This window comes from Botryllus schlosseri, chromosome 10 (assembly GCF_051294905.1).
Source record: "Botryllus schlosseri isolate E-star chromosome 10, Bs_hap1, whole genome shotgun sequence".
NCBI classification, from domain to species: domain Eukaryota; kingdom Metazoa; phylum Chordata; class Ascidiacea; order Stolidobranchia; family Styelidae; genus Botryllus; species Botryllus schlosseri.
The window spans coordinates 12542161-12659073 of record NC_137245.1 but is presented as its reverse complement, the minus strand read 5'-3'; the positions used below and the strand labels follow the sequence as shown (position 1 = coordinate 12659073).

The window sequence follows — 116913 nt, the reverse complement described above, 5'->3', positions numbered from 1 at the left end:
TCGCCACCCCCGATTTATAACAACTTAACCATCTAATACCGTCTTTTTGTTTTCGTTATGAATAGCCACAGCAGTGGTAATATATATTCGTAACAATAAATTAATATATTATGCATGGTGGAGGATAATATGAATTCCCGTACGGCAGCTTTAAACCATAACAGAGGTGGTATGTGCATTGGGCTCAAACCCTATAGGCAGGCCGTGTTATTTTTGGATATGCCAAAATAGCTTATTTTTGGCATTTTTCAGATGTTATTTTTCGCAGTTTTGCATCGCCATGATATCAAATTTATAGACTTGAATAATTAATCATGTAGAACCCTTCAGTTTGGCTTTTCTTATAAATCGGAAGTCACAAGTCACATGCAGTATCCACACTGTGCCATCAACCAGCAATAGATTTGAATGCGAATTGAAAACTATGTTGGAGACCAAATTTACCCAATACAAAACCGAGTGCTTCTGCAATATATATTCTTAATAGTCGACTCACTGTGCGTGCAAAGGTCACAATACTTAAGATAACAATTTAAAAGAGTTTCGGACACGTTTGGATAGCAGTCTTCAGTACCTAACCAATTGTTCGAAATCATGAGTGACATTGATAAATCAATTATCAATATTTATGATATGGAAAAGTATCTGAATGTACATTTGTATGTATGGTACGTATAGATATGGAGATCTTTTTAACCGTGTCTGTCCATTGATGAATTTATGTCCCATTGGAAAACGTGACACAATCTATGAGTTGTTGAACAATGAACATGCAGGCAATTTTTAATTGCAAGTTAAAAGGGAATGGAATTTGGTATAATGCATATTGAGCTAAACAGCCTGGGTCGCGCGTGGCGGCTACATAATGTAAAAAAATGCATGAGAATTGACAACAGGAAAATACCTAGTAATCGCGCTCATTTTTTAAATTAGGGCCCGCTATCACAGATTCCGAAATATGCTGATTACTACTTTAGCGTGCAGAGATCATCTACTTCCCAATCGCTGGATTAATCAATCCACTGATTGGTCGCAAATACAGATTTAATCACTGGACTTTTTCTACTTTTCATTCACCTTTAATGGACCCCTTGGCTAGTAGTCTGCGAACCCCCGAAGGATTCACGGACCGTAATTTAGGAATTCTGAGTTACACACTTTTATGTCGCATCATACAAATTCCTGTCAATTCTTGTTGACATTTTTATCAAAATCTTTCATTAAAATCTATATTTTTAATAAAAAGCCTTATTTTCGACATTTTAAATTTTATTTTTGGCAGTTATGGGATTCGGTTCCCGAAATGGCCCACTTATAGATATGATCCCGTACCCAACAGTTGTCATAAGAACCTTGATTCGATCCCGAAAATAGTACCTACAATTATTAGATCTTTAATTAGTTGTTGTTGTTGTTAGTATTGTTCATATGGTGTTTGGCTACTATGGCCTTTTACACCAGGTCTCAAGAGTCTGATAGATCCATTAGCGTCACAACTGTCTGCCGGTGAGGATAACGAATTCAGCCACTGGTAGTAAAATCCGTGGATCTGATAACAGTTTTGTGAGCTGAAACGGTATGCCTAGATTCGCCGCTGTCGTCTTCAAGTGATCGCGGTGGTTCGAGTAGCGTTCGCAAAGAATTAAAAAGCGGTCGACCGTCTCGTCGATATCGCACGTATCGCATAAACCCGTGCTGTGACATCCGATTCTGCGAAGGTGCTAGTGGAGTCTGCAGTGGCCCGTCTGCAATCTTATCAGAATTGATGAGATATTTCGTGAGGATATGCTGCAGCTTGGCAAGATTGCTTGCGAAGCAAATATTTCGCGATATTGCGAATAATCATCTGATTCCGTGAATTCATCATTCCATCTTTCCTCAGTGTTTGGCGATTTGCGATCGTAGTTCCTTGATTGACAGCGAGATTTGTTCGACCTCACGAGCTGTGGTTCGGCACGCAGCGCTTCTGGCTAGCTGATCAGCCTGCTCGTTTTGACCCACTCATCTGTGCCCAGGAATCCATATTATATGCGTAATTATGTTGCTCCGGACAGATTTCTGCAAGACAGAATAATTTGGGTAATTAAAAAATTCTCATACTGACGATTGGCTATGGCCCAAATGGCACTCAGACTGTCTGAAAAAATAGCTAATTCACACTGTGGGCGAAGATTGTTTTCAGCCCATAAAAGACCCTTTAATATCCCGACAAGCTCCGCAGTAAATACGGACACTTGTTGTGGGAGAGCGACATTAAAAGAATACTTAACACTTTCGACAAAGAATCCTGCGCCACATTTGTGGTCGTTTTTAGAGCCGTCACTGTAGATCCTTGTGTGGTTCCTATATTTTTCATTAATGTACTGGTTACAAGTTAGTTCAATGGCAGTTGGGTGGTGTAAATTGACAATTTGTGAATACAAACTGTCGTCCACACATACATAAATATCTTCCCACGGGGGATTAGGCGGGGATTGTATGCGATGAACATGTTGCTCATCCAGCCACCGAAGTCTACTCAACATGTTGAATGTGATGAATCGCTGAGAGTCCGGAAAAATTTCATGCCATGATTGTATTATCAAGTTACGGCAGTGGTGATTGTCTCTTGCTCTAATGTTACACCGATATTTTAGGCAGGAATACAAGTGTCGAATTTTTACGGGTGGTTCCCTGCAGGAGTGCTGTAGCGCATAGATAGGGGTACTACGCATAGCACCGCTGCAAATCCTGAGCGCGGCATTCTGGATCGTTTGTATAGACTCCATTACGTAATTTGGCGAGAACAAATAAGCTTCCTGTCCGTATTCAATAACTGATCTAATCAGGGACCTGTAAAGAGCTAACAGACACTGTTTTGAAGCACCCCAGGACGTACCTGCTAAAGAACGAAGAAGATTTAGACGCTTAGTGCATTTTTCAACCACCATTCGGGAATGACTTCGGTAATTAAGTTTGGAGTCAAAGATTACCCCCAAGTATTTATATTCCGCTTTAACTTGTACTGGAGAGTCGCATAGCCGTAAATTTATTTCAGGGGTTTTTCTCCGCCGGGTGAAAAGGACTGCCGCTGATTTCTTAATGTTAACTTTGAAACCCCACCGTATGCACCATTCCGAAACGCCGTCAAGTGAATTTTGAATTTTACTAGTGAGATCCGAGATTTGTAAATCCGACTCCCACAGACAGACGTCGTCGGCAAACAAGTTGACCCTCGATGCAATGACGTCAGGAAGATCGTTTATCATGATTGTGAACAGCAACGGACTAATTACGCTTCCTTGAGCCGTGCCATTTTCTAATTCAAACGTAGCAGACAACGAGGTGCCAACGCGAACTTGGAAAGTGCGTCTGCTAAGGAACGAGTGTATCCAATTAATTATGTTACCAGATAGCCCAAGCCTTTGCAATTTGAAAATCACTCCTTCCCTCCAAACCATATCGTACGCCTTCTCAAAGTCGACAAATACAGCTAATACTGATCTCTTGTTCCAAATTGACTTGTATACCTCATCGTGAAGAGACATAATGCAGTCAGTGGTGGATCTTCCTGGTCGGAAACCACTTTGGTTGATGTTGAAAAATTGTTTATCTGTGAGCCACCAATTTAACGTATTTGTTACAAGTCTTTCCATAATTTTGCAAAGGTTGCTGGTAAGGGAGATTGGTCGGTAGGACGACGCAGCGTTGGTTGGTTTACCCTGTTTTGGCAGAGGAATGATTATGGAATGCCTCCAAGAGTATGGGCACCGTTGAGATGCCCAACATTTGTTTATTGATTCTAGCAGTTTAACTAAGCAATCTGTGTCCAAATTCAATATCATCTTCAAGCATAGTGTGTCTTGGCCCGGAGATGTGTTTTTTCTAGGCTGCAAGATTTTTTGGAACTCTTCCCAAGTGAAGGGAGAATTAATATCCTCACCGTCTATTATGTTTTCGTGCAATGCACACTGAACTTCCCTTTCAACCGCGCACCTTCTGAGAATGTGTGAAGGATCAAGGTTACGGTTGCTACTGGCTGATGCAAAGTAGCGAGCGAGCTCATTTGATTTGTCGATGTCTACAGTCAGTATTCCATTGGTGGAGTTAAGTGATTGAATTTGACTCCATTTTTTCGAGCCAGACATTGATCGAATGGTCCTCCAGACTTCTGATAGTTTCGAGTTGTTCGTGAGTCCGTCGCAAAACCTCCGCCAGAAGTCTCGTTTGGCTTAGAGTATCGTCTTCCTTGCTAAGGCCCGTTGCCTTCGGAAATCCATTATTTCTGTCTCGCGGAAAGTTCTTTTCATTTTCAAGTACGCCACCCTTTTGAGACGCGTAGCTTTTGAGCATTCGTTATTCCACCAAGGAACGCATGTCCTTTTTGATGACGGTTTAGTCAGCGGGATAGTCTCAGTGGCCGCTTTAATGATCGCGTTAGTTACTGCGTCAATAGACAATGCATCAGGCCCGTCAGAAGCGGATGAAAAATATTTGTGTGCATTGTCTTTAAATTTGACCCAATTTGCATTTCGGAATGACCAAGACAAGACGTGGGTCTCTTGACACTCCACGTGGAAGTTGGATTCACTAGTTATTTTATTATATAATGATCGCTTCCTAGTAGTTTATCCGTCACAGAGGTTGATACCACGACTGACCTATCGATCTCGCTTCCCATGACATGCCGCCCTATTTCTTGTCGCATTCTTTTTCTATACTATCTTCTTTACTTTCATTCAGTGTGCATGCCTCCTCTTTACATCGCCTAAGCCAAGGTGGGTGTCAGATTCCATAGACTACTCCTTGTCGCTTCGACATCTTCCTGTCTTTTCATTGTATCGCATTTTTGTGGTGTATTGAACTGATAAAATTGCTAATAAACCAATGATGATGATGATGATGATATCTTGTGACTGACGTCTTTTGAGCATATGGTAAGATCTAACAGAGACGTCGAGCCAGGGTTCGGTCTCGATAGGTTCAATCGCGTAGGCACCGTCGTATTGTTGACAACAAGTTCCATATCATCTATGATATGATATAGATGTCGTCCGTACCGGTTTGAAGAAGAGGCGCTCCATAGCGTGAGGTGCGCGTTGAAATCGCCGACGATGATACTTTTCGTGCTACGTCCCGAGAAACAGGGTTGAATGACTGGTCGTGATACAACTCGATTCGGAGGAATGTAGACGATCATAATGGAAATATCGCCTATACTTGGATAGCTAACGCTTCTACTGGATCAATGTCTCCGATGTTTATCTCGCTGAAATTTATCCCACATTTTATAAAGAAACAAATTCCTCCGCCGTGGATATTTCGGTCTTTCCTCAATAAATTGTAATTAGTAATCTTCGGCGTGTATTTGGATACAAGATGAGTCTCTTGTAACGCAATGATATCTGGTTTCGGGTTCGTAGTTTCGATGAATTGCTTAAACTCGTTGATTTTACGGTATATTCCCCTACAATTCCATTGTATTAAAGAGAAGAGGGCTTCCGGTGACTGGTACTCGCAGTATTTTCTGTCATGTTGCTCATACTGAGGTCCATGCATTCACTATTTGTTTCCTCTGCAGCTGCCGAGTGCATGATCGTTGTTTGCGATGACGTGGACTCGTTAGGAACAAATCTCTTTACTTCTTGAGGCTGTCGCATTGCAATTTGCGGGCTAGCACGTGACGATATGACAGTATTATTGGTTTGTCTTTCATCGACATTGTCGACTGGCGTGGGCATCGGTATACCGAAATTTTCTCCGGCGGACTGAGCGATAATTGCGTCAATTTGAGGAGTTTTTCCATCCGCTATAGAAAGTAGCGTGTTCTTCATAACCTCGGCTATAAAGTTGAAAAATGTTGCCAAGGGAATCGTGATGTTTCCGTCGCTAGTGACCGTGAGAGGTGAAGGTGCGGAGCTTTTATTCATGACAGTATGGGGCGATTTCGGAACGTTCGATATGTTCGAGGTTGAAGCACTCGCGCGATAATAGTCATTATTAGGTTCATACACTGATCCCTGCAAAGTAGGAAATTCGGAATGCGATCGGATATCAGGAGCCTCTGTTTCTCGCAGATGCAGCTGTCTCGCCTGCCAATAATTGATTTTTTGATCAGTCATTATTGCGTTTATCTTCGCCTCCTGTTTGTACCGTTTACATCCGCCGTAACTCGCCGAATGAGCCGCTCCGCAATTAACGCAATGAGATTCATTTGCACATTTCTTATCTACATGCCTCATCCCACATCTGGTACATCGCTGCGCACTACGACAGTGTTTGGACTTATGACCATAACGATTGCAATTGAAGCAACGGGTGGGGGTGGGTTATACGGACGTGTCCTAAATCTAAGAAATCCGATATTGACTATAGGCGGTAGTATGGTTGAACCAAAGCCAAGCAACACAGATCTACTAGGCTTTGATTCTCCATCGGATCTATACGAAAACCGGCGCACGTACACTACGCGTTGATCACTCAAGATCTGTTTCAAATCGTCGTCAGACATATTTAAGGGTACGTTAGCAATAACTCCACGAACCTCTGGCGCTCTCACTTTATGGAGTTCGGCGCGAACTTCCACTTTTTTGTCGTTATCTCCAAGATTATTGCAAGCCAGGAGATTAGATAGCTGTTTGGCATTGCTGCACTTAACCCACAAATCACCCGATGGCAAAACTTTGATTTCGCTATAAGAGCCCCCAAGTACACGATGAAGCCCGTTGTTAATGGTAATCAGGTTATACTGACGTAATGGTTTCGTTATTCCTTTGACCACTGCAGCCAAATTTACATCCGCGACTGCCGTATCACTAGCCATCCCTTTTGACGCAGGACCTTCTAAAACATCGCTAGCGGACCGCTTTTGTCCGCCGCTTGCACTAGGCATCCGATGCCAAATATATCTGTTGACGAACTATTTCTATATTCACTACTGTTATATCAACAAATATAACGACTACACCTGGTTTAGAGACGTAAATCCCTGGTCGATGTCGCAGCAGTCGTACGTTCTGTTGATTAGGATTGGACGTCCTTCCTCGACGACGTTCACCACTCGAAAGTGATCTTTAATTAGTCTGACTCCTCGGCCTCCAGAGAAACCCAAATTGCGATATACTGATAACTCAGGTCAACACATATTTTCAGGCAGACAAAGTAAGGGTAGTTATGGGGGTTCTGAAGGGCACTGATTCCGAATATGACCTTAGTTTTATCAAATTGCCTCTATTTTTTGACATAATCCATGTGACTATTTCGACTAAAATCTTGTATTTTCGCTGAATGGGCTGGATCACAAATAGGCTCAGTCGTACTATAAAGTTCAGAAATCCATTCTACTTGCTATTTTGGCACGCTGAAGACAGTTTTAAATCAAAATAAATCAACAGAATTACATTTTGGGGTATTAGATTTATCATAATTGAAGACTTTCACGGATATCATGTTCATAACTAAACTTCAATCATATATATAAGTATTAACTTAAATAACCAAATAACATTGGATTAATTGAATCAGTTTTATGTCAACCCCTTATTTTAAATTCAAAATGATCAGTTGGAATATAATAATAATAATTTATCTTAAAGCAAAATTGGTTCTTGCACCATTTTCGGTTGTAAGCAATTTAGTGCAGTTTTACTAAAGGTTCCAGCAATAGTCTGCCATAATGTGTTCGTCGCATCTGCACTGATATCTTTCTTTTTGATGTATTGGTGGAACCTTTTACCTTTCTATTCCCTCTAAACAACAAAATTATCTGAAAATATATCAAGATGACTGAACAGGAAGTGAGATTTAATGCTCATGTTTGCTCCAAGGTTTCTATACGCAAACACCAATTCTCGGACCAACTGTTTGTAGTTGGGTGCTTTATAACTTCCAAAAAGTTTTATTTACTACATGCTAGACGGAAATACATGCAGTGAGCACCTTTCTTAATGTGAAATTTTAATCCTTAGTTGGTATTCTAATCTGAGATCCATCAAAGATTCCAGATTTAAGCTTCTCGTTTGATATGGATATTAGGTATACCCACTTCGTTGGCTTTACGGAAAATTATCCATTTACAAGTGAAAAGAGATGAGACGCATATGAGCATTTTAGTTAAGCTTTCCAGGGACAAACTTGATAGCTTTATACTCCTCTTTCATCTTGGTAGAATGACCAATTGGTACGGGAGAAAATATATTTCCACTGCGCAAAAGTACAATTTTTAGGCTTGACAAACTGATTTTTTAACTAACAAAGTTCTCGCATCAGGTCAAGTTAATATTGATGGAAGAACTGAGAACGACATGAGTGTTCATCATTGTCAATTATGAATTATGCGCAGTATAAAAGTAGAAAAATCTAAGATTTACTTCCTACCAAGTGAAATATTCAAGGGTAAATAGAGTGATTTTAAGCTTTTAAGGGGTATAAATATCTGCTTTTCTAGAGCCAATCTGGCAAAACTAATGTGATATTCGTAATCAGGAGCCTTGAAAACCCCAGAAACGGCACCTAGATGATCTGCCAAAAAAATTTCAATTTGTTGACCATGTAGTGTAATGAACCATATTTCATTGTCTACGGTAACGGTTCAACACTTCAATTGCTTGTATTTGTCACAATACATAGGCCTACAGAGCACTATATTGTCAGATTAGACTAAAACAAACCAATCATAGCATCATGCTAACCGGCTAACGTATATCGCCTCTGTTTGCAGTTTATATATTTAACCGGCCAAACATCGTAATTTTGTCAAAACCATTGTTTGCGAATAAAGGTGTTGATAGAATAGAACTCTATAGTCCGTGATATACCGTAATTATTATTGTGTATATACCATTGTTGGGATCAAGTCACTACCTTCGAGTCACGAGTCATCTCGAGTCATTGTGCATTTTGACTCGAGTCAAGTCAAGTCAATCGATTTTCAAAGGTGACTCGAGTCAAGTCAAGTCACTCGTTTTTTGGAGGTGACTCGAGTCAAGTCGAGTCAAGTCAAGTCAAGTAACGAGTCAAGTCACGATTCAAGTCAAATAGAATTTTCAAAGTATGAGTGATGATGAAAAATCATTACATTTTGCTAACTGGATTAAGGACAGATGAATTGGCCATTTATCTTTAATCAAATAACGAATATAAAGTTAAATATACATGCAAAACGATGTTGCAGCACTCACGCAAAAGTAGATCTGCTAATAAAATACGCGAGTAATTGTATAGTTACATGCTACAGTCTGATTTTATCGGCCAATATAGAGGATCGAATACGAATCCTCGAGAAGTTGAAGAAATTGATATGGCACAATACACTGCCCAACTGCAGATGCGTGAGAATATAAACGCGTAAACTATATTCGTTCGATTTATATCAAACAAGATGGTTGGTAAAGGTGAGCACATCCGCAATGTAAGCACTGAGCCGTCTAAGAAACAAAGATACACGTTGCCATTAGATTGATCTATTGCTACTACGATAACGTAAGCTCTGATTGTTTCGTTAGCGGTCAAATTATTTGTGATGTGACACAGGAGAGTGGAGAATCAGTGAAACGTACAATCAGCGAATGACTGGTTGCTTTCACAAGTGGCACCGGCGTATCGCAAACAATCCGAACATACATAAGATATGGTTATTTAATTGACATAGTTTACTTAATGACTTGAAATTGACTCGTGAATTTTGCTCCGAGTCACGAGTCAATCCACATTTCTGAAGCGCCGAGTCAAGTCAAGTCAAGTCATTTTTGCAAAGTGACTCGAGTCAAGTCAAGTCACACGAAAAAGGTGACTCGAGTCTGACTCGAGTCAAGTCATGACTCTGAGTCATCCCAACACTGGTATATACAAATGTATATGCTTCATAGTTGAGTATTCAAGTGAAAAACAAGGGCATGCAATTTGAGGCAACATTTCGGAATCATTTGACTGGTCCGGCCCGCGAGTGCGCTGAAGGTTTGAATCCGGCCCGCGACGCAAGTTGCGTTTGACACCCCTGATCTATAGTTGAACTAGCGTGTACTCAAAGGTGGTGTGGACACTCGGAAAACCACGTGACTCAATATTTACAGTAGTAACTTCGTTATCAAAGTCGAGTATGTCAGGGTCTGCGTGCGCTGATGTGGCATTGAACCTAAAACATTTTCGCGAAAGGCGATATTGGTATATGTGAATTTCGAAAGTGTTCCATACCGAGATGGATGACGGAATTTGGCATGGTAGGCCTATATCTTGGTTGTGTTACCTAACTTCGCGGTACGTTTCAGGATTGCTACTTAATGATCAGCGTGGTAATTCCGTTATTGAAGTCGGCAATATATCGGTGCACGCTAATCTATCAGGTACTCGACTTCGACAGCGAAATTACTACGCTAGTCATTGAGCTACAGCTTTGAAACCTAGTACAGTGTTGGATGACAACATAAAAATATACCATACTAAATCCTGTCACCAATCTCGATATGGTACATAGTCAAAATCAACAAAGACCAATAGCGACTTTGCCTTTAATTGCTGGTGCAGACGGATCGACAATAACAAAGTCGTCAAAGGCATCTGGGTGTGAAGGTCACCTGATTTTTCGAGTGTCCACACCACCTGTGAGTACACGCTGGTTAAACGACCCTGTATATCTGAACAGAACTGTTTAAATGGGCTGCAGCGACCGTTTATTGGTAACATTGACTCCAGTTTTCACTAGAGTTTACTTCGCTAGATGTTAGTCAACAATTTGATCAGCGAATTCATGGGTCGCTGCCTCTAACGCGAGTTGATCAGCGATTGAATACCCATGTAGACCCAGACCAGAGCGTCCCGGAACTGGAATCCATGTAAATGAACTACGGCTACCGGCAGAACTGACGCCATACCGCCACTTTGTTGGCTATTCATGTGACCAGTAGTGGATTCAATTAAGTCAAGCATTAACATTTTAAGAATATAAAACATAGAGTTAAATACGCGACACTCGTGTGAAGCTGAGACTGAGAGAGCGCGAATTTCGGAAGACCTGCTAGCGAAGCTAGCAAACAACAAGGCTATGTTACCAGGCTCCACAGCACACGATCTGGGACGAATTGTAATCAGACCAGTGGCTTTGAGCCGTGGGTCCGCAGATCAGGCGGTCTGCGAAACCTCTGTAAATTGGCAACATGATTGAATACATGATTCGTCATTTTCTATGCTATGATGGATCATATGAAGATAGCTTTGCAACAGACATGCTAAAACCTCAGGGCTCATATCAGTAGAATGGTTGTTGCAGGTAATTATTGTATTCTGCAGACTCACTTTCATTGCATGCTAGCCAATAACTGACGAGATTGCATAATGGTTGAACTTGCAGCTTCTTGATCGGTATAGGTAGCAGAGTTGGTCAGTAACGAAGTACTTCTACTTTTTGAAGTACTTGAAGTAGATTTTGCTGACTCACACTACTTATTAAGTAGTTTTGATTTTAAGCTACTTCTACTTCTACTTGACAGTTTTCAGTTTTGTAGGCAAAAATAAGCGTAGAATACCTACTTACTTACTTGTGAACCACCACTCCTACTTCTACTTGAGTAGAAATTCCGCCGTTACTTCTACTTCTACTTGAGTAGCGACGGTGACTACTCTGACCACCTCTGAATTAGGTAGTGAGTCCAATCTTCGCCTAGGTTACAGCAAAGACGTGGATGTAAAACTGGTATCCGCAGCTTCCCCGCTAGGCGCTCAGCACTACGGGATATCGAGGAGATGAAATATGGTAGTTCTGACTCGATAACCTAAAACACGGTTCCTTTGCATCTCCATCGTCGAATCACGTTCATAATGCAGACGAAAATAAAACTGATCTTCTTCTCCGTTTAACGAACGGATATAAACCTATTGATAAAAACTTATTTCTGTTCATTATAGATGTTCACTTAGGTTTGTGGAAAAAAATTGAAATTCTCCCCTCATATACCTACCTATACTATCACCGTGACACTTGAATTAGAATGTTAAATTACTTTGTTGTGAAGCAGGGAGGTCATTCTCCCGGGTTACAAAAACATTGGTGTCATAGGAAAGACAACAATCCATATATCCAGCATGTAACATATAAACTAAAAATATTTGCTTGTAAAGTTTACCAACTATAGGGTTGCATTTAAAACAAACGGTGTTGTAAAACACTTTGTTTTAAATATGTTAACTGTGTTTTAAATAAAGGCCAATTTAAAAAAAAATTTAAGTTGTAAAATTATGCCATAATTGTGTAAATACTTTCCGAAAACATGATGTATGAGCCTACGGACAGGTACCACCCAATATAGCCGACATATATCGGTATGGGATGGTTGGAACCCTAAAAATAGTCGGTTCAACAGCAATAGTACAGATATTTCGTGAAATGAGCAATATTTGCTTTATATTTTCAATTTTCAATGTCAAACCACTATGACGTCACAATTGAATTTTCGTGACGTCATGGCCTAAAAAACAAACAAAAAAACAATAAAACACATGTTTTAAACAAGGGCCTCGTTTTAAACATGTTTGTTTTTAATTGATTTTTGTTTTAAATGCAACCCTAGTACCGACAGACCTCATGCTGCGGCAACGCTGCAATGTTGAAGCTATAAATTGATCTCAAAAGTCACGAAATTGCTGTTCAGCGACAGATGTTGGCGCGCTACTAAAGTGATTATCAAATGTAAAGATGATTGCCTAAACAATTGTTCTGACCATGCACAGGAAATGCTCACAAATCTCACAAATGCTTTTATATCCAGGATCTGCCACATTGGCTGTTGGTGAACACGTTGAACAAACATTTATTGGAAGCTCAGTGAATGTGGTTGCTGGGGATCAGCTTACCACTCATGTTACTTATGCCAATATTGAACCAGGTGAGCGTGAATTTACGAATTTCGTTTTCATTGTGCATACAATGTTCTTGCCTGATTAATTTTTAATACAATGAGGGCCGAGGGGTCAATTACATTATAAATTACTAACATGACTGGTTGCGGTAGGTCAAATTTTCAAATCAGAGAAGAACTTGATGAATATGTTGAAATACGCAATCCACCCGCAATCCACCTTGATTTCCATACGATACAATTATTAACGAGTAATATAAACGAATAAACTATATCAATGCTATATATATCATACAAGAGGGTCGTTAAGGTGAGCAGTGGGCAGTCTATCGAACAGAAATGTACTGCTATTGATAGATTGCTACTAGCCTGCGACAATGCATGCTCTAATCCAGCGGTCACCAACTCAACATAGCTAAAGGATCATATTTCCAATTGAATATGGGTCATAAGAAATGTTCCCTCTAAGCAGCGCACGTGCGCAAATGCGCAGTGCTGAAACGGTCTCTGCGCACAGAAAGTCTAAGCTGCGCACAAAAAATCCGAAGTGATGTTTTTTTAGTCGCTGCGCACTGTTGTCCAATGGACCACGCAGGCGCGCAGACTCGTGAAAAATTAGAGGGAACATTGGCAGGGGCAAATAATGTTATCACTGAAGTCTGAAACCGAGGTACAAGTGCGGCCCGCAAAGGTAAATATTGCGCTCCGTAAAGAAATGAGAATTTGCAATCAAGTGCGCCTCACGAAAGAGATATTTTTAGTATGTTCTCGTAAACGTGAGCGATATTGATGTCATTTCGATAGCGCATTATTTTCTAGGAATGGCGAAATAACATGGTTTAACAAAGTTATAAATAACAATGGGCTAGCTCGAAGTTAATCTGCGAGAAACTAATGAATAGTCTTCTCCGCGTGGCATGAACATTGCGTAAGATTTAGTCAGGACAGTAACTGCCGCACCCAAACCCCCCAATCGGAGGGGTCGAGCTCGAAGGGGACCCAAAATTATTTCGTGAATTAACATAAATCATGGTGTATTTTTTTGAATTTGAAAATAAAAAAAATTCGCGCAATACGCGATTTAATATTGTCAGATATCTTGATTATTGGGTACCCTTTCCCAACAAAAAATACGCATGATTACAGAAATGGGCACTTCGACGTCGGCTATTACCGCACTGTGACGCGCCAAGACATGACGTTATAGGCTATGTAACATGCGACTCCGAGAAGTGCGCCAGAACGATCAGCAGCGAGAAAACCGTGGCCGAAAAAAACTGCCCTTGTGCTGACCGAAAATTTCGTTATATATATAGGCTACATATATGTTTAGTTGTCCAGAAGCGCCTAAATGGCTAGCGCTAAAAGTCCCTGTCCTGGCGATCAGAGTCCCACAACAAGAGAAATGCCATATCGAGGGAACATTGTTTGCCAGTAAAGAAATACTAATTTGAAATCGTGTACGTCTTTTAGTTCAGTACGTTTGGGCGATTTCAATATCTTTTGACATAGCAGATGGAGGTCACGAAATCGCATCATGTAACGAAGTCATTATACCAACGGGTATTCCAAGGATGCTTAATTATTATTTAGAGGGCGTACCTTTCAACACACCTCACTTGATCAGCTCTACCGGTAAATCTGATTATGTGAGCATAGTGAGGATAAAAATTGATAGCAATATATATGCAATTCCGATCATATTGAGCGATTCAATCATGAATAATCTAAATTTTACGCGCTTCGCGCGTTGAGGCGACACAACCACTAATCGGGCACCCAATGTAGACGATAAGTACCGGCAAAAAGCGCAGAGCCCGAGGTGGGTCTGGGGGGCAAATCCCCTCAGAAGTTCGGGTTATCACCATATGGGGTAGCCTGGTTGCGTACTGTTGTCCAAGGGCCTGCGCAGTGCGTGCCCCGTTTGCGCAGACTCGTGAAAAATTAGAGGGAACATTGGTCATAAGCCGCAATATTGCAGTATCGAAATAAAAATAAGTTGAACGCTTCAACGAAGGTTCCACGTAGCATGTTCCGGCTCCGTCATTCATTACACCGTACTATCCCATAGACCTATACTTTCTCTTAAACTCGGATAAACAGCGGATATTCTGACGAGCACGCAATTTTCGCTTTGTATCATGAGCCAGTCCTAACGTTAGGAATGCTTAGCAGAGCCTATATAGAGCCCTCCTTACACAATTTTATGACTGACACTGTGTTTCGTTCTAAAGGCAATACTTCCGAAGGAGATGAGACAATTGGTATGGTTATTGCACTCTCACAGTACTCCTTTTGCTGGCAATATCCTGTACTTGTGGGTACACTCCATTTTCTTGGATACCTTATTATTAGGGCGATTTTGTTACCTAAAAAACTGAAGATTTTGACCTATAAAATCAAAATTTTGACCAAATTTGACCTAACGTATGGAAATTAGGTGTTTTCCCACATAATGCCAGAATTGTACCACATATCTGCATTTCTGGTTGGAACTGTCTGTACTTACAAAGTATTTTAGCCTGAAAAAAAACTTTTTTGCAAACTGACTTACACGAAAAAACTTTATTTTAACGAAATCCGGCCCTATGAAGACTTCCAGTAGTTACATTACGCATTATGATAGAAATATTTAAAAAAATTTGTAGAACAACATTCTCGGGTAGAAAGTGTCTGTCCTTAATAATTAGCTTGCCAAAAATGGAGAAAGAACGTTCAACAGCAGCAGTTGTTGGCTGACAACACTGAAGTTGTGCGTGAACTGCTGCATGGTAACAAACCGTGTTGCTTCATCCAAACAATGGTGTCTAGATCACAATTTTTAATAATGCGCTTCTTGATATATGAACCATGCAATGCCGACGCAGTCTTGCTTCAGTTGGGATATTGCGGTTAAGCATAACACCATGTCAACCTATTTGTTTCATTTGAATGTTTATGATTCACAATGAGCAGACAATGGGCTGTCTACAACGGTAGGCGTATAAAGTAGGCTACAAGCTGTAAAATGTCGCATGATAAATTCACTAACAGTGCAAAATCTGCGATACAAACGGAATGCAGGTTGCAAAAAAAATTTTAACTTTGTAAACAATTTTGACGTTTGTTAACCTAACGCTACAATTTGACGTAATTTTGACTTTTATGACATGTGAAAAAAATGCCCTACTTGTTATATTGATTGAGTGCAACTCAATTAAAAACTATACGATATTTCAGAGCATTAGGTAGCATAGATTCACTAATACTGAGCACCCAATTAGAGAAAGAAATACGGCATTGTTGCTGGTGGTTCAGTAATCGTTTGCGACGTACGGCCTCGGCAAGCCGGGGCATTTGTTTCAATGTTAGCCTGTTCGCCATCAAGATGACGCTGCTGCTACTGAGAGGCCGTATTATATAATGAAACTGAACTGGACGAGCTTATGAGATGAGATTGTTGTGATCTTGCTTGTCCATAGTTGCGGAACTTTCTGGGCTCTAAATCCCGCCGTGGTCCCCAGAATATGACTTTCCCGGCCGCATGTTGATAACCTCTGCTCTAGTCACTCTGTTTGCGTTCAATTTATTTGTGACATACCAACGAAGGCTCTGTAAAACCAGGCTGCAGAATCGTTGAATTACTGGTTGCTCACCTAAATCCTATCAGCGTGTCGAGAACATATACATACCTACCTATAACCGCGACTTGGTTGACGATTACTTGATGACTTGAAATTGACTAGGAAATTTTGCTTCGAGTCACAATACTCAATCCATATTTCTGAAACGCAGACTCAAGTCATTGATGCAGAGTGGTTCGAATCCAGGTAATTAAGTCATCTGAAAAAGTTGACTCGAGTCGTCCCAACACTGTCAGAAGGTCGCAGTGTGAGATTTCACTATCTAAGCAAGTCGTTAAGGCAACCATTGGCATTCCGTGATCCCTTTGATGTATACTTAGTTACATCTGGGGTAGGATAACTTTTTCCATGTTATTAGCGCCGCTTGAAGGTATCGAGTAACGTACTGGCACGCTATGCCGCTGTCATATCAATGAGTTGTTTGAGGATTTGACATTTCTATTACCATGACTGACATATATATTGTTATTATATTGGAGTTGCTATTTATCTGTTCAAATATTCAAAGGTAATCTAGCGATGTATTAATTTGACTTGGGCAATGACATGATCAATACAGTATGGCCCAGTGGTTCCCAACGTGGGCGATTTGGCGGTCTAGGGGGGTGAAAATAACGAAGGGGGCGATAGGGGGGCGAAAACGGACGAAGGGGGCGATAGGGGGCGAAAACAACGAAGGGGGCGATGGCGCTATAAAACGGCTATATGAAGTCAGGAACGTAACTGCCGCACCTCAAACCTCCAATTGAGGGGGGGGGGCGAACTCGAAGGGGCCCAAAATTATTGCGTGAATTAACATAAATTATAGAGTAATGTTTTAGAAATTCATCCAACTTTTTCAAAAATTTTTCGCGCCGCGCGTGATTTCAATTTGTCATATGTCTTGATTTGGGGTACTCTTCTCCCCAAAAAAGTACGCATGATTTTTGAAATATAGACTTCGGCGTCGGCCATTACTGCACCATTACGCACCAAGACATATGAAGCATAGGCGCCGAACGTTAATTTTCCTTAGGCATGCGAGTTCGATGACGTCACAAAGGAATGATTTCATGATCCGACGGAATTGATAATTAGGGATAATATAGCATCAATTCATGAGGGTTAAGTGCCTGCATAAATGCCGATTATGCAATATCTTCGTGTTAACAAACTTGCGCGTATGATAAGCTTGTCAACGAGTCCGGAAGTGCTGTCAATTGGCGAGTCCCTGATCGCTAGCGAACAATTAAATACGCCGCTTATCAACGCGTATTACGTAACCTCGGCGACGATTTGCGCAAGGCAAAATGTCAGAGTTGTTATGGAATCTGTTCTATAATGGCACCGATTTCAGGTTGTTCAAACCTTTCTCGTCTTTTACAACTCAAGCCTTGACAGTTGACACACATCTTCTGATGGTTATGTTTAGGTATTAGCGGAATTCACTAACGCATGCACGGCGCACTCACAATCGCACATGTCGGCGGACATTCGATGTCATTCAGGTCAGCGATGTCGCTCTTTAATTACAATCGCTAACCAACAAACACGTAACGGCATTGTCACCACGCCATCGAAAGATTGGAGCTAACTCGAGAGATGGGAGCCAACGCATGCTCGGCTCTAGACGCGATAGTTGGCCACAATGGCCAGCGATGATATCTTTCGTACCAGGCCTGTTGCAGATGCGATTGTGTAGGCAAGCGATAATATCGTGTGCGCCAATGCAGATGCGATAGTGCAGGAAGCGATGGCACCGGGCCTACTGCTGATGTGATTGTTAATCATGCTCAAGCGAGTGAAACTAGGCCTGTCGGAGACGCGATAAAGCAAACAAGCGTCCCAAGCGATGATTGCCGAGCGCACGGCAATCAATGACACAATTTCGCGATCATCTCAGCTGGAGATCGCGTCGCGTTACATTGTGCACAGACAAATCTCGTTAATTGGCAACGCGCTTGTAGCTAATTGGCTGCGCGCAACGGGTTACCTCGCTCACATAAGCGGTAGCAGGTAATGTCGTAAACGGAATTACATTGCGATTCGTTCTAAATAACACAATCGGGGTTTATGCCGATTCATGCCAAACCAAATTCTAGGCATGCCGCATACCTAAAAAAATGTCTAGGTATGCCTGGCATGCCTTGCATGCCCAGCTTCGGCGCCTATGATATGAAGTTATAGGTCATGTAACACACGACTCCCAGAAGTATGCCAGAACGATCAGCAGCGAGAAGACCTTGACCGAAAAGGAATGCCCTTGTGCTGACCGAAAACTTCGATATATATACAATGTATACATATATATGCAATGCTGAATTATTATTTAGGGGTCCTACCTTTTGCAACACACCACTCTCAGCTCTACCGGTAAATCTGATTACGTGAGGAGGGAAAGGATAAAATATTGTTGTAGCTAATATGTAGCGACAAAAGACCCACTGGCTGAGGGGGTCTGGGGTTTGGTTTATCACCATATGGGGGCCAAAGACCAACGTTTTTTTTTCGGGGGGGGGGGCTGACGAAGTGCTGTTACGGTCCTGATTGGAGTCAACTCACGAAAATTTAGCTGTAAAAGTGTAATTTCGAGGTCGAGCCGAAAAGTTGACCTTTTTTTTTATTAGTCAACTCGCCGGTGATCCCAATTTGTATACCCATTTTTCTGTTCCCAATATTTGGGGGGGGCGATGATCGCTGTGGAGCTTCAAAAGGGGGCGATGAGTCGAAAAAGGTTGGGAACCTATGGCTCGCGAGACATATATGGCTCTTTTGGGTATAAGATATGGCTCTTTGACAAATATGTATTTTTGTACTGATCAATATTGCAGCGTCTTGTTGGTAAATTTTCCTCCGGTATTGTAAGTCTGAAAATTTTGAAAAAGTGTCCTCTTTTCGGATTTCCAAAATATGGTAACCCTAGGTAAAGACAATGCCGTCTTCAGGTTTAGGTCTCGGACCCCCTCTTTTCAATATCATCAAATTTAAGTTAATGTCACGCCGGCGGCCAGTATCACTCGCGAATTCCATTTACCCGTCTCGAAATCTTGATTTGTGCGATACGTTGATTAATCAAAGAGCATAGCAGACATGGCGACGCCCATTTCAAAACGCAGTTTTCAAATACGCATTGTCTTCCTGATCTACGGTGCGAAATGAACTGTTGTGGATGTGACATTCACAATTACAAACTCGAATTACACACAACGCCATAGCTATCCACGTTCTTGATTGATAAGTATAGCTCTGTGTAGTGCCGGCGATAAAATGTATGCGTGTGGCGCAACGTTATGCTACCGCCGAATACTCTGAGGATTAAGAAGTCAAGTATTTAGATTTGCGGAATCAGTGTGACAGTCACATTCGATTAATATCAGTTATGATAAATTCTAAACTACTTACGATGAATTGCGTTATCAATGGTGAGGTTTTGCCCGTCTGTGCCTTACCTCTTGTTTCGAGCTTTATTTTCGAGCAATAAATACCAGTTTTTACAGAGAAAATATGGCGCACACGAGAATCCCATGTAGTGAGTTCGAATTAGTGCCACCATGATGTCACGAATTTTCAATTCAATTTTCAATTGGGACGTAATAGTTGATTGGCATGTATGGCTCTTTGGGAGTTGAGATGGAAAAAATAGGGCCAATATGGCTCTTCGGACAAAAAAGGTTCCCGACCACCGGCCTATATCTGGACTAGCCTACACCCGAATCCTAAAGTAGGCTATATTGTTCAAATGCTGTGATATAAGATCAATCTTTGTTAAGTTCCTTTTTCTTCTTCTCATGATTGTGGCATTTCAAATCTCCACTATATGCAGAATTATAACCCTATAGTTTTCATGATGACATCATTCTATTGTCCTCACGCATGTTGTCTATATGTTATAATTTTGACAGTTCATGCTTACTCTCCAATTTTATTCAAATACTGATAAAAGTGATTTTTTTTTGTGTCGGGCGTGTATTGCTACAATATTAACATCACATTTTCAAGATGTGTGTGGAATATCAGTCTGCAAGGTCGGTTCACTTTCATTCAGAAATTTAATCCCGTCGAAATACATGTAATACCTCTAATGATGATGCAGACAGTGGCGTCATCAAAAATTTAAAAATTTGTATGCGAGCACATTTGAGTTGGTGAATCCTGCTTTAGAACTTATACGCTTGATTAGAAAATGAATATGGTTGGAATTTGATGTAATGAAGGAATAGTTTACATTATATCGATAAGCGCACTTAACGGCAACTTACTTCAATTAGGATCAGGCAAAAGCAGAACGGGCCAAATGCGGCCATATGCAAAGACATAAAACCTACTTTTGAAGGTTAATGCGTGAACTGAAACCATAGGCTGTATAAGCTGAGCCAGAAATGTATTTTCTTTGATGCCTGTTTATTTGCAAAGTTATTACGTAGCCGGCGTACGTCGTAGGCCACAGGGGTGGCCAATCTGCGGCCACGGAAGGAAATCTGTGTGGCCGTCGAGAGTCGTAACGAGATTCAATTAGTATGTGTTGGTGGCCGTCGACATGTAAATTGAATTTACGAATTGTCTCCAAATTTTGAGAGATTTAAATTAAGCTTGAAATTTCTTCGCACCGCGCGCGATTTAATGCGACTTCATTTTTCGATTTTAGTAGCGTCATTTGCAATCTGAGCCCCGCAGTACAGATAAAAACAACAGAGAAAAATGATGCTCTCCATATAGAAATACCAACTTGGAACCGTGTGCTCCTCACGAAAAAAATCTGAAAGTTTAGTCGATGTTATGAGAAAAAGAAACACGGACTATTCAATACACGGTCTTTGCAACTAGAATAATGGGAATGGACAAAGCAAACATCTTTTCATAAGTGGGATGAAAAATATATCGCTTTTCATAGGCACATATGTGCTACGAAGTAGCCTAAATAAAAGCTTTAACCCGATTTGGAAGTATAATTCTATAACAGGTTTCTACATAACTTAAGACTTCCTCCGATGTAACTTACGACTTCTAGTTTTTGCTGTCGGTAGCTCTCCAATGGGTTGCTGGTGTCAGCCCATTTTAGATATATTCGTTTAAGTATGACACCTCTATTTAACAGAAGTCAATGAAGAACATCTGATAAAGGTTGTCAATGACCATACCAAGGAGATAACACGAGATCGCATCCTTGAAGACTTCGAGCATGAAAAGCTTCATGAACCAGGTTTTGAAGTGCATCCACAGATGCTAGAGGTAGACATCAGTGCCTTCTACAAAGGTCATCATGGATTGGAATTGACGGAAAATAACTCAAGCTCTGATAGACCTCGAACTGAAGATTACAAACATCAGTTTACTGCGGAAGTTGGGTTTCACTGCCAAAAACAATGCGAAGATAAAGTAATTGAACTAAAAGACTTTATGGCAACAATAGGACAGAGAGAGGAATTAGTAGCAGATGACGAGGTTGGGTTTATCGCTATTGTTGCATCAGCAGGTTCGGGAAAAACAACTCTCACTAAAAGAATAGCACAGCAAGCACTCAGTTATGTCACTGCAAATGAAAATATGTCTTCGCGCAAACATGAAATGGTGCATTATGTTGAATTGAGATATGTCAAAGAGAAGAATTCGATAAAACCATCCAAATTTTTATTTGACGGTCTTTACAAAAGTGAGTCCGAAGCAGACCAGGCTTTTGAATGGTTGATCAATAATCAAACGAAAGCTATATTAATTTTCGATGGACTTGATCAAGTGAGTTGGAATTTTGATAAAAATACTCTTCAAAAAATGAAAAAGTATGACAAGAGGAATACCTCTACGATCATGTACAACATCCTAGCTCGCAATATTCTTCGCCACGTTAAAATTTTGGTTGCATCGCGTGAATTCAAAGTCTCCGAGTTACCGGCATTGGCTCGACCCAAGAGAATCATTGAGTTGAACGGCCTCACTCTTCAAGATGCGCGGAAGCTTTTCATATTTTTGCTTGGTGACAATGGGAATGAACTGTGGGGAACAATTGAAACTATGTCACCGCGTTTACTCCAACTTGTTACTGTGCCGGTTTTCTTAATCCTTACGGCAATAGTTATGGGAAGGGACCCAAACAGACCTCCTCCCACTACAGTCACGGAATTGTACAACCGTATCGTATTAAATCTTCAAAGCATCGAAAACATTCGAAATCGTGAAGAAATTTTGGCAATAATCAAGAAATTAAAAGCGATGGCTTTTCAAGGCATGAAAGAAAAAAGAGTTATATTCCAAGAAACAGACTTGACTCATTTCGGACTCACCGCAAACAAAGTTCAAGATCTGTTAACAAAAGTTCCTGGAAACAACCTTCTGAGCCGTCATTTGATGGAAGGAAATTTCAAATTCTTCTTCTGCCATCAAAGTATGCAGGAATTTCTTGCCGCGAGTTTTGTTACTGAAATGGAGTTCAATGAGTTCACTAAATTCTCCGAGAAAAATCTGCATAACAGCCACTGGTCTGTGGTTCGCAGATTCGTTGGAGGAATCGTCTTCTCAAAATCGATAAATGAGCTTCATGAAGGTCAGATGTTATCTTTAACTTACTTCCACTTGTCCGCCTATACGTGTGGTTTTCAACAACATATCTATTAGGACTCTACCAAAACTGCTTCCACGAAGCATAGAGATTTGTGGAATCATCGCAACATTTGGCATAAGTTTCCAAAAGTTGATTTGAGCAAATCTATACTCTTCACTAGCTATTAATTCAAATTAATGATCTTATTTTTGCATCATAGTGTCTGATCAGACAAGGAAACAAAAACTTCTTTCTCGATCGCTCCTTTCGAAACTCGAGACAAAGAGTGACAGCTTCACTCGCATGGAACTATACACCGTGATTTATGAATCCAACAACATCGAAGCGACTGCATATCTTTCCGTGATTGATGTGTCTGGGATGTCATTAAGTCTTGATCAAGCTCATGTCGTCGGATCGCTGATTGCAAGAAGTCCACTTCTTGAATATTTGAATTTAGGAAATTGCCGTATCAACGATCACAACTTGCAGGTTATTGCTGAATATCTGAAGGATCGCGTTCAAGTGAGAATTTAAATAAACAAGACGATAGATGGAATGCTTTTATGCAATAACTATTACATACAACACTATCAAGTAAACTTTCGTACATGGTGGTGATGTAAAAAAGCATAAAAGAGCAAGCCATCAAACTATGTTTTTGCATTACGATTGAACAATAACTACGACAATGGTCTCTGGGGCTTTGTGGGTAGGTAGGTAGTTTGGGTAGGCTACAGATTACTCTTTAGTTTCCACTTGCCTGGCATTGAGAATAGTAGAGGGTCAGAAATTGTAGGTAACGTTACACGGCAATCAGATTTTGAATTACGCTGTGATATGCTGTGTACCCGATCAACCCCGGGTTATTCAAGTTTTGAAATCTGTGCAAAGAATCTATTGTTGTTATATGGGACGTATGCGAGCATATTGGTTCGTTGTAAGGTTGTATTCATGCAAGTTTTGAACAGCATTTCAAACAAATCCTTTATTTAAAAACAAATTTATTTTTTTCGAAGGTTGTCCAAGTATTCCATAATTGTGTAAATACTTTCGAGCCTACTGACGATTTGCAACCAATATAGTCGACGTATACGATGTGGGGTTGCTGGAGCCCTCGAAATCGTCATCGTTTCAACAGTTATAGCATAGATAAAGATCATTGATGCGGAATGAGTGTTCTGATTATGAAGACCACCGACCGTAAACAAGCTGCATAACGATGTAGGCCTAGTCCTGGTTAAAGATTCTTTTGGCCTTTTTATGACAGTGGTTGGAAGCCCTTTTCGCCTATATTTTCAATTGTCAATGCCAATCAAATGTGACGTCACAATTAAAGATTTATGACGTCATGACATAAAAAAAACATTAAAAACATGTTTTAAACAAGATCCATGTTTTAAACATATTTGTTTTAATTGTGACCCTAGTTCGTTGTGAACGATGTTGAAGTCATGAGCATTATCTCTCTGGCACGGAGGTGTTTTGACGCCACAATCTCATTCTTGTTTAATGAAGAAAGTCTTGCACAGTGATCAAATGACTGCAACTGCTCTAAAACTAATACCAGTTGGCCAAGGTTTATGTGCAATTGTTCAATGTGCATTGATCGACAACGCATGGTCGTTTCTAGTTTCGACACCCTCCTGTCTGTTCGTTGTATCTTACTGTGTGTATTAGAGAATCCTATTACCACTGATTCTTTTAATACTATAACTTTATAACCTGCGGAAATAACGCAAATTGATGCATTTGTCATTTTTCTGGTATTTATCCTTCTAGATATTAGTGAATATGGTGATGGTCTGGAATTTCTAATCACGATGCAATACATTAATCTTAATTGGACATACCGTTTCTGTATTCAAATTGCCATCATCCTTATATCTGAGTGACATTCAGATTCTCAAATTGACCACAACATCCAATCATGACATTGAATTGTTGAATGAAGGAGGTATTCTACTTATAAGCGGCAAAGGTATTTTCGGACATTTCAGAAAAAAGGTGAGATCTTAGGAGTAATTTTAGGTTTCAGTAAAAAGTGTGGGCCTGTCTCTAGCATAAACGACCAACGACATCAAAATAACAAACTTCTTATCAACTCCCATTTTATTTTACCCCCATTCAGCTCTACAGACAGATGTTCCATTTTAAATTATGTTGGTAATTCTTTTGTTGATCTCAAGCACAATTATGATTGCTTATTTCACAATTATGATTGAATGTAGATCCATCGGTATGAATATATCTTAACCTTACATCTCATACATGATATGTAATAAATTATTGAAAATTTTGGATATGACGCATTTCGACATGATGTCAGAGCAGGACCCTATAATATGCAATCAATATTCACCAATTAACTGGATCAAAATAAACAAGCACTGTGTTTCCTTTGTGATTGCATGCTCTTTAATATTGGAAAATGAATCTTGTAGTAAAGCAACCATAACACAGAGTCAAAATTGGTGGATGTGGGGTAATAAAATATTTCTACATTCACAGGAAGCAACGCTTGAGTTCGAATGGCTCTTCAACATTGATCGATTCAATACTACAATGTTTTTCAAAACACTTCTAGAGCCGGAATCTATCAAAATCAATGTTCCGTATGATGATTTACAATCGATGTCAGAGAAAGCATTATTCTACAAGGTGATCTACAAGGATTCAATTCAATATTTTTAATCATGATTGAGTCTTTGTGAACAAACGGCGCGAAGACCCTCGGATGAGCTCCGACATCGGCGGCCGCGATTGATGTTGGGAAAAGACAGTAGGAGTCTCAGCTTGCCGGTGGCCACACACTGATAGCCACTGATTTTTCTGTGAACGCCGGGCATGAAAAGCGGTGTCTTATGGTGGGCCACATCTCATGGTCAGTTCTTGATTCCCGCACATCTAGTTGGATCGAAATTGGGCCTTTTCATCCACTTCGACTTCTCGAAGAGTTTTTCTTTATTTGTAGTACGTACTCAGAGGCTAAGCTTGTAGACTTTTTCCACTAATATAGGAGTTTATAAAATTATAATACCACAAACTTTATTAAGTAGTTTGGGGTTGGATTTAAAATTACAACACCTGTACAATGTAGGACCACATATGTTAGGATGGCCCTACGTCGGGAATTTCCAGGACATGTCCGGAATTTTACTGTTGAAACTGCCACCTGGAGGGAATTCTAAAATATGCTTAAAGGTCCGGACTTTGGAAGACAAAACAAATTGCGTAAATCAAGATGACTAAAATTATTTTAATCAGTTGTATGCGAATTGAAATTTTTCTTCGCGCAACGCGCTGTCCTCCTTGATTCTGGGGATCGGGAAGATGTTGAACGTAATCGGCGTTTAAAATAGGCCGAGTAAATCTGGGCAAAGGTGCTGCCCTTTTGAGCTGGGCCACGGATCATCTTCAGAATGGAACTGAAGTCACGACTAGAAAAGGTTGGAAACCACCGATTGTGCAACATCCTGGTGCGATTCGTCACCATCTCTGCCGTTAACTAGGAACACTTGTGCGGAGAGAGGATCAAAACTCAACAAAACACTGAAATTTAGTTCACTGCTTCGTTTTCTTGCTGCATCTAGCATACACGAATCTCTCTTGTACAGCTGTACGTAAGTTATTTTGGTATTTCACCACAGCACTTTCTAATTCTTAGTATCCGGCAAAACTTACCCTTATAATCCATTCAGTAGCTAAGGCTCACATTTTCCGAGCTCCGGACAAATAGCTACCGCCTTATTCAATCGCTATCATGACTGTGTCATTATCAGGTGATAACACGAATATTTTCAGGTGGACAAGTTGCTCTTTCATTCTTATCAAGTCAGAAACATTGATTGGTCCCTGATTAAAGATAATGTCAAGAAATATCAGGTAAGCGTCAGTGGTTCATGGAATTCACAGATTATTCACAATTATTTGTTTTCCTTGAAGGTTGAACTCTTGGATATTGAAGTGGAAGGCAAGACTTCCACAGAAGAATATTGCGACATTTTCGAACATGGAAAGGAAATGTCCAGTTTTGGTGTCGACGCAAACTTTCACTCTATATTTCTCATTAGAAATGCGTATGATATACAAAGTATATTGCAAGCATGTCATCAAAATCAAGTAAAAATCGTTGTATGATGTCACTTGTATGTTTTTTGATTTACATTATTTCATAGATCAAATCCATCAGATGCGTGATTGACTGGTTATATAGTCCTTCACTCGAGGACATCATTTCTCTCATCAAAAATTGTGAGAAGCTGTCGCTGATGTATTGGCGAAAGAATGAAATGTTAGATGAAGAGAAATTGGAAAAGGTTCAGGAGATTTCATGCATTCATGATACAGAGTTTGAAGTTTCATGTGGTGAGAAATAATTGCCTGTCGGAATACTTGTGTCTGTTTTGCAATATGGTATCCTGTTCACAACTCGTTTTTTGCTTTCAGGTGACGATCACGATGGTTGGGGGGTAATTTCCATTCGATATCAACCAGGTAGGTTTTGTATTGTCAAATTCATGATGTAACCAATATTCCAATTCGTAACGCCTTTCTACCATGTTCGAAATTAAAAGAAAGACATGATGGTAATGACCTTCCACGTTCAGTTTTCGTGATGATGATATCAAAGATGTTTTCAGTTTATCCGTATCACTGTTTTTCAAATTGTGGGATTTTGTTGTGATGAATCTTTCATCAACCTGCGATTTGCAATATTTTTCTATTAAGGCTCTGTAACATTGAATGAGGACGAACACGTTAATAATGGGCTCAGCAGCTCAGTTGGGGCTACAGGCCAAAACCGATGGACACCTATTACGAAAACACTTGCTACAAAAAGTGAAGAATCTGTCGACAAGACACCGGGTCCCAATCTTGAACGCAAAGAAATCCATCGTTCGTCGTTCACTCGACAAGACCCAGATAGTCTTGCAGCTGGAAACCAAATCAAGCAAAATAGTTATGGGTCAGCAAGTCATCAAAGCAAAGGTGGTTTATGAATTTCATGTGTTCATATTTCTTTCGGCGTCATCATGTGTTGGAATTGGGAATTCATTGCAATGGATAATATTGTAACATAGTTTAACTGCTCCATCTTAAAATCGGGGCATGGTATGGTCAGAGGGGGCCAGTAGCGAAGTAGATTCTGGGAAAAATCCTGTACCCATGTTTAGTACGCACTTGGGATGGTGTGAACCTCTGAAAGGTTCAGGTTCGTGTGAACGCGAACCTTTTTGAAAGGTTCTGTGTGAACGCGAACGTGAACCTCGTGTCGTTACGGGACGTCATATTGCTAATTCCAACCCTACATTCCAGTGTATAGTGATAGTCTATATTGATGTATACCAGGGGTGTCAAACTCAAATTGCGTCACGGGCCGCATTCAAGGCTCCAAATCACCCGCGGGCCGGACCAGTCGACTGATTCCAAAATATTACCTCCTACCCTTGCTTTTCACCTAAATATTTTAGTATCAAGCATATATGGATTATACACGGCTCATAGAGGTTTTATTCTAGCAAGTCGCAACACCTTTGATCGCGAACAATAGAATTGGCAAAAATATTATGATTGTTCGGCTGAATACAGTTTAAGAACCGATAAAACAGTGACGCTAACGACGATATAAGTTGGCATATTTCTATGCCCCCTTTGCTGTAGTCGTAATAGGGCGTTAGCCAAGCGTATGCGCTGTGCGGAATACAAGATATTCAACTGTAAACGCGGACGTTCGAATTTAGGTGATTATTATGAAATCGCATATCGGGTGTCTCTCAAAGTCCGGGGACCTATTGGGTGGAAAGTAACACAGCAGCGCGATCATTGATATTTGGACTGTACAATTGTGTACCTGATATAATCTTCTGTAAACTACATAACGGTGCCGTGTTGGCTATTATGTGAATAACTACTTTTTATTCCGTTTTTCCACAAAACTCTGAAATCAGTGCGCACATTTTGCGTTTTCGAATTAGAGAGAATGAAACCAGTACGCCGTAGTCGGTGGTAGCTGGGGTCGACTCCAGAACGACAACAACCTAAATTTTGGAGGTTTATCTATATGCTCCTCCTCATCATATCATCCGCGTAAGCGGTGTCTTACAAAAGTCTGGAAGTGAGCCTTACTACAGGTCGGCAATTACGGAATCAAACATGGAATCTCGGCTTGGTGTAAATGACCATTGTAGTCGACAAACACCATGAATACCGCAAACAACAACATAATGTCGCCTATGAACTGAACATGCCCGGCATTTGCTGTCTTGGGGGAATATTCAATAGAAGTATTTCCTGCAAAAAATCTCACCATTTGTTACAAATGTGCTGGATAATATAAGCATTATTTTAATCTACTCAGAATTGCTTCGCGGGCCGGATGAAATGGCCTGGCGGGCCGGATGCGGCTTGCGGGCCGTATGTTTGACACCCCTGATGTATACGATACCTAGCGACGGGGAAACGAATGGCGCAGTTGGTTATGCACTGCATCCACGGCACCAATTGAAGTGGTCTATTCCAAACCAGTCGCTAAAACACAGAAATTTCTTTTAAATTGTCTTTAGTCTTCACGAAATGTCACTTTTCCTGATTTCTCGTTTTTCTCAAAATTGGCCTGTATTAATCCGCATAATTCTGTCCTGGATATACAGACACACTAACAAAATGAAGGACTGTGAGCAAATGTTGGCTCCCATATATTGCCAACATTCCCGCATAAGCAAAGAGAACCTGCCACAGAAAAATATACCGTGCAAATCGTTCATACCCTTTTCACGACGGATGACATCGACACGATGAATGCAACCAGTTCCCTAGTTTCAACCTTAGAGTCAGATTTTCCGCATTTCATTTAGTGAGTCTCAACTTATACATCAAGTTTGTGTCGGTTCGGAATGTGTGCTTCTGGATTTATATCTATATGATTCAAGTATTCGACAATATATTCAACTGCCTCATATCTCTTTTTAGCTTTGAGAACTTAAAGTTCACGATGAAACTACTCAAAAACCTGAAAACTCATCAAACTTCACTATCGCATGACTTTCGAAAGCTAACATGCGATGGAAGATCAGCTAATACATCACATTTATTGTTCTTGATGATAAAACATGATTCGTGACTGGAAATTGTGATTTCGACTTATGGGTGCGACCGTTCGTAAAATTACTCGGGTCCGGACTGACTGGGTGATAAAATAAAAATGACTCGAGTTGAGTCGCGTAAAACGCTATAATCCGTGAAGGACTCGTGCCTCGGAATGTCATGACTTGGTACGACCATGGACACAACAAACGATCAAACTGCAGTGTGAAATTTATAACCTGAAAAAAATATTCTGCGCGCTACGCGCGATTTCTGTGGATAGGTCTTCCATCAGAAATTGTGTTGAAAATGAGCAGGGGGTATGAGAAATCTTATTGGAAGCACAATGGGTACGAGCGCTAAAATGGTTTTGAAACAATGACATTGGTACAATAATAATTATGTTTGATCTGTTTCAATATTCGAAGGTAAATCTAACGCTGATTTAATTTGACTTTGGCAATGACATGAGTAATAGCCCACTTATCAGGACTATACCAGAAACCGGATTAGCTCAAATGCTCTGTTATCAGATCAATTTTTGATAAGCTCTTGTTATCAGATCAATTTTTGATAAGCTCTAACACATTTTGCTTATAATTGTGGTTCGTCAAATGCCCGCTAGCCGCAATGTTATAACGCGACTGCTTTTACGACGTCATGATGCCTTTGTCCTCTCGTATATGGTGTCTATAACTCACTATTTTTACAAAATATGCTCAGCATAAAAACAATTTTATTCAAATATTTGAAAATGTGATTTTTTTCGTGCCAAGCGTGAATAGTGCAATAGTAAATTACATTTTCACGGTGTTTATGCTATCATACATCTGCTATAGTGTATATGCACTGACAAATAGCGTATAAGTACTATGATGATCTAGTAAAAGACGGAAGTATAGAGAGCATACGCTGAATAGGGAATTTACATATATATTTACATGCACAATCGATAGCGCAATATAGGCTACAGTTTAGCGACTTCGGCCACGGTCATTATAGCCCCAGCAATCGCAGCTTATATTATTACGTCATTAACAGCTACGCGATCACGGTCTTATTCACTATTTGAAATGCTACACAGGGGTTCTCAGCACGCATGTGGCCCGCAACATTTTCGCACCACGTGACAAAATTTTGCAAAAGTTTTATGTGGCGGAAAAATTTGATGTATTGTGTTTTAGTATTCCAGACTAATTACAAAAATACCAATTTTTTTTCTGAAGTTTCCCAAATTTGGAAGAAATGTAAATTTCCCTAATTTTTGATTTTAGTCATAATTGCTCTGTATTAATCACAATAATTATTTATTGGGCGTAAGAAAACACCAATGAAAAGAATAATATGAGCAAATATAGCTTACTCATGCATCAAGTACAATTGCAACTCTTTAAAAATCGTCAGAAGTGGTTTTGTTTGCGTGACTTGCATCTGTCAAATGAGAAATCTTCTATTATTACGGACCAAAAATAACACCATGTAACAAAATTTTGCAAAATTTGGGTTGAGTAAAATTTTGTATGTATTGTGTTTTGCTATTCCAAACCAATCACTAAAATACAAAAATTTCTTCTGAAATGTTCCTATAGTCTTTGAGAAATGTCACTCTTTCTGTTTTTTTGTTTTACTCGAAATCACTGTGTAATAATGCGCATAATTCCTTATTGGACTTTCAAACACACTAACAAAAAGATGGAATATGAAATGAACGATGGATCAATGTGACGTCGCAGTTTATAAAGGAGCTTGAAAAACATGGTGTGGGAAGTTTAAAAAGCTTAAAATGACATTTTTAAACGACACTTGTGGCAAAAAAATGCCGGAAACATGTTTTATCAAGGAATATGGTATAGGAAATATCAAAAAATCGGTTCTACTAATTTTTTGCTAAATAATGTAATTGGTGTATTTTAGTACATCAATCCTATTTGTTCACATGGTCATTGTTTGTTCCAAAGTTGTGGATGTTCACAGCTCCTGAATAAGAGGACTCGAATAGAATCCTCGATGCGGTATTCAAATAAAATTTCTCAAATAGTGTAGGCAATTTACTGTCTTTGCATTCTTAGTGTTATCTGATACAGCGGAATGGGGTGAAGACCGAAAATCTGATGCCGCTGATGTGCCTCAATCCTCGTTACCCGGAGAAAGTAGTAAGTAACTACTGGAATGTTTGAGTTCCTATTTATTTCCTCAATATTATCCATATAAATTCATATTAATGTTATTGAAATATAATCATATTCGAGCGCTGCATAATCTAATATTAGTAGGACATTCTGGGAAGTTTCCGTGATCTTAACTGGAATTTCAAATGCTCACAAATGAGTATCCAACGAAACATTGGGCGTATGCGTATTACAATGTTCCCGCGTGTCACAGGATCTGTAAGGTTGGCAGAATTCGATAACATCAATCAACGGACCATAAACAGCTCAGTCAACGTTGTGCCAGGAGATCAGATTCACGGGAGCAAGACGACCACCAGAATCAATTACATTATAAATTTTCAATTCCAACAAACAATTCCAACAAACCAACGTGAGTGTTTTATCCGGAGCTTTGTAGTGCAGCCTGTTTTATAAATTGAATAGTCATAGTCGACAAATGTCCCAGACTGCAGCCCGCGCACATAGTCAACCTAGGTCGCGTATAATTGTATATATGGAGGCACTTACCGCATCATCACAATGCAGAATTTCAAATTCACAACTATCATCGGCTATTATATCAATCATATGGATTTGACATATGCCTCCTCTTACAAAAGCTCCAGGCCCTAATATTCAACCGCCCTTTCAACCAATGCATTTAATAAAAAAAAAATGGAGCTATACGGAATGCCACGCGTATCCAGAACGATTTTCAGTGAATGCTTCACCCAAAAGCAAACACGAAGAGAAGACATGGTTGGCATAGGCTGCTTCGCATGTTGAAAACTTTTTACAGTCTCGGTTGCCCAATCGTCCGAATGTCGATCCAATTCACTTTTTTACCCTTATATGATCTATGATTGACGCACTATTACGTGGTTTTATTGGTAGTCGCACCCGATGCAGGCCTATATGCCGCTTAGCCGCATACATTTTCGCATTTTGAATCCCTATTCTGCCCGAAATATATGCAGTGGGTGTTTTATCCGGAACTTTGTAGTACAGGCCGTTTTTATAAATTGAATCGTCACGCTCGAAAAGTGTCTCAGAATGCAACCCTTGCTCATAGTCAGCCTAGGTCATATAATTGTATGTCTGGCGGCATATTCCGCATCATTACAATGTACCATTTCAATTTCACAATGGCGGCTCGTGACAATATCGGTTGGTAGGGCAAGGGCTGCAAGCGACTTTTTATCAACAGGACGTCGCAATGGCGTTTTCCAATGTAAAAAAATAACTTTATGATGGTGACATAACCTTTGCATAAACGCCTCGAAAACCCAATTGCTGACAGTAAATTCAAAAAATAACCTAACCGTGAATATCGCTGGTCAGCCCGTTTCCAACACAGATAATGCCAAATATCTCGGGGTTTTACTGGACTCGAACATGTCCTGGAAGAGTCATATTCAGTCCCTAGAAACTAAATTGTCACCGAAGTGCGGCCTGTTCTACAGCCTTGGGCGCTTCATGTCAGCATGGGTTCTTCTGATACTCTTTAAATCCTTAATTCAATCGAAGTTACATTATGGCATCCTCTGTTGGGGGGCTGCCAGTAAAACTGCACTCAAGCCACTGCAGAAACTACAGCATAAAGTATACTCCGAATCATAGCTAGGGCCCCAAAGGGGCCTGGCTGCCCATCCAACAAGTCGCTGCGGAAGAGATTCGGCGTCCTAAACATAGAAGATATGCGGAAACTAGAAATCGCCAGTTTCACTGCGGTCGTTGCCCCGAATACTTCAATGACTTCTTTACCTCTGAATCAAAATCGTCCAAATATCATATGATCGACCGAAAAGATCATCGCTCTATCAAATATGCCGGACCTGATGTGTGGAACAGTATCCCGCCGGCCATCCGGCAATCGACGAGCATGTCCACATTCAAGCCGAAATACAAGCAATTACTACTAAATAAATACAGTCCATCCTCAAGATTACCGGGCCACGACTGACCTATCGATCTCGCTTCCCATGACATGCCGCCCTATTTCTTGTCGCTTCTTTTTTCTATACTATCTTCTTTACTTTCATTCAGTGTACATGCCTCCTCTTTACATCGCCTAGGCCAAGGTGGGTGTCCGATTCCATAGACAACTCCTAGTCGCTTCGACATCTTCCTTTCTTTTCATTGTATCGCATTTTTTTGTGGTGTATTGAACTGATAAAATTGCTAATAAACCAATGATGATGATGATGACATGAATTTCCAAGCAACAGTGATTTTAACGTAGGTGCCGCGAGAGGTTTGCCGGTGAGCCGTGACTTGAAGGGTGGTAACAAATGTTTTATTCATTTCTTTTTATTCAAAGGACTATTTTACAAAATGTACGCAAACTAATAATACTGGTCTACACAAAATTTCAGGTTTGGGATTTGACAACTGATTTTGGCTAATTTTGGGGCGCTGAATCCGAAAATGACCTCAGATTTTCTTCATCACATCACGTTTGTGATATATGAAATATCCCTAATTAAAAAAAAATCAATCATGACTAACATCATAGTTGCACTTTACGCACTTTAGAACGCACTTTACTCGGTGGCATTGTTGTGTACAGTATGAAAATTCTGATGCGGCGTTTTAACACTGGCACTGTACTCGTCAACATCAAGCTCAATTCAATCTATAAATGAGCGATTATTATTAAACCGTAACTGACCAATATGGGTGGACATCACGACCTGATCAATAGAAATTCGATTTGTACCAAATGGCCAATGGTTCGACGTTCGATATTGGTGAACTCGTTACCAGTCCATCGGGTGTCTATCAAGTTTATCGGAATAGGTAATTTTCCCGTTAAATCGAATCGTGTCGAACCGAACAATATGTAAATAGGTCGCTTTAGATCGCCGAATATTACATTTTCACTCGGTCACCTTATTCAGGCTAATGATTTTGTTAAAGTCTGGTTTTGTTGGTAGTCGCACACGATGTATGTGTCGCATAGCCGATTCATTTTCGCATTTTGATTCCATATTCTCCCCGACATATATGCAGAGAGTTTGATCTGCAAACTAATTTATACACAATGAATGGTCGCCGCATCACTTTCCCGTGACCTAAGGTTAAACCGCTCTCGAGTGGGCTACGTCATATTACGATAACGAGTACTCGAATCTGAATCGAGTATTAATTTTAATGATTCGATTCGAGTAGTAAAATGCGATATTTTTGAGTACTGAAATTATACGCTCCTCGCAACTGAAATTTAATTTACGAACGAGAATTAGCCTATAGTTTAGATCAGGGGCGGGCAACAGACGGCCCGCGAAGGGATTTAGTCCGGCCCGCCGAGAGTTATTACTCTGAAAGTGAAATTTTATTGTGAATGTATTGACAAATTTTATGCGTCATGGAATGAATGCAAGTTTGCGAACCTGAGAAAGATGGACAGTGGACACAACTACTTGCTCGGTTCGGGTCTACTTACATTTTCTACCGTGAACCAGTGTTGGGATGACTCAAGTCACCTTTTTCGTGTGACTTGACTTGACTCGAGTCACCTTGGAAAATTGACTTGACTTGACTCAACGCTTCAGAAATGTAGATTGACTCGTAACTCGCAGCAAAATTTACGAGTCAATTTAAAGTCATCAAGCAATCGATGTTGACTAAGTCGCTGTATCTTGAATAAGCTCGCCAAACCACCATTGTTATATCACAAATAAATAGATCGGAGCATATACAACAGCTTACGTTGTCTTACACTTGCTCACCTCAACCAGTTCTCTTGTATATAATTTAAATCAAACGAATATGGCTCATACGTTTATAATTATATATCGTTAATGAGTAGGTGGGCAGGGTATTGACCTATATCATTTTTAAACCTTCTGAGGTTTCGTATGTTATCCTGTATTTTGGCAGATATTTAAAGACTGAGGACACCGCTATACTTGCGTAGTTGAGTAGTTCTGCGTATGCGTGAGCGATACAGCGCCTTTTGTGAGTAAAATCAACTCTTCATTCCATTACTCCTCGCCACTGAATCCGCGTAAGCGGTGTCTTACGCAAAGCCTAGAAGTGGGCCGTGCTATAGGTCGGCAGTTGAGGAATAAATATGAAGAATATTGGTCTGGTGTAAATGACCGTAGTAGTCGATAAACACCATGAATATCTCAAAATAAACAAACTAACTGTTTATTCGTTCGTCGATTCCGAATAAATGGGTACTTCATCTGTATTTAAAACAGTCAGCAAAATGCAATAACTTTGAATCATGTCTAGTACTTTGAAATTTCAACTTGACTTGACTAGTGACTTGACTCGTGACTTGAATTGTGACTTGACTTGACTTGACTTGACTTGACTAGAGTCACCTTCAAATATCGAGTGACTTCACTTGACCCGAGTCACCTTTGAAAATCAAATGACTTGACTTGAATCGAGTCAAAATGTGCAATAACACGAGATGACTTGTGACTCGAAGGTAGTGACTTGATCCCAACACTGCCAAGAACATTAACGAGGAAGGCCGCGTTTCAATATAACTGATGTTCGCATGCAGTCTTTAGTAAGGGTTTCCGCATACGACATGTAACCAGAGTTCAAAAAACTAGTTGACAATACTGAACGACCGCAGATCTATGATTGACTTCAATAGCTGCTGTAAATAAATTCAATAAATACTGTTTTTAGACTCTATGCTTTAAACTTGAAGTTTGCATTAAATACAGTGGATTCCTTGTATAGGTGGATAAATACGCAATTGAGGTATAATGTATAATGTATATATTCTGTAATCCGGCCCGCCAAGTGCTTCATTTTCCCATATCCGGCCCGCCGACCGGAGAAGTTGTCCGCCCCTGGTTTAGATACTATTTTTCACCAAGGAAGCATTGAAACCTTGATTGGCCGTGTCGCAGCATACCAAACATATTGCAAAGCTACAAACGTTACTGGAAATAACACTTTTCCGAAGTCATGATCATCCCACAACATTGTCAAGAAATGCCATGAAATCGGTGAGGACGAAAAAGTATCTTTATTGTGACAATATACAGCAGAAATAGAATTGCAGTGAAGGAGGCTGATCTGCCGCCTGGGGCAGTAGCTTTTTTCAGTATCAGCCACTGGCATGATACAACAAAGCCAGGATAAAACAAAATATTTTGGCGGAATAGTGAGGTTGGTTAGGAGATGGCAATAAGAGAAATATGCCTAATAAAGGATTAGATTGGGAAGGAACATCGCAGTGACGCCGATATCTGGCCCGTTGAAGGCGGTTGTCATACTGATATGGCCGAGTTTGAGTTTTGCGTCCCTGCCCTAGAACGACAATACAGTATACCAATAGCAGCAATATCTAAGAATTTACAGACGCGAGTAATGGAGGAGCATGACTTATTCGATATTTTTGACAACCCAACTTGTATATAGTGAAACACTTCCCATGAGATGTACCTGGATCGACATCAGTGGTGTCCAATTCAAGCGACTTTCGCAAGATTTTGCAACGCAGCAGTCCATAATATCTTCCAAAATTGTGATATATTGTTATCACAATTTTCAAGCATGACCCTGTTAATTTATTATTGTATGTTGATTCCTGTTATTTTGCTCGCCTCAAGGCCATAAACCTTTCGTTCGACAAAAAATATCGCAGCCTCTGCAGACTATGTGCGAACCTTGCATATGTAGGCTAGTTCCTCGCGTATAGCAATTTGAATAAATATCATCAGCCGATGGAGTGTATATTATAGTACGGAGTACGGAGACTTTGCTACATCTTCTATAGCAGGGGGTCGCCAACCTTTTTGAAACTAAGAGCTACTTCTTGGGTATTGATTAATAAGGATGACTACCAGTTACTCCTACCGTTTATCCGTGTGATGTTCGATTTCTTTACTTGGACATTGAGAGCACTGGGTGGGGTTTCCGTTACTTGCCAGAGCAGATAACTCTCTCCAGCGTCTGCGAGTTCAGTAGCGTTGCAGCACTGTGCGCTGATGCGTCAATATGCGCCTCGAGGCTCGGGAAGTTAACTAGATTCCCGTTAAGTCTCCATTAGGGCGAAGGCAGAGCAACGCCCCAAACGAAAAGCACGTTCATATGTTCCTTACAGTCGACTGACCTATGTTCAACTGCTGTTCATATGTAACCCTTCTCCACTACGACATTCAAAGCTCTCATTTGAATATTTGCTACTGCAACCGCGGGAGACTCGTTTGGTCCTGGCGCCCGCGAACACTGCGTCGGCGACCCCTGTCATATAGCATGGTCAAATAAATGTTATGACTAGGTGCCTGTGTCCGAATCGAGGAGTCTATTGCTCAAAGACTGTTACATCGAATCAGCAATTGTGGAATATTCAATATATAGTTATTAAATGTCCAACCGTCGGGTCGATATAATTTCAGTCGAATTTGATACCTCAGAATCTGGTGGATCTGTACGTGATTTACAGTCTATATCAGGAAGCAAGTTCAGCATAGTAGCAATGATGCACTTTCATATCGCTACATACGCCGATTCGAGATGGAACACGACTATTGCAAGGCTAGGCCACTACCAATTTTCAGTTGAAGACCCCCGATCCAGACCAAGCTCCTTTTGGCTTTTAGAGCTCAGGAAGGAGCATATAGTGTGAAATGTATTCCGATTCACGGTAGATTTTGAGCAAATTATATAAAGAATTATTCACAATATATATTCATACATTTGAATAGTATATTCATATTGAAGTGAATCCGAATATTTACAACTGCCACTCGTCAGGGGTAGTCGTCAGCACTCAGTCGAGAATTGGGAAGAACATTGTATATCAACAATCGTATCACAAAACATTACGTCACAGGCATGAAATTTCGAATAATCGGAGCGAAGAGAGCGGTTAAGCTCAATGTACAACTGCAATATCTGTATTTATATATCGATCTTGAACAGAGGTCGCACACCTTTCTCCTGTTTATGGTGGCATTTCGATTACTTATATAGCCTACGTCCGCATTTCAATTCATAGTCGTAATGGACTAACTGTAGGGTTACCACATTTTGAGATCCGAAAAATAGGACACTTTTCAAAAATTCTGAAAGCTCCAGCTCTGGACTAGAAAACTGATGATTTCGAAAGCTTTTGGACCGATGTTACTGTGTTGACAAAATAAAGTCGCCATTTAGGCTCGACTCCCGAAATACACGCTTTTTTACAATGAAGAGATTCTTGGAGGTACCGAACTTCAATATACAATTGAGTAGTATATTCATATTGAAATGAACCCGAATATTTTTGGCTGACATTCGTCAGGGGTAATCGTCAGCAACTAGTAGAGAATTGGAAAGAACATTGTATATCAACAATCGTATCACAAAATATGACGTCACCAGCATGAAAGAGAGAGCGTTCAATGTACTATTTTTAGGTGGTACACGAACTCCTGTTGACAGAGTTTGGGTTCGTGTATTTTGATAAAAGTCGACTCCAAGGCATACAAATGGAATTGTGAACGGCCCCGCCCAACGATTCGAAATCGATCGTCTCGATAATTATTCGCGCAAATCGGATTAAGCCTAGTTCCGCTGGCTTGAAGAATCGCATCTGGAATAGGCCCGGTGCGCAAGATACCACCGCTTGCCTGCACAATGGCATCTGCTTTGCCTGGTACGCACGATATCATTGTTGGCCTCAGGACCGTAACAGCACTTCGTCAACCCGCCCCTAAAAAACGTTGGTCTTAGGCTCCGCATAGGGTGATAAACCGACAAATACCCTCAGGCTATCCGCATATTGCCGCTACTTCTCATCTGCATTGGGTGTCCGGTTAGTGAGTGGGCTGGTATCGCCAAAACGCGCGAGGCATCACATTTCTATAATTATAATTCATGATTGAATCGGTCCATATGATCGGGAATTGCATATAAATTGCTATCAATTTTTTATCCGGTAGAGCTGAGTGAGGTCTGCTGGAAAAGGTAGGATCCCTAAATAATAATTAAACATCTTCGGCGCGCCCGTTGGTATAATGACTTCGTTACATGATGCTATTTCGCGACCTCCTTCCTGCTATGTCAACTAAACCAGAGGTTCCCAACCTTTTTGTCTTCATTCCCCACTTCAGATTTATTCCGAGTCACTTTTGAACAATCATGACGTAACGATCGCTAATCATTAGACCTGGGGTCACCGACCTTTTTGCAATCAAGAGCTACTTCTTAGGTAGGCTACTGATTGAAGCGACGGGCTACCATTTAGTCCCGCCGTTTACCCGTACCAGACTGAATTCCCGCTTCGATATTCATAGCACTGGGCAGGAATCATCATTACGGTAAGACTTCTAAGTTAGTTATAACCACTAAGATTATTTAAGAAATCATGAATTACTTCGCACCATGTTAGTATAAATCATACAACAACAGTCGACTCAAATTGTAAAGAAATCATGTTACACTTTAGACTGGACACTGGACAGTGGACATCATGTTTTCTGTTTCTATATCAGTCAGTGAGAAGCCTGACACTGCATGTTATCAACGAGTGCGCTGTACTCTGGTATGTAGCTTGACTCTGCAACTCTGAGTGAGTGTTCCAGATGTGCATCGTGCATTAGTACGGCGTGTTCTGTGTTTGTTTTTGATGAAGTTAATGTCCAAAAAGACTGATTCACAACGATAAGTTGAACCAAACACGCTTGCAACCTTCATAGCTGCTGCGCAGTGCGCACACACCACTGCATTTTTCCGCGTCATTAAGGCACCAAATGTTTGCTGCAGCCTGGTGAGCTTTGACAGACATGACAGGTTTCATTTTACCAGACGGCAACAGCGATTACAGAAAGTTAGAAACATGTTACTGGACTGCGTTGAGTGTAAGAAAAACAAGCTGTGTCAGAGGATGCGTAATGGGCATACAGATATTGAAAATCTGCTAGTAGGCCTACTTCACGGCTATCTGCTACAGAATAGCAATGCTGTTTGCTACTTTGGCATTGTCTTGGACGTCGAGCTGCCATAATGGAGCCCCCCGCCATTTCAAGAAGACCGTGGATGGCATTCCGTCATGTCGCCTGTACAGGCAGTGCGCCGTATCCTACGTCTTCGGTATCTTGTGATTCTATTACATGTTGGCGTATTACTAATTGTAATTGACGATATTTCATATCATCATTTTAGGTGTTTACATATATGTATTGTCATTTGTAAGTTACATCTTAGTGTGATTTAAACTAGAATAGCTAAATCATTCCATCTATATATTTAAAAGCTCACTAGTAATAATCTGACGAATATTGGTGAATGCTGCTAGCTATTCGATCTATTTTTAGAACAGGCTCGCGGGCTACTCATATGGTCCTCGCGGGCTAGCTGGGGCCTGCGGACACCACGTTGGGGAACCCGCTGTATTATACACCTGGAGACATTTTCTTTGGTCTAAACCAGAGTTGGATCAATTAAAATATTTTAATTCAATTACAATTACTTCCTTGCATGTTTCAATTACATTGCAATTACAATTACCCAATGCTAAAAATATCAAATTACAATTACAATTACAATTACTGTTAAATATGTAATTAATTACAATTATAATTACAATTACCATTACTTTTAAACAGGTAATTGATTCAGTAAAGAGGTGCTCTTTGACAACCGTAGCGAAGTAATTAGAAACAATCTCAAGCTATTCATGTTTCATTCCTGATATGTTGAATACCTTTTATTTAAAAAAAAACTGGAACGTATTCGAAGTATTCCTAATCATGATTACTGAAAACTACAAGCACGGAAAACTGTCTTCAAGCGACTGTTAAAACCCAAGGTTTGAGCGACTAACAGCGAATAGTCTACAGGACAGTCAATGAAATGCAATCAAACGATTAGGCTACTCAGAGCTGAGTCAGGATAATGAAATGTAATTGGTAAGGCGTATGCGATAAGGATGATACCGATAAGGTGAGTAAAATTAAAATAAATGCAAAAGGAAAGAACCTCCTGATAACTAAGAATTACAATATTTTGTTTCGCATTTACATTTTCACTTGCTCGGAAACTGCTAGATTGCATTTGATGAACATTAGGGTGCGAAAAGTTTCTGGCCCCAGTAAATTTGGCCAAGATCGGAGGTAAGATTGGGATAACATCCCTACACATGCGTGATCAAGTTTGATGAAGCCTCGGTTGGAAACTTGAATTTTTTTGCAATTGTTGCAACAAGCCTCGGTACTGGTCAGAGATTTATTAAACTTTGACCGTGGTGTAGGAAATGGTTCAGCACAGGTTTCAGAAGAGTTGATTTGCTGTTCAGTGTTCATCCATTTTTGAAATATTAGGATTTAGTTTAGCCCACTGGTTCTCTAACTTTTTTAGACATGCCCCCCTTTATGACAGTGAATGTTTCGTGCCCCCTTATCGTCATAGCACACAATGAAACCAAAAAGTTAGCAATCTTTACATTTAGCTTGATGGTATGGAAGGTTATGACTGTTGATGAGAGAATTCTCCAACACGAAATTCAGACTATACACTGAGCAACAACTATAAAACGGAGGTGAATCTGGCCAAGCGCGGAAAAGATTTCACTTCACTGGAGCGTCGCGCCCCATTCAGATGCTTTCACGGGGGCACGCCCCCAGTTTGAGAACCACTGGTTTAACCTATAATGTAATTCACGAAGTTTTCTGTTGCTACTGAAGTAGCCTATGGGAAACAGTTTAGCGTGACTGAATTATTTAGTTCTAACGCAGCACGCATAGAACACCGATGTACATAGGCTAATTATTACATGTGGTGACTATTTACTAAGGCCTCAAGGCCCCTCGTCGTCATCCTGGTTCGTACCGGATTTTCACTGGTGTGACGAATAAATGATTGATTAAATGATTATTTTATGTTGTGATTGTCAGGTTGCCATGAAAATGTAATTGAGATTGTAATTGAGCAAAATTTTGATCAAATTACAATTACAATTACAATTACACAAATTAGAGATGCTTCAATTACAAATACAATTACATTCAGCTCAATTACAAATTACAATTGATCCAACTCTGGTCTAAACCAGTGCTTTTCAAGCACTTTGAGCCCCATTCGCACTTTTTTTGTAAAATAAATTTCATTCGCACAAACTAACCGAAAAATGTTATACAAAAAGAAGATGAACATTCTTAACAACATTTCGTTCAGGTGTGCAAAAATTGGCTAGTATGTAGCTTGGGCTTTGAAGTGTCTCGTTAAAAAGGCAACTTTTTCATTCGTTTTGGTTTCAACTACCTCACTAAAACCCTTCTCGGCCAAACAAGTTGTTGGGTTTTGTACAAGAACGTTTACTAGTGCCTTGGATGGCCAGGTCTTAAAATCTGTTCCGCACTTATATCCCAAATACATCGTATTGTTCGCGAGTGGAAAATGCTTGCTGGCAGAAATCGTTTTTGAGAGCTGATACAATTGCCCCGGTGACGTTCCAGTTTGTCGAAATAGTGAAAAACCACATGTTGGTGTTGTGGCATTTGCCTTATGTCTTGGAAAATAAGGTCCAAAACGATCAAGGAGAGTAGGCACATTAGAGCTCGCTATACCTTAGGATACGTTGCTCCAGCTTGTGTTCTTTTCTTTCGATTTCCTATTTTCTGTCGTGCGAGTAGCCTATATGATGAGAAGAGCAAATAAACTCACGATATTGTGTTCGGCTCTTTAGCTCGATCTAACTTCAGAATTCATAACAGTTTGATAACGTTAGCGCAGCTTTTTAGACTACCACTAAAATCTGAGCTTTTGTGGCATCTCGCGATAAGAGCCTCACCCATGAAAAGGAATTCATTTTTAAAATGACAGTAGTATGCTACGATTTTGCGGACATGTATGACATACAGAACGCGCACACCACAATTCTACCCAACACAGCTCTCAAAACATGTCTGACGCACGCGATTTCAAATTAGGGTGATTAAATTCCTCTGCATGTCGCATTTGTACTACTGTCTACTCAGATTGCAAGGACTATTCTTTACCGACAACGGAGCGTATCAATATCGAAATCTTTCGACATCCAGCACCGGTAATTTTTGGTCAAGGTTTTGTCGCTGCATATATTTTTGGCACCGCATTTTATCAGCGGTATGATGGCCAAAACTTAACGTCTTCATGTGCCCGAAGGGGTTGGCCTTGAAATTAATGAGTCTCATATTCTTAAACTCGCTCGTTGCACGCCCTTACACTAGTTCATCCCAACGGTCTGCCTCTCTGTCTCGCTTATTGACTACAGTACCCAACACTGTGACGTTGGATATGCAAAAACTATCGCCGGATATTTTGCAATCAATTTAACAAATATTACATATACACACTACCAGATAGCTCCGGCACCGTGTCGACTCAAACGTATGCCCTTTGCGGTCCATACTTTAATCACCCTTGAACTTGAAGGGGTGAAAATTTGTGTTACAGTAACTTGAAAATGTGAGTCTGTAATGATGGTATTAACTACTATCCTCGTGCCTCGCGCTAATCGAACAGTTACTCCGAAAATATGATGATTGTTTAGCGAAAGAAAGCAGAAAATGAATTTGACGTCATTTTTCTAGCTCAGGGGTTCTCAACCTTTCTTAGGCCATGGCCCATTTTCCGGTTTGAAAATGTTCTGTGGCCTATCTCCTATACTAGAGTTATATATCTTCCTGTCCAATGCGCGGTAATCGCTGGCGCCGATATGCCCATTTCTCTGAGGCATGAGCATTTTTTTCTTACTATCAATCATAATTGAATTATAGTGCGAAAATATTAGTTCACCATAGTGTCCTATACAGGGCCGTAACAGCACTTCGTCAGACCCCCCCCAAAACTTTGGTCTTGGGCCCCCCATAGGGTTATCGACCTAACTTCTGGGGGGCTTCGCCCCCCAGACCCCCTCTCCGGCGATACACTGTTTACCACTATTGATCATATTCATTGGGAGTATGTTTAGTGAATCAGCTTTTGCCGCCTGAGCGCGCGAAGCGCGGAAAATTTCTAGAATTCATGATTTCAGCGGTCAGTATGATCGGGAATTGCATATATTGGTATCAATTTTTATCTTCTCTCTGCTCACGTAACCAGATTTGCCGGTAGAGCTGATTGAGGTGTGTTTGAAAAGGTAGGACCACTCAATAATAATTAAACATCTTCGGGCGTATACCCGTTGGCAGGAACGAAACAGCACCTCGTCAGGCCCCCAAAAATGTGGGTCTTGGGCTCTCATAGGGTGATAAAACGACCCCCCCCCCCATCACGTTGTTCGCCTTATTCACGAAATTATCTGTACTGCATTGTGAGCCAGCGCGAAGCGCAAAAATTTTCGATAATTTATGATAAAATCGGTCAATCAGATCGGCGATTGCATATATATTATGCTATCAATTTATTGTCCTCTCTACTCACGTAATTAGATTTACCGGTAGAGCTGAGTGAAGTGTCTTGAAAACGGGAGGGCCCGTAAATAATGATTAAACATCTTCGGGCGGACGGACCCGTTGATATGACTTCGTTACATGATGTTATTTCGTGACTTCCAGTCTGCTATATCAAAAAATATAGAATCGCCTAAACGTAGGCTTCTAAACTAAGAGACGCACACGATTTCAAATTGGTATTTCTTCACTGGAATAAAATTTTTCCCAGCGGGATGGTATTTGTCTTGTGAGGTTCAGATTGCAAAGACAGGAACATTCGGTGCCAGTCATTTAGGCGCCTATGGACAATTAAACCTATATGCATTTTGTATAGCCTATATAACGAAGTCTTCGGTCTGCATAAGGGCATAGACCTTTTCGGCCAAGCTTTTCTCGCTGCCGATCGTTCTGGCACACTTCTTGGAGTCGCATGTTATATGGCCTAAAACTTGATTGTATGTCATGGTTCGTCGTGGCGCGGTAATGGCCCAATACCCTACAATATAGAGAAACGGCTACATGAAATCGCGCGCAGCGCGAAAAATTTTGAAAAAATTGCACAAATTTTCAAATAATACTCTATGATTTATGCTAATTCACGAAATAATTTTGGGCCCCCTTCGAGCTCGGCCCCCCCCAATTGGGGGGTTTGGGGTGCGGCAGTTACGGTGCTGGTCCTATATAGTGTGGACACAAGCAAATCTCACGGCTAAGTGAAAATGGTCTGCGTCACACTTTCCATTTGGTCAAAGGCAACTTTACGGCCATTTTTGACCGGTTTGCCGAGCGCTAAATTCGATAAAACGGGTATCAATGGAAAGCTGCTGCTGTAGTGATTACGAAAATTTTATTCTGTTCATGGTCCTGGAACCCCCTAAAATCTGCTTCGAATTTTGGATTGTAATCGAGTTTTGAATTGTGACGCAACAATGCTGTCTGGCTCTTTATTCTTAGCTTCGCTCTTGTTTGGCCAAACAGAATTGTTACGCCTCAATGTCAAAATTCGAAGCATCCGCTCGAGCTTAATGGTGACCGATCAAAGGCAATCAATTCTGCCACCGGCCAGCATCTGTTGGATAATCCGATTTGTGCGAATAATTATCGTGATGACAGATTTCGCGTCGTTGGGAGGGGCCGTTCACACTTCCATTTGTGTGCCTTGGAGTCGACTTTTATCAAAATACACCAACCCAAACTCTGTCAACAAAAGGAGTTCGTGTACCACCTAAAAATTGTGCATTGAACGCTCTCTCTTTCATGCTGGTGACGTCATATTCTGTGATACGATAGTTGATGTACAATGTTCTTTCCAATTCTCTACTAGTTGCAGAAGATTACCCCTGGCGAGTGTCAGCCGAAATTATTCGGGTTCATTTCATTATGAATATACTATTCAATTGTATATTGAAGTTCTGTACCTCCCAGAAGCTCTTCAGATTCAAATACGGATGAAAGATTCCAATTTCATATTAGGAAGGAGTTCACTGCATTGAATTTATCATAAGATGCAGTTAATGAAACGTTTTAGATGATCACAAAGAATCCAGTGACCCAGTGACCCAACTACCAACAGATAGTCCGAAAATTCGTTTCTGCATATGGAAAACTTGGAACAAACATGAGCATAAAAGTTCACTTTCTGTTCTTGATATAGTTCCTGATGATCTTGTTGATTAGCAAGGGGAGAGGTTCCACCAAGACATCAATAGAAAGATATCAGGGCAGATGAGATGAACATATTTTGGCAGACCATTGCTCGAACCTTTCGAGAAGCTGCACTAAATTGCTTACAGGCGAAAATCTTACAAAAACAATTGTGCTTTAAAATAAATGAATAACATAATATTCCAACTGATTATTTCAAATTTACAATAGGTGGTTTGCGTAAAACTGATTGAATAATTGCCACGTCATTTGGGTATCTAGCTAAATACTTATATACATGACTGGAGTTTATTTGTGTACATGATATCCGTTCTATACCTATGATAAATCTAATGTATTTTGTTTTAAAAGAGTCTTCTGTGTGTAAAAATAACAAGTAGATTGTATTTCTAAACTTTATAGTACGACTGAGCCGATTTTTTATCTAGCCATTACAGCAAAAACGGAAGATTTTTGTCAAAATAGCCTCATGGATTATCTCCAAAACAAGAGCCAATTTGACACAACCAAGGTTATAGCAGGGCTGTGGAATGGGTAAATTTTACCACCGACTCCAACTCCGACTCCGACTCCACACATTTTCAATGGACCGACTCCGACTCCTGAGTCTTCAAAAATACCGACTCCGACTCCAACCCCGACTCCAACAGTATTACCAATTTACTTCGAAAATTATATGCCACAGTGACCGTTAAATCACTATCATATAATCATTAAACATATGCAAACATATGATTACCGATGGCATGCAAAATTATTTCATGGTGTCACCGGTCAAATTATTCACTATGCATGGAAGATGCCTTTCTAAATTTCCTTCCTTTTTTCATATTTTATCAGTTTTCATAACATGGACTCTCTAATTACCTAATATGTATGAGTCATTCGAACAGGACATACATCCCATACTGTATAATTAAAATGTAAGTTAAAACAATCGAAGTGTTGCTCTTGTGTATGAGTCAGCAACTAATACAGAAACGCATCTTACCAATATTCTCATTACACACTGTACTGATTACTTGCACACACACTCTCACTACTAATAGTTGTTGTACCCTTTGATAGAACTCAATACGATCGGTTCCTAGGCTTCTATTAACATAAAAGTAAGCTAGTGTATCTGAATACAGCACTGCAATAAAACAGAGTTAACGCAGGCACAACGAACAGAAACGATCCCACACCCAACTAGTACAGGATGAACTTAACAGTCACGACGTAAAGGCAATCAGAAAACAAACAGCATCAACACCATCTAGTGGTCAAAGGTACTGAATCACCACAATCTCCCCCACTAATAAAATAAAAGTCATCTAGACTCTAGAGGATTGCCCACATCGTTCAGGCGCACGTCTGATTCTACTTGATCTTCTCAAAGGCGGAGGATCAATGACAACTTCTTGCGAAGTTTCCGACGAATCATCGTTGTTGGTAACGTCAGCCGTAGGTTCCACCAGAGACGAGTCGTTTACCGCTGACTGGTCCGGTTCGACAGCCCCGTCATCGAGTGGAGACTGCTCGGTAGAGGATGGATAAGGTGCGAGGTCCTTGACAGAGACCGTCGATTCCACCCCGGAAGGATGCCGGATCAAGGCATATTTGGAGTTAGTTTCGGGCAAATTGACTTCGATTCCGAGCGGATCACTTTTACTCCTCCTTGCGAAGTTCCTCAGCAATACGGAGCCCCCTTGGAGTATCCAATCTGCAACCGATTCCTCCATCATACTTTTACTGAAATTGAAAAATGTGTCGTGCGGGCATGAATTAGTAGTAGTACACAAAAGCGAACGGATATAGTGACGGGCATCTGGCAATACAGTTTCCCATGAACTTTCAGGTAGCTTTCGTGAAGCTAAGAGCATTTTTACCGATCTCTGGAGCATTTGATTAAAACGCTCATATTAAGAGTTTCCAGTGAGATGGTACGGTGTAGTTTTGCTCGTTGCTATGCCTTTACGGGTAAGAAACGTCGTTACTTCCTTCGATAAGAACGAATTTGAACGATCGCTGTGAACATACTCGGGCAGACCGAACAAGGAAAATAAATCAGTGAGACAATGAACAACCGTACCTGAAGTCATATCTCGGCATGGATAGGCAAATGGAAATCTGCTGTATTCGTCAACAATTACGAGCAGATACTTTCGAGATCCTTCGACAGGGCCTTTGAAATCAATACTTTATATTCTCTTCCACGGCCTATAGTCGACTTGATGAGACGGTGATGGACGTTGCATTTATAGATTTCCGAGCATATTCTGCAGTTAGCACAGATCTTTCTGACTTCATCTATAGAGAAAGGCAAGTTTTTCGCTCTAATAAAATGATGCAACCGTCGTACCCCGGGATGAGCTAGAGCAGTGGTTTTTAACCTTTTTTCCCTCAGCGCCCCCTTTCGAAAATTATCGTGCTCCACCGCCTCCCTTACCCCATATTGTAAGTACAGTCATAAAGACAGTGGGTAAGAGGGGGGCTATAACAGCACTTCGTCAGCTCCCCTAAATGATTTTCGTGCGCACCCATAAAGTGATAAACCAAACTTCCGAGGGCGTCGCCCTCAGGAACCCCAGCGCGTGAGTTCGATGGTCAGCAACGTTTATGTGGCCTGGTCGCTCTAGGCGCCAAAATTTTCTATAATGCATGAATGAATAGGTAGTAATTGCATATATATGTCGCTATAAACTTTTTATCCTCACAGCCCACATAATCAGGTTTACCAGTAGCGCTGAGTGGGCAGTGAGCTGTTGTATTGGAAAATAAAGGCCATGTAATTAATAATTGAACATATTCGGGCGTGTCCGTTGGTATAATTAATTCGTTACATGCTGTTATTTTGTTACCTCTTGTCCGCTATAGACTGAAAAGATAATGAAACGCATAAACGTGTTAAACTTAAGTAAGCACACGATTCCAAATTGGTATTTCTTCACTGGCAAATAATTATCTCTGATAGATATTATTTGTCCTGTGGGGTGCAGATTCCAACGACATGATAATTCGGCACGAGCGATTTAAGCATATATGGACAATTTGATTTATATACATCGAAGTTTACGGTCAACAGAATGGCAATCCTCTTTGGCTAAGGTTTTCTCGCTGACGATCTTTTTGACACACTTCTCGGAGTCACATATTGACCGGAACTTCATGTCTTCGTGCATCGTAGCGTGGCAATGGCCCTCGCCGAAATGCCTATTTTATTTTCTATAGTTATACGTATTCTTCCGTGGGGGAGTCGTCAAAATATGATGTGTAATTTATGTTCATTCACCGAAATAATTTAGGGCACCATTCGAGCTCACTGATTTGGGGTTTGGGTTGCAGCACTTTATGTCCTTGTAAGAGGTCAAAGTCCAGTCGGTCTTTCAAGGACTTTGGTATTGTAAATATTTCGCGCTTTAGTCGCGCTCAAGGACCATTCGACTATAATAACCATATAATAATTGTGTGTGGTATATTCAGGGTAAAAACAAGGTTGCTATAACAACAATCGGGCACGCTCTCATATACCCTGTGGTTCGAACCATCCCGGATTCACATCTGCGATTAGCAATACTGGGAACTTAATGGTATTGGAATTTGTCTTATTGCTTTGTGTAACTATAAGTAAGTCAACTGAGGATGGGATGCATATATCTGCGCACATTGATTTTAGTGATGTACCCAATTATTAATTTTAACATGAATGTATTCCAAACGAAGCAAATCATATTATATAACGTTCTTGTGAGGTTGTGAACCACAGCACCCTATAGATCAGAGGTCTCAAACTCAAATGAGCTCGCGGGCCGATTTCCTAGTTTTGATAACGCCGCGGGCCGCAGCATCAATAATGAGGATATTCAATGTATTATTTCCAGGTAGGCCTTTTTGACAGGACCTTGTAGACAGGCATTCCTTGATCATCTTAGATATATAATGTACTATTGTCATATTCACGCTTGACACGGAAAAAATCATATCAAATATTTGAATAAAATTGTCTTGTGGAGGGCACAATTTCTTTTAATTAATGAGTTATAGATATCATAGGAGAGGATGCATCAAGCACCCCTGTGATTCCAATGAGATATCTTGTTGCCCCTGACCATTTTCAACACAATTTCTGATGGTACCTACATGAAAATAAGAAAGCCCATTCACATAAAATTGCGAATAGAGGCAATACTATTTTTCAGTTAAATAAATTGGCCAAGAAAATATTCCACAGCATATAGGCCTAATTCGACAATGCATCTCGTGCACCCCGGTGTGGTGCTTTGTACCCCGATGGGGTCTACGGACCCTGGTTACGAACCGATGGAGTAGAGATGTCCAATCGGCAAAGAATTCATTGGTGTAACAGCTGCAGAGCGTAGCCTACTTATACCTTTCTCGACACCAATAAATAATAAAATGGATAAAAAAAAAAAAACAACACCCAACATGTAACCAACTATACGCCACGGGGGTCACACAATGCCAATGGTAGCCATACAGACTGGATTAGATAGCTGCTACATATCCTACGCAATGCACGCAACGATGTTTTAATATATACTATTCCCCATGACAGTTTCATAGATTGTTTCGTCCGTAGGAATACCAAGTCACCGTTCCGAGTTGCAAATCCTTCTCTGATTTTGCCGTTTGACCAAGTAATTTTTATTAACTCACCCAGTCAATTCCTAATCGAGTAATTTTACGAGAAGGTCGCACCAAACCAAATCACAATTTTCAGTCACGAATCATCAAGGGTCGTGTTTTATCATCATGAATTAGAAATGTGACGTTAGCAGATCTTCTACTGCGTAGTAGCTTTTAACAGTGATGCTGATGTGATAGTGAAGTTTTTCGAGATTTCAGTGATCTTTATAGTAGTTTTAGGGTGAACTTTAAGATCTTATATCTGAAATATGGCACTTGAATATATTGTTGAATACTTGAAATTCCAAAATGCCGTCGCGGGCCGCACAAAATGCTCTTGCGGGCCGCGTGTTTGAGACCTCTGCTATAGATAGTATCATCCTTTATGATACGATGAAGAATTATTCTGACGATTTAATTTTGTAGATGTCAAATACAAAGTTATTCTTTCCTGCACAACGCTTCAAAACTTATTTTATGTACAAGGGCTCTCACTCTGAAAAGTGATATGCAGTGCCTCCTTCCTCGATTTTCACACGCTGTGCGCTGCGGGGTATAATACCAAATTCGAAACATGATGTTGAAAATAACCCTAGCAAGCCTGAGGGCGGTGTTTTAACGGAAAATTGGCGATCTAAAAGTACGCGCGATTCGTATTACATGAATTATAATAACCCACTACATTTATGAAAACATATGTAACAATAGGCTTACCATGATTTGGAAATCTAAAAAGAAGACACTTTTTCAGAAATTTCAGACTTGCAAAACCGGAGAAGAATTCTCAAAAACCGGTGAACTTTTCCCACTTTGTGAGCGGTTGACTTAAAAAGAAAGGTCATCTTTTCGCTCAGAGCTAAAATCACCGTTTTCACTCCGAAATACCCGCCGGAGCTTCACTTCTGTGCTAATTTGCGGCATATCACTCTCAATTTGCTCTTAATCTGACCTAAATTTTCAAAAAGAGGACATAATCTCAAAAAAGAGGACAAATGGGCGTCCTCCGAGGACACTTTCAAAAAAGAGGACAAATCCTCTTAAAAGAGGACGTATGGTAAGCCTATGTAACAAACATCGTCGCGTAGGGCGACTAAAAATTCGGGATTTGAAATGTTTTGTGACATGGTAATTTGCTCTGAATACTCATTATGGTTATGTCCAACTACCACATCATCTACTGTGAAGCCATTTTTCTTCAGCCCCCCCCATATCGCCCCCTGAACGCTTCCGCCTCCTTAAAAATCGCCAGCGCCCCTTGGGGGACGCTGGAGGCGAGGTTAAGAACCACTGAGCTAGAGCTTCGTGCATCTGATAGAGAGACAAGCCTGAGTTTGGCAAAGAGCAGCATACACGAGAAAATGTATCCGGAACAACATTCTCAGCACCAGTGCGATGTTTCGAGTTTGCACACCGACAATTTAGCATTTTGATTCTACTAGCGTGAGTTCTGCTGAATATGAATGACAACGCTTTTTGATCGGTAACAAGGCGGAACTTGTTGCGGTGCAGCAAGTAACCCCATTTTCGAATAGCCTCAATAATAGCGAGGGCCTCTTTTTCAACGATATTGTATTTCGACTCACATTTGCCAAGAGTATGCGACTAAAACGCTACAGGTCTGCCTCTTTGACTTAGTATGGCGGCGATGGCCACATCGGAAGCATCACAGGAAACCTCGAAAGGTTCGTCGTCAGATATACAACTTAGGCAAGCACCTATAAGACTATTTTCAATGATTCAATAGCAGTCGAATTTATCGGTTTTCAACAGGAATTCATTGTTTCGAGTCAATGGTTTTGCTTTTTCCGAAAACGAAGGTATCCATTTTGAATAATAGGCTAACATACCTAGAGAGCGCTTTGAACTTTTTGCATTGTCAGGGATGGGCATATCCACCAAAGTTTCCAGATGGCTAGGATCATGCTGAATTTTGTTATGGGAAATGAGGTACTCCAGGAGCGACAACTTTTCAACAGAGAACACACATTTCTTTTCATTCAGCGTTAGCCCGTCAGCCTGGGCTGAAGTCATGAAAAGTTCCAACCTCTTACGGTGTTCTTTTTTTAAAAAATTTCCAGAAATAGTAACATTGTCCAGGTAAGCAATAGTTCCTTGCAAGTTGTGGTTTTGGATAAAATTGTCTATGAATCGCTGGAAAGCTGCGACGAAATTGGTATAAATTACCGTCAGCTTCGAAAGCTGTTAAAGGACGGTCTGGCGGGCAAAGCGACACCTGATGATAGGCGGTTTTCAGATCGATGGTGCTATATACTGTTCCTTTTGCGACTTCATTCACAATATGCTCGATTTTAGGTAGCGGATACGCATCCAAGGGCGTATATCTATTAATAGTTCGAGAATAGTCGATCACTAACCGCTTTTTATGGCGTTCATCTTTCGTCACCAGAACCTGAGCCCGCCACGGAGAGACCGACTTCTCTATCACATCTTCTTCCAGTAATCTTGACACCTCTTCTTGGCGTCATCGGAGCAATAATTTCGTGATTTCATAGCGATCGGATCGACATTTCTATCTACGAAGTGGAATATCTTAGGAGTCTCCGTAATCTTGGTGGCAGCGACGGAACAGTACGATTCACCGATGATCAAGTCGCTTCGAGGCCCGTTGAAATTGAAAATGACGTTCTTGTGAGTTCTCAGAAACTCCAATCCTAAGATCACATCCGCGCACAAGTTGTTTACGACTCCGAAACGTGTTTCGCTGTACTTCTGATCATGTATAGTGAATGACGAAGTAACGTTCCCCAATACTTTAGAGGTGGAATCCTCCGATCTCAGAGTAATAGCGGATTCCGGTCCGTGCAGAGTACGAAACTTTTTCAAAGGTAATGAATGAATTCGATCAATAAATATATTACTCGCACATATTGGGGGTCACCTCTGTATAGCAATGGGCTCATTTTGCAAGGACCCGATTATTTGCCGTTTTAGACATGGCAATATCGACGGTTTCGGTGAACATGTCTCTGTCATTTTGCGCACTCGCTTCGGGCGCACAAGTGAAGTCCCATGTTGGACGACACGTCATCTCCTAATTGCGATTATAGTTGGACTCAATTCTGTAAATTACGCGTATTTAAAATTTCTAGGAGTGTTTCCAATACTAAATGCAAGAAATGTGACTATAAATCATGCGAAGTTCTAAGAAAAATTTAAACTCTAATAAATCTGCTACGGAATATTCTACTTCATGGTCATATACGAAGATCTGCGCTGAATGTGTGTGGGGGGGGGTCTGGTTACGCCAATTCGTCGAAACTGATGTTTTAGTCATCATCATCAAATTTCGCGGTCAGGCTAATCAAATTTTGGTTGACCTTGTAATTTTACCTGATGTTATATTTAAATTCGAGAGTTACCTCGCAGGTCACACAAAACCTTCTAGCGCGCCACATTTGGCCTGCTGGGAACAGTTTGGCCGCCCCTGATCTTTATCGTTACTAATAACAGTGATTGATAGTACATAAAAATCATATTATAGTTATTATTAGTAATTTAAGAGATAAAGACGTTGGAGTCGGAGTCGAAGTCGGGGTCATTTTCACTAACTCCGACTCCAGCCAGTATTTCTTCCACGACTCCGACTCCGACTCCAGCCACCACGGTTTTCACGACTCCGACTCCGACTCCATCAAGCGAAAATTAGCTAAACTCCGACTCCGACTCCACCGACTCCGAATCCGACTCCACAGTCCTTGGTTATTGTCGGAATCAGTGCCCTTCAGAACCCCGAAAACCACTCTTACTTTGTCTGCTTAAACAATATGTGTTAACCAGTGTAATAATACGAATTACTGGGCAGGATTGTTAAATGCGATGCGGTATTGAAGATTGAACAAGAAAGGTCTGATTTCTAGTTTTTTTAGGCAGATTTTTTTCAAGAATTGTTGTATCAATGCATAATGGAAAAAAATTATGGTAATGAATTCCTTGTTATCATAAACATACAGCTGTGTCTTGGGTTGGGAAAATTCTGGGACGAGCGATGATTTGTCATATACCTGTATTTGCTCTTTTCTTTCTCGGTTAGTACTTTTGCTGTGTGCCGTTGCGAATAAATCATTTTTCTTTCGCTGTTGCCGTAGAAATTAGCTAGTCCTTCTTAAGTGAGCGTTTAATAATTCTTGATGATCACAAACCCATCTTTGTTGAGTTATCCTGTGAAAAAAGGGAAGTCGTTATTTTTTGTTATAGTTGCTGCCCTTGGTATTCATGAGTCATGATCTTTCGACTACTTTGGTAATTTTACACCAGGCTAATATCATTTTTTACGATTTCTGATTGGTTTTCATTTAGTTGTTCTTTTTTATTTTGGTGTCATGTTTGCTCTCATAGTTTTGATTTCTACTTTTTTGAAGTATTAAATGCATCAATTCAATTGTCCGATCATAGAAGTTCCTTCATTCATTAGAAGTCTCAATTTCTATGCATGTGTTCTATTAACTACATTGTTTAGTGACTTGAGTGTCCTTAGCTCTTGGTCCTCATTCAGGGTTGTAATCAAGTCACAAGGATCCGAGTCAAATGTCAATCAGAACTTTTTTTTATCTATTTTTGACTTGAGTGAAGTCGAGTCACCATAAATTGACGACTTCACGACTCGAATCATTATAACCATGTTCTCATTTCCTTGAAAAGTATAAACTTTTGCCACTGTAGGCCTATTTGTAACAGTTGCCTGCTATAAGTGGATTTGGTAATTGAATCTAGATCGAGTGAATAGTTACTTCTATACATTTCATTGACCATTTACAAGTCTGGTAACATACAGTTTGGCATAGTCGGACTGACATAGTGTGCGTTTCTTTAGATATTGGTGTAGGGGTGTGGCTGGAAGTTTCACTTAGGGCCCGCCCATCCTAGGGCCACCACTGGATACAAGACATTGAAAAACTCCTTTCTTCACATTCACCACAGAATGGTTTGAAGGTGACCCAGAATGGCACAATATTCTCCACCATAGTGGACCTATAACCCCAGTCACACAGCGGGGATTACATAATTGGCTTTTGCAGCGTGAATGGGACAGCGGACGGCCATAATGTACACAATAACTACGATCTACCAGGGCCGTAACTGCCGCACCCCAAACCGCCAAATAGGAGAGCTTTAAGGAGCCCACAATTATTTCGTTGGTCGGTTGTCGGAGGATATGTATTAAATTTGAAAATATTCGTCACGCTTATCGCGATTTCATGAGCCTAGAGGTATAAATTCAAATGTTATTAGTGAGAGAAAAATGAGCACATTTTTAGACGGATAGGCATATCAGCGCTGGCGTTTACTACGCATTGAACGGGACTATGACTCCAAGATAAGAGATGGGTTATACTTAACGTTTTCAAACCGGCAAACGGGCCACGACCGAACAAAGGTTAAGAACCCCCAGTAGGGGCCTCAGCTTTCCCGTGGCCACTTACTGGCCACAGATATTTTTGTGGCCGGCCACGAATATCCCGTGGCCGGCCATGAAAATGCGTTGTCTCGTGGCCGGCCACAGTGAATTTCATGGCCGGCCATAAGAATTCATCGTGGCCGGCCACGAGTTCATGGCCAGTTCGTGATTTTGGCACATCTAGTTGGATCAAAATCCGCCCTTTGCATCCAATTTGAGAATAGTCAAGTATATCTTCTTCATTTGCAATACTAACTTGCTGGTGGCAAGGTTTGTATTAGGGATGGTGTGAACGTGAGGTTCACGTTCGCGTTCTGTGTGTGAACCTCGGAAATTTAGAGGTTCGCGTTCACAACAGAACCTTGGTAGGTTCTGCACTGTGAACCTTTTTCATATATTAGAATTTTCACTTCATTATGACTTCTTTGGTTCGAATTTATTGCATTTCAACTGCGGGCCAGTCTATGGCATGGGGCTGGCAGCATAAGAAATCAACACAAAACGAGCATGCACCTTGACAATCTCAAAGATATATAGCTTTCCTTTCGTGAATGTTTATTGTTTAGTGACTCCTCTGCTGTGAGCTTGGCCCACAATCACACAACATCACGAGCGACATGTCCTATACATGTAGTCAGCGAATGATGCTTATTCAACCAATCAATGGAATTGATATCGTTTTGTGATGTAACAAATCTTGCAGGCGTACGGGGTCAATCTTGACTTCATATGTTTACTGTATGTGTATATCATTAAAACTAAATCCGTCCGAGCAAGGTGTTGGCTACAACTGTATAACTTGTGGGGTAGCCGGTATCAAGTACAAAAACCTGTTTTACACTCTGCTCAATATCAATGAAGCAATAGTCAGACGCCGACTACATTGTCCGGTCTGACCAATACCGTTAAGGCGTAAGCTTATATTCTCTGGCAAGTACTCGTCGAAATTGTTGGCAAAGCGACGGATGATATTCATTCTATGGAAGCATTATATCATTTGATTGCCTCAGTTGATACATTTAGCGACGTTCAAAACGTCAATATTTACTTCAGCATTGTGGCATTATGTGGCCGGAGTCGTCGCTAGGTATCGTGTACATTAATATCGGCTATCCCTACATTGAAAGATAGGCTTGGAATTAGCAGTATGACGTCACGTGACGTCATGAGGTTCACGTTCGCGTTCGCACAGAACCTTTCAAAAAGGTTCGCGTTCACACGAACCTGAACCTTTCAGAGGTTCACACCATCCCTAGTTTGTATATAGACGACTTCCACTATATTATCGCACGTAGCTAAGTTAAATTACCACTTTATTGAGTAGTTTAGGGATGGGTTCAAAATTTGCACGGCTTTACACGTGTTACCTTCTCTGTTCGCTGTAGAAATGAATTTAATTCCCACTGACTATTGCAAAAGTACTCTGGGACGGTGCGTTGTATACTAACACCGAAACATACGTTCCTTGAACTTTCTAGAATCTAGATAAATATTTGATAGAGTAATGTATGAGCGTACTGCGTACATCTTATTGCTCGGTCAGACAAACGTCTTTATATTAAAACTGGTGTCCCAACAGCTTCCACGCCAGGCGGTCAACGCAATGGGATTGCATGGAAAGATAAAACCGTGGTGCGGACTCGATAGCCTTGCAGTTTCTTCGCATCTCCATCGCCCAAGCCCATTAGTGATGCAAGCGTAGATAATCTGACTCCCTGCCCCTCTTTCGTTTTCTACATAAAGAAACCGTCATATTTTGCTACAAAAAGTTTGTTTATTCCGTTACCAATTTCACAAAATCTGAAGCAATTGAAGATATGATTACAATCATTCACAATTCATATACAAGTATATAGTTGCATGAATGCAATGTGTCCAGTACATGCTTTTCACAGAAAACACATAGGGGCACGAGAGATCAGATGCACTTTACACGGCGATAAGTATTTGCACTGCATTCAAATGTCAAATTATAATGAACGATTGGGAATTGTCTGTGTCATCAAGATTGTTCCCTGAATTGCACATTAATTGTTCCCTGCATCAACCACAAATATATCATGCCTATTGGTCAATTCGCAGGCTTGGCATGGGCAATTTTTCATCGATCGATGGCGCTGCATTTGATGTCGCATTGATCGATGATGCTGCATTAGATGACGCAGAGTATCTGGAGTTATCTATTATTATAACAGTAATTTAATTATATAGCAGGTACATTTACGTCCTATGCCCACCACATCGGTTAGCAGCTTGATCTAACAATGACATGCGATACAAAACGATCCTTGCACCCAAGTAATCAAGTATCCTCTGGCATACACGGCATCGTTAGTGACTGCGAAATGGCTCTCATTCGTACATTATTTGTTTCAACCTTGAAGAACGGCACCTAGGTGGATATACAATATACATACAAATTATATAGGATCGGAAACGTGACCAAAATCAAATTTCTGGCAACAAATCCCCGCATTTTACCAATATTACCGGTAGGTTAGGCTACATCGTTGCCTTTATTCTACATATACAGCACATCTGCAGTGTGTCAAGTTCACGTGCTGCTACAGCATAGAAATATTCATAGATTCATCGACACAATTTTCATCGTGCAAATGAGTGCAAGCTCCATTGATGATGAGGATCTCGAACGTCGTATGTATTGTATAGCAGTACGATAATCAAATATGTATATAACCGTATGTCGCGGACTCATCATAGACCTGATACAGAAAGGAAGGATTGTATCAGCCTGGGATTATCCATTTCACAGCTATTCAGCTATACGAAAGATAACAAACTATGGAATTGTTTGCAACTACATGTCCTATACCAGTGGTTCTCAACCGCCGGTCCGCGGACCGGTACCGGTCCGCGACAACTTTCCTGCCGGTCCGCCAGGCATTTTACAATTTTATACCTTAATTTCAAGATGCAGTATGTTGAAGGCTTGTCCATTCATGAAATAAATAAAACATCAAAATTTGAACTGATTGAGAACTTCGTGAGGTAACAGTAGGTCTGGAAACATTTGACTTGAAGTTCAAGCCGTGTCATTTGACGACAAGCGAGCGAAAAGTACGAGATGACTCGCTAAAATGCGCAGTTTGCACGATGATTCGTTTTCCATTCATTCATTTTCTGCAGTAGCCCAGGCCCTATCGTAACTGCCGCATCACAAACCCCCAATTGAAAGGGCATAGCTTGAAGGGGACCCAAAGTAATTTCTTGAATGAACATAAATTATAGAGTGTTTTAGTTGAAACTTCATCCAACTCTTTAAAATTTTCTTTCGCGCCTTGTCCGATTTTATGGCACTAATGCCTTGATTATTGGGTGATCTTCCGCCAAGAAATAGGCTAAGCATGATTTATAAGATTAGGCATTTTCGGAGTCAGCCATTGCCGCGCCACGACGCACCAACACGTGATGAAGTTTAGGCTAACATAGGACTGCGTTAAAACCTTGGCCGAAAGCAACTCCCCTTTGTAAGTCAAATTGCCCAAAGGCACCTAAATGACTGGAACCGAATTTCGCTGTCCTGGCAATCGGTACCCCACAGGAGAAACGCCATCCCACAGATAAAAGTTATTTTCCAGTGAAGATATGGCAATTTGAAATCGTGTGCGTTTTTTAGCTTAGTACGCGTGGGCGATTTCAATTCACTATATAACAGTCTAGGCTAGGTCATGAATTAATGACATGCAACGAAGTAATTATTTTACTAGTCCATCACGAATATGTTTAATTTGATTACATGCCCTAAATTTTCCAACACGACACCTCACTCAGCTCTATCGGAGAATCTGATATTTCCGAGAGGATAAAAAAAAATTATAGCAATATGTATGCAATTACCAATATTATTGATTGATTCGGTTATGAATTATAAAAAATTTCTCCGCTTCGCGCGATTAGGCCATGTAAACTCTCTGCTGCACTGAGTAGAATGGATGTGTTCACAAGTACTGGTAAAAGCATCCAGCTAACTGTGGGGGGCCCTAAGTCCAACGTTTTTCGGGAAGTTGACTGACGACGTGCCTTTTCGGCACTGGCTTTGTGTATGGCCAATTGGCCATTGGCCAGGTATAGCTGTTGCCAGGAGTTTTCGTGCGGCGCATTGTATTCGTATAGTAGCCAGAGTAGCCTACGTCTGGCGGTAGTGGGCATTGAACATTCAGCAAGGTAGCACGACAAGATGCTTGGTTCGACTCCGAAACACTGCTTCTCTCAATATTGTCGAAGAGAAGAATATTGTTCGAGTTGGCCTGGTCGGTTAAATCCACGGCATACGGCGCGAAAGAGTGTAAACGACTCTCGACGATAGCACGTTTATCTGGGAATCGCAATTTCACCTCGACTCAGCAGACTCACTACTTTAAAATCACATGGATGCCTTCATCAACATATAATTAATTACGATCAAGCCCCTAAAAATGTCACTTTCTAGCACCATATGCTTGCAAAAAACGGCTTCATACTTTACATTTTGGGTTGATATCGATTTCTGAAAGTCCACCGGTCCGCCAAATATTTTTTGAAATTTTACCGGTCCGCGAGGTGAAAAAGGTTGAGAACCACTGTCCTATACCGTTGGAAAGACATATCACATCGGGGGAAGCACCGGCCACAGCGAGCTGCGAGCTGCTCCGTGGCCGGCCACAGAATGTTATGTGAATTTCACAGCTTTTCTGGAACTTGAAAGAGTATTTTCCACATATTCTTGGTTCTTTGATTCCCTAATTGTTTCGTTCGGGTACTTTGATTACGGTATTTAGTATTGAAAACAAGAAAACAGGTAAAATGACCGCATATTGACCGATCCAGTATCTCGATGAAACAGATTATGCATTCAAGGAGGTATATAGTCGAGTCTACTTATGCGTAAATCGAAAAATATCTGCAGTGAATTAAGACAAATTTCCAGTGCAGTATTGTATTATTCATAAATTCATCAGGACAATCCATGAAAGATTTTAAACTGCCCCTACATCCTTAAACTACATGATCAAATATATATGTATTATTTATTCGAATCGCCGACTCATAAACGATAAACATGGTTGAAAAATGAAGGACATTATCATCATCATATTGTTTAATCGTAGGTTTGCATATTTACAAAATAAAACTAACTATACAATCGATTGCAACTGCACAATGCACATCTAAAGGTTGAAAATCAATATCAGAACGGGGGAAGCACCGGCCACAGCGAGCTCTGATCTGTTCTGTGGCCGGCCACAGAATGTCATGTGAATCTCACAGCTTTTGGGGAACTTATAGAGATTTTCTGACAGATATCTGGTATACTTTGTTTTTTTCCAATTCTATGCAGTTGCATACGATTAGCTGTGACGAGTGTCAGCCGAATATTTAGGTCTATTTCTATAAGAAAGATACAAATCAACACTTACAAGTTATCAGTTTTGATAATGTCTTCATCGCTTCTAGCTTTCTATACCATTATTTCCTGTTTCATTTAGCAGATATCCCCCTTTTTAATGCATTCTTTAGATCATTTTTTGTGTTTTTAATTGATATATAGAGACTGTTCCAGATCGTTTCATTATCTTCCTATCGTTTCATTGTATCGCTATTCTTCTGGTATTTCGGGTGAAAATGCATATAAACTGAGCTAAACTCTCGCTCTCACCTAGTTCTATTTACTGTACGCCCATAATAGAACATAATTGATCACGCATTTGACCACGATTCGGCCACATACAGTACTTATCATCGATAGTAACTTGATATATTGCAGCCGGCCATGAAATTTGGCTCTGGCCGGCCATGAAATTTAGTCATGGCCGGCCATGAGAATGAGTTTGACATGGCCGGCCATGGAAATTTCATGGCCGGCCATACTGAAATGTCATGGCCGGCCATGAAAATCACCATGGCCGGCCACAGAATAGCACTTTTCATGGCCGGCCACGGAATATCTGTGGCCGGCCACGAAATTATCCGTGGCCAGTAAGTGGCCACGGGAATGCTGAAAGTCCGTCTCAGAACCCCTGCACTAGATTCTGCGCAGATAATAGATTCACTAACAATTTAAATCTCGATATCTATCTTGATTATATAGGTTATATAAAATAATAACAAAAAATGCGGTAACAGCTTTTGTACGATCATTTCTATGAATAAAATAACACGAAGAAATAATATTGTTATCTTCCAGAGAATGCTTTAGCCTTGATCCAACGCATAAACGACGATGCATTCCGAAAAACAGCGGACAAAGTCCTCGAAGACTTCGTCGACTGTGGCCTCCGCAAACCTGATTTCCAAGTACATCCCCAGATGAGAATGGTCACTAGGTCAGAATATTTTACAGGCAAATATGAAAAGATAGATGACATAGAAGTCGAAATAAAGAGAAACTGGTTGTGGGGGCGAAAAAAAGAAGTTGTGAAAAATCAATTTAGAAAAGAGTTTGGATTCCTCCGACGAAAAGCTGACGAGAATAACTTTATCACGCTACAAGAAATTTTGCAACAAAATATTGAGGAGAAAGGTCGTATCACCGCCATAGTTGCGTCTGCGGGATCGGGGAAAACCACGCTCATGCGCAGAATCGCTAACATAACTTTAGGCCATTCACTGGCAAATACAGAAGCCATGGCAGTCCCATCAGCGCTGAAATACAAATTGATACACTACATAGATATAAAAGACGTGCAAGATAAGGGATTGATCAAACCATCTAAATTTCTCTTCGGCCGCCTCTTTTGTCATGGAATCGACGAGGATCATTCATATCAGTGGTTGCTGGAAAACCAATCAAAAGCAGTTTTATTTTTCGACGGCTTGGATCAAGCCATGTGGAAAATCAATAACAATGGCGGTGAGAAAATAAATCCTTATACCCCAGCCGATGTAGCAACGATCATGTACAATATTCTCTCACGTAATATACTCGCGGATACAAAGATCTTCATCGCTTCCCGAGAATATCAAGTCTCAGATTTACCCATGGAAGCGCGACCTGCAGACATCATTACTCTTTCCGGCCTGACGTTAGATGACGCGCAGAAGCTTTTCGAGTGTCTGATAGGTGAGGATGGGGGTGAGACGTGGAAGAGGATGGATAAGATGTCACCAAGGCTGCTCAATTTAATTTCCGTTCCTGTTTTTCTGATCTTAACCGCAATTATAATGAGTAACGATCGGACCCTACCCACTCCAAATACAGTCACTGAACTCTACAAATTAATTATACTTAATTTAGGCGGAATAACAAATTTTAGAAAACTTGATGACATCGACAAAATCATAAAAAATTTGAAAGCGATGGCCTATCGTGGTATGGAGGAAGGGAGAGTCGTATTCTATGACAATGATTTGAGGATGTTTGGAATTTCAAAAGACGAAGTTCAAAATCTCATGATGAAGGTTCCTGGAAATAAACTCCTTAGTTGCAATCCATTGGAAGGCGATTTCATGTTTTTGTTCTGTAATCAATGTCTGCAGGAATTCCTCGCTGCGTGCTTTATAGCTGAAATGACGCTAACAAAGTTTATGAGCTTCAACACTGAGCACCTGCACAAGGAGCGATGGTCGGTCGTCCACAGATTCGTGTGGGGCATCATTTTCGGCGGCAAGACGGATGATATTCACAGAGGTGAGTCTCATCGGATAATATAGTTTTTCGTGATGTACTTTTCTAGAAAGTTATCGTATTTCCGTTACGTTCAGGACTTTGATAATCGTAAAACGCATATTTGTGTATGTCTAAGGGGATTTATGGTGCTCATATACTAAGGTCTTATGTACCAGACCGCAGGGAGCTACAGTTAAATATGTGATATTTCTTCATAATACAACGAACTATGCGACCGGAATAACTATTGGACTAAGCAGATCAGTTAGCAGACATTCCAAGTTAAAGCTCACTCTGCTAAATTCGGCTTTGTTTTTAAATACTATCTCTGGTCTGTTGATCGTATCGAAGACACGTCAGTAAAAATGTTCCGATAGTTATGATAGCTTGATTCAATGCAGAAGGATCATAGTCATCTGCTGGATACGTTTACGAAAAGGCATGATCATTCAATTTTAAGGTGGACATGGAAGTAGGGTTGCATTTAAACAAATGGTTGTTTAAAACACTTTAAACTGTTTTAAACAAAGGGCTCTAAAAATTATGTTTTTCAAGTTGTATAACTATGCCATAATTGTGTAAATACTCTCCAAAAACATGTTGTATGGGCGTACGAACGATTACCACCCGATATAACCGACGTATACGATATGGGATGGTTGGAAACCTCAGAATAGTCGGTTCAACAGCTATAGTACATAATTCGTCAAAGGAGCTGTAGGCTATATTCATCTTGGCATATTTCTTCTTCTTTGCCATCAAAAGTGAACATCGCTGTATGTGGTGAGCCGAATTCGAATTGTTGGACGAATTTTGTCTTTGTGACATGATGATAAAGACTATGCAGGATGGTGAATGACATGTCATTTGACAACGGTCAACGATTAATTATTATAGTAATGAAATATTGTCACGGTCATATCGCATGGCAGAGCCTATACTATACAATTAGGCTACATCACTAAGACAGAGTTATTCCTACATTTTGATGACCGGAATACTCTTGAAACGGAAGTGTGTCACCACTGCTGAGGCAGTTGTCCCACAATAGTAGCAGAATATACCAAATTTAGTTTTTGAAATTATGTACCAAGCTAACATTACCAGTTGAAATATAGGTTGTTGGAAGTGTTTCAAACGATTAGCAAGACTCTCCCAACTTGGGGCATTTCGAAAGGTGTGTTAAATTGGTCCCCATTCGTATTAATCGGTCACAAAAGTTCGTTCACCCCGAACATCTTCAGTTATGGTTCATGTTACTTTTGCTAAGGTCTCGTAATCCTTCATTTCTGACGACAATGTTTTCACGTCATAGTGTCAGATGCAAAGAAGAAACAAGAAATTCTTCATCGGTCAATCCTATCAAAACTCGAGAAGGCAAATGATGGATTCACGCGGATGGGATTATACAACGTGATATGTGAATCCGACAATGACGATCTGATGAGACAACTTTCTGCGATAGATGTCTCTGATATGGACTTGAGACGTGATGAAGTTCACACTATCGGAACGCTAATAACTAGATGTGATGGTCTGGAATCTTTGGATTTGATTTACCGTGATATCAACGATGACACTCTTACGACTATGAGAATTTTGCAGAATAGTCCAATTCAGGTGAGTCTTAAAATAACCTGGATTAAATAAATAATACTCTATATTGATATGGATGCCCCATGTTGAGTAGGGTTACCATACGTCCTCTTTTAAGAGGACTTGTTATCTTTTTTGAATTGTTTGAACGTGTCCTCGGAGGACACCCAAATGTCCTCGTTTTTGAGAATGTTTCCTATTTTTTAGAATTTTGGTTAAATATAGGGTAAAATTCGACTGCGATACAGTGAATCATCACTGAAGTAACGCTCCGGCGGCTACTTCGGCAGCTGAACCGGAAAGTTGACCTTTTTTCAGTCAACCAACCACAAAGTCGGGGTAAATTTAACCTTTTACGCGGATTTTACTCCAGTATTGTACGTCTGAAAATTTTGAAAAAGTGCCCTCTTTTCAGGTTTCCAAAATATTGTAACCCTAAAATGAGGACACAATTACAACGGTAATGAAGCAGTCAACTATTCATTCCAACATTCATATCACCTTGTTTCTATCGAATTATGGCGTCTTATATTATTTTTCGCGGATTCCGAGCTAATAAGTATGTCCATTGGACATTGTCCAACCATAAATTTAACTCTATTAATAGAATATGTTACAAATCAACGCGGTATCCGATGCCATCAAACCAGGCACTGAGACATATCAGGTATTTGAGACAAAACGCCTATTGTTCGAGGTCAGATTGCTCATATCAAGAACCCGCCACGCTTCAGAATACAACGAATGCTCCCAAGGATACCCGACAGATGCCTGTATCTACATTGACAGAAAAATCAATTGCTAATGATTGAAGACACACTGACAGTGACAGCTTATACATTTTAGGACAACCATGTAGATTTGGAGGAGAACACCTTCTCATTAAAACTGCTGAGTTCGTTTGTTGGACTACGTCGGAATGAATCGCAGCATTTGGACTGGAAAGTACGTTTTATGAGCTGATAATGATGATTAGAGAATAGAAACTACCGAAAGCTCGTCTAAACCGGTTCATGTTCTCTCAATTATCTCGAGATTCTGATCTTCTGATGCAGATCATTCGATATAAACAAGCTCTGCCTAAGACGTCTTCTTCAACGAGACTTTTCATGTCCCGCTACATCACTCTGTCGAAAAAGGGTCACATCATCAAGATACATGATGACAGAAAACAGTTCAAAGGACGTTTTCACATACAGGTGAGGCATCAGGAACATTTCTGTCCGAACCCAATATTTGTATAGTTGCCAAATATCTGATTTGAAATGTTAAACAGACTGTCACTGGAAAATTAATATATGCAAAGCGCAAGAGATTTTTCGAGTGGCACGTAACAAACTGCATTTGTTGGCTTTGACAGGAATCGAAATTCGCTTTTGACAGAGTCTATTGGCTCGCTCGTTTGTTGTCTTTTTTGAAACTTTTCGAGCCAGAAGTCGTTCAGACACCCAATGACCTTCTTTACGTCACACAGAATGATTTACGGCATGTATCACGGACAAATATGGAAAAGGTCAGTTTTATTGATTTGTAGAATCGGGATCACAAATTATAGTCAAAGCCTTCGTCTCTCAAACTAATACCCCATTCAGATGAGCGAGATATTGCTTGATTGCACGCAAGAGAAAAACGTCGATTGGATCTTGATCAGAATGTCAGTCAAGAAATATCAGGTCAGATTCTCCGTTGTTCATCGTATTCTCGATATTGATATTTAAATGTGTTTTCATTGAAGGTCATATTCCTGAATATTGCTGTGGAGGGAAAGATATCCACTAAAGAATACGAAGCCATTTTGCAGCACAAGCATAAAATCTCTGGGTTTGGTGTTCACTTCGATATTCATTGGGTGTTTTACGTTTCCACTGCAGATGATATACCAAGCATACGTGAAGTCTTCCAACAAAAGAAGGTTGTATACACCGCATTTAGTGGTGTCATTATAATATTGGAAATTCTTCACACACCGCAGATTGAATCTGCCAGATGCAAAATTGGATTTTGTGCTTCACTCGAAGACATTCGTCGTCTCATCGACGCTTCAATGAAACTCACGCTGGTATACGAATATCGCAAGCATATGTTGAGTGAAGAAACAATGAGTGAAGTTAAAGAGATTTCAAGGCGTCGTGGTACTCAGCTTGATGTTTTAAGCAGTGAGTAATTATCTTGATATTTATGAAGCAACATCATATTTTTGAAACAGCAATAAAGCCGTCTTTTAATAATCGAATGTTATCTCGTTGACGTTGCGTGACATTCAACAGCAAGGCTCAATAATTTGTTTAATATCCATGTTGTGAGTAACTCACCAGCCACCACCAGCTTACAAGAATGCTTGCTATGATGAGTTTCTCTTATGAAATACCGTCGTTTCAGTTCAACGCTCCGATCGAGATGCCTGGTGGGTGCTCGACTCAAAACGTCGCTGAAAACACACATCACACCAACTCCTGATGTTCACAACAGAGAGTTCTCGTTTAAGAAATTGGAATCGAGCTACTTGCACTTCGACGTGACCTATCTTAATTGATGTGGTTGCGCCATCATCACAGGCCTGATAAAGCGTATGGATATAGCAAAACGTTAACGGACTTGATAAATCTTATAAACATTCAGTTGTAATCGTGATTTACTTGCTCTTATGTTCCAGTACATTTAGGAATGTGAATTGATGTAGAGCTAACATTTTGTAATAGCCATTCACAACTTTGTGTAATTTGTGTGACTAGGATATTGCCTTTGTAGCTTGGAGTAGCTGTTGTGATTATAATAATATGTGATGTATTGTAGTGTCAGTGTAATTTAAATATATATCGTAATAGACATCAATTTGACTGCTTCTGTTGAACGTGTTTCTGAGAAACAGAGAACCGAATATTAATCTCTTTGCGCTATACAATCGATTTCTCATAGGTTCGGGTGAGTTATGCGGCGCGATGTGTGTACTGTACACAGTCGCAAGATAGAGGTACGGACACCATGAAAACGGATTCGGGAGTCATTGAAAGAAATTGTAACAAATATTTTAATGATATCTCAGTGAGTTTGATGAATTCAACTGCAGTGAATGAGTTTATATGTCCATATCGGGGTTAGCGAAGCCCGCGAGAAGGTATTATCAGTGGCCCGCGCGGTGATTTTTTAGATGACTTGCCATGGTCCAGTGGCGTAGGAGCATATGCTGCCGCTGTAAGTAGCCTGCAGCAAAATTTGAAATCAATTCATGTTCGAGCAATCTTTTCAATAAAAATTATTACAAATACTGTGCCGCGTCTCAGAGGTTGTATATTGCTTGAGAAATAAGCCTCACCGTCTCAGCGCTAAGGCCAAAAATAAAAGACAAAAAACAGAGAACAAGTGTATTAGCCGCAGATACAAGATCAATAGCCATATCAAAATTGAATTGATTTTGCATATCGTCGGGTACGCTTGCGCCAAGCCCAAGTCAGAAAATATAAGGTATTAGTCACTACAATCGCTAAAATATGTATTATATGGTAGCCTACGTACTATACCAGGGGTGGGCAATGGGCAGATCGGCTTCATGCGCGAGCCGCGTATCGGAAATCTTAGCTTTAAAAGAGCGACAACACAAAAATACAAAAACATGAATTTATGGCGTCACAATTGAAATGTGGACTATCGAATGAAGTTTATTATTGTGTGGAGCGCACTTAGACAACTGGATAATTCTAGTTGTCTAATTTCACTAAATTGGAGCAAAATTTCAGTAATCTAATTCTAATCTAATTTGTGAAATGTTTCTAAATGCTCTAATTCTAATTCTAATCTAATTTGTGAAAGGTTTCTATGCTCTAATTATAATTCTGATCTAATTTGTGAAATGTACTTATGCTCTAAGTCTAATTCTAATCTAATTTGTGAAATGTTTCTAAATGCTCTAATTCTAATTCGAATCTAATTTGTGAAATGTACTTATGCTCTAAGTCTAATTCTAATCTAATTTGTGAAATGTTTCTATGCTCTAATTATAATTCTGATCTAATTTGTGAAATGTAGGCTACTTATGCTCTAAGTCTAATTCTAATCTAATTTGTGAAATGTAGCCTACTTATGCTCTAAGTCTGATTCTAATCAAATTTGTGAAATGTTTCTAAATGCTCTAATAATTAGAGCATTTAGAAACATTTCACAAATTTGATTAGAATCAGACTTAGAGCATAAGTAGGCTACATTTCACAAATTAGATTAGAATTAGACTTAGAGCATAAGTAGCCTACATTTCACAAATTAGATCAGAATTATAATTAGAGCATAGAAACATTTCACAATTCACATTTCACATTAGAAACATTTCACATTTCACTTAGAGCATAAGTAGGCTACATTTCACAAATTAGATTAGAATTAGAGTCTAATTCTAATCTAATTTGTGAAATGTAGCCTACTTATGCTCTAAGTCTAATTCTAATCTAATTTGTGAAATGTTTCTATGTTCTAACTATAATTCTGATCTAATTTGTGAAATGTACTTATGCTCTAAGTCTAATTCTAATCTAATTTGTGAAATGTTTCTAAATGCTCTAATTCTAATCTAATTTGTGAAATGTAGCCTACTTATGCTCTAAGTCTAATTCTAATCTAATTTGTGAAATGTTTCTAAATGCTCTAATTCTAATCTAATTTGTGAAATGTTTATAAATGCTCTAATTCTAATTCGAATCTAATTTGTGAAATGTTTCTATGCTCTAATTATAATTCTGATCTAATTTGTGAAATGTAGGCTACTTATGCTCTAAGTCTAATTCTAATCTAATTTGTGAAATGTAGCCTACTTATGCTCTAAGTCTGATTCTAATCAAATTTGTGAAATGTTTCTAAATGCTCTAATAATTAGAGCATTTAGAAACATTTCACAAATTTGATTAGAATCAGACTTAGAGCATAAGTAGGCTACATTTCACAAATTAGATTAGAATTAGACTTAGAGCATAAGTAGCCTACATTTCACAAATTAGATCAGAATTATAATTAGAGCATAGAAACATTTCACAATTCACATTTCACATTAGAAACATTTCACATTTCACTTAGAGCATAAGTAGGCTACATTTCACAAATTAGATTAGAATTAGAGTCTAATTCTAATCTAATTTGTGAAATGTAGCCTACTTATGCTCTAAGTCTAATTCTAATCTAATTTGTGAAATGTTTCTATGTTCTAACTATAATTCTGATCTAATTTGTGAAATGTACTTATGCTCTAAGTCTAATTCTAATCTAATTTGTGAAATGTTTCTATGCTCTAATTATAATTCTGATCTAATTTGTGAAATGTACTTATGCTCTAAGTCTAATTCTAATCTAATTTGTGAAATTTTTCTATGCTCTAATTATAATTCTGATCTAATTTGTGAAATGTACTTATGCTCTAAGTCTAATTCTAATCTAATTTGTGAAATGTTTCTATGCTCCAATTATAATTCTGATCTAATTTGTGAAATGTACTTATGCTCTAAGTCTAATTCTAATCTAATTTGTGAAATTTTTCTATGCTCTAATTATAATTCTGATCTAATTTGTGAAATGTACTTATGCTCTAAGTCTAATTCTAATCTAATTTGTGATATGTTTCTATGCCCTAATTATAATTCTGATCTAATTTGTGAAATGTACTTATGCTCTAAGTCTAATTCTAATCTAATTTGTGAAAAGTAGCCTACTTATGCTCTAAGTCTGATTCTAATCTAATTTGTGAAATGTTTCTAAATGCTCTAATTCTAATCTAATTTGTGAAATGTTTATAAATGCTCTAATTCTAATTCGAATCTAATTTGTGAAATGTTTCTATGCTCTAATTATAATTCTGATCTAATTTGTGAAATGTACTTATGCTCTAAGTCTAATTCTAATCTAATTTGTGAAATGTTTCTAAATGCTCTAATTCTAATCTAATTTGTGAAATGTAGCCTACTTATGCTCTAAGTCTAATTCTAATCTAATTTGTGAAATGTTTCTAAATGCTCTAATTCTAATTCGAATCTAATTTGTGAAATGTACTTATGCTCTAAGTCTAATTCTAATCTAATTTGTGAAATGTTTCTATGCTCTAATTATAATTCTGATCTAATTTGTGAAATGTACTTATGCTCTAAGTCTAATTCTAATCTAATTTGTGAAATGTTTCTAAATGCTCTAATTCTAATCGAATTTGTGAAATGTAGCCTACTTATGCTCTAAGTCTAATTCTAATCTAATTTGTGAAATGTCCCTATGCTCTAATTTTAATTCTAATCTAATTTACTGCTATCCTGAAAATGACTCTTTGTCAGAGGCACTTTGCAGCGAGAATATCCCTCTGGTTCAGGGCAATCCAGCGCCAAGCCGCCATCACATTATGTACAGTGTACCAGAGATGAGCATGGATTAGGATTAGGATTTGAAAAAGCAGGATTTGTGAAATTTTGTCGAATTCGGATTGGATTAGGATTAGAGATTTTTTCTGAACGGATTGGGATTTGGATTGGATTTACTGATTTTCTTGGAGATTGATATGTCATGTGGCGAATGGCGACAAATTTTATTCAGATCAGTTATTAATGTACTTGTAGGAACTCGTTTCCTACTGAGTAGTTAACTATAACTACGTAACTCTCATTTCGATACTGAGAACGCCAGACAAGTACAGCTACACTCAATCTGTAATCACAACAACAATAATATGAACATGCTCTCTGACTGGCACCTTTTGAGCGTGCCAAGTCAGAGCGGTATGAATGTATCAGAATGTTAATATTCGAACGGTAACGCGTCAGGAATAAGCGTAATACATTTGTGAGTCGCGATCGCTTGGATATAGTTTGTAGGTGTATTATGTGCAGCTACACCACCCTCCACCAGATCGTGACTAGCCTTTTCATGCTCGGAATCGAGGGGGCACGTTAATCATTCTTCTGAAGCGAGTCTTCATCTGCTTGTTGCGCGTAGACGTCGTGTCGTCCTGTTCACGTTGGGAGCTTTCGGGTGATCGTTGCTCATGATCTGGAGATGGTATCGAACGATCACGCAAGGGCGGTCTACCTCTTGTAGGTGGTTGCGCCGCCACGAATGGATGCTCTCTGTCAATGTAGGCTGGCTTGAGTCTGTCCGCTGAAACAAGTTCTTCGCGCAAGCCAATCCTCAGTCTGAAGACCTTCTCTCCTGGGGAGATTACCTCGTATGGTCCGTCATACGGTCTTGTCAGCGGGTGCCCATGTGCGCCTCTTCGCACGAAAACGAATTTACTGTTTGATAAGTCCGAAGTCACATGAGCTGATGTGTTTCCATGAGACGAGGTAGGGGTTGGGCGCAAACTTCCGGCAGTTTCTCGGAGGCGGTTAAGCAGTGGATTGTAGTTTGTAAAGGTCTCAGGCGTGGCCATGAAATCTGCTGGCACTGCTATTGTCTCACCGTACACAAGCTCCGCCGAAGTCGACCCTAGGTCCGCTTTTCGCGTGGTTCGAAGTCCAAGTAAAACCCACGGTAGCTCGTCTACCAGTCTGAATGCGTGCATCGAGCACGCAAGGCAGCCTTCATAGAACGGTGGAAGCGTTCCACCAGTCCGTTGGCTTGGGGATGGTACGAAGTGGTCCTGTGAAGTTTGGTGCCAATAAGTTCACAAACTGCGTCCCATAGTCTGGAAGTGAACTGAGGCCCTCGGTCAGATGACATATCTGCCGGAACGCCAAATCTCGCCACCCAATTATACAGCAGTGCGCGGGCACATCCGGCGGCGGAAATGTCGGAAATCGGTATGGCTTCGGGCCACCTGGTGAACCTATCGACGATTGTAAGGAGATACGTGTATCCCCGCGAGTGAGGCAAGGGGCCTACGAGGTCGATGTTCAGATGACTGAAGCGCCTTTCCGGAACACGAAACGTTTCAAGAGCAGTTTTCGTGTGTTGGGTGACCTTCGACTGTTGGCAGGCGATGCAAGACCTGCTCCACTGGTTCACGTCTTTTGCAAGACCCTTCCACACATACTTGGCGCTTACCAAATTCTTGGTGGTCCTAATGCCCGGATGGGACAAGGTGTGTACAGCGTCTAAAACCCGTCGTCGCCACGATGGTGGAACCACCGGCCTCGGTGTCCCAGTGCTGACGTCACAAAGCAAGGTGGACCGCCCACCGTCAAATGGAATCCTCTGTAACTCAAGGCTGGTATCGCGTAGATCAAGGTCCGTTTGTTCTCGTGCCATCGCTTGGAAATCAAGGCCGTCGTCGATAGCGTTGACGGTGGCACGCGACAGTGTGTCCGCTACCGAGTTGCTTTTCCCAGAAACGTGCCGTATGTCAGTCGTGTACTCACTGATTGCGGCCAATTGTCTGGATTGCCTGGCCGACCACGGTACAGATTTCTTCGCCATAGCAAAAGTCAACGGTTTATGGTCGGTGTAGACCAGAGGTCTCAAACACGCGGCCCGCGGGCCGCATGCGGCCCGCCAGAGCATTTTGTGCGGCCCGCGACGTCATTTTGGATTTTTATTAATTTGACAATATGTAAGTGTCACATCTATCTTTTCATGTTATAAAGTAAATATTCCCCCTTAAATTGCCCCGAAAGCCTGAAACTATTCATCAAACATCAGTATCACATCAATTGCAAACGTTGCCGCAGTGGAAGATTCACTATTTCGCCACATCTCCAATTCACGATGATAAAACCTGACCCTTAGACGATTCGTGACTGAAATTTGTGAGTTGGACTTGGACGCGAACATTTTTTTGAATTACTCAGATTCTGGCTAACTCGATGGCAATATAATGACTCGAGTGGACTCGAAATACCGTGAATTTGTTAGAACCATGGACGAAACAAACTAGTCGCGTACAAGGGGAATAGTAATAGATCAGAAGGTCACAGCTTGGTATTTTGCTAACTAAGCAAGTAGTTTTGGCTACTATTGGCAATCTGTTAGTTACATCTTTGGTCGCTAAACCATATTCTTAAGGTCACTCAAAGGTTCCGATAGTACCGTAGTGGTACGCTCCAACGATGTAACAACAATGGGTGTTCGGCGTTCCGACATTTCAATCACTAGGACACATTCAGCAATATATTTATATTGTATTTATATTTTTTTCTGCTCCTATATTATCGATGATATTTGGCCATGAGATTAATAGCCTACTTATCAGAAGTATACCCGAATCCTGGATTGGAATTACAATGATCAACCCAAAAATGTTTTGATATCAGATCAGTCTCTATTATCAATCTGTTAAATTCAAAATATTCACAGTAGCTGCAAAATTTTAACCCGGTAGCTTTTATGATGGCATCATACGTTTGTCCGTCCATATTGTGTCTATATCTTATAATTAATATATATTATGTTTAATCTGAGTTGAGTACAACAACAATTCTATTCAAATAGTTATAAATGTGATGATTCTTTTCTTGTCATGCCTAAATTGATACATTTTGACGATGTGTTTTTACTGTCAGGATGGTGGATCGGCTCACTTTCAATAGGGCAATTCATTCCCGCCAAATAGGCCTACTTGGAAAGACATAAAATACACCCCTATAAATGATGCGGCCCGCGGCGTCGTCAAAACTGGAAAACTGGCCCGCGAGCACATTTGAGTTTGAGACCTCTGGTGTAGACGGTGAAGTGACGTCCTTCCAGAAAGTAGCGGAATTTTCTGATGCTCAGATGAATCACCAGCAGTTCCCTATCAAAAGCACTGTACTTTCTTTCAGCATTATTCAGTTGACGGCTGAAGAAGGCTAACGGCTTCCAAACACTCCCCAACTTCTGTTGGAGGACGCCTCCAACAGCCACATCCGACGCGTCTACTGTTAAGGCGGTTGGCGCGTCTGTTTTAGGATGCACCAAGAGCGTGGCCTTGGCTAAAGCAGCCTTAGTAGCGTTGAAAGCCGTGGTCATGTCTGTTGACCACTGGACAGTTTGAGTCTTGGCTTTACGACCTGCGGTTGCTCTGTATAGAGGCTGCATAATTTCCGCAGCACTCGGTAGAAATCTGTGGTAAAAGTTCACCATTCCATTGAATTCCATAAGTTGCTTGACCGTCCGAGGCGCAGGAAAATTGCGGATTACCTCCACCTTCTCAGGAAGAGGCTTGATGCCGCTGGCTGAAACTCGATGGCCGAGGAAATCGAGCGTGGACAGGCCAAATTGACATTTGGTGGGGTTTATCACAAGCCCGTGTTCACGAAAACGGGAGAATAATGTCTGTAAGTCTGCTAAGTGCTGTTCTTGGTCTTGGCTCGCAATTAAGACGTCGTCAAGATAAACAAACACGTTTTGAAGCCTTTGACAGACAGAATCCATCAAGCGTTGGAATGTTTGTGCCGCGTTTTTCAAACCCAACGGCATTCGTAGAAATTCAAAGAGTCCGAAAGGCGTGGTGATTGCAGTCTTCGCCACGTCCTGTGGCCTGACGGGGATTTGAAAATATCCCTTCACAAGATCGACTTTTGAAAACACCGATTTTCCATCCAAGTTGTGTGAGAAATCTTGAATGTTAGGGACCGGGTAACGATCCGGTGTCGTGGCATCGTTCAAGCGCCTGTAATCACCGCAGGGGCGGCTTTCGCCATTGGCTTTTGGAACTACATGCAGAGGAGACGCCCACTGGCTGCTGGACCTGCGTATAATCCCCAGTCTTTCCATGTTGTCAAACTCATCTTTCGCGGCTTTGAGACGGTCAGGGCGCAATCTGCGTTGGCGCGAAAAGACGGGTTGGCCGGTCGTTACGATGTGGTGTTCCACACCGTGTTTCGGCTGTTGTAGTTCAAAAGACGGTTTGGTAATCTCGCTGAATTCATTGAGAAGCTTCGAGTATACCGTGTGTGGATGCTTTTCGACTACATGGAGTTGCATGTGACGAGACCATGACAGGTGGCCTACGACAGTTGTACGGCATGTAGAAGCTTCAAGGAGCCGTCGCCCACCTATGTCAACTAGGAGGCTATGCCGCAAAAGGAAATCTGCTCCGAGAATGGGACGGGAAACGTCCGCGAGGACAAACCGGCACTCGTACGTTTTGGTGCCGATGTGCAGTATTTCCGTTCTGTATCCGTAAGTCTTGATCTCTGAGCCATTTGCTGCTACCAGAAGGGGACCAGTATTGCGAGAGAGGCGATCAGAGCGTAGAGCCGGAAGGATGCTAACTTGGGCTCCTGTATCTACCAGGAACCCGCGGGCGGATTTGGCATCGTTAACGATCAAGAGGCAGCTACGAACCCCACCAACCGCGTCAGCCTCTAACCGCGGTCGGCGTCGTCGTTTCCCTGTCGGGTCTTTCTGCGACGGGCGTAGCGCACCGGGTTCGGCGCTGAAGTTTCGCTTTTCCGTTGAGATACCAACTGGGCAAATGCGCACCCTTGTTTGCAGTTTTTAGCCTCCATACCGAAAGTTTTGTGGTAGTGACAGATGAAAACTCCGGTTGCACTGTCTACTTCTGCCTTTGGGGCGATATTCTGCGCGTCATGGCGTGGGGCGCTCACGTTGGCCGTCTGAGCTGCGAAAAAAACTCTATCCGCTACTTCGGCCAGTTTTTCAACATCTGTTTCAGCGGATGTGGCCAGCGCTGTTCGCACTGCAGCAGGTAGCTGGGCCAACCAGAACGCTCGCAGTAATGTCTCTTGACTGCCACCTAGCGTGCGCATGTGTCTCAACAAACCAGACGGCTTCCTGTCTCCTAAGCCGTCTATGTTAAGAAGTTCAGAGTCCTTAACTTCTTGTGGCTTGCCATATACTTTGATTAGCGCCTTTTTGATAGCAGGGTACTTTTCTGTTGCTGGCGGTTCAGTAAGGAGAGAGGAAATTTCGCTAGCAGTGGCGTTATCTAACACCGAAACCACATGGTTAAATTTCGTATCATCTCGGGTGATGCTTGCAGCCTCGAACTGAGCTTCAGCTCTAGCGAACCACAAAGTAGGGTTGTCAGTCCATATTGACGGAAGTTTAACGCTTACCGCATTAGCTGTCGAAGGAATGACGAGATCCTTCAATGCGTCGGTCAATCCCTGTATAGCGGCGTTATCCATGTTGGAAAGCGTCAGTATAATCCTGGCTGTGCACAATACTCGTGGTCTTCTGGAGTCTTCCAGGTAGTTCGGGGTCACCAATATAGGAACTCGTTTCCTACTGAGTAGTTAACTAACTATGTAACTCTCATTTCGATACTGAGAACGCCAGAGAAGTACAGCTACACTCAATCTGTAATCACAACAACAATAATATGAACATGAACATGCTCTCTGACTGGCACCTTTCGAGCGTGCAAGTCGGAGCGGTATGAATGTATCAGAATGTTAATATTCGAACGGTAACGCGTCAGGAATAAGCGTAATACATTTGTGAGTCGCGATCGCTTGGATATAGTTTGTAGGTGTATTATGTGCAGCTACATACTTATGGTTACCAAGTTATCTTGAATCAAGGGAATCGTTGGTTGTGAAAGAAAAATTTCCAATCCCCCGTTGCATAAATTAGCATTTTTTCTGAATTTCCAGTTGGAATCGGATTAGGATTGGACATGGACTTGAATATGAAAAAGTTATGGATTAGGATTTGGATTTGGATTGGAAGGTTCGGATTTGGATTGGATTAGGACATATAAATTCCAAATCCGCTCATCTCTGCAGTGTACGTATGATTGTACGGTGTACGTCGTATACCGTACGTACAATCATTATAGTTATTGCGACGAATAATAGCCATGCTGGCATAGTAACTTGTAGTCTGCGACAACAGTCTAGTTTCGATCACAAACAGAAAAGCAGCAAAGAAAAAAATAGTTACACAGGCTTGTTCACTTTCATGCCCTTAACTACAGCAAGAAAAAAGAGAATGATTACTACAGATATAACCAAAGAAAATATATTAGATGGTGAAGTGGAAATATTTCACTGCAGAGAGTGAGAGCATGCTGGACCGTAATGTTTTTACTTACTGAAAAAAAGAAAATCGATTCCTCATCTCAAGGCTGCTGTTCGAGAGTTCACAGGCATGACTGCAACATCAGCTCCACCGGAGGGAGTTGTCAGCCATGCAGGAGAACTGTATAAGACAGGGGTCGCCAACTCAAAACAGGTCGCTGGTCACTTTTCAAATTTTATAGAAACCGCGGGCCGCAAGAATGCAATAGTGAGGCAAAATAGGCCACACAGTTGAGCAACCACGTTATTAAAACTTAACGTTAGTAGTTAGTACAACACCGTGCTCACTATAACATGTCCAATGGGCATGGTTACGACAAAAGAAATAATTAAAATATTACAAATACAACAAGAAATATCCTGATCATAATTCTCACTTTATTTTGGGCTGTGTGCTCCGCACGATATACTTGACAATGCTATTCAGCGACTTGTGAATCGATATTGGCGATAGCCAGACATGTTACTAGCGGAAAATTGATCTTGAGAGGACGCCATAGCGGCCTAGGCCGTTTTCTAAGAGTCTGTCTTGGCAGTGTCTGGGCCATTGCACGTCAAGCAAATGTGCTTATTCATATCAGTTAACTCTCCACTCCATAGATGGAATACTGTTGTCATCGCCGAAGTTATCGAGTCGTTTCATCTAGCGAGGAATAGTGTTGTTGGCCACAGGCGAATAGCTTATTTCGAAACAACAAAAATTATTTGGAACTGAAATCAATTTCAGTATTTCGAAATGATTTACCTCGCGTTCTTCCAAAATCACAAATTAGATCGCCGGTCGCACAATGGGACCTCGCGGGTCGTGTTTTGGTGACCCTTCCCTCTGTTATCGTGCAAAACGAGCCAAGCTCGATGTATTGAGATTAACCATTATCATGGTTATGGGAGTGCACTGTGATTAGATATGAACTTGATTTTTGCTGTGTTTATTTCTCATTCATAATTTCATACAATTTCCAAGTTTTTGCGAATTCAGTAATTATATTTTTAATCTAATTTGGAAAAAGCTGTGGAGCTCTAATTCTAATTCTAATCTCATTTGAAGAAAAAAAACTGTTTAGCTCCAATTCCAATTTCAATCTAAGTCGGAAACGATGAAAATTTTCTAGTTGTCCAAGTCTGTGGTGATACGGTGCGTCTCCACCTGCCCTGTAAGGTGTTTGAAATCAGACTGATATGACGTCTAAGCAGTGCGGAGTGGTGGGAGGAAACTCTCCAGTTATTGCTATCCTTTACAACACAAATGGAAGAGTCGTATTCCCCATTGCTAGCCCGGAAAATGATTGTGACCTGCGCTGGCGTAATTAATTATCAAGTTCATTGTTGAACACAATGATTTGTGTACGAGTCAGTGTATATGTCACATAAAAAACATCGAGGACAAAAATAAACCGATTCCTTTCCTTCATCAATGACCATAAGGCATCCATTGTGGCTGGTGTAACGTTTGTGAACTCGATTCGAGAGTTCAATTGCATGTTTCTAAACATGTAGTGCCAACTTTTCCTAAATTTTACAGGTCTTGCGTAAACCATAAGGAAAGAAACAACGCGAAACAATACGCATATTGTTAATACCCGATAAAAGGCATCAATTTGTAATCAGGTTAAACCTCTGTAGAAAAATGGCGAAACGAATACGCAATCAGTGAAGAGCCGCAATCAAAGGATGAGAGCCGCAGTTTGCCAACCCCTCTAGTATACCATTGTCCATGATTATTTTTGACAAATCATTCAACTGAATATTTTTTCTCGCTGCGCCACATCTAACTGCGGGCAGTCAAGTTTTGAACGTGGTCTCTTGCTATAAAAGGAACCGATAGATCTGATATAGCCGATCATCATTCATGGTAGAACGTAAATACGACTTTGCCATTTAAGCATTTGAAACACTAATGGCAGGATAAAGTTTGAGATACAAGCATAAAGATGCTTCGAATTAATTCGGTTCGATTTAGCTTAACATCAAACGCTGTCACGCGCAACATATTGTCGAAAGCAACCACCGATTCCAGTCTGGATCGTAACAAATTATGCTCGTTATTAGTCATCCATCTCTCCGTGCTGCGTGAATTGTCCAGCATCATTTCACGCCCCCACCCCACAGCCTGCCGCCCCTGGCGCGGAGCCACAACAGCCAAGTGCCTGCTACGCCACTGCCATGATTTGCTTAAATTATTCGTAAATTAACATTTATTCAATGTTAGAAAATTCTCGTGACACAAAATATCTTGCGTTTAAAATATGGTTGCCGGTTTCGGAGCAACCTCGTTTACGACGTCGATTTCGACACGCTTGCGCTGAGAAACTCCATCTTCTCTCTCGACCAGACGAGCGAATTCACGATCTCCTTCTCTTAGTTAAATTGTATTTTCACCCATATTCATTTATAAAATAATTCTTGAGTTGGTTCCGTGATAGTCTCTTTGATTGGAGGCTTGGCTGACTGACTTTAAAAGTACTCAAGTAAGTAAGTCGTTGTGAAAACGGTCCTACTTCCCTCACATGGATGGTGAAAAGATGCAAATTGAGCTATGCGAAAGGTGACGAGCTTGATTCATATTGATGCATACCAACAGGTATCCAATTGTCGATAGCATAAGCATTCATCCACATCATGATAGTATTGAAATGGAAATGCGATACTAATCCTCTGTTTTCTCGAACAACACGTTTTAGAAAATAGCATGGTACGGCGCCATCCCCAATATTATAAGGCCCGTAGTTTAGTCGAAGAGCAATACGGAGAAGTTGTATAGGATACGGTGTGAGCACTTTGCGTGATTAGTAAACGTTAATAAAAAATATGGTGGACCGCAAAAATGCCATATTGTGTAGCTTTATTTCCGTAAATTAAAGGCATAACTACACTTGCTTTTATTCTTCAACATGTATGTTATTATGACAAAATAACTGATATTAATTATAACTCAAAATATAAGATAATGGGAATTAAAAGTGAAATATAGATACTACTTCTAAAAGTGGAACATGTATTTCAAGCCTTTAGTCCAGAAAGTTTTAAAGGAGGTATGCTGAAACAGCTCTAAAACTCAAAAAAAGTCAGAGTTCACATTTCCAGATTAGGAAACGCCATGGACATGTTAGATGACGATATGACAATTAAATGCTAGATTGCGAAACATCACTTTCAAAGGTTATGATGAGCCATATATACTGTGATGAATTATTTCATATGGGCGAAGGGCGACAATGTGGCAATGATACTTTCGTGAAATCATCCTGGTCACTCCGTATCCACTGCGCGAGAAGCGGGACGAAAATTCTTGGCTTTACTCAACTTTTATGAAAATTAAATGTTGATACTCCGTGAAAACAGCCCCGAAATTTCTCAGGCTATCTTCCTGATTGGAAGATTGAACTACTTCTACTTGACAAACTCAAAGTAGCGAAATAAGATCTACTTGAGTAAGTACCAGAAGTACAGGAAAACTACTTGAGTAATTCGAAAAAGTAGAAGTACTTCGTTACTGACCACCTCTGAATAGGACAGTGTGTTTGTGTATGCCTGCGAATTGAAAGTCATTCCTGCTCGGAGTGCGCATATTCATTACTCTAACTAAGGCTTTGCCATCTTTTATCAGGAAATGCCACAATATATAGCTCAAACGTCGGTATAATGAGCAAACAATTGTCGGGATGTCAGAATTGGAACAACATTGTGCTGTACGCAAGTTGAGGAATTACCGATTAGATGCGCGCTTTCTCGTTTGCTATCATCTGTAGGCTACTAATGCTTGTCTGCATTATACACTCGTATTCGCTCGGTGTCACTTGACAGTGTTTGATTTGTTATTAATACTGCGCATTGTGCAGTGCACAGTGTTGAATTATGTTGTCAAAAAATGATGCAACACGAGATTCTCGGTGGCGCAAATTCTGAATTTATTCGATTAGTTTGAACCGGAACCTTCTATGTTCCAATAAACGTTATTGCTGGATGGACTGTATCAAGCGCAACCGTATCGCGGATCGAATTTCAAACCTTTCGGATATCGGGATATGTATTTCTATTGATAAGGTCACGGCATGCGCCATATTGCTCTTACTGCAATAACACGTGGATAATTAAAGGCGCACCATTGTACGATCAAATTCGACTGGCTGATCGGGGCCTACGTAGGCCGTATACCCCGGGCTGATATTAACCAGCGGGTTGTCCGCATAAAACCCCAAGAGCGTAGCCAGGGAGTTTTTCGTTTATAACTAGAAATCCCGTCCTTCTGAAATGCCAATTCACTAATTCGTATTATCGATGCTGCGTACTGCAAATTAGCAAGAATCACTTGTATGCGAAATGGGTCATCGATATCTCATGTGCACTTGCAATATAGTCGGTGGTTTGATTTAGCGCGTCCGCATGCAGGCCTGCTATACCGTCAAACAGTAACTATCTCTGAGTGTAATATTGTTTGTGTTTAAGTATCTTTTTGAATAAAACTTATGCCCGCGTCTGAACAAATTGTGCTCGTTGCCATTGCCGAATCTGGGTATTTTTTTAGGTATGACTATCGCACCCTGTATTTGTAATTATTGCGGGTTTGCGGCATGTTTGCAATTTCGTTATCAGCGCAACTTTGCCGACCGATTGTACAGTCCGATAAAATTGATCACTACTATGTATTTCGCACAGCTCACTGATGCTGATTTCAGCAAACTAACGATCAATATTAGATGTACAAATTCGATCTCATCGTTAGAAACGTAGATTTGATCGCGCGCTTTGAGAAGCACCATCTCCCATCGCGATTTGACGATCAAATATACGTCCACCTTCAACAAATTAAAGTGCATTATTTGCATCGATGAGGGCCGCAAGCCGCGTTTAAAATATTTTGTGAACCATTTTTGTGATAAATATTCTCGCAGCGCAAAGTTGAACAGTGTTTTATTGTGTGTGCCTGCTCGTTAGAATTTATTCCAGCGCCCATAACATTAATCCAATTATGCCCTGCGAACGTAAATTGGGAAATGCAGCAATGCAGTCAAAATCGATGTTTTAATCAGAAACCCATTGTCGCGATGCGAGCTACTCAATACTAAGTAATTAATTACTGATTGGCCGCGTGCCTTTGTAATCATCATTCTTGTCCGTTTTTCCTGTTCCAGAATTGTCGCGCTGTGTACCTGCTCAGTCCAGCGACGAATGCCGATTTCGCAGCAATCAATGACCTAATTTCGCAATCATCTCAGCGGGAGACCGCGTCGCGTTGCATTGTGCGATGCGATATGCGTGTACATTACAAACGAATCTCGCTAATCGGTCGCGGCCCCGCGTAACACTGGTAATACGACTTGTTGAATTGCAACTGAGTATTAGAGTCAGAATGGTCATTTCAAGGGGTGGGGTGTTCGACGTCCCCCAGGCTACGCGCCTGCCGCCACCCCATGCAAAAATAAAAGTCGGCGCCTATGCACTGACTCATTTAGCCCATCAAGGATATGATACGATGCTATCTATGCCAGGGATAGCCTGACCAATATTCAATTGGCATGAGTTGGCGGCTGTCAAGTCACCATGCAGTTCGAATTTACGAATTGGCTCACAATTTCTTAGATATTGTAACTGAACTTGAAATTATTACATGTGACTTGATTTTGCAACAATAATACCAACTTGTCGGGTGTGTAAAGTCTTTTCTAGAAAAGAGGACAAATTCCCAAAAAAGAGGATACTTTCAATTTATTGAAAAAAAAATGAGACAATTCCTCTTAAAAAGGGACATATGGTAAATATAGTTTCAACGGTAGCTTTTGTCCAAACATAAACATAAATATCAATAAATATATTTTGTAGTCTACATTCCAAGGTACTTATCGACGGTCGGTCAGAATAGCGTCGCGGCCACATAATGCCCTCGTCTGATATAGACCCATGGTACAGCAACACGCAACTTTTGTGAAAATTGCCGCGAATATTTGAAGTATGCAAAGTACTAATTCCATTGCTGGGTTATTTGAATATTCAGATACATCGGATAGAAATAAGTAGGACATGTTTAAGCCTGAAATTGCACGATTACAATGTGTAACGGAAAGTTTGCGAAGTATAACCAAACAATCTGCGGATTTGTAGCATGATAATATAGAGTAAAGTGAATTAGTTATGGCGACAACTATGGTTCTGTCATCATGATGAAATAGAAATCGACGATGTATTGTAGAAGGGAATGTAAATATTTCCTATGTGGTTCGCTCACAACCCATATATGACAACTATTTCGATTTGTAATTTCAAGCTGGTAATTTGACCATTACCTTGGTTTACCATTCTACCATTTAGCCTGGTTCATTTCAAAATCAAAGGATCTGACGCGAACGAAATAACGAACGAAGAGTTACTCAAACACCTATTTCATAAACCTCCGTGTAAGTAAGTTTGATTACTGAGCTGTATCTATGACGCTGAAAAAGGATCCACACGATGAAGCGGTGCTGGTCAACATTGATATCATATCTACAAGTTGGTAAAATGTAGCTGGAATTTGGCGTGGTTCAAATCAATATCATGGCACATTAAAACGTCAATTGCATTCTGTAGTGTGGGATATCGTATAAATAACAACATAACAAACTATTCTTTATGTCGGTCGTTTGTTTGTGCTTTAGGAATATATCAATTGGAACGAGCGATATCTTTGGATAATATGTGTGCTAAGTTGAAAAATCAGCAATGCTCTGGGATCTTGCATCCGATATATCAGAACCGTTGTTGTCTACTCGCGGGTAAATCGCTGGGAATTCAATCATGCCATGAATCAATATTACATAAGTAAGGTCTTGTTGCGGTATAGGTTATGTCGAGGATTACATTGTCATATAAAGACATCATCAAGGTCGATTTTCTCTCTGATTAATCTACGCATCTCACAATCCAACATAGAAAAGCATACAGTGTTGGTCCCATCGAAATATAGTGTATTTGTATTTCCAAATGTACAGATTTTGTATCGAGCTCAGCGCAATAAATTTTTCCAATGCATGCCACAAAAAACTTGATGGTGTTTTCTCGACCAATAACTAAATTACATTAGTCCAGTGTTCGATACGAATTTAATAATGGATTGATGCTATTGTCCCTTGTGCTCGATAAATCAGAGCTGCTGTACCTGCGCGTCCGTCACAAGCGACTCACTTACAGCTCAAATTCATAATACCGAGCAAGACATTGGTGGCTTGGGCATTGCACGAATAAATATCTTGGTACAGAGAAATGACAAATTTTTGTATAAAAATTACTATATTGAACATGAACACAAAACACATTTACCACATTTCGGTGTACGTTTTCGAGTTCTTTGATATTATGCGTTTTGCATATAACACAAATCTAGTTGAATAGGATGTGTCTAGCAAATAGGGTTCCGGTAAATATCAATTTGCCTCTGATTCGAAGCGATAAAATCTAACCATAATAAAAACCATGATTTTTTTGCTCTTTATTATTATTTTTACTTAGAACAACTGAAACAACAACAACAATGAGTTTGAGACCATTGAAAATCATCTAAATGAAGGTGCTTCGGCAAATCTCATCAACTGAATAATTCGAGGCTCTGGATCTTCATCTGCGTACTGGAAAATATTCAACCCAGCAGAGAAATGTTGGTGGCTAGGATTGTCCGATATCTGTTCTAGTACCAAGCAGACATGTTGCGTCAAATCAGCAGCATCCGTAACAGTTGCATCTTCAGTATCATCTTCATCATGAGCATAGCTGTTGATGTCTGGAGTGGTCTCTGCCAGCAAGGCGTTGATTTTTCTCATCGCCTTTTCCACTTTTCCAGTTCCAGAGTCAGTATCCATGAAGTGATCTTTCACTCGAAGCATAACTTCAAGATTTATTTGCGTTAGGCGATTGCGACTCTTGGCTGCAGTTGCTGCCGCAGATGACCAAAGCCTCTCACAAGACGCAGCATGTGGAACGCTCGAAAGAACAGTCCTGGCGAGTTTTGAACGTTCCGGAGAAACAACAGCTAAATCCTTCCATAATAATGCCGGCCGTGCCGTTAAAAATGGTACCCAGATAGTGGATTCTGCATCAAAAACTCCTAAAAAAATCAGGGTAATATCAGAAACGTGCAGTGATAGGTGTGCAGTGTGCACTCGTAGACTCACCCTCTTTACAATCATAGTCGAACCAGTGTTTGATGAGGTTAGAAGCAGATTCATCATTGAAGCTTGGTTCTATTTTTGAAAATATTTTTTTGGCCAGATCCCGAACAAGCCTTTTGCCAGTCATGTTCAAGCCACAGCCTCTAACTCGGGGATCTAGAACCCAGGCCACTAGATGATGGTCCTCGACATAGTTTTTCGTTCTTCGTTGCATCTTTGATAAAACCAGACTCTTCTCATCAGCATCCTGAGCGGTAGTCTTTTTTTTCTCAAGCTTGAGCCACATCCAGCCTGATAGGATTAGCCCAGCGGAAGTATTGTCCAATTCTGAGATGGCTGTAAAAATGCAAGATTTAAGATTTAAACATATCACCTGTTAACTCTGAGTTAAATATTTACAACTTTATTTTTATTTAGAAATTATTTACAATATAATTTGAATGAAGTAGCATAGTTATGATTGCCAGTGTCGAACAGTCGCCTCGTTACTTTTTTGCTCAGAGTGTTGCTCAACTGCCGCAAAATGAAGTTTTTCAGTAACTAACCAGTAATGACATAATACGGCTTGAGTAGACCATAGATTGCTTTAGTATCTTCCCAAAATTTCTGATCATTGATGATTGTTCGAACAGTACATGCACTCGCTGTATTCAAGTGCGGTTTTGACGTTTCTTGAACAAACACAACCTCGAAAAAAGATGACTTCATGCAAATGTCACAGAAATCTATGAATTATTTACTTGAATAGCTGTTTCAACATTTATGACATGCTTCAATGTTTCGGAGAAGGAATACCATCTTGTCTCGCTAGGTAACCACATGGGGATCTTTTCCCGGCCCATATATCGAGAGATTGAGCTACGGAGAGCAACTGATCGTCGGATGAAAGATGCAACAGTGATCACCTTTTCAACTATATTCCACACACGACTGATGCCCATCAGGTCTTTAACGAGAAGATTCGACTGGTGAGCCAGACATGCACCTGTCAAGGTTATGCCCGATTCAGAATTCTGAAAAACAAATCTCATGGTTATACTAACTCCAAAAACAATGACAGGCATGCATATTATGCAACATACTTTTGACTGGAACTACTTGTCCATGTGTCACTAACAATCGTCAGAGTATGAGCATTATTGACAAATTGTTCAATTGCAGTTGATACTTTTGAGTTGAGACCACATAGTATGGAGCCGGATGCCTGTTCTACGCTCGGCAAATTAAAATCTGGTCGCAACGAATGACAAAATTGTCTAAAATGCATGTTGTTTAGCTGATTCCAAGGTATATTTCCTGTGTAACATATAACATGATGTGGGATATTATCACCAAAAATGAATCTCCAAATGCATGAATACCTGAGATAAATGACAGAACAAGCGACTCGTAACTGGAATATTCTTGGTTCTTCGTCAAGGGTCTAGTCACATAGTTGGTTATAGTCTTCTGTCCAGAAAAATCTTGCTGCAGCGCATTACTAGAGCCTGGGCCTTCATCTGATTCTCGGAACTCTGACCTCAACTTCTGAGGCGTCTTCTTGCAAGTCTAGAGATATATTTAACATAAATCTGATACAATAATCCACACTTGATTTATTAGACTCCATGACCAAGAAGGGTCAAGCCGTCAAGGGAGCCTGTACTTTCTTATACACAGCATGACCATGACAAACCGCGGTTGCCGAAATTAATATTGATTCATCGCTACGGTATAGTGCGATCATTTATCACCCATACCCGTTGCCCCGGAGACAACCAAACCTTACCCTAGCCCCAAACCTATGCTATCTACAATACCCCAGCCATAATTGCATGATGATACGTAACATCATAACCCTAATTATTGACGCCATAAGCTTAGACATGTTCATGGGGAACACTAGCTATTGATAATCTTGTAGTTGTGGATAAGGAAGTAGGCTCAAAAGATGTTGTCTAGGACTATGTGATAAGTATCTTTCGGTTGACGTGTTGCATATTAGATATTACCACATCAAGCATAGCATACCGTAAGCAAGGGTTTTTAGATATGCAAAGAGAGTGCGGTAGCAGTGCTGTAATCTGCCCATACCCTGTTAACGTATTACCATGCACACGCAGTTATTCAAGCGATTACATGAATTAGATTCACTCATAATACAGTAACATGGTATCTTACCTGCGTATGAGTTTTCATTCTGATTACTTGACCCATCATATCAGCACCGCAATAAATGCAAACGGCTCTTTTGCATCGCTTTGGCATTAGAGATGCGGGAATCTCCCGATATATACTCCAGATTGAGTTTCGTTTTCGCCCTCCCACCATCGCCTTGTAAACAGCAGCACCACGGACACACCGAATCCACAGCAAAGCTCAAGAACTGGCTGATCACCGTCACCGCCTATTGCGAGCACTCTGTTCCCGCCTTGCCCTCGATTCGCTAAACCGTGCCGGTACCGGTGACGAAAAACGATGTCCGGGTTGTGTCAATATACAATGGTTGTCCAAAAATCTATATTCACGCACCTTTTTAAAAATTAAAAATAAAAACCAAAAAATCATTTATATCAAAACGGTAAAATTAAAATCAAAAATCAAAGGAAAAAACCTGATTTATATCACACTGATTTAAATCAGCCTGATATTTACCAGAACCCTACTAGCAAACATCGCCCCAGTTTTTCATGTGACGAGGAGAGTTTTGTGTAGATCATCTAATATTTTACAGTGCGCGCGTTGGATAGTGCGAAAGGGATCAAGCATTAATCAACCGGGCGATATACTGACACTGTGTATGCGTTTCAGTTATTCGTCACTAATTCGGACGATAAAGCATTGAACCCGGTGTTCAACGTATCAATACCGAAATTGTTGTTTCATCTTTAGCCTTAGTTGTTACAAACGATTGATTTGTAAAATTGTACCAGTTGTTAGTTTTGATTATTGTAAACGATTGCATTAGTAATCTATTTCCTTACATCTGCACAATACACGGTTGGATTGTGCCAACATGGGTCAATTTCCAATAAACTATAAGTAAGACATACGAATCTGGTTTTTCAAATCGAAGTGCTAATAATGATGCTTCAATAATGTTTGCTGATGTCATATTACCCTTTAACACGGCACAGGAGGAGGTATACGTGAAACTAATGATCATGATCGGACGGTCAAATCTCGGGTTGCAAATCAATGTGGTAATAAGTATGTACGTAAAGAATTTACCGAATCACAATGTTTTACATTAAAATACATGGGTTCGCTTGCGAGAAATTAACTCTCAGTCTATCATTGATCAGACATTGAAATCTCGTATACTCCATACATAATCCAGTGGTTCTTAACCTATAATGTTGAGCGGAATACTTACGCTATTCTGCAAGGCTTCGCGGAACTCCATATTTTCTCTGAATCATAGAAACAAATATGTATTACAATGCACAATAGGGCTCTTCAAAAATGACTTTTTTTCTCAAATCGTACTGGCTACTAGATACAATCGTTAGGTTACCTAATTCAAGCCTACACGCAAAATTTGGTTCAATTCCAGCCAGTAACCGCTTTGCTACAGGAGAAGAAAGTTTCTATTTATTATTTAAAAATAAATCATATAAAATTTTGAAAATTTTCTGTTTACCCCATGAAAGTGTTAGGCTGTCTATAGAAACGATGCTCACCAAATTTGGTTCAATTCCGACCAGTGGAAGCGAAGTTATTACCGTCGAAACATTTGGATTTGAATAAAATAGTATTTACGGTGGGGACCACTATAATACATAATTAAAGAATTGGTGTGCACTGTGCAGCCTCATTTTGCCGCCCATTTGGAGCCTGCCGCCACTGACGCAGAGCCAGAACCGCCAAGTGGCTGCTACGCCACTGCCTACGGGGCATTTGTACTATCCGAAAGTGGCCATTGGCCAAGTTCTATATGCTATAGTGCAGTGCTTTTCAACCTGTGTGACGGTTCGCACTTGTGCGAATGAAAAAATTTGCAGTGCGAATGACGAACATGGTGCGAACAGTGCGAATGAAAATCCCGGATGAGTGCGAATGAAGGTTGTGCGAACGGTGCGAATGAAAATCCCGGATGAGTGCGAATGAAAATCGTGAATAATAATTGCTTTTCAAATAAACATAATACGAAATTCAAGGGCAGTGTAACTTTAGTTGTTGCGACGCAGTTGTAAAAACTTGTTTAACTTACGACGCACCACTACTCCACTATAGTCGTAGCTCTCACAAGCCGTAGTGAATTGATATTTTCGCACTATAATTATTACGTAACCAAACCCTGGTTTGGAAGCTGGTGTAGTGACAGACATATAGCAGCCCGTCAGAGGCTGGGAAAATGACGGTAAATTCACTTTCTGCTTATTTTCGCTAAACAATCATCAATACTTCCGTAATACCTGTTCGATTAATGCTAGGCACAAGGACAGTAGTAAATACTATCATTACAGACTGCCATTTGCAAGTTACAGTAACGCAAAGTTTACCTTTTCAGGGGTTATTAAAGTATAGAGAGAGAGAGAGAGAGATATGATATTCTTTCTCGCCTGCACCATCGAGATGCTTTGGCGACGGAGTTGCGATACGGCCCCATGAGGTCATCTAGTCTGCGACCCCGTTTTTTTTCTCCTCCATGCTATTCGTGATTGCTGAGCGCCTAGCAGGATAGCTGCGGATACCATTTTTCGAGTCTTTGGTTTGACCCGGCCGGGGATCGAACCCACGACCTACCGCTCGAGAAGCCGGACGCATAACCATTACACTATCTCGCTCACTAGACCGCAAAGGGTATAATTTTGGGTCGACACGGTGCCAGGACTATCTGTCTGTTCGGCGTAGCCAGCCGAAAAAAAGGGGAGGGTGGTTGAAATAAAAGGGCGGGTTCGATTTTTACCAAATTTAGTAATATACAGCACTTCGTCAGCCCCCCAAAACGTTGGTCCTGGGCCCCCATATGGTGATAAACCGAACTTCAGTGAGCCAGCGCTAAGCGCGAAAATTCTCGATAATTCATGATAAAATCGGTCAATAAGATTGGGAATTGCATATATATATATTGCTATCAATGTCTTGTTCTCTCTGCTCACGTAATGAGTTTTTTGAGATAATTTTTTCCTGCAGGATGGTATTTGTCTTGTGTGTTTGTCGCGCTGCGATCGTTCTGGCACACTTCTTGGAGTCGCATGTTTCACGGCCTAAAACGTTATATGTCTTTGTGCTTCGTGCCGCGGTAATGGCTAACGCCGATATGCCCATTTCTATAAATCTTGCGTATTTTTTCTTGGGGGAAGAGCACCCAATAATCAAGATATTTGGCGACTTGAAATTACGCCTATAGCGCGAAATATTTTTGAAAATAATACATACATTGGGATTCAGGTGCGGCAGTTACGGCCCTGGTGGTAATATAGCATCAATTCATTAGGGTTAAGTACATGCGTAAATAACGATTATACAACATCCTCCTGTTGACGATGATACGCGTATGATAAGCTTATCGACGAGTCCGAAAGAGCTGTTAATTAGCGACTTCCTGATCCGTCGTGAACAATTGAATACCCGCGCTTATCAAGGCATCGAACAATAAAATAAGCGCGCTGACCAATGCGTCTTATACGTAGCCCCGGCCAGAGTATGGTAGGCCCAAGACAGGGTTGCCAGATTGGCCCTTTCGGGGCCAAATTCGTGAAATTTGACCCTTTGTAGAGGCAGTTGGCCCCAAAATATTAATTTGGCTCCTTGGCCCTTCATTTTCAATTTTTGGCCATTTTTGGAAGCAGTTGAGACATACCGTCAAACTAACTATTAAAATAAATCCGTCTCGCAAATTGAGCTGACAATGTTTATGCCAATGTCAAAGATTCGAGTGGAAACACTGTAGAAGATTTGGATTTGTTTTTGTAGAATGTATACTGTGTTGGAATTGTAAATACAGATTTGTGAACAGGTGGACGAAAAAGCAGCGAACATGGCTGGAAGCTAGGCCTATGTAGCAGAAAAAGTCTGAAGAAGAGCACCCTTATAGTACCTAATGATTGATAGAAATTTCAAAGAAAAAAATTCAACATAACCGTAGAGTTTTTCGGTGAAAAACCTAAAAATTAGATATATAAGTTGGATAAATTTCAAATGTAAAGAAACTTATTCAGTCGGAAAAGGCTTGAAATAATGAAGCAGTTATTGTAGTTGGATCCAGTGTAGTTGCAGGTAGTGGATTTGGTGTCCTACAACAGTATCAACAATATAAAACTGGAATTCCAGGTGTCTATGGGTAATGTTGCAACGTTATTGACGTTATTGAACAATTTGGCCCTTTTTGGCCCTTTTCCGGCGCTGTTTGGCCCTTTTTCGCAAAAGATGTCTGGCAACCCTGGCCCAAGACGCAGTAGTTAGGCTAGCGATATCTTTCGTATACTAGGCAAATGCAGATGCAGATTGCAGATTGTGCAGGCCAGCGATGATATCGTGCGCACCAAGCCAATGCAGATGCGATTGTGTAGAGCAACGATGATATCGTGCACACACGGCCAATTGCAGATGCGATTATTCAAGCCAGTGGAACTAGGCTTGTTGGAGACGCGATAAATCAGGCTAGCAACGATTGCCGAGCGCGCGGCAATCAATGGCCTGATTTCGCAATTATTTTAGCGGGAGATCGTGTCACTCGTGTCACGTTACATTTGCAGTGCAATGCGCAATGACTAATCTCGCTAATTGGTATCACGTCTTCCGTTGGCCGCGCGCAACACTGATAATACGACTTATTGAATTGCAACCGAGTATTAGGGTCTGAAGGGCCATTTCAAAAGTATGGGGTTTCACGTTTAGGGAGGGGGCTTCGCGTGTCTACAGGGAGAATAGCACATTTTGAACAACGTCGACAATATTTTTAAACAGAAATGAATTTCAGTACTGGGCGTTCTTCTGAAAACAGATCCCGGGCCGCAAAAGATGACATCGCGGGCCTCATGCGACCAACGGGCCGCATGTTGGTGACCCCTGCTTTAAGACCTGACCATTCAAGCACTAGTTAACTAGTAGAAGGGTTTTAGTGAAATAGCTGAAATCAAAACGAGCGAAAATAGTAGCATTTTTCATGAGACACTTGATAGCTTATGATACATAGTAGCCAATTTGTTGCACATCTGAGCAAATAAATGTTGTATTTTCATCTTCTTTTTGTATATCAGTATTCGGTTAGTTTGTGCGAATGAAATTTATTTTACAAAAAAATTGCGAATGAAGCTCAAAAAGGTTGAAAAGCACTGCTATAGTGTATATGCACTATCCAATAGCGTATAAGTACTATGAAGATCGAGTAAAATACGGAAGTAGAGAGCATACGCTGAATAGGGAATTTACATATACATTTACATGCACAATCGATAGCGCAATCTAGGCTACAGTTGTCTTATTTGTCGAAGAACAGTTGTCGCAATGAAACGAGGAAGTTTGAAACGACATCACTGATAGTTTCATCCGGAGTTCAAAGTACATGTGCACCTCATCTTAAGACAAAACGTTGCTAGTTAGGTATCAAATCCACAAATCCATATTTCAAGGCAATGTTAAAATTTCCGACAACATTGCCGAGGCATAGTTCAGATTGCTTGGAATAGTCAGCTTGAGAAATGGGATTTGAGAAAACTTTAGCCACTTTTGAAGCCACAGTTGTCTGATCCAACCGTTTTCAAATGAGTAACATTAATGTCGGACAATCTTTTATCGCTTTTCTCAAACAGGCTGCTGCGTAGGCTACTTTAGCCTAGCATCGGACCAACCGATTGCACGGACATTGCATAGCTCGTAATATGGGTGCATTTGCTCAGAATGGACATTTTCACAACCTAACACTTTCATGGGATGAACAGAAAAATTTCAAATTTTTTGTTATTTATTTTTATTTATATAATAAATAGAAACTTTCTTCTCCTCTAGCAATGCGGATACTGGTTGTAATTGAACTAAATTTGGTTTCTAGGCTTAAATTAGGCAACCTAACAATTTTATCAAGTAGCCAGTACGATTTGAGAAAAAGAAGTTATTTTTGAAGACCCCTAATGTGCAACTTAAATCGCCTTGATGTTGAGTGAAGCTTGCGGTTTTTCTGAACTTCGATCTCCCTTGACCGAGTGATTCGTGTTTTTGTCATAAGACCGACTTTAATTAATATCTTTAATCTCGGCGACATGTTCGGCAAAAACTAAAAGGACGGGTTTACCCCTGACACCAGTGTACAGATATTTGATACTGTGAAGTCTAAACCGTCGGCTTTCGGCTTTCTTTTTTCGGCATGCCCGTTAATCCTTTATGGGTGATCGATATGATGAATCATATAGTAATAGTAATCGCCAGCACTGATTGACTTGTTTTACGAATTACGGATTTGGAAACGTATCACGTAACAATTTGAAACACAGTATAGTATAATGCGTAATGTGACTGTGGCAACAGAAAGTTTGAACGAAACTTTATGGAAAGATTGATTTCTTGTGACTTTCATTGCTACTAATATTTTGCCATATTGCCTGTATTTTGAATCTGCATTGCGCATGCGAGGTGTGTAGGCTACTGCGTAGGCAGCGTAATCGTGGCATATTAATGAACAGGTTTCAAAGTAAACGAATTTCCCGTTCAGTTGATACAGCCCATAGTCATACAAAAAGCAAGTTTTATGTTTCGAATTCCAAGCAACCTTTCGCGGGCTGCACAGAATAGCTTCGCGGGACGCATTTGGCCCGCGGGCTGCACTTTGCCCAGGCCTGTGTTAGCGTTATTCACTATTGGAAATCGCATGATAAAGCCTCGGTGCACTTGCACTAGTAGAGCGATTACACCATGTAACAAAAATTTAGTTGAGCCGATTTTTTGGTATTTCATATACCATATTCCTTTACAAAACTTGTCTCCGGCATTTTTTTTGCCACAAGTGTCGCTTGAAAATGTCATTTTAATCTTTTTAAACTTTCCGCATCATGTTTTTCAAGTTCTTTTATTGAAGTTCCTATTAACTGTGACGTCACATTGATCCATCATTTAATCCACAATAGTTGGTTGTTAGTAACAATCATCTTCTCAGTCTCAGTTAGTCAGTATTGGCACTCTAAAATTCCTTTTCGTTTTGATCCACTGATTATGGATCTAGTGAGTATAATCTCATCTCATTAATGTCAACATCACATATGTAATCTGTCTGCTGGCTGTTTTTGCTATATCTGCGGTCTGTATATCAGTTTGAAACAAGTTAGGTATAAAATATAGATAGAAGTAAGGTTTTTGTACTTATTAACTTTACTCTGGCATGAAAATTGGAGACAAAAACTGGGCATTTCATGTAATCTCTGAAACATGTCGATGAAATATGGATGGATGGCTAACGAGACATTAGCATTTATTGTCATTTGCTATTAAAGAATCTGAAGGGAAATTCGAAACCTTATAGATGACTGTTATTTTTTATGGGTGACATTCCAGGGTTCAGAATAACTAGAAAATGGCTCGATATTGCATATCCTTCTATGCCATCTCCTCTCTTAAGCACCTGTTCCCTATTGCGGTAGGTTGTGACTGCCCAAACTATCAGGCAAAAGAGCTCCAGAAGACTCGACAGGGCTTAAAGATACAGAAAATTACGCCGATGACGGCTTCAATATCTCTCACATACATAAAAATCCAGCACCACACATTACGAACCAACACCAACTTGACGATTTAGTTGCGACTCACTAAATATAGTGCCGAAATTCTGACTCCAAAGTTAAAACTAGGGAACTTGTTGCATTCATAGTGTCGCTGTCCTTTGTCGAGTAAAGGGTCGTCGAGAAAAGGTCCATAATACCAGCCAGTGGCGGCTCGTGACAATATCGGGTGGTGGGGCAAGGGCCGCAAGCGACTTGTTATCAATATGACGTCACAGTAGCGTTTTTCAACGTTCATGATGGCCACATGAATTTCCCGTAAACAATGATTTTTAACGTAGGTGCCGCGAGAGGTTTGCCGGTGGCGTGACTTGAAGTGCGGTAACAAATGTTTTATTCATTGTTTTTTATTCAAATGATTATTTTACAAAATGTACGCGAACTAAGAATCGTTCCCATGCCACGAATCAATCATCAGGTTATCCTTAGTAGCATGCGGTATGATTTCGTGGTAGAGATTACGCAAGCGCCGAGTAAGACTATACCAAAAATACACAGACCAACTACCTACAAAGAGCATTCGCATGACACCTTGTGGTGTTTTAATCGTTTCATGCTCAGCAATTCTGTAAAGTGCTGCAGCGCCTCCGACCCGATTTGTATATGGATTCTCGTCCCGAAAGCGAGTCAAATCGATTTGCCCTCGTCCGAAAGTGTTTGGTACACGATCCTGATGCGTTACGACCAGGGGATAGGCAATCAAAGCGGTGGCACCCATAAACGTAAAACATTATAAAAAGCCAGCTGTTATCCATGGAAGATTAATTACGAGTCTGCCTGCCATCATTCAAGCAGGAATCAAAGCATTGTGTTAAATTGAAATGCGAGCACATATCGCATTAAACAATTTCATGAATTAATTATTTCATCTTGATGAATTTTTCACTTTTTTTCCATAGCCATAACAAAATATATCGGTAAATTAACTGTCAGTGTGCCTCGAGTAATAAGGATGAAAACCACTCACTTTTCCTTAGCCATAGACATGGTTGAGTTACCTGGGCTCACTTGATTGAAATTATTCGGAAAGAACATGATGTGTACAGTCGTCCGCCCACCAGCATTAATTTATGTCTTGTATAAGTATTGTGCGCGACGTGATTTCTTATTAGCAAAATGTTCAATAACGAGTTTATTGAAATCTGGAATTCCCAGAACCACGTCGTTGTGAATCGAGAGAACAGCCAACGCATTAAGCCTATCTTGGCCCATCCTGTTTCTGAGAAAGGTCTTGATACGTTTCAATGTGCTGAAACTGCGCTCGGATTCCGCGGATGAAATCGGGGTGGTCAAAATGATATTCAGAAAGCTAGTTACTGTAGCAAAGTTGATCGAAAGCGAATTTTCAACTAGGAATTTTGAAAGTTCACTAGTGGTTTTAATTTCCGAAAAGGATGTGTTAGAATACAAACAAGTCAACTCGCTCTCCAACCGAGCAATGTCGATCATCGGGTAATAACGAGGCACGCTGCGCAGTAGTCCAGAAGGAAAATGAATTTTGTAGGCAGGGAAATTTCTCGGATTTAACAGGGCGAAAGTAACCAACTGGTCACTATTCAGACGATGTTGGATTTGGGACATCAGTATATCGCAACATTCGTAAGCCGCAACAAGCAGGTTTTGCACACTTATCCCACGACGTAAAAGCGCTGTGTCACCAGCGAAGTGTACATTCGCCCGGATATGCGAAATTGCCTCACAAAAATGTGCAATACACAATTGCGCAGTAGTACCATCGGCCATACGCGACTGAAAAGTGCTGTACAGTGTATCGACGTGCATGAAGATGTCACAAAAAAGCTTCAAAAAGAACAAAAATTCTTCGTCTTCCAGGAGTCGTTTAAGCCCCGCCGCTTCACGTATGGAAGTATCATCCCAGACAGGAGAGCTCTCAATCACTGAGAAGCATTCCAGAAGCTCCACCCTACTCTCTGACACTCGTTGCACAACTCTGGATTGGAAGTTCCACCGTGTTGATACGCATCTAGGTAACCGGTGCTTGCATATGTCGCGCAATAGATCAGATCGCTTTGGCGAAACAGAGAAAAAGGAGGAGAACCCTGAAAGATTTGCAAAGAATATCTTGACAGAAGATATTCCTAAGCACATTTTTTTCACTACAAGATTGAGCTGATGCGCGTAGCAATGCAAAAAATGCGCATGCGGGTAAACTTCTTTCATTAAGACTTGTACGCTATGTCGCGATCCGCTCATGACTGCTGCGCCGTCGTAGGTTTGCGCAATAAGTTTCGACTCAACTGAATAGGGCTGTAATGTTTTTTTTAATACGTAAGAAATTCCGACAGCAGTGCGATCGTCAACAGCCACAAAGCTGTGGAATCGTTCGACTGGCATACCAAATTTCGTGAACCGAAGAATCACGACTAGTTGTGACAAACACGTAATGTCAGTTGTTTCGTCAGACTGAATAGATAGATATTCAGCGTCAACAATCTCGGTAAACAAATGCTGTAGATAGATGTGATATATCGAATCAAGCACATCATTTTGAATAGCCTTTGAGGTACCCTTAGCTACTGTCGCGGTGTCGAGATGTTCGCGCAAAATGCTATCAATGGAAGCCGTGTATTTAATTAGATCCAAAAATACCCCCCTATTGAGAGAGCATTCCTTCTCATCGTGGCCTCGAAGGGGCAATTCATGAACTCCAATAAATTTAATGGCATCAATCACCCGAGAGAGAACATGCCTATTCTTATCTACAAGCTCATTGTGCTTGCAGACTGATACGCGATAACTTTCATTGAGCTGCGACATTACATTTACTCTGCCAAACAATTTATATTTAACTGTACTAGCCATGTGCACTTGGGATTTTTGGTGCGTTTTCAGACGCTCTGACAAATGCTTCAGATCGCGATAACCAATTTTGTTCCAACAAGAGCCACTGCTTCCGGTACCGGCACTGTCGAATAAAAGACAGTAAAAGCAAAACAAGGCGTTTTTATCCTCGCCATAAGTAAGCCATTCATTTTTATCGAAATGCGCTGAAGAAAAGGCACGAGTGCGCTTTCCTCCGGCGTACGATTGGATCAATGGGCAATTTCTAGGCTGATACGGACCTAGTCGCTTTACCTCTAATTTTTGCTCTAAAGGCAGCTGGCTAAACGGCGTACGGAGCAAAGATTCAACACGATTCATGTTCGCACTTGACCTGACTACTTATCTGCAGAAATGGAAATGACTATAAATCGAGAGATTACGTATGCCTAACTGGAAAGGTCAACGAGTTCGGACACATACGCAATTGTTATCTCATAGATTGGACAAGGAAATGTCATATTGAATCCAAAACACCATTCTGAAGAACTACGGATAGCAGCCTCGGAAATTCGGTCCCGGTACAGCTTGGGAGATTCTGGCCTTGAGGCTGGAGACTGTCACACGACACATACAGCTTACGGTCTATAGTGTCTATATGTCTGCTGCAAAATCGCCTTCGGAAAATATATTACCGAATAAATACGTGGATGAAAGCCGAAAACTTGGTACTAGGGATGGTGTGAACCTCTGAAAGGTTCAGGTTCGTGTGAACGCGAACCTTTTTGAAAGGTTCTGTGTGAACGCGAACGTGAACCTCATGACGTCACGTCACGTCATATTGCTATTTCCAACCAATCTTTCTATGAAATGATAGCCTATAATAATGTACACGATACCTAGTGACGACTCGGGCCACAATGCTGAAGTATACATATTGGCGTTTTAAACGTCGCTAAATATATCAACTGAGGCAATCAAATGATATAATCATAGTGTCCTATATGGTGTCGACACAAGCAAATCGCACGGTTCAATGAAATTGTATCACGTCACAGTTTCCATTTGGCTACAGGCAATTTGACGGTGATTTTTGACCGGCTTGCCGAGCATTAAATTTGATGAATCGGGTATCAATCGAAAGCTGACTCTGCATTGATTACGAAAATATAAATTTTATTCCGCTCGCGGCCCTGGAACCCCCACAATCAGCCCCAAATTATTCATTGTCGAGTAGATTGGCAGTGTGACGCAACAAAGATGTCTGGCGAAACGAGAGACTAGCTCAAGAGCAAGGATGCGGCCGAGCGGCGAGAGTGGGATCAGCTGACGTCGCGGCAATAGCAATGTGCAACCGCGCCACAGAGAAACGCTGCGCTGTTGATACTTTTTCTATGCGTTTCGGTACAAGCGAGCACACACCAGCCTTTCCTTGACTTGTAAGGGTAGAACTGGGTCCACAGAATGTATTAGAACCCTACCAATTTTCGCGCAATATCCTTCAGCTGATAGAGATATGTAGGCTACGTCTAAGTAGTCTACATTGGATATGTCAGATTATTATGATATCGATTGCCTTAGCCCGCTTGTTGCGTAGGGCTCCAGAGATGCGTGGCGCTGTTGATACTTTTTCTATGCGCTTCGCTAAAAGCGAGCACACACCAGCCTTTCCTTGACTTGTAAGGGTAGAACTGGGTCCACAGAATGTATTATGGCCCTACCAATTTTCGCGCAATATCCTTCAGCTGATAGAGATATGTAGGCTACGTCTAAGTAGTCTACATTGGATATGTCAGATTATTACGATATCGATTGCCTTAGCCCTGCTTGTTGCGTAGGGCTCCAGAGACACGTCGCGCTGTTGATGGCGGGTGTCGATACTTTCTATAGTCGCTTTTATGGTTAAGTGTGAGCAAGGAGCATTGAGCATGAGCAATGAGCATACATTACAAGCTTTTATTTGATCCGTATGGGTAGGACTTGGTCCGCTAATGCAGCAGGTAAAATGTTGATTGTTGAATAAAGTTTAACAGCAGGAGTGTCGAATTAAACTGGTATCGCTGTCCGGATTCAATCCGTTACTAGAAAGCTTGCGGGCCATACCTGCCAAATGATTCCAAAATGTTACCACCAAATTCATACCTTTGTTTTTCACTGGAATATATCTGATATCACTATAAACGTTGACGTTGGAATTTGGTTTAGCATTTTTCAATCACCAAACAGTTTTTTTGAATGCCGGGGACCTTTTGCGTCAAAAGTAATACAGTGGTATCACAGATATTTGAATTATATTCATTCTGTAGCCTGTATATATATTCCTAATGTAACTTACGTAAAACGGATTTGCAGTATTTTTTTGCATCTGTGAATAACTGAATGTCCATTGTCCATTCGGCCCAACAGAGTTTGCACTTTTTCGCCTTCTCGGAATTTGGCAAGGTCACCGACGTGGTGCTTATGGGGACTAGAGTGAAAACTCAACACTGTAGTTGTATTACTACAATATGATATTTTTACATTATCTAAATTTGCTGTCTTGAGTGAATCTTATTACTTGAAAGTATATTTTTCTTACTAGAAATATCTCTAACAGCTGAAGGATTGCGCGAAAATTGGTAGGGACCAAATACATTCTGTGGACCCAGTTCTACCCTTACAAGTCAAGGAAAGGCTGGTGTGTGCTCGCTTTTAGCGAAGCGCATAGAAAAAGTATCAACAGCGCCACGCATCTCTGGAGCCCTACGCAACAAGCGGGCTAAGGCAATCGATATCATAATAATCGGACATATCCAATGTAGACTATTTAGACGTAGCCTACATATCTCTATCAGCTGAAGGATATTGCGCGAAAATTGGTAGGGCCCTAATACATTCCGTGGACCCAGTTCTACCCTTACAAGTCAAGGAAAGGCTGGTGTGTGCTCGCTTGTACCGAAACGCATAGAAAAAGTATCAACAGCGCAGCGTTTCTCTGTGGCGCGGTTGCACATTGCTATTGCCGCGACGTCAGCTGATCCCACTCTCGCCGCTCGGCCGCATCCTTGCTCTTGAGGTAGTCTCTCGTTTCGCCAGACATCTTTGTTGCGTCACACTGCCAATCTACTCGACAATGAATAATTTGGGGCAGATTGTGGGGGTTCCAGGGCCATGAGTGGAATAAAATTTATATTTTCGCAAGCAGTACAGCGTCAGCTTTCGATTGATACCCGATTCATCAAATTTAATGCTCGGCAAGTCGGTCAAAAATCACCGTCAAATTGCCTGTAGCCAAATGGAAACTGTGACGTGATACAATTTCATTGAACCGTGCGATTTGCTTGTGTCGACACCATATAGGACACTATGATATAATACTCCCATAAAATCAATATCTTCCGTCACTTTGCCAACAATTTCGACGAGGACTTGCCAGGGAATATAAGCTTACGCCTTAACGGTCTTAGCCAAATCGAACAATGTATTCGGCATCTGAGTATTGCTACATTGATATTGAGCTGAGTGTGAAACAGGTTTCTATACTTGCTACCGATATTAGGCTACCCCACAAGTCATACTGCTGTAGCCAACACCTCAGTCGAGCGGATTTGGTTTTAATGATACAGTAAACATATGAAGTCAAGATTGACCCCGTACGCCTGCTAGATTTGTTACATAATAAAAAAACGATATCAATCTTATTGATTGATTGAATATGCATATCATTCGCTGACTACATTTGTGTAGTGAGAATGTCAAGGTGCTTGCTCGTTTTGTGTTGATTTTTTAAGCTGCCAGCGCCATGTATAGAGTGACCCGCAGTTGAAATGCAATAAATTTGAACCAAAGATGTCATAATGAAGTGAAAATTGTAATATATGAAAAAGGTTCACAGTGCAGAACCTACCAGGGTTCTGTTGTGAACGCGAACCTTTAAATTTCCGAGGTTCACACACAGAACGCGAACGTGAACCTCAGGTTCACACCATCCCTACTTGGTACACTGTTACATGAAATCATCGAGAAGTATAGCCTCATGACCGTTTTCGGTATGGTACACTGTCAAAATTAATACGAACAGATCAACGCCGAATTTTGCGTAATATTTACTGAGGAATCGGCTGATCAAGCGATCAGCTGTTAGCCGCCATCGAAAACGAAACAGCTATCGCGCTTGACAAGGGTTGTAATTGTGAGCAAATGGCCCGAAGGCCACCATTCCACGGTGAAATTGACATTGGAGAATATAAAATAAAACTAAATATTTGAATGCAAACCGAGGATGTTAGTAAACTGTTTCATGATATCATCATCTCATCACCTATCTCAGTATGGAACACAGATACACCGGCTTTTGCGTGAAATCCGCAATGCGTTAGGTAGGCTAAGTGTCAGATCAGCGCACATCTCTACCATACTCGAACTTAATAACGAAATTGCTGCCCTAATCATTGAGTGTCAACCTTGAGACTTGGCACAGCGTTCGATACTAAAATCAAGACATACCATGTAAAAGTTCATGACGGATCTAGCTAAGGAGCATCGTTAAAATCAATGGAGACCAATACCGGCTTTGCGTGAAATATGTTTGCGATACATGACCGATCAGCACACACTCGACTTTGGAAACGGAATTACTACCCTAAACTTTGAGTAGAAACCCTGAAACTTAGGACAGTCTTAAATACCACCATCACGACATGACATACCAAGTTTCAAGAATTATCATGGAGTGAAACACCATCAAAATCGACCTGTACCAGCAACGGTCGACTCAACGTATATCACGGTATCCGAGTTCAGATATAGATACGATTGTTACATCACACCTTAGGGGCGAGCAAGCATATTTGCCCCGGTTGCTCGGCCCTTTTACGAATAGGAGAGAGTAAAGCAACGTTTCTTAATTGTGCGCAGCTTTGAGAGAATAGATAGTGAAAGCTTGTTATGAGCGCTACCGGGGCAAGCCCCGGCTAGGCATTCACAAAGCGAAAACACAGAAGAGAATTCGATTTTCGCGGAGACTTCGCTATGTATGGGCAATGGGCATTTGCAAGCGAAAGCACAAGAAGAACGCAGGTTTCGCTGTGATCTCGATATATATTGAGCGCTGTGCGTCTATAAATGGTTAAATTGTTATTGAACAGAATTTTAGGTGGGGCAATGCCCCAGTTGCCCTATAGGACGAGCCGCCACTGATACCAGCAGATTTCTCAGTTCATAGACCCAAATCATGCAAACAAAACCAATTCGGAAATTTTATGAAGCTTGAGATTGTTTCTAATGACGTGCTACGGTTGTCAAAGATCACCTGTTTACCGAATCAATAACTCTAGGGTGGGCAACCTGCGGCCGTACAAGAGAATATGTGCGGCCGTCGACACGTAATTCAATTAATATGTGTTGGCGGCCGTCGATAAGCAAATTGAAACGACAAATTCACTCCCGAATTTTAAGAGATTTCAATTATTATTGAAATTATCTGCGCACTTCGTGCGATTCAATGCGTCTTCGTTTTGCGATTTTAATATAGTTGCGCCCTTTGCAATCTGAGCCAACATTTGTGCATATTCCGTCTTTTTGTTAGTATGTTTGTAAGTCCAATAAGGAATTATGTGGATTGTTATAGAGCAATTTTCAGTAAAACAAGAAATCAGAAAAAGTGACATTTCTCAAAAACTAGGGACACTTCAGAAGATATTTTTGTATTTTGGTGATCGGTTTGGAATAGCAAAACACAATACATAAAAAATTTTGCGCAACTAAAATTTTGCAAAATTTTGTTACATGATGGTATTTTGGTCCATAATAAGAGAAGATTTCTCATTTCACAGTTGCAAGTCATGCAGACAAAACCACTTCTGACGATTTTTAAAGTGTTGCATTGTTGTATGATGCATGACTAAGCTATATTTGTTCAAATTATCCTTTTCATTAGCGTGTTCCTACGTCTAATAAAGAATTATTGCGACCAATACGGAGCAATTATGAGTAAAATCAAAAATTACGGAACTTGACATTTCTTCGAAATTTGAAACACTTCAGGAAAAATTTTGGTATTTTGGTAATTAGTTTGGAATACTAAAACACAATACATAAAAAATTTTAACCAATCAAAACTTTTGCAAAATTTTGTTACATGGTGTTATTCAAAATTGGCTTCCTCACGTATCTAGAACCAGTAGCGGCTTAGGGACTTGTAAAATCGCTATAACGTCGGAAGTAGTAGTCAGATGCTCGCTACAACTTGCAATCCATGTCTTCGGGTATATGACATGAGTAATTCTCATCCGCTATAGGGAATTCGCATGCGAGCATCGATATCAATAGTGTCTAAGTTTTATCCTACGGGGCATATGTACTATCCGAAAGTGCCTAATTTCTATATGCCACAATGTATATGCACTATCAAATATCATATATGTACTATGATCATCGAGTAAAAGGCGGAAGTAGAGAGGAATTTGCATGTACATTTACATGCACAATCGATAGCGCAATCTAGGCTACAGTTGTCTTATTTGTCGAAGAACAGTTGTCGCAATGAAACGAGGAAGTTTGAAACGACATCACTGATAGTTTCATCCGGAGTTCAAAGTACATGTGCACCTCATCTTAAGACAAAACGTTGCTACAGTTAGAAGATCGGCTTCAGCTATAATCACTCCTAACATTATAGTCCCGCCCATCGCAGCTTACATTATTACGTTATTAGCTATTTGAAATGATATGTTATATCTCAGCGCACTTCAGCACACTACCATAGCAATTCTTTAATGTGGGCAAGATATTGCGTATTACCTGTGCAAGTGTGCATTGTGCATCGATCTAGGCTTCAATGCTTCCGTCGGGTATATGTGTGATGTCGGTGTTATTCATGATCTGAAATGGTAAGATTTAGCTTCGACCACGATGTAGCATAGCGAATTTAAAAATAGGCGATAAATGACATGGAGTAGCTCTGCCTAATTAATTCGTAACACTGTAACCGTAGAATTCGCAGGAGGTTTATATCAGCTATAGATATTGCGTTGGCGTTATTCACCATTGGAAATGGTATGATAAAGCGTCGGTGCGCTAGCATAGCGATTATCATCGAGTAAAAGGCGGGAGTAGCGAGCATGCGCTTCGTAGAGGATTTGCATTTACATGCACAGCACAACCGATAGCGCAATCTATGCTACAGTTAGAAGAGCGACTATATTTTATAAAATCACTACGGGAATCAGAAATGCATATCCACTTTTCACCGCCGGTATTTGCTATGATAAATCCGAGAAATTAGTCGTGCCTTCTCACAGTTTTATGTAGCTAATCCGAATCGGAACCTCAGCGCCGTTATTTGCTATAATAAAGCCGGCTCAATTCACTCGCGGAAATCTCGGCGTAATTCAATCCATGCTACAATCCCTACATGTTAGCTCTATGACTATCGCTATAGCTAGCGTTAGTCCCTATATGATATAATATATTTTATAAAACATGTGCGTTGCTATATATCTTAATCTTAAGTGCATACCCACCTGCGTCGTGAAAGTAGAGCCAAGCAAATTTAGTGCAAATCCAGCAAAGGTGACTTTTAATACGAAAATACGACACATAACTGGATCTCGCCTTGAATGCCTGCGTCGTCAGGTTTTCATAGGATGGCTGACTTATTCGCTATCTGACGTACTTACCGCAATAGTTGTAACAGAAATGTGAATTTTTCTGAGCACGCAAATTGCTTTAGGTGAAAAATGAACATTCTAATTCATATTGTCGACGTAACCTTTACTTGTAAGCGCTTCTTTGTTATAATATTTTAATTCATGTTATCGATGTGACATTTTTCTTGAAGCGCGACTTCTATTCTTGGTATCGTAATCAGCGATATTCGTTGCACATTATACACGTGTCAAGCTTTCGCCGGCACGATGAAAATGCAGATGTGGCATTGATGGTTGTGATATGGGGTGTGCGTTATCAAGTTGCATTCGTGAAATTTACACGCTTAAACTCATATTTTGAGTAATTAACTAGTGATACATTTATCCAAGCGCTACTACAGTCTTCGCGAACATAGATAGTCTTACATACACAAAAAATCAACATACGCAGAGTTTTAGCGTCCTTCTTTCTCGAAAGCATTAATATTATTTTCAAGTTTCAAGGTTTAAGAGAGAATCGGTATTGATAATCTCAAAACAGGTCGGAATATCAAGTTTGCGCAATAGTCTATAGTGCAGGGGTGGGCGAGCTGCTGTCGTAGATGGGAATTTGTGCGGCTGTCGACACATAATTACCTGTTGGTGGCCGTCGACATGCAAATTGAAATTAGGGCCGTGCAGTGGTATAATCCGCGGCTGCAACATCAATGGGTGCGGGTTCGAATCCGACCGAGGTCGACTCCAGAATTCCGATACCTAAGTGTTGGCTCCCCCTCGCCACCTCACCCGCGTAAGCTAACAAAAACCTAGATGTGGGCCGTGCTATAAGTCGGCAGTTACGGAAAATAATGAACAATATCGGCCTGGTGTAAATGACCATAGTAGTCGACAAACACCACGAATACCACAAACAAGCTCAAAAAATCAACTCTACCGGTGATCACATGGGCTGAGAAAGGATAAATAATTGATAGTAATATGTGATACTGATACTATTAATATCGGAGTGCATTCGTAGATCTGAAAATTTATCGCGCTTGTCGCGACCATAACCAATCTCAGTGCCTATTGCCATTCTCGATTTCGGTACGTAGTCCGATATGAAAAGTAGAATGGACATGGACAGGACAGTTTAACCCTAGACCAGTTAGGTGAGAAACCGTTAGGCGATTGGTTAGGTGGGGTCAAATTGACCCTTTCAGTTAATATGCTTTTTGTTCTTACTAATTTCGTTACACTGCTGTCTAATAACCTCCTGCAGGACGTTATAACGACGAATCTTCCTTTTTTTGAACCCTATTGTCTACATATTTCAAAGCTTCCCCTGGGGCGTAACACCATTACACGAACGGCGAGGTGGGGTCAAACAGACCCCACCAGTTAATTATAACAACAAAGAACCAACAAAGAAGCTTGTCGTCATGCCTCGTTGGCTCCATGCGGCAGAATCAATGCGAAAGAGCCATAAACAGTCGAAATCGATCCGATCACAATGAGATAATTACTTAGTCTGCCACTATACCTTTAAAATCTAACCCATGCTCAATCAATAGCTCATGGCGGCGAGGTATTAGCGATAATCAGCTAATGCTTTATTCCGATTGATAGTGTATAACACCATTTATGATTGCATGTCTGGAAATAATAATCCGACCGCACATGAAAATATGGCTCACATATTTGTTCGCCTGGGGTCAATTTTACCCCCACCTAACTGGTCAAGGGTTAACATATGTAATTAGCGTCCAGTTAGTTCATTACGGCCATGCCCCAGAATGCGGTCGTAGGCTACATAAGTAATCGAAATGCGGCCCTGATTAGCAAAAAGATTTTCCACCTATGGTCTAGTGCGGTGCTTTTCAACCCGTGTGACGGTTCGCACTTCTGCGAATGAAAAAAAAAATACGGCGAATGACAAGCGTGGTGCGAACGGTGCGAATGAAAATCAGGATGAGGGCGAATGAAAATTGTCCATATTTCTCACTTGTTCTGACGTGGAATAACTCTAATAAACTTGATAGGATATTAAGTACAGTGAGTCCGTAACGTTCGTCGTTTGGACGCAATTCTAAAAACTTGTTGGTATAGCAGTATTAGCTGTGCAGTTTCACTGTTTGTGCGTTCTAAATGCAAACACACTCACATCGCGATGGCGTAACATGTCGATTTAGTGAAAAAGTGACATTGTTGCGGGTGAATATTGTTCTTGGGTTCGCCCTTTAAAACATATGGTTGTTTAAAAAACTTTGTTTAAAACGTGTTTTAAACCGGAGGTCTCAAACTCAAATGTGCTCGCGGGCCATTTTCTAGTTTTTGATGACGCCGCGGGCCGCAGCATCAATAATAAGGATATTCAATGTATAATTTCCAAGTAGGCCTTATTTGACGGGACCTTGCAGACAGGCATTCCACAAACATCGTGGAAATTCAATTTACGATTGCATCATTCACGCTTGACACGGAAAAATCACAGTTTCAAATATTTGAATAAAATTGTTTTCGTGCCGGGCATGATTTTTTTAATTAATGAGTTATCGACATCATACGAGAGTTTGCATCATGACATCGTAAAACTGTCGGGTTATAATATTGTAACTAGTCGACCTTTGACGTGCCACAATTTTATGTAGAATATTTTAAAATCTACAGAAGATTGATCTGATATCAGACATTTGAACGGTGTAGCCTAATCCTGGTTATAATATACAATTTATATCATAATTGTATGAATGCTTTCCAAAAACATGTTGTATGAGCCTACGGATAACGATTACCACCCAATTTAGCCGGCCTATGCGATATGGGATGGTTGGAACCCTCGAAATAGTCGGTTAAACAGATATATTACTTAGATATAGATCATTGGTACGAAATGAATGTTCTGATGATAATGACCGCAGTAGTTATGTAGATCGGTCGCATGACGCCATTGTTTCTTATGGGCCCGCTGGTGACCTGCCGCGAAACTCGTGTTGGTGACCCCACCCTTTTGACCCCCCCTTCCGCTGGTGACCTGCCCTTTCGAGTCCCTATCGCTGATGACCTGCCGTATCGTCGGTGATACCACTCTTTCAGGTATACGCTGTGTCGATGACCTGTCTGATAACGTTACGGGTATAGGGATCTCTGGTGAGGTGGTGTTGAATATCAAGTATAGTAAACAGTGACGCCATTACTTAGCATGTATATTCAATATTATTATATATGACCGATTTGAGTTATTCCCAACGTTTACGGCGAGTGCGACTTCGATATATCGTTATTCTTATGGGTGCGGCGATGATTCGTACTTTCGTTGATAGAATGCTAGCGGCATGTCGTACTTTCACCAAAAAGGGTGTGAAATAGTTTGCTAAATCTAGGAATCAGTCGCTTGGTAATTAGTTTACCACAGAACCCACGTAGACGGCGATACCAACAATAGCCGCGTTCACAAACTAACACTCCGAAAAGGTGTGAAATATTGGCAAAATCCCGCGATCGCTCACAAGATAATACCTAAGACATAACCATCGCTCGCGACTCACTGTTACATACATGCCGATCGTTGACAATGTAATATTTTGGTAATTAGTTTACCACAGAACCTACGTAGACGGCGATACCAACAATAGCCGCGTTCACAAACTAACACTTCAAAAAGGTGCGAAATAGGTTGCAAATCCCACGATCACTCACGAGATAACACCTAAGACATAGCCAGCCCTCACCAACTTGTTGTTACATACATTCCAATCGCCACAATGTAATATTTTGATAATCGGTATGTCACAGGAACCGGATTTCACTGGTAAAATTTAATAAGTAACGAATAACAGAGCCGTCACAGACGATGATTCGAATACCGACAAATTCTCACTTATTTCTGATCCCACCCTAATCCTTTGCGAAGTTGACGCTTATTCGAAAAGGTGTGAAATAATTGTAAAACCCTACGTCGCTGACGGGATAATGCATCAGACATAGCGATCTAGTTATAGCATGGGTCGGAATCCATTCGCGGGATGTACTAGGTAAATTGAGATAATCCAAAACCGAATATTTTGACTTTGGTGTAGTGTGAATTGAAATAGGATTGACAAACATGACTATCAACTTTCCCACAGTCCCATATTGATATTATACGCACATTGATTCGAAACAAGTAATGGAACATTGCAACTCTATTCGCGATCCGACTTTTCGTTTGTCAAAGCGACATTTTTAACATCTTACCATACTCAAAAGAATTATTTACAACATTAACAAGTGTTCAAAATCTAGTTTTCACTTACTTGATTATACCACTGCAACTCACAAATCTGAATTAATTCATTCTGGTTGTATTCATATGATCGGTCTTTTTTATTCAATTGTAAAGGTCGTTACTATTCTGAAGACAAAGTAAGCTATTTACTAATCGACACATAAATGACTTGACATAAACATATTATATTTTGAGTATACGAGATTTGAATGTCTGAACAATAACTGAGAAATAATTTATCACAATAAAATACGTATATTACAGCGTAAAAGATGTTTGAATGTCAGCAACTCTGTACGGTCATAGTTACTACCACTAATTTACCCGACCAACTCGTCATGATCATTCCTGAAATCAACACAAATATGACCACTGACTTGAGTTAACCACAAAACAGCATCAAGTTTTAAATCCACTTGTAGCTTACGGATTATTTGAATGCTGGTTATGTTTTGTTGTAATTGAGTTCACGGAAATAGTATTACGTCTCGACATCTGACCATCTTACCATATTCAAAGAATCAACCACGAAAACATTGTCAAGTAAATCCGTTAACCGACCAACTCAACAGTATCAATATGAAAAACAGCCAAACATACACGAATCCATACAAGCACTAAAACCCAAAATCCATAACAAGCCTGGTTGTATTCATATCCCTACACGTCTTTTTTATTCAACTTGAAAAGTCGTTACTATTCTGTAAGACAAAGAAATTACTATGCGGTATATTTTGTAAGATAAAAGTAATTACTTCTCGGTGCCCGCGACTTGAGATTAACATAATATGTTTGAGTATGCGAGATTTGAAAGTCTGCCCAACATGTTGAGAATTCATTTCTTACAATCGAACGCAGGTGTTATATTGAAAATTATCATGATGTAAACATAAGGATTGACACATTGATTTGACATATGTAATAGTTGATCATGACTTGACTATTAAATTATTTGTGTTAATTAGACCCGGCGTTGTGGTAAAGATTATTGTGACAGCAACAAACTTTTCAGTACCATTGTTATTAACATATTGAGCTGTAAACTATGTGTGTCTAAAATGTTCTCGATTGGAAAATTATTCAGCCTTGGTGCAAACCACACAGAGTATTGTGGATATCAGGAAATATTTTACAAATGTCTGCATTAAACAAGACTAAAGATGAAACAACAATTTCCTTTGTTGAACAATAACCGGGGCAATACTTTATTGTCGGTGAGAATTGAAACACTTTCGCGCATTACCTGGTGTCAAGATATCACACTAGGTGAATTGACATACCACCATTTGATTAATGCTTAATCCGTTCGCATCATTTCACACTCACTTTGATCATTACAAAAGTAAATTGGAATATGTTTGCTAGGCACCACCTATTCAACTATACTTGAGTAATACAGAAACCTCTCAGCATTAATAAAATCGAAATGTGCGCTACACTGAAATCTACAAAAATGTGTTTGTATTGCTGTTCGTAGTAGCGATATCGATTTGAACCTCCATCATCTAACCAAACTACTGAGAGTCGTTGTCAATTTACATGACGTTCACTGATTACATACTAGAACTATTTGTGCAGCGCACACGATCAGAGAAATTGGACATTTTTCCATTGCCATTCGTCAAAGTAAATGTCGTCACAATAATCAGTCACTAAAAGACCATATACTTGTATGTGATTGAATCGCCGACAATTAACTCGGTAAATCAAACCCCCTGAGAAATTTCACTCAGTCATTGGATAGGAAACAGCGTCGCTTAATTGGTGTGAGTCGTTTTTTCTAAATACTAATCATATCTGTCCAGCCAAGAACAATTTTCACTCACTTGGGTAACGAAACCAGTGTCCAATATCAATACAAGATATTTTCGTCACACAAAAATAATCAACTTCACTCGATATTCCCACACTGTTAGAAAAATTAGTAAATTTACACCTATTAATTAGTAAACCAAATACGAATTGCTGTAGTAACATTATTTACTATCGTTTTTAGTAAACCCGTCAATTATTACTATGATACGGATTATTGGTATTGTGTATCAATGCTCCTGAATGAATAAATATTGAACCTTTTCAGACCAGATTCAGATTTGCGAACCATGAAATTTGCGTATTTATTCTTCAAAAATAAAGCGTAAAAGGAGATCTGAGGTATACATATAGGCCAAGCCTCCCTGTGATGATACCGTAATTCATCATCAACGGCTCAGAATTTATAATAATTGATATTATTCGAATGCTATTGTCACACCGAATTTGAAAACCCAATTATTATCGTCAGAGCATCAGAACTCAGAATAGCGCCAAATCACCCAGGAATGAAATTCGGCATAGTTACGTAACAATCCAAGAATTTGTGTTCACCAGGTCGTGACAAATTACTGATTCACGTGCTAGGATGTAGGTGTAGCGGTCGCATGTCAGGCGAAATCACTGCTATCATCGTAGCACGATTTTCATATAAACGGAAATAAAAAATGATTCACCATGAACATAAATATACAAAATGTGATAAATCTAGAATAGTAGGACTACTATAAGTAGTTTCTCGACTAAGATATAGCTGAGTAAACTAGCACTGTCGTTTTAAGTCAACAGAAATCACATCCACATAGATAAAGAAATCAATAGGCCTAAATTGCGATTATCAGCCGCCCCTATGTACCATTTTCAAAGTTCATTAGCAAAACCCCGGACAGTTTCCCGAGGACCAATCTGATTTTAATATACACGAATGATCATAAACGTTCATATAAAAGTAAATTAGAACAATTCTAGGTCCGACACCATGTCCAACTATCACTTTGAAGTGGGCCTATCAATACGCATAAATTGCGATTATCAGCCGCGTCTATGTACCATTTTCAATGTTCATTTAGCAATACCCCGGACAGTTTCCCGAGGACGAATATGGTTTTAATATACGCCAATGATCATAAAGGTTGATTTGAAAGTAAATTAAAATAATTCTAGGTCCGACACCATGTCCAACTATCACTTTGAAGTGGGCCTATCAGATGCGTAAATTGCAATTATCTGCTGCGCCTATGTACAATTTTCAAAGTTCATTAGGCAACACCCCGGACAGTTTCCCGAGGACCAATCTGGTTTTAATATACTCGAATGATCATAAACGTTGATATAAAAGTAAAGTAGAACAATTCTAGGTCCGACACCATGTCCAAATATCACTTTGAAGTGGGCCTATCAATACGCATAAATTACGATTATCAGCCTCGCCTATGTACCATTTTCAAAGTTCATTAAGCAACACCCCGGAAAGTTTCCCGAGGACCAATCTGGTTTTAATATACTCGAATGATCATAAACGATGATATAAAAGTAAAGTAGAACAATTCTAGGTCCGACACCATGTCCAACTATCACTTTGAAGTGGGCCTATCAATACGCATAAATTGCGATTATCAGCCGCGTCTATGTACCATTTTCAAAGTTCATTTAGCAATACCCCGGACAGTTTCCCGAGGACGAATATGGTTTTAATATACGCCAATGATCATAAAGGTTGATTTGAAAGTAAATTAAAATAATTCTAGGTCCGACACCATGTCCAACTATCACTTTGAAGTGGGCCTATCAGACGCGTAAATTGCAATTATCTGCTGCGCCTATGTACAATTTTCAAAGTTCATTTAGCAATACCCCGGACAGTTTCCCGAGGACGAATATGGTTTTAATATACGCCAATGATCATAAAGGTTGATTTGAAAGTAAATTAAAATAATTCTAGGTCCGACACCATGTCCAACTATCACTTTGAAGTGGGCCTATCAGATGCGTAAAGTGCAATTATCTGCCGCGCCTATGTACAATTTTCAAAGTTCATTAGGCAACACCCCGGACAGTTTCCCGAGGACCAATCTGGTTTTAATATACTCGAATGATCATAAACGTTGATATAAAAGTAAAGTAGAACAATTCTAGGTCCGACACCATGTCCAAATATCACTTTGAAGTGGGTCTATCAATACGCATAAATTACGATTATCAGCCTCGCCTATGTACCATTTTCAAAGTTCATTAAGCAACACCCCGGAAAGTTTCCCGAGGACCAATCTGGTTTTAATATACTCGAATGATCATAAACGTTGATATAAAAGTAAAGTAGAACAATTCTAGGTCCGACACCATGTCCAACTATCACTTTGAAGTGGGCCTATCAATACGCATAAATTACGATTATCAGCCTCGCCTATGTACCATTTTCAAAGTTCATTAAGCAACACCCCGGAAAGTTTCCCGAGGACCAATCTGGTTTTAATATACTCGAATGATCATAAACGATGATATAAAAGTAAAGTAGAACAATTCTAGGTCCGACACCATGTCCAACTATCACTTTGAAGTGGGCCTATCAATACGCATAAATTGCGATTATCAGCCGCGTCTATGTACCATTTTCAAAGTTCATTTAGCAATACCCCGGACAGTTTCCCGAGGACGAATATGGTTTTAATATACGCCAATGATCATAAAGGTTGATTTGAAAGTAAATTAAAATAATTCTAGGTCCGACACCATGTCCAACTATCACTTTGAAGTGGGCCTATCAGATGCGTAAATTGCAATTATCTGCTGCGCCTATGTACCATTTTCAAAGTTCATTAAGCAACACCCCGGAAAGTTTCCCGAGGACCAATCTGGTTTTAATATACTCGAATGATCATAAACGTTGATATAAAAGTAAAGTAGAACAATTCTAGGTCCGACACCATGTCCAACTATCACTTTGAAGTGGGCCTATCAATACGCATAAATTGCGATTATCAGCCGCGTCTATGTACCATTTTCAAAGTTCATTTAGCAATACCCCGGACAGTTTCCCGAGGACGAATATGGTTTTAATATACGCCAATGATCATAAAGGTTGATTTGAAAGTAAATTAAGACATTTCTAGGTCCGACATGATGTCCAACTATCACTTTGCAGTCGGCCTATCAATAGGCCTAAATTGCGACTATCAGCCGCGTCTATGTACCATTTTCAAAGTTCATTTAG

General features: G+C 40.4%; 2 protein-coding genes across 6 annotated transcripts; one reads left to right on the top strand and one right to left on the bottom strand.

The window, feature by feature from the left end:
- Positions 1-12702: 12702 nt before the first annotated feature.
- Positions 12703-69317, top strand: LOC145448206 (uncharacterized). Its single transcript, XM_080326558.1, has 21 exons — positions 12703-12854; positions 21525-22967; positions 23185-23489; positions 24867-24971; positions 25476-25625; positions 26769-26849; positions 26910-27086; positions 27143-27332; positions 27414-27461; positions 27696-27956; positions 32120-32203; positions 32433-32591; positions 63468-64910; positions 66205-66509; positions 67332-67430; positions 67541-67684; positions 67846-67998; positions 68078-68158; positions 68221-68397; positions 68458-68641; positions 68865-69317. The coding sequence occupies exons 1-21, from the start codon at positions 12722-12724 to the stop codon at positions 68915-68917; spliced, it is 5775 nt and encodes a 1924-aa protein (XP_080182684.1). The 5' UTR covers positions 12703-12721; the 3' UTR covers positions 68918-69317.
- A 17530-nt stretch (positions 69318-86847) lies between these two features.
- Positions 86848-90169, bottom strand: LOC145448909 (uncharacterized). Of its 5 annotated transcripts, none has more exons than XM_080327358.1 (7): positions 89701-90169; positions 88902-89088; positions 88623-88816; positions 88281-88553; positions 88086-88227; positions 87544-87876; positions 86848-87476 (listed from the first exon to the last, which is right to left on the bottom strand). In XM_080327358.1, exons 4-7 carry the CDS (start codon positions 88479-88481, stop codon positions 86929-86931), a joined length of 1224 nt encoding a protein of 407 aa, XP_080183484.1. In that variant the 5' UTR covers positions 88482-88553; positions 88623-88816; positions 88902-89088; positions 89701-90169; the 3' UTR covers positions 86848-86928. The 5 variants fall into 5 exon arrangements, with proteins under 5 accessions (XP_080183484.1, XP_080183485.1, XP_080183483.1 ...); XM_080327359.1 differs by having other exon boundaries at positions 88623-88796; XM_080327357.1 differs by having other exon boundaries at positions 88623-88836; positions 89701-90168.
- Between the last annotated feature and the right edge of the window lie 26744 nt (positions 90170-116913).

What these genes read in the sequence shown, in the direction of transcription:
- LOC145448206 (XM_080326558.1), top strand. Translation starts at nt 12,722, where the DNA reads ATGCTTTTATATCCAGGATCTGCCACATTGGCTGTTGGTGAACACGTT. An exon ending in TTATGCCAATATTGAACCAG is followed by an intron (nt 12,855 to 21,524) that starts GTGAGCGTGAAT and finishes TCTATTTAACAG; the next exon opens with AAGTCAATGAAGAACATCTG. An exon ending in AACAATTCCAACAAACCAAC is followed by an intron (nt 32,592 to 63,467) that starts GTGAGTGTTTTA and finishes GTTATCTTCCAG; the next exon opens with AGAATGCTTTAGCCTTGATC.
- LOC145448909 (XM_080327356.1), bottom strand. Translation starts at nt 89,850, where the DNA reads ATGGTGGGAGGGCGAAAACGAAACTCAATCTGGAGTATATATCGGGAG. An exon ending in GAATGAAAACTCATACGCAG is followed by an intron (nt 88,554 to 89,700) that starts GTAAGATACCAT and finishes TTTGTTTTTCAG; the next exon opens with AATTCTGAATCGGGCATAAC. An exon ending in ATGTTGAAACAGCTATTCAA is followed by an intron (nt 88,228 to 88,280) that starts GTAAATAATTCA and finishes TCTTTTTTCGAG; the next exon opens with GTTGTGTTTGTTCAAGAAAC.